The sequence below is a fragment of the Hibiscus syriacus genome, unplaced genomic scaffold, assembly GCF_006381635.1.
Source record: "Hibiscus syriacus cultivar Baekdansim isolate YM2019G1 unplaced genomic scaffold, ASM638163v2 tig00003041_pilon, whole genome shotgun sequence".
Classification (NCBI taxonomy): domain Eukaryota; kingdom Viridiplantae; phylum Streptophyta; class Magnoliopsida; order Malvales; family Malvaceae; genus Hibiscus; species Hibiscus syriacus.
Window position 1 is genome coordinate 9,508,065 of NW_024061960.1, and position 131,144 is coordinate 9,639,208.

The 131,144-nt window shown below is 33.6% G+C and overlaps 10 protein-coding genes, 1 long non-coding RNA gene and 6 pseudogenes across 19 annotated transcripts; 9 read left to right on the top strand and 8 right to left on the bottom strand.

Annotated features, from left to right (window-relative positions):
• Positions 1–1,935: 1,935 nt before the first annotated feature.
• Positions 1,936–2,815, top strand: LOC120167251 (uncharacterized protein At4g14100-like). The gene is made up of 2 exons (XM_039176325.1): positions 1,936–2,495; positions 2,571–2,815. The coding sequence occupies exons 1-2, from the start codon at positions 1,937–1,939 to the stop codon at positions 2,729–2,731; spliced, it is 720 nt and encodes a 239-aa protein (XP_039032256.1). The 5' UTR covers position 1,936; the 3' UTR covers positions 2,732–2,815.
• Positions 2,816–5,755: 2,940 nt separating this feature from the next.
• Positions 5,756–7,294, bottom strand: LOC120173981 (annotated as a pseudogene).
• An 8,285-nt stretch (positions 7,295–15,579) lies between these two features.
• LOC120172155 lies at positions 15,580–18,173 on the top strand (annotated as a pseudogene).
• Positions 18,174–21,683: 3,510 nt separating this feature from the next.
• LOC120172166 (indole-3-acetic acid-amido synthetase GH3.17-like) lies at positions 21,684–26,408 on the bottom strand. 3 transcript variants are annotated; one of them, XM_039179698.1, is made up of 6 exons: positions 26,397–26,408; positions 24,134–24,198; positions 23,628–23,989; positions 23,449–23,550; positions 22,522–23,360; positions 21,684–22,451 (listed from the first exon to the last, which is right to left on the bottom strand). In XM_039179698.1, exons 3-6 carry the CDS (start codon positions 23,936–23,938, stop codon positions 21,868–21,870), a joined length of 1,836 nt encoding a protein of 611 aa, XP_039035629.1. In that variant the 5' UTR covers positions 23,939–23,989; positions 24,134–24,198; positions 26,397–26,408; the 3' UTR covers positions 21,684–21,867. The 3 variants fall into 3 exon arrangements, with proteins under 3 accessions (XP_039035629.1, XP_039035633.1, XP_039035639.1); XM_039179702.1 differs by having other exon boundaries at positions 24,134–24,195; positions 26,396–26,408; XM_039179708.1 differs by lacking the exon at positions 26,397–26,408 and having other exon boundaries at positions 24,068–24,181.
• Positions 26,409–36,697: 10,289 nt separating this feature from the next.
• Positions 36,698–37,144, top strand: LOC120173990 (ethylene-responsive transcription factor ERF087-like). The gene has a single exon (XM_039180999.1). The coding sequence runs from the start codon at positions 36,698–36,700 to the stop codon at positions 37,142–37,144; it is 447 nt and encodes a 148-aa protein (XP_039036930.1).
• Positions 37,145–38,059: 915 nt separating this feature from the next.
• On the top strand, positions 38,060–39,424 carry LOC120167374 (annotated as a pseudogene).
• Positions 39,425–44,195: 4,771 nt separating this feature from the next.
• LOC120167410 (ethylene-responsive transcription factor LEP-like) lies at positions 44,196–45,325 on the top strand. The gene has a single exon (XM_039176441.1). The coding sequence runs from the start codon at positions 44,347–44,349 to the stop codon at positions 45,259–45,261; it is 915 nt and encodes a 304-aa protein (XP_039032372.1). The 5' UTR covers positions 44,196–44,346; the 3' UTR covers positions 45,262–45,325.
• Positions 45,326–50,369: 5,044 nt separating this feature from the next.
• On the top strand, positions 50,370–51,063 carry LOC120173997 (annotated as a pseudogene).
• A 964-nt stretch (positions 51,064–52,027) lies between these two features.
• LOC120172183 (transcription factor VOZ1-like) lies at positions 52,028–57,522 on the top strand. 6 transcript variants are annotated; one of them, XM_039179714.1, is made up of 7 exons: positions 52,028–52,158; positions 52,230–52,308; positions 52,383–52,478; positions 54,651–54,899; positions 55,048–55,203; positions 55,880–56,372; positions 56,617–57,522. In XM_039179714.1, the coding sequence occupies exons 1-7, from the start codon at positions 52,043–52,045 to the stop codon at positions 57,087–57,089; spliced, it is 1,662 nt and encodes a 553-aa protein (XP_039035645.1). In that variant the 5' UTR covers positions 52,028–52,042; the 3' UTR covers positions 57,090–57,522. The 6 variants fall into 6 exon arrangements, with proteins under 6 accessions (XP_039035645.1, XP_039035651.1, XP_039035659.1 ...); XM_039179720.1 differs by lacking the exons at positions 52,028–52,158; positions 52,230–52,308; positions 52,383–52,478 and adding an exon at positions 53,969–54,163; XM_039179728.1 differs by lacking the exons at positions 52,028–52,158; positions 52,230–52,308; positions 52,383–52,478 and adding an exon at positions 53,969–54,163 and having other exon boundaries at positions 54,668–54,899.
• Positions 57,523–57,868: 346 nt separating this feature from the next.
• LOC120172254 lies at positions 57,869–60,021 on the bottom strand. Its single transcript, XM_039179759.1, has 2 exons — positions 59,302–60,021; positions 57,869–58,138 (listed from the first exon to the last, which is right to left on the bottom strand). Coding segments are annotated over exons 1-2 (627 nt in total). The 5' UTR covers positions 59,928–60,021; the 3' UTR covers positions 57,869–58,137.
• Positions 60,022–61,188: 1,167 nt separating this feature from the next.
• LOC120172230 (caffeic acid 3-O-methyltransferase-like) lies at positions 61,189–62,909 on the bottom strand. The gene is made up of 5 exons (XM_039179748.1): positions 62,690–62,909; positions 62,187–62,620; positions 61,799–62,109; positions 61,651–61,715; positions 61,189–61,559 (listed from the first exon to the last, which is right to left on the bottom strand). Exons 2-5 carry the CDS (start codon positions 62,597–62,599, stop codon positions 61,260–61,262), a joined length of 1,089 nt encoding a protein of 362 aa, XP_039035679.1. The 5' UTR covers positions 62,600–62,620; positions 62,690–62,909; the 3' UTR covers positions 61,189–61,259.
• A 6,496-nt stretch (positions 62,910–69,405) lies between these two features.
• LOC120172241 (prohibitin-1, mitochondrial-like) lies at positions 69,406–72,337 on the bottom strand. The gene is made up of 6 exons (XM_039179753.1): positions 72,277–72,337; positions 71,200–71,387; positions 70,920–71,036; positions 70,212–70,382; positions 69,905–70,117; positions 69,406–69,711 (listed from the first exon to the last, which is right to left on the bottom strand). Exons 2-6 carry the CDS (start codon positions 71,374–71,376, stop codon positions 69,520–69,522), a joined length of 870 nt encoding a protein of 289 aa, XP_039035684.1. The 5' UTR covers positions 71,377–71,387; positions 72,277–72,337; the 3' UTR covers positions 69,406–69,519.
• A 2,732-nt stretch (positions 72,338–75,069) lies between these two features.
• Positions 75,070–77,330, bottom strand: LOC120172220 (annotated as a pseudogene).
• Positions 77,331–78,737: 1,407 nt separating this feature from the next.
• On the top strand, positions 78,738–91,326 carry LOC120174005. The gene is made up of 6 exons (XM_039181007.1): positions 78,738–78,836; positions 89,583–89,803; positions 89,867–90,086; positions 90,672–90,757; positions 90,889–90,980; positions 91,074–91,326. Exons 1-6 carry the CDS (start codon positions 78,738–78,740, stop codon positions 91,313–91,315), a joined length of 960 nt encoding a protein of 319 aa, XP_039036938.1. The 3' UTR covers positions 91,316–91,326.
• Positions 91,327–102,420: 11,094 nt separating this feature from the next.
• On the bottom strand, positions 102,421–102,878 carry LOC120172288. Its single transcript, XR_005520951.1, has 2 exons — positions 102,775–102,878; positions 102,421–102,686 (listed from the first exon to the last, which is right to left on the bottom strand). It is a non-coding gene; the product is annotated as an uncharacterized LOC120172288 (long non-coding RNA).
• Positions 102,879–107,428: 4,550 nt separating this feature from the next.
• Positions 107,429–108,456, top strand: LOC120172279 (annotated as a pseudogene).
• A 969-nt stretch (positions 108,457–109,425) lies between these two features.
• Positions 109,426–110,829, bottom strand: LOC120172264 (expansin-B3-like). Of its 2 annotated transcripts, XM_039179766.1 has the most exons (4): positions 110,507–110,764; positions 110,110–110,416; positions 109,700–110,024; positions 109,426–109,601 (listed from the first exon to the last, which is right to left on the bottom strand). In XM_039179766.1, exons 1-3 carry the CDS (start codon positions 110,673–110,675, stop codon positions 109,700–109,702), a joined length of 801 nt encoding a protein of 266 aa, XP_039035697.1. In that variant the 5' UTR covers positions 110,676–110,764; the 3' UTR covers positions 109,426–109,601. The 2 variants fall into 2 exon arrangements, with proteins under 2 accessions (XP_039035697.1, XP_039035701.1); XM_039179770.1 differs by having other exon boundaries at positions 109,426–110,024; positions 110,507–110,829.
• Positions 110,830–131,144: the final 20,315 nt, after the last annotated feature.

The window sequence follows — 131,144 nt, forward strand, 5'->3', positions numbered from 1 at the left end:
GATAAATTTAGTGATCATTTTGTAATAGTTTGATAAATTTAATGATTCTTTTATAAATATTTTAAAATTTTAATGATGAATTTAAAAATATTTGAAAGTTTGTTGGGAAAAAATATTTTGACTTGGTTAAGAGATGTTGTGTATAGGGATGGCAACGGGGCGGTTTCGGGCCGGGATTGGTCCCCCGCCCCCGTTTAAAAAATTCGTATCCGTCATTGCTTAAAAAATTACGGGGATTTAAACGGGGATCCCTATCGGGTAATCGGGGAAAACCGCTGGGAAACGGGTATCTCCGTTTAGCATTAACGATTATTTAAACGGGTAATTTTCACCGCGGAGATAACCGCGATGAAAATTACCCATTTACCTTATATGGTTATTTTTCACCGCGGGGATCCCCGTTACCGTTTAAATTTCACACGATGACACGAGTTATTTAAAAAATAATGTCATTATCGGATATAAACTTATAAAAACAAAACAATTCAAATAGACAAATATAATGACAACGACTAATAATATAATGTTTCAACTTTCATAAACGAATAGCCGCCGAGAAAGTGACGAGTAGGTCAAAATGTGTTATCTTAAATCCTAATATATTATATATATATTTTTAATTTAAATTAAATTTATTAATATTATATATATATAATAATTATTTTTAATATTTAGTGGGCCGTTATTCGGGTAATCGGGGCGGGGATTACCAAACCCGTCCCCATCCCAGTTTAAAATATTCGGTTTTTCACCGTCCCCGTTTATCATCCCCGAACCCGACCTGTTTAATTCGATTTTTCCCGACGGGTTCAGTTTTTTTTTTGCCATCCCTAGTCGTGTATACTTTACTAATTTTAAAATTAGGCAAGTTGAAACTCCCAAAAGAAGAGTAACTTAGTTATTATCAGCTTTAAAATTGAATAATTAAGGACAATTTAATCACAATATTAATAATTTTTTTATTATCAATTTTACATAATTTTAATTGGCGTAATTACAAATTTAACTATCAGCATTAATATACTATGTCATTTTGATATTGGTTATTAGAAAATTCAATATATAATTTACACATTTTAAAATATTTTGAAGTTAAAACTATAAATTGTTCTAATTTTTTAAAATTTTTAATAAAATAATTAAAATTTACTGGTTGATGATTGATTGGATACAAAATTAAATGGCATCTGGCGGTGTGTAGCTTAACAATGGAAAAATGTATGGTAAACTAAATATATAATCACTGAATTATCATATTGATATTATTTTAATCATTTAATTATTTATCGTTAAGTTAATTAAACTGTTTCAAATTAAATTAATCATTAACTAAATTTTAAAAATATTAAATATTCTTCAATCTAATAAATTTTAGTGACAGATTGTTTAATTAAATTTTATTTAATATGATTTTAACATAAAAAAAATCATACAAAAAGAAATATGTTTTCTTTAAAAAATTAGGATTTGCAGTTATATCTGTGGGGTATGCGTGTGTTGTAAATTGATTAAAAAATTATAAATGTATATTCATTGGTAATAATTTTAGATTATTAAAAAAAAGCCCATCTAATTAAGATGGGAGCGATAAAAGCACATGTGAATGGGCTAAGTTTGCAGGCCGAATCCGATGCACAAATATGAGTGAAGGGGCACACCTAATCGGGAATAAGGGTTTTAACAAACATTGTTCAAATAACTAGGCCCAAGTATAATTGGGCTTTTGTGATTCTGAACTGAATTTATTTTTATCTCTTTAAAATTTTATAATCTATTTCTAAAATATTATAAATTCATTTATCGTAATATAAAATATTATGTCCTGAATAAATAGAATTGAAAATTACACGTTCACATATTTCATTAGTCTGTCATTCATTGAAAGAACAGTCACCGTGATTCTGTACTTACACCAAAACAGATAATTACTTTAGAAATGGGCATATCTTCCACGCGTCGTCTCCTGAATAATAAGAGCAGAGAAGTAAGAGCAACGAAGATGGCATCCGCCGACCTAAATCCGATGAAGTCCATGCCCATGATTACACTCTACCTCTTCTTCATTTTAACTTCTTCACCTCACTTCTGCGAATCCAAACCCGACCAAGACGACCCGACTCCAACTCCATGGCCGCTTCAGTTCCACTCCATCCTCGTCATGAACTACAGTGGTATTCTCCAAGTGATCGACCTCTGGTATGATTGGCCCAACGGCAGAAACTTCAACATAATTCAGCACCAGCTGGGCAATGTCCTCCACGACCTTGAGTGGAACAATGGGACATCCTTCTTCTACACCCTCGATTCTTCCAGAACTTGCAGCAGTGCCCAGCTCGAGGTTGGGATTTTACGCCCCAACTGGCTCGACGGAGCTACGTACTTGGGTCAGCGGAGCGTTGATGGGTTCCTTTGCAATGTGTGGGAGAAAGTCGATTTCATCACGTATTTCGAGGATGTCCTCAGTAAGAGGCCCGTTCACTGGGTCTTCTACACCGGTAAGTCTGATTAATTTCGACTGAAATTCACTTTTAATCAAATTTATCAGTTGAGGGATTGAATTGAAACTGTAGGGAGGGAGGCGCATGTGATGACATTTGAAGTGGGAGCAGTTCTTGAGGATTCCAAGTGGCAAGCTCCCGTCTACTGCTTCGATAACACCACCAAAACCTCAACTGATTCCGCCACCCAGAGCTTGCTGGATGGTGTTCTCAAAGGTTCTGCTGTGCTATGAATTTTCCTGTCATATTTATTTCACCCCTGCCGTTGTGATGAACTAACTGATGATAATAAATTTGCAGAAGTATTCCTGGTTTCACATTGTTTCCTTTGAAATGAATCATCTTCAATTCATATTTGCTTGCAGTTTTAGATGTAGATTCTTCCTTACACAACTGTCCATGGAAGTAAAATATTTGGGCATTCATGTTGATTCATTTTCATTTATTTGCTTTAAGAAACAACATGGATTTGAGGATTTTACATGAGAAATGGGCGTGCAATCTATTTGAAATATTTAATTTAAATACTTAATGCAGGAAACGTTAATAGTTTGGAAATTTCCTGTACAATTAAACTTATAAATTCATATAAATGATTTGTATGAAGTTTTATTAGGGTAAATTACAAAATCAATAACTAAATTTTAGCCTTTCTCCTATCTTACTCATTAAACTTCAAAAGTTTTTTATTTAATAACCAAATTTTATGCATTAATTTTTTAGTCATTCTGCTGTTAATTATGTAACCGCGTTATAATGTGGGATAATTAATTACTTTTTTAAATCATTAACACACGTGTAAGAAAAAAAGAAAAGAAAAGGGTGAGGGTAAAGTTCAATTACCCAAAGTAAAAAACTTTAAACTGTCGTTGAATTTTCTTCATCTTATGCATAGTGACCGTCATCGTTGTGACGGAGCAGCCTACGCCTATAGCTCCACCAAGGGCAAACCTTCCGATCTTTACATTCATTTCGATACGTCCATGGTCATAGTTGTTATGGTCCTCGTCGATGCTTTTTTCTTGGTCGTCTTCCTCACTGTTTACATTCATCATTGTAACGAAGCTCACGCTATGGCCATAGCCTCCGCCGCCATTGCAGCTTCCTCTTTTCAAAGGTTCCGCCAAAAGGTTTTGATCCAGCGGAGTCGAAAAAAATTCTTACGTTGGCAAGGGAAGTTTAAGCTGCTCTTCAATGGCATCTCAGTGGATACTTGTAATGACGATCGTGAAGGGTGTTGTGGCGTTCAGTTGTGCTTTGTTTCGTCTGCAACGGTAGTCATAAGATCATTCGTCCGTTCCAGTTAGAGAAGGAAACCATAAGTCCATAACTGTTGAAACACCCTTGATGATCGATTGAGCATATGTACATGCTAAGCAACCCATGAATGTCAATAATAGTGTTGTTTTCGTTGATGCCCTGAGTTGTCCCACCATCGCCTATAAAGTGCTTAGCACATGCCACGAACCTTGTCCTTGACAGAATTGAAGAACAGATTAAAGCGGGAATGGAAGGTAGTCCCAAGAATAAAGAGGGAAGTAGAAGGAGAAAGTAACACATACTGCTGGATGTTTTCAGTGACTCCATCGTTTGTTTCGAAGATGGGTCCGATTAAGTCTCTAAAAGGTGGCGGCGCTGGGTCCGATTAAGTTCCTAAAAGGTGACGGCGCTGGTGGCGATGACGGAGGAGATGGGTATAATTCAAAAGGGTTAGAAGTTAGAACAAAGTCTGTTCTCCATTGAAGCAATGAGGCCAGCTTAGTTTTGAAAAGTTCCATTCACAGTTGATATGAGACAAAATTTCAGAATCAAAGGAACCATAAAGTTCACTGATGTAGCTGAGTAAGCTGGTAAATGGATTAAACTAATAAATGGGGTGCAAGGCGAAGAAAGGTGAAGAGGTGGGTGATGATGGAAGAAAGTGTAAAAGTGGTGAATGAGTTATCGGTAGTGGGAATGACGAGTAAGCGATTTTCATAACCGAAATAGTAAAATAATTTGGTTTGGGGATGTGGGATGATACGGTCACCGTAGCTTTGGGGCGGAGGTGGATGGCGTGTCCCAAACCAATTTTTAATTTGCCCCAAATACACATTACCCTTATTTTAGTTTATATGTAAATCCTAGGTGGGTGAAGAAAATATTAAAATAAACCAAGTCATCAAGGTGTGACCAAAAAAACTATTGAGTTACTAAAAAAAATCAACTTACAAAGTTTAGTTATTAAATTAAAAGTTTTTAAAGTTTAGTGAGTAAAATAGGAGAGAGTAAAATTCAATTATTAATTTTATAATTTACCCGTTTTTTATTATTTGTTGATAGATGTTTGTATTTTAAATTTTCAATTTTTTTTATATATATTATTTTATATTTTTTACTGATTTATTTTTATCTTTAAAATTTTATAAATTCTCACCTCTAAATTGTCCGTCCAGCTCAGTTAGTAGAGCGCAAAGCTCTTAACTTTGTGGTCGTGGGATCGAGTCCTATGATGGACAATTCATAATTCTGACTGCCGGAGGTCTTGCACGGAAGCTGCCCTCAACCTGACGTTGAGGGCAGCCTACTATCCTACCTTCCCTTTACCCCATTACATATGGAAATAGGGTCAGCTAATTTTTTATTAAACGTCAAGTTGTTTGTGGTCCTTGACCCAACAAACTGGCACAAACTGTGTGGACTATTTCAACAAACATTTTGAGCTTGAATGTGAAGAAGCTGATACTTCCAAGCTGAACATCTGAGCTTTTCTCGATGGTAAACTCGTAATTTAAGAATCATGTTTCCATATATTTCTGTTACTGCAGACATCAATTTAGTATGATCAGTACCAACTTGGAATGAAAACACGACAACCAACCACCTTGATGAGATCTGTCAATGCTCTCTCTTTATAACATAGGACCCACATCATTAACCCATTATACACATGAAGTGAGGCCATGGTAGGGTCGCTTGAATTATTTGTACAACTTTAGAGCTTCTTTAAAACACATTGGGAGAATGGGCAACCAGCCTCAGCTGGTACCCGTTGAAGAACACAGAAACCTCTGAAAACCCCGTGTAATCAACCGGAAAACGACCTTAGGGAGACGATATGATAAGATAAGCCGATGCAGTTACTGAACACACATGGTATTTATGGTGTAGCAAATGAAGAATTCTAGTACATTGTGATAGATAAAGTCGTGTATTTTTGAAGAATTAGGGTAACATATAAGAAAAAAAAGGCAATTGACATGAATCAGAAACTTGTGGAACTCAGTTTAGAGCATTTGCTTATTCCAAGCCCGAAAAAGAACATAAATTTTAGATCCTTATTTAGTTATCCTCAGCAGGGTTGTTTTGTTTGGTTTCCCTGACCTCAAGTCTGCTCTGTTATGTGCTGAATATAAGAAAATAAAGAAATTGATTATAGAAAGAACTGTAAACAACCAGTAGAAGTAATTGAATTTCGCTTGGTTTATGTTCTGAGATAGCCAAGACAGCTACTTATTATCCGGGTTCATCGTAACCGACTTGACGATACTGTTGATTATACTGGCAACGAAACAACTCAAGCCACCTGCTAGAGCAGCATATGCGGAGCCTTTACTCTTCATTGCATCTGGAGCTTCCTTGTAGAAGAATTTGATTCGGCCATCTACGGAAAACATTTCGGCTATACCAGTCAGGCAGTATTGGATCACAACCAGTATGCACTTAGATCAGGCATGGGAGTTAGGAAACTAAATTTGTAGCCATGCGTTATAGCGTAGCCTCTTCGAAACCTTTCGAAAGCCCAGGCCCAGGCCACCGATAAGATTGAAATAAACAGACCGATGCCTACTCTGTAAAGCTGAGAAGCACCACAGGGATGACCGGTGATGCTTCGTGATATAGGAACGAATACGGAGTAACAGAGACACAGTATGAGAAATATACTGAGGCCAGGAAATAGTGGCATGCATCTTACAGGGAGTTTCAATTTTCCCTTGCGAGTATTCAAGGTATACGTCTGCTGTATCGAGAGTGTTCAAGAATTCTGTTAAGATGGTGTTGAGCATTATCGTGCAAGCCGGTATCGGAATAAGTTCAATGAGTATATTCACTTCCTCTACTTGAGTTACCGTGTAAAGCCTCCAGGGACTCGGATCTCCCCCGGTCTTCCTTCAGTTGGAGAGCTGCCTTGTCCGAGCATATGCAAAACCGAAAAAAGTGAAATTTCGATCTGCCATTGAGAAATGGAACTAGAGTAGCATATACCTGAAATCATCAGTATGAGGTATCTTTCCACTGCCCTCTACAGCAGAATGTCTTCCAGGGAGCTCATAGAGGCCTACTAACTCGCTTTTCGTGAAAGGGACATGTCGTTTCTCAAAGGCGGCAACGAGCACCTGTGCAACTCGGGTCAGGGGGATGCTTCCGGCAACCTATGCCTGTATAAAGGAGTGCCTGCAAAGAATATCATGTGGGACATTCCCCATAGCTATAGTTAATGAACCGAAGGCAGCTCCCCATCCACGTTCTATCTGAATGTAGACTACCAGAGTGAATGCCACAATTGCACCGATAGTAACACAAAGGTAATAGAAGTTGAAAAATCTATCCATGAGGGTTATATAATCTTTACTTCCTTCATCAAACAGATCAACTCCGAAAGCAGTTATATAAAGGACAGTATAGAGATAAAGCATCTGCCATGGTTTCGCAGTCTCGCAACTACCCAAAAGCAGGGACAGTTGATCACATTGATCTTGATCCGGCAAGAAAATCTTCATCGATGCACATAAAGTTACCCCTATCAAACCCTGTAGGAAACAGGGTTGACAAGTGATGAAAATCGCTTAAGCAATGAGTTCAATAAATAGGGAATGTGATATAACATCTCACAGCAAGATAGATGGCGGTAAAAATGGCTATCGTCCAATATCGACATAGATAAGCGTCTGCTAGAAAACCACCAAGGACAGAAGAAGCTTGAGATATCCCCGGGAAATTGTTAACCGCATTCGAAGAACTTGAAAAGGGTCTATGCATAACATAGAACACGAAGGCCACCATGTTAACTGATAAGCCAAAATAAGCCATTCGCTCGGCCATCTCGTTCCCTGGATCGATGGATAATGAGTCAAAAATGCTTTGAACACAAATCACACACGAGTAACATACAATAGTAAGCTAAAGTAGAAGAAGCTATATGCAAATATATATATAGAGAGAGAGACTTTATGTACCAAAAATAAAGAAAGGCGGCAATCCATCCACCAGTTTTAGGAAGATCTGCAATAGGCTTCCCATGGATTTTAACAGGCATTGTTCCCCCAGTATAACCACGACTGAAAGCTGTTCTCCGATAAAAAACATTCCCAGTTTATTCCTGGACTTTCCATCCGGTTCCACACTAGCTGGTGTTAGTCAAAGCAGCACATGGGCTGCAAAATTATTAGCAGTAGGCGGCTGCTTGAAAATAATAATAATAGGGGGCTAAATTTTTTATTATTTTATAATAGAGATAATTACAAAATTGAGTCATTGAGCTTTAGGGTATTTACAAAGATTAGTCTCTAAGTTTCAACTATAAATATCCTAGCTCATTTAGCTTCAAAATCATCCCAAAATCATTTCTTCATTCCAATACTAGAGATTTTTTTGTGATTAGTGAGTGTTTTGTAAACACCTGTAAATTTTCTCTCTTAGTAAACGATCTGCAGCAGTCCGGAGACGTAAGAAAAATTGGCTGAACTCCGTTATCAATTTCGGGTATTATTTTTCCGCTTTTATTTTGTATTCGCACTAATCTAGTTATAAGGAAAATTACTTGTACTCGGTTTATTTTTTCTTAACAACTGGTAATCATAGTTTTTGGTTGTGAATTTTGTCAATTTTTCTGCGAGGTTACTATTCAGTACTATTCACGTGAATAGTGAATTTCGTGAATAGTAAAATTTCGGTAGGCGATACGAGTTTGTCGACGGTGGTGTTCTAATACACGGTGGTTCGCAAGAATTGTCAGAAACGATCCAAAGAAGCCAGATTCGAGTGGGAGCGATGGCTGCAGACGAAGGGAATGTGAAAATTGAAAAGTTCGATGGTGCGGACTTTGGCTTTTGGAATATACAGATTGAAGATTTTCTGTACCAGAAAAATCTATATCAACCTCTTTCAGGAAAGCAACCAGAGGGCATGAATAATGAAGACTGAGCTCTTCTCGACAGACAAGCCTTCGGAGTTATCCGACTGACGTTATCCCGCAATGTTGCTTTCAACATAGCAAAGGAAAATACCACGGCGGGTCTTATGGCGGCTCTCTCCAGTATGTATGAGAAGCCATCAGCCTCAAACAAAGTTCATTTGATGAGGCGATTATTCAATTTGCGGATGACGGAAGGGGCATCGGTGGCACAACACCTAAATGAACTCAACACAATCACAACCCAGTTGAGTTTAGTGAAAATTGGATTCGATGATGAAGTTCGAGCTTTAATTCTCTTATCATCTCTACCAGACAGTTGGAATGCTACTGTTACAACAGTCAGCAGTTCGTCGGGAAACAGCAAATTAAAATTCGACGATGTTCGGGATCTGGTACTGAGCGAAGAAATTCGACGGAGAGAATCGGGTGAAGCATCAACCTCCTCAGCCTTGCACACGGAGTCTAGAGGGAGAACTTCAGAAAGAAATTCAAATTGTGGCAGATCCAAATCCAGACGGGGAAAATCAAGAACAGTAAATAAAGATTTTACCTGTTATAATTGCGGCAAGAAGGGTCACTTCAAAAGAGATTGCCGAGCACCGAAGAAAAATACTGGCGCACAGGAATCTACCAATGTGACAGAGGAGACAGGTGATGCCATGATTCTAAGCGTCAACAGTCCGATTGAATCATGGATCTTGGATTCAGGGGTATCTTTCCACTCCACCCCATGCCAAGAAATCATGGAGAACTATGTCAGTGGTGATTTTGGGAAGGTTCATCTTGCTGATAATGAAACCTTAAAGATCGTCGGAAAAGGAGACATCCGACTAAAGTTGCCAAACCAGACCACCTGGAAGCTGACAGGAGTGAGACATATTCCTGACCTCAAAAGAAATATGATTTCTGTTGGACAGCTTGATGGAGAAGGATATAGCACAACCTTTTCAGGCTGTGAATGGAAGATTACCAAAGGAGCACTCGTCATTGCTCATGGTAAGAAAACTGGTACTCTCTATATAACCTCAAATTTAGAGAATATCATTGCAGTAGCAGATGCTGATGGAAAATCAAACCTATGGCACCAAAGGCTTGGCCATATGAGCGAGAAAGGAATGAAGATACTTCTGTCAAAAGGGGAAGCTGCCGGATCTAAAGAATGTAGATGTCGGATTATGCGAGGATTGCATCTTTGGCAAACAAAAGAAAGTCAGTTTTGCAAAGATTGGCAAGACACCCAAGGCAGAAAGGTTAGAGTTGGTTCATACTGATGTATGTGGACCATCCCCAGTTCCATCTCTTGCAGGCTCACTATATTATGTCACCTTCATCGATGATTCAACAAGGAAGGTGTGGGTTTATTTTCTGAAGAAGAAATTAGAAGTCTTTGATACCTTCAGAAAATGGAAGGCCATGGTGGAAAATGAGACTGATTTGAAAGTCAAGCGGCTGAGGTCTGACAATGGAGGAGAGTACAGAGACAGTAGATTCAGAGATTTCTGCGCAAACAATGGGATCAAGATGGAGACAACAGTTCCCATAACACCGCAGCAGAATGGCGTAGCAGAGCGCATGAACAGAACTCTGAATGAACGTGCCAGAAGCATGAGGATACATGCCGGATTGCCCAAATTTCTATGGGCTGAAGCTATCAACACTGCAGCTTACCTGATCAACCGTGGACCCTCAGTTCCTTTGGATGGCGGAATACCAGAAGAAGCTTGGAGCAAAAAAAGAAATAAACCTTTCACACTTAAGAGTGTTTGGTTGTATTTCTTATGTACACATAGACTCTGCTGAAAGAAGTAAACTTGATGCTAAGTCCAACAAATGTGCCTTTGTTGGTTACGGCGGTGATGAGTTCGGTTACCGGCTTTGAGACTACGAAAATCAAAAGATCATCAGAAGCAGAGACGTCATTTTTAATGAAAATGTGATGTACAAAGATAGGTCAACCGCAGAATCAAGTAATACCGAAGCTGAAACAAAGGAATTTGCTGAGTTCGATGAGATTTTTGGAAATGATGTTCAGATCAGTCCTGAAGCAGTTCAAGAGGAAGAACCAGGCACACCAGAACTGAGACGCTCCCCCAGAATTCCTAAACCAACCCAACGGTATTCTCTTTCTTTACACTACTTGTTGCTGACTGACAATGGTGAACCAGAGTGCTATGATGAAGCAATGCAAGTGGAGGATTCAGTCAAGTGGGAGTCTTCCATGAAAGATGAGATGGACTCGCTTATGTCAAATCAGACATGAGAATTAGCTGAATTACCACCATGCAAGAAAGCGCTCCACAACAAGTAGATTTACAAGATCAAAGAAGAGCACGATGGGAGAAAACGCTGCAAAGCAAGATTGATAATCAAAGGTTTTCAGCAAAAAGAAGGTATTGATTACAATGAAATTTTCTCTCCAGTCGTAAAACTGTCTACAATCAGACTGGTGTTGAAAATTGTAGCTGCAGAGAATTTACATCTTGAGCAGTTAGATGTAAATACATCTTTCCTTCATGGTGATTTGAAGGAAGAAATCTATATGAGGCAGCCAGAAGGCTTCATAGAGGCAGGCAAGAAAAACCTGGTATGCAGGTTGAAGAAGAGCTTGTATGGTTTAAAACAAGCTCCCAGACAGTGGTACAAGAAGTTCGATAGCTTCATGGGTAGCAGTGGTTTTACCAGATGCCAAGCAATCATTGTTGCTACATCAAGCGGTTCGACAACAGCTTCATTATTTTATTGTTGTACGTTGATGACATGCTCGTTGCAGGCTCAGACATGCAAGAGATTATACACTTGAAGCAAAAATTGTCGAAGCAGTTTGCTATGAAGGATCTGGGCGCTGCAAAGCAGATTCTTGGGATGAGGATCAAGAGAGACACAAAGTCGGGGACTTTGATGTTATCACAGGCTGAGTACATCAACAAAGTACTCTCCAGGTTCAACATGCAAGATGCTAAACCAGTAAGTACACCTTTAGGTGTTCATTTCAGACTCTCCAAAGACCAATCACCAAAGACGGAGGAAGAACGTGCACACATGGTGAAGGTGCCGTATGCCTCAGCAATTGGAAGTCTGATGTATGCCATGGTTTGTACCTGACCAGATATTGCTCATACAGTGGGAGTTGTTAGCAGATATATGAATAATCCGGGCAAGGTACACTGGGAAGCAGTCAAATGGATCCTTAGATATCTGCGGGGTACCACAGACAAAACACTTTGTTTCAAAGGTGGAGATACAATACTGACAGGCTATGTAGATGCTGACATCAGAAGGAGCACTACAGGGTATGTCTATACTCTAGGAGGAACTGCAGTGAGTTGGGTTTCTCAACTACATAGGATAGTTGCTCTCTCCACAACTGAAGCAGAATATGTCGCTGTTATGGAAGCCAGCAAGGAGATGGTTTGGCTCCAAAGTTTCTTGGAAGAGTTAGGCAAGAAACAAAAAAACAATATCTTGTATTGCGACAGTCAAAGTGCTATCCATCTAGCAAAGAATCCGTCTTTTCATTCCAGGACGAAGCACATACAATTGCGATATCATTTTATCCGGTCTCTTCTGGAAGATGGGATTTTGAAACTTGAAAAGATCAGTGGAGCTCAAAATCCAACAGACATGTTAACAAAGACGGTGACTACGGACAAACTAAAGTTGTGTTCAGCTTCAGTTGACATGCTAGAATAAAAGACCAGAAATACTGCTGCATTGATCGAGGTGTGAAGACAGATTGAAATAAGTCTTCAAGTGGGAGATTGTTGGTCAAAGCAGCACATGGGCTGCAAAATTATTAGCAGCCGGCGGCTGCTTGAAAATAATAATAATAGGGGGCTAAAATTTTTTTTATTTTGTAATAGGGATAATTACAAAATTGAGTCATTGAACTTTAGGGTATTTACAAAGTTTAGTCCATAAGTTTCAACTATAAATACCCTAACTCATTTAGCTTCAAAATCATCCAAAAACATTTATTCCTTCCAATACTAGAGAGTTTTTTTGAGTAGAGTGTTTTGTAAACACCTGTAAATTTTCACTCTTAGTAAACGATCTGCAGCAGTCCAGAGACGTAAGCAAAATTGGCTGAACTCCGTTATCAATTTCGGGTATTATTTTTCCGCTTTTATTTCGCATTAGCACTAATATGATTATAAGGAAAATTACTTATACTCGGTTTATTTTTTCTTAACAGCTGGTGTCTCAAGGTCATCTTCCGGCGACTTGATTTATCTGCTATCCATATCTTTCCTGAAAATAAATTTAGAACATGCTAGAGAAGAAATCTAAGCAGGTAAAAGTGGGAACCTTGTGTTATAATCATTGAGTTTAGAACTAGAAGATTTCAAATCTGACGGATAGAACCGAACATTCCGATTAATGTCGAAAAAAACATGTGAAATGGATGGTATCTTTTAGTTCTACCATCGATCACTTTAATTGAATGACTGAAACACAGCTGGTTTACACATACCTCTCCATCACTGAGATTGGAGAGTCCAACTGTCTACGAGGACCTATCAGAACAAATGGAATTAAAAAATTAGAAGCCAATGGATAGATAGATGGTGCTAGCTGGGAGGTGGCATTAATGGCGGCTACAAACGTAAGATTTGCTCTTAACGTCGACTCCACGTTTTGATTTACCAATATGAAAATGGTGGCCTTTATAGCTTGGCCTAAAAACTCTACCTATCTACACCTGCTACTGCTTTAGCACCATTGGTGATACGAAAATGGTGGATTTTAAGTTTGATTAAAATGGAAGTGCGAAATGTGGGTGCCAAACAAATCAATGTCGACCAAGGCTTTTATGTATGAAGATATGATACTTTTGGCTTCCGTTCTTTAAGGTTCTTGTCAATGTCTTGTTTTATGATATCATTGTTAATTGTCTTGTTTCGAAAAGGCGAAACATATTAGAATTCAACACTCAACATGTATAGGCTTTAACTGAAACATAGTTAATTGTTTTATTCGGATATTATTATTGTTAATATCTAACAACGGGGTCGTTATCCGGAGGGAGCCCTAGTTTTATTTTGGTCGCTTCTCTTTTTTTCCTCTATTCTTGTCTGTCGGCGGCGACATCAACTTTGATATTAATTGTCGATTATCTATATTTTTCATTTTCATTTTATTTTTTATATTGTATCATTATTTTTTCAGTTTGTATTGATTATGCTTTTATGATACATTTGTTTCTATCTTTATGTAACGTTTTCTTTTATCTTTTGTCACGTTTCCGGTTGTTTGACCGTTGTTTTCGTTTATTTCTTTTTAGGGTTGGATTTGACATTGCCACGACTGAGCAAGATAGCACTTAGTTGTTATCATGTTGATTTTTCCTGCTTTAGACTCTCATATTAGATATGCGATTTGCGTTCGTAGATAGTTTTCTCACGTTGTTCGACTCTGATTTGTGATTTTTTTGTGGTCTTTTAATAGATTGATCTCATTTTTGTGGTTTGATCTCATTTTGTGGTTCGTTTGCCGAAGTAGTCATATTTATTTGTATCTATCTTTTGCTCGATTTTTTTGTTAGTTTTTGACATTTTCCTTGTACGGTCATTATGTGATTTTAAGTGGTTAATTTATGTGTTAATGGTTATAGAATAATATCATAATTAGATGTTTAGTTTATGATTATAGTTGTAATATTTCATTGTAATTTTGGATTTTTTTCTTTTTAATAAAAATTAATAGCTTCTACAAAAAAAAATATCTAACAACACGTTAACACTGTAATTTAAAATTTTGACATTGTAATTTAAAATTTCTAATTTCATTAACTAGGTTAGTAAAAAATTATTAAAACATTTTAATTATTCAAATGTTTTAAAAATATTAAAAATATAAAATTGAAAAATTCTAATAAAATCCATTATTTAATAAAATTAAATTTCTCTTAAATGGAGGGTTAAAGTATATATATTAAGGGTTTTTAAGTAATCAAAATGCAAATAATATATCTTAGGATGTAAATAGAGCATTTAATGAATTGTTCGTATAACGTTCGTTTATTAAATTAAATAAAAAAAGTATGAATAAAATTTGTAAGTTCATTTAATAAATAAACGAACACAAATAAAAATGTATTTTGTTTGTTTATGTTCACAAATAAATTCGTTTATTGACTTGTTTATAAGTTTGTTTACTCATTTATAAACTCGTTAATCTGGTTCTCAATTTCCTTTTAATTTATTACATTTTAAATATTGATGAAAGTAGAGATTAAATTGAATATAGAGTGAATTTTGGAGTTCAAACTATGAACATAATAAGCTTAAGAACTACTAGTAGTGTAATTTCACCAAATTTCTTTGGCTCACAAATAAAGGGGTAAAAAGAGAATGTTTTGTCGAGGGATTCGATTCATATAAATAAACACGTTCACGAAAATTAAACATATACAAACGCTAAATGAATATATTCATGAATACTAAACGAAGTGAACAAAAATACTTTTAAAAATAAAAAAATAAATATAATATAATAATAAAATTTTAAATGAATACAAATCAAATTTTAACACGTTAAAAAATAAACAAACGTGAATATATATATAAGCACAATTCATTTGCATTCCATGTGCCTTATTGGGCTAAATTGGTTTGTTTTTCAAAATTGTTTCCTCCCGATCCCGACTTCTCACGTGTTATCTTATGCTACGAAACAAAATAGATCAGTCGCAGGATTATTAATTTTGCAACGAGTCCCCTCCACCAATTATAAGATGACACGTTAACATCAAAACAACCCCTTTTGAAATGACCCACAGATTTACCAGAATCAACTAGCGCCCATGCAAACTCGGCCCTTCCCGAATCAAGCTCTGATAATCACGGCCCGGTTCGATTATAAAATAGTGCTTAGTTCCACTAATCAGTCTTAACAAACCAATTTTGCTCTTAACCTTTTAATTTCTTAAACTTTTTTCTTCTCGCAAAAAAAGTAGAATAAAATGATTCTCAGTTTGCTACTTTTCTCTTTAATCTACTAATTTCTCCATCTCTGTTCCTTTTTCAGTGCCGATCCCCTGCATTTTGAATCTCGAATCTGGTAAGTATTCTTCATTTTTTTTACCTTTATCCCGTTGTTTCTACATGATAATTATTATTTTGGGTTCTCCGTATCGTTCATGTTGATTTTCATGCAATAATTTTTATATAACGATTTGTTTTTTCTTTTAATTGTTTTTCCCCATTTTGGGTAGTGAGTCGAGTTAGTGAAACTTTTGACTAACAGTATTGATTAGAGATTCTTCTCCGTAGGACCGTAGCTTAATTTTCTTCTTTCATTTCATAATTGCTACCTTTTTTTCCTTTGATTTTCAGCTGTGAACCTATAGGAAGCTATCAAATCCGAGGCACCATGGAAGCAGACGACAAGTTTTTGAACATGGGCATTCTCATAGTTGCCACGCTAGTAGTGGCCAAGCTCATATCGTTCCTCATAATGCCCAGATCTAAGAAGCGGGTGCCGCCAGTGATCAAAACTTGGCCGGTAATCGGTGGGCTCCTTCGATTCATGAAAGGACCCATCGTGATGCTCCGAGAGGAGTGCCCAAAGCTTGGCAATGTTTTCACGTTGAACTTGTTTAACAAGAAGATAACATTCTTGATTGGGCCTGAGGTTTCAGCACACTTTTTTAAGGCTTCTGAATCAGACCTCAGCCAACAGGAGGTTTATCAGTTCAATGTGCCTACTTTCGGGCCAGGTGTGGTGTTTGATGTTGATTACTCGGTGAGGCAAGAGCAGTTCCGGTTCTTCACGGAGGCCCTTAGAGTTAATAAACTTAAGGGTTATGTGGATCAGATGGTTACAGAAGCTGAGGTGAGTGATTTGCATACACATTACTTGTTTATACATTGCTTATAATTTGATGACCCCATATCTGAACCTAATAAAGAAGCGACAATTATTCGATAATGTTAATAGTAACATGGGGTTTTGCATTTCTGTTTTCGAGTAAATTGAACCCAATTAAGTTAAAGTACTTTGTTTATTCCAATGTGGATCATGTGGAGTTGGAGATAGAAAAGAGATATGTGAAGGTTGATAATCTGCACATGATAATAAATTTATTTTGGAGATAGAAAAAAAGATTTCTTTAGTAGTTTTGGTTTGTGCATAAAGTGTACCTTTACTTGATGAGTGGGAAGGCTTATGTTATTACTTGATGGTTTCTTGTGCATAATTTGCTACATTTGGTTCGGGTGTTCAGTCTGACATGCTAGAGGAGAATTTTCTGTTATTGAATATATGGTTCCATGTTGTATATGATCAATGGTGTAATTCTGTAGTTGTGATTTTGTTGTTTAATAATTATGGAATTGGGCAGGACTACTTCTCTAAATGGGGGGGATAGTGGTGTGGTGGACTTGAAGTATGAGCTGGAGCATTTGATCATCTTGACGGCTAGTAGGTGTCTCTTGGGTCGAGAAGTACGGGATAAGCTTTTTGATGATGTGTCTGCACTCTTCCATGATCTTGACAACGGCATGCTCCCTATCAGTGTTATCTTCCCTTACTTGCCTATCCCTGCTCATCGTCGTCGTGATCGAGCTCGAAAGAAGCTTTCTGAAATCTTTGTAAATATCATTTCTTCTCGTAAAAGTGCTGGCAAGTCTGAAAATGACATGTTGCAATGTTTCATTGAATCTAAGTACAAAGATGGTCGCCCAACTACAGAGGCTGAAGTAACTGGCTTGCTCATTGCTGCGCTCTTTGCTGGGCAGCATACTAGTTCCATTACCTCAACTTGGACAGGTGCTTATCTCCTTCGTCATAAAGAGTTCCTATCAGCTGTGGTCGAGGAGCAGAAACAACTAATGCAGAAGCATGGAAGCAAGGTTGATCATGATATTTTATCTGAGATGGACACCTTGTATCGGTGCATTAAGGAAGCCCTGAGACTTCACCCTCCACTTATTATGCTTCTACGCAGCTCACACACTGATTTTAGTGTAAAAACCCGAGATGGAAAAGAATATGACATTCCAAAGGGTCATATTGTTGCAACTTCACCAGCATTTGCAAACAGGCTTCCTTACATTTACAAGGATCCAGACACATACGATCCTGATAGATTCCGTGTTGGGGAGGGAAGAAGACAAGGCGGCAGGGGCTTTTTCATATATTTCCTTCGGAGGTGGCAGGCATGGTTGCCTTGGTGAACCATTTGCTTACCTTCAGATAAAGGCTATATGGAGCCATTTGTTGAGGAACTTCGAGCTGGAGCTTGTGTCACCTTTTCCTGAGACCGACTGGAATGCTATGGTGGTTGGTGTGAAAGGAAAGGTGATGGTTCGTTACAAGCGGCGACAGCTCTCTGTCGATTAGGAAGAGCTTCTGTTGATTTGCAATTTTAATTCATGTTGTTTAACATGTTGGCTTATTTTGTTCTGTTCTCAAACTTTGGTTTATTTCTCAGAAGTATTTGGATTCTATTTTCTAATTGTTTTTGGCTATTGATATAAATATTCATGATTAGTTCATGAGCAAAAACTTGGTTTTTGGTGTTCTCTCCTTGGAATGAAAATCATGTAAAACATAGTTTAGTTCAAAATAACTATTGCTGCAGTGAATGTCAAAGCACACTTGCATCACAAAGGTTTTAAGTCCCCAGCTTCTCCTGCTGTCCAGTTCAAATTTTTTTTCACCAGCCTTCAAGTAGATACTCTTCTGATGCGTCAGTTTACGAGCTAGGCCCTTCGATATTTGATGGAAAGCACCACCCAGCAATGCAGGTTGTGGAAACAGCATGGCTCGTTTAATCGAAGGATTAGTGAGAACCCACTGTTTCCTTAAAACTACTTCCGGTGATATATTTGTGAGAATCATATCCGACCTAGTAAAATATTCTTCGGCAACAAACACTCCGACATCCTCCCATGGGATAGCGTCAGTAAAGTGTAGAACCATATCATCAGCTATGATAACAGGAATGCAACCAAATACCACAGCTTCAACTAGCGTCGGACTCCAGGGTGTCCATCATAGCAAGCACAAGCAGATAACAGGAATGCATATCCTTGTAGGAAGAAGGTGGAAGAAATGTAGGCGTGATGTCTGTGAAAGCAGCGTTTGTTTTGCCGGTTCGATGAGTGGGTCTATGTCCATCAGCTGAATGTGATTTAAGAACGTCGAACTGTCGTGTTTACCAATAGAAAATTGGGCCTCCATATCAGTTAAGTATCCAGAAAATTGAGAAATTATTGGTCCTTGAACCCAAGCTATCGAAGTTCACAAACATCAAAGGAGGGCCTTTGTCTAACTCCATCAATTTATAAATTGTTTGGAGTTAAAGTATAATTTTTTAACGACGAAAGATTTTAACTTTTAAGAAGTTTTATTCGATAAAATCAATATTGTATTGTGATGTTTATTTTTCCAATAAATAAGGATTTTTCTTATTCAAAACGGAATATTTTACCAATTACTTTATAGGATAAAATCTACAGTTTATAAAATAGAAAGAAAAAAAAAGGAGAGATATGTTGTTCAAGATGACAATTGCCTATAAAATAAACTTAAGAGTTATATTGTGTGTGATTTTAAGAAATTAGAAATTTCACTAAAAGATTTAAATAGAATTAGATTCGAGATACAAGGTTTAGGATCGTTAGATGAGTGAAAATAGAGCTTAAAGTTAAGTATTTAGAAGCAGAAACAAATACAAGATTTTATGTGAGAGGACGAACTTTTAATATTTTAAATGGTTGTCCCTTGTTCCCATATGTAATGGGGTAGGAGAAGGTAAGATAGTAGGCTGCCCCCAACACTAGGTTGAGAGTAGCTTCCGTAGGAGACATCCGAATTATGAAATGCCCACCATGGGACTCGATCCCACGACCTTTTAATATTTTAAAAGAGTGAATATATAAAATTTTAAGGGCGAAAAAAGATTATCAATAGAAAATATATACAAGTATCTAATATATATAAAAATTTAAAATTTTCAAGAGGACGATCGCTCTTTCGATCCATAACTACTTAGAAAGGCACTGCCATTTTTGTTTATTGGATTTGGAATTCTTCCAAAATCATTTCACACGTAGACTTATTAACCCTCTTTGAATTATGAACTTCACATGTTGATTTATGAAGTTGGATGATTAGAGGTAAGATGGGTTAGTACGATGGAGAAAAAAAAGTAAGGAATTGATTAAGTTTAAATGCAAAGAGTGGAGAGTCTAACAAGAAAGAGGAAGAGCTACACCTTAAACATTTATACTTAATCTTTGGACTATCCGAAGGCTATACTCAATTGGGAGAAACATTGGCATAAGTATCAATACCACTTCTATTTTTCCACCCTCCCTTTCACCTATTTTTTCCACCTCAATTATTATAGGATAAGTGGAATGCTAAATTTATTTTTTGGCCAAACCCTAATGCCAAGATCGGTAGGCATTATTTGGAAACGAACACCTCCCAATCATGGATTTAAATGAGATATTTATGCTCTTAAACTATTTGAATTCAAGTAGTTCAATTATATCTTGAACTGAACTTAAATTTTAAATTTGATATTTGATCATATTCAAATTGAATATTGAGCCTTGTGTTTTGAATCAAGCTTAAACTTGCCACTATTTGAATTTGATTACACCCCTAGTTGCTAGCATGTTTACTGTATGAAAACAAAAAGAGAAAAGTAACAAATCTGAAACAATGCCTCTTTCCTGATTGCCCAGATATGGGTCAGCGTCATGCACATGCAGGGACGGTAGGTGTTGGCAGTGCCGAGCTACTAAAACTGAGATATTGGGAAAAGGCACAATGTCCCACATCGCAAGTCCTTTCACTTTCACCCCCGCATGGTGGTAGCGACATTGCCTTATCCCCCCAAGCGAAAGGTCCCAATCTCATTTCTATTTCGATCTTCCATGCATTTGCTGTCCTATTGAAAATGACGCTCAACCCTCCTGGCTTGGGGTCAAAAAGACAGCTACAGACCTTGTCTTTCTCTCCCAAAATGTCCACAACATGTGTCCAACACACGTGTGCCTGGTGATCTTGCCATCTCTTAGCTAACTGCCAATCTCAGCCACGAAGAAACACACCATCCCAATCGATCACCCTATAGACATAGATTGGAATGTAAATGAATTGAACTTGAACGAAAAAAATTGTGTTTGTATTCGTTTATTTGTTTTTAAAGGTGTTTATGTTCGTTTGTTTAATGTTCGTGAACATTGATTGTACCGCCCTTGCCTTTGGCTTTTGTTTTCTAATTTACGAGGAGGGTATGCAATAGCAAGTCGGGGGTGGAGGTGCTGGTGGTTAAGGCCACATGTTTGGTCATAAATGCAAAGAGAACCCCAGGGGCAGGAGGGGGCCTGTGCATTCAGACTCTTCCCTTTTGCTTCTACAGTTTTTCATGTCTCCTTGTGTTGTTTTCATTGTCCCCTACCGCCTTGTCCAAGGTTCATGGATCCCCGCCTAACGTTCCCCCGCCTCCCCCGTAGTCGTGGCTGCATGTTGGCCTTTGCCTGCATTCCCACAAAAGGGTTACATCTTTATTTTAAAACGATGATAATACCAATATGTCGACGCCATTTCTGACTCATCTCCCCGCTGTAAATCCCTGGCACCGTAGACATATTGTCCCCGAATTTCTTGAGTGTCCTCCACGCAATCAAAAAGCCACCTATAATGGAAGTCGATTTCCATAAGAAATGAGGAATGCACCTTTTAGACATACATGGAAGTAGAGACAAAAACGGGAAATCATGCGTCAACTGAAACTTTAAATGAGCCAGCCTATCTCGCCAACTTGCATCATCATGTTCTTACCATGTTTTTTCCCCCTTGTGAATTTACTCGCTGGAAAATGATGGTTTTTGATAGCGACAATTAAGAAAGCAGAGCTGCAGTTGAGTTGATCCATCTACTTTAATGGATGCGAAACGGGATTATTGATTATTCCCCCTCCACATGATGATTTTGAGGTGCATGGTGGATCAATGTGTACCATTAATTCTTTTAGCTTGCAAGCATTAGAAGAAGAATTATCTTTGATTTTATACCAGACAGAAAGTCGTACAAAAGGAGATAGAGTTGTCCCATAGCTTAAATGTCTAATTTTAATACAGAAACATGCAGACACTGAAGAAGAAAAAAGACAAAGAACTACAGTACAAATTCTTTTACAGATTCCAGGAAATTTTTAAGATTCATTTTCTTCATTCAGTCCCCAATCTGAACAGGCTTCCAAGAAGGTGCGTTTGGGCTGAAAAACCTTCCTACCACCCTAGAATCTAATATATTGACGACCTCCTCTGATTTAATGCATCTTGGTGTCTTATATTGGTTAACTGAAGATCCTTGAGACACGCAGAAATCCATGAGAGCATCAAATGTGCCGTGTTGCACCACTCGTATCTCTAATGGCCCGATCGAATTGTCCTTTCTCCTACATCTTCTGTAAACGGAATCGAGAGATTCTTCCACTGCGGAGCAACACTGCTCCATTAACTTAGGATCGAGTACCGGAAGATGGTTACTCCCTTTGATTGTGAGCTCCCAGAATAGAACATAGTGACCTGGTATGGAGGTAGTGTCGGCATAGCTCGTGTACTCTATCAACAGGAAGCCAAGCGACTCTACTATGACTTTTGCCTTTGTAACAGCCTTCAACAGGTCCTCCTCGTTGGTTTTGTCTGTGTCGATGCTTAAAACAACGTTCCGTCGATGCACAAATCGGAATTGAGGGGCTTTGTTGTGGAATCCTGACACCATTAGAATGTCTCCGACTCGATATCTATACAGGCCTGCCGAAAGAATATTCAATTACAATCCTATATACGAAAGGAGCGTGCTATATAAGAAGTAAAGACTAACCTGTAAAAGTTGTGACAACAAGTTCATAATACTGGCCAAGCTTTACATCAACGAGATCAACAGTTTCGACATCTTCACTGCAATTTTCTTTGCAAACACCATTGCACTGTACATCCACGGTTCCATCTTCATGGTTCTTCTTCACCGGTATGAACTCGAAGTAGGCCATATTCGAGATAAGCGTGTACGAGACATCCGAAGGCTTGCTCAGCGGTTTGAAATTAATCCCAAAGTAACATTCTGAAGAAGCATACATTGTGGAAACCAAAGGTATCCCTCCACTGTAGAATTCGAGGGTCGAAACATATTGTGCCATGGAACCTGTGACAATGACTTCAATGTATTTTGTTCTAGGCCAGAGTTTCTTAATTATCCCTTCCCATGATTCACCTCCGCATTCGTGTTCGATCAAGTTGGCCGATTCCGGATCCGGTTCGCCTAGAATCGACGATACGACATTTCTGCAACTGGGGTCAGTGATCCAGTCACTGACATGACCGGCTCTAATGTTGGAGCAGAGCTCTTTCCAATTGTCTTCCAAAAACTTGATGGCCCGTAAGAAAGCCGAAGCGAAAACTGCACCGACCCTTAAAACCTCTTGTCGTTGTACCAAACCGCAAAGCAATTGGCAGTACATGCTCTGCTTGCCGTCGGAGCATAAGATTGTCTCGTCAGGGCTGGTGTAAACATTGAAGCGGTTGAAGGGTCGATTCTTGAAATTACTACTCTTGTAGTAGCTTGTTAATACAGGCCTCGCCATTAGACCAGAGGGAGTTTTGGTCTCTGGCTTAACAAACAAAAGATACATTGCTTTTCCTTCATCCAAGCCGTCTACATACCTGCAATTTAACCAGTTCAAAAAAAAAGGCCATCATCATCTTTCTCGTGAGAAAACGAGAATATGTCAAAAGAAAAAAAGATCTTCACTTGTTCATCACAGGCACAAGCAGATTATAAAAGAATGTCTTCCTGTTCAGGTCTTCTGCAGTTGAAGGCATCATCTTCGGCTGCCCACCCGAAGTACCGGAGCTACATCAAAGAAAGATAAAATGACATTATATATCTTGTATATATATGTATGATCATATAGATGAAGTTGTACATACCTTGTGAGCAACTCGATAATCGGTTCGGCGGAAATGATGTTCACCGAATCTCCATTGGCGATTCGTTCGATATAAGGCTTGATATCTTCGTAATTCACCACAGGAACTTTGTTCTTGAAAACCTGCATGTCACACTGTCCATTAAGGAAGCCCTTAAGATATTCCGTATGCGCATTCCGTGTTATTATCTCCTCCAACACCAACTGCTGTATCTGGTGAACATTTTCCGTCAGGTCCTCGATAATCTTCATACCGGCTTCGTTGTCGTTCGGATCATAATCCGGCAACTGGCAAGGGTTACCTCTCGACATTTGATCAACGTCTTTGGTTATCCTAGAACATGTCCTCAACTGCTGTTTAACCTACAAAAAGAAAAAAAAAAACAGCTCAGTGTCTTGTAAGAGATCACAAAGCCTATTGGACTGAATTAAAAAAGCAACCTTATCAGCTTAAAACGAGGACAATGAGAATGGTAATTAAGAGAAGAACAGAGGCATGGAGCATACCGCTGTACAATTTATGGGGCATGCTCTCGTATTTAAAAGCCTTTGGCCCTTTCTCTCTCTCTTTCAGAGCTGGAATGTGTTTCTAGGGAAGTGCTGGGAGGGGGAAATGATTAAATAACAGATTTTTGGAGGCTTATTGGAAATGACGTATAATAAAAAACCTCTCCCTTAAAGAAAAATTAAGGGGGAGAGGAAATTGTGAGGGAAGTAGAGTGTGTGTGGAGGTCCTACACACGTGGTGCTGTCCACTTAGCTGTGTGATTAGATGCGGCTATTGCTGGTCAATACTACCTATTATCTGCAAGTCCCTATTTTTCCCATCACTAAGCTATGCAAACCATTAAACTAATCCTCGTTGGATTTCAAAACCCAATCGCAAGCTTTTTACTTTATTAGTTCTTATAGGATTAATAACCGCAATAACAACCTCAGACTATGACTCAAATTTTAGATCGATCTATAAATTTTGAAGTATTCTAATTGAAACCTTAAATATTGGTATGTATCAAACACGTCTTCTATCAGCCTAACATCGGCATGGGCTTTAAGTACTAACTTGAATTTGGCATGGTGTATATTTAAAATACATGGATCAAATTTCAGATAGTGTATACTTATCATATGAACAATTTATATCGCGATCCAACCCAACTCATATCCAAACTTGAATTTGGCATGGTGTATATTTAAAATACATGGATTAAAATTTGATTCGCATGTTTAGAAATGATTTATTTCATATCCAAACTAATTTTTTAATGTCCCAACAAACAACTAAGTTGACAAAATAACATGATTGATACAATACTAATACTTTAAAAAATCAATTAGAATAATTTAAAATATGGGGATATATTTAGAATTTAAACTATAACATGGGGACAGTCTGTTAGAATTTACCACCATTGTATTATAGTATAGAGCATATATATGTTTATGAAAGAGAGCTGCTAAGACTCTTGAATACAATACCATAAAGAGGAGGCAGATGGGATGTGAATAAATTAAGATGGTGATTAGGAAAGAAATCCAAGCTTTCCATGAATGGAGAGGACAAAGGTGCAATCATGAAAATCGCCCAGTACAGATCCTGTATAGTGCCATTGCCAAGAGATCCTAACGGACACACTATTTTTATAAGTAGGGTGGGGTGGGGTACCCTACATTATTCTATTATCTATATTAGCGGTTTGCAAGTTGTTAGTAGCGATTTTAGGTGGCATTACACATGGGTGATATGCATCAAAGAAGTGAAAGATGTAGAATTACATACCCAACTGTATCTACATAGCTGATTCCACTCGGACGGCTCTGTGACCCATTATAAACCATCATTTTTGTTGATCTCTATATTTATTGATAATAGAAATAGAGGTGTGATAGTTTATGATGATTTATCTTTTCTAATTTGGATGGAAAATCTTAAATGGTGGTTTAATATGCTGAAAGAGATGATGAACAATAGAAAGATCAATAGAGAAAGAGAGAGGCCCTTCTCCAACTTTGTATCATGATTTATATAATAAATCTAGTATAACGATGATTATTTGTAGGTTGATATTGTTGGTGTCAAGTCTAATATAATGATGACTATTTATAGATTGATAAGGTTGATGTCATGTCTAGTATAATGATGGTTATTTGTATATTGATAGATTAAATAGATATGACTAAAAAAATAGATTTAGCTTGTAGAATGGACTTGTCAATAGTCATATCAAAAACCTATAATTAGCGTAATGATATAAAATTCTAAAATTTTTTAAATGTTCTAAAAAATTTAAGATTCGATCACTGAAAGAATGATAAATAAATTTTAAGATTCGACCAACGAAAGAATGATAAATAAATATTCATTTATGAGGCATGTTTAGAGGTGACTGAGTCAAAAAATCATGCACACTGCTAGACAAAAATTACATGGAGGGAGAACATGCAGGTACTTGTGGAATAATTGGATTATATATTGTTCAGTGATCACCACAGAAATTGAAGATCACGTTAAGCGAGGCTGGCTTTTGTGTGGTTGCATGACATGTTCAGTTGTTTACCACATACAATCCATCTCCCTCGAGAAACAAATTCTGTTCGAGATGGTGATTCAATCAATCCCCTTACAAATAAATTATAATATGGATATGGGTTGTCATATTACTGAATCATGTGTCTTGTCAGTGACCCTACCTGGAATCATCAAAAATTATGATTGGAAACCGAGCAGCAGTGGAACCGATATCTGTTCATCGGGATCTAAACCACGAACTCTCTCTCTCTCTCTAGATTTGTAAAAGAAGTTTAGGGTCAAAAAAGTGCTTTGAAGGATCCAAGACACACCCAGTACTGCTCATGAAATGCAACTCCCGCCCAAGGCTATAAAGTACGTAAGCACAAACCCTAATTAATTCGTTGGGTAAGCAAGCAGTACAGGGAAAGAAGAAGGAGAAATGGAAGTTAAAACAATATTATAATGATGAATCAGTGTGTTTAAGACATACATATCGGGATTTGCTAGATATTGTTTCAGATGTTTTTGATGTTCAAAGGTAGAAAACAAAATAGGTGCCCTGTGGAGGGGACAGCAGGAGCAAAGAAGGGAAGGTCTATTCTTCTACATGCATTTTTTTAATATCATCGTTGACCAAAAATGAATTTAAAAAGCTCTAGTTTCTTGATATGAGAGCTTTGGAATTGAAGCCGATTGAAATCATTCAAGCAGGGTATATGATTGTTTTTCATCTTTTGACTTAAATAATATCAGCACAAACTCAACGAGATGAAAAAGAATGTTATTTTTTTTTAGAAATTTTAGTTTTGAACACTCGTGTTTATATAATATATGCTTGGTTAATAGTTAAGAATAATTCTAAACAGATAAATATTACTTTATAATTATCAATTCATCCCCGTCTTACGCCTAATATAACTGATTTATACACATGATCCGTGGAAAAAACCTATTTAGGGTTTTTAAATCTCGTCTCCCCTGGTCATATGCCGAAAGGCAAGAGGCTTTGGCTTCAGCACATAAAAAAAAAAAATTAGCCTTTGATTACATTATCTTTCATCCAGAGACACTGATGAAAATCACCAGATCCAAGAGTAAAGCAATGCTGATTATAAAAACGAAAAGGTATACAAAAAAAGAATATAAATTACGAGTATACATAATTAATTAACATTTGCGTTGTTGTTTTGTTTTACTTTAAATAATATTTAATAAAACTAGATTTACGTCGCAACTAAAGCAAGCTGCTTTAGGAACAATACATCTTCTGCTACTTGGTATATATATTACTGTGCACTTGTGAATTTTTTTTTTCTTCATAATCATTGGTTTTCGGTTCAATTAATCAGAACAATCCTCCCAACCTACTTTATCACACTCGTAAACGTCATTATTCGAACCTTTAACCGTACCTAATTGATCTAATGTCTTATCACAATAAACCAACCGGTTGTTGGTGTGTACATGTGATATGAATATATTAAAATTGGTTTATTTTGATGTGTAATTTTAAATTTATTGATATATTTTTAATTTTTATTCACATAAATTATATAAATACAAATATAAATATGCATTAACTATATACATATAAATATATTTGTATAAAAATATAAATTAAGTTTTATAATCTATTAAGTGATTATATTTTATTTTCTAAATATGGTTATTTAAAATATTAAGATAGAAAACAATGACTTAATTTTATAAATTATATACATATAATTATATTTTATTTTCTAAATATATTGTATAAAATATAGTTATAAAATTTTAAAGTTGAATTGTGAGCCCCTAAATATAACATGGGATGGATGAGACTTTCAATGTGTCTCATTAATATTATTTTATAATATTTTATAGTATAGATATAACATATAACAAAATGATTTAATTTTAGCTAAAAAATTTAAGTGTTTTTACTTCTAATTTTTTATTGAAATTAATTAGACTATATTGTACTAAACTAAAATTATATATTTAGCTATTCAATATATTATTAACTGACCCTATTCCAATATGTAATGGTGTGAAGGGAAGGTAAGGTAGTAGGCTGCCCCAAACGCCAGGTTGAGCGCAGCTGACCCTATTTAATATATTATAATACCTATAATTATATACAACATTCTTAAAGTTAATTAATAGTTAATTTACACTATTGTAACACAATATTTACATAAGATAAAATATAAATCAAAGTAAATTTAATTTACATATAATATTTACACATTATAATATCAAGATCAGGCAAATAGTATATACAAATATAAATAGAGTAGAGTCAACATGTGGGAAAAATTAAAATAGAAAAAAAGAAACACATGATGGTAAGCTAGGGCGGGGGCGGCCCATTACAAAAGTGAATGGACAGGGTGGCGGCCGGCGGGTGGTGCAGCGAAAAGGATAAGATTAGTCAACCTTTTGCTTTGTCTTCCACCGTTAATTAATTTTCAGTAATTATTAGTTAATACTTCTTCAATTTATTTAATTTTCCTAGCAAGAGGAGGGGAAAGCTATACATGTTAGGTACCATGAACATGCATGTGGGATGGGTTTGATTAAAAATTATATGTTATTACGTATATAAAGACTTTGGACCCACCAACGAAGGTTGGCCTGAGTGGAAGGGACTGTGGTCGTTTAATCAAGTGGTCTCAAGTTCGAGCCCTTGTGGAAGCAGAAAACTTTATTGGGAGAGGTTCCCACCTTTCATGTCCGACAGTACCTCGGAGGATTAATCTCAGACGAAGCCTGGAGACACCTTGGGATACCAAAAAAAAAAAAAAGACTTTGGACCCATGCAACCTTGACTATTTTGAAAATTTTATGTATGCTTATTTTAATTAAAAGAAAACAAACCAACAATAATAAATTTATGTAGTGATAAGATACAACTAATGCATTACTAAGAAGGAAATTTATGATTATATCTTAGAATTAATATTGTTGGAAGAATCCGTTATGAACATTGAATTTAATTAAATACAGAAATAAATTATTAATTTATTAAGATCCTCACATTATATTAGATGAATCTCTTTATTTGTAATTTTTTTATCATATCTTTTATATTTCCAAAAGTAGGGACAAAGGAGCTTAACATTTTAGAGGATTAAAGTTAAAAAAATTCAAAAATTTTGAATTAAATAATTGGTTTCTAAAAGGGATAAAATACTCTATTTTTGTTTCAAAAAAAAGTACACTATTTTATTTAATCAAAGGAATAAAAAGATTAAATTAAAAATTTGATATTATAGATGAATTAAAAATATAAAATTTTCATTAACGAAGAGGATCAAAAGTATGCATAATTAAATTAAACGAATTTGATAGCTCAATCTCATATTGATTTCTTCTTCTTCTTCTTAAAATTTAGGTTTCAGGTGAAATCTATTTTTGTTAATGATAAAATTGGTTTGGTCGGGGTTTATGTTTAGAGTAATTTTTTTTTGTTATGACTCGATATGATATTATAATTTCCTTTTATATAAATAAATATAATTACTCTAATATTCATCTCTTTATATTTTTTAATTAAATGAAAAAATACTTGTATTAAGTCTAAGTAGAGTTAATAAGTAATTACTTAAATTATTGTAAGGGTAAACTACTTTAAATACCATTCACTGTTAGGCTCGGGCTCATTTATGCCACCAAGGTTTTAATTTTGTCAATTTTAACTACAATTATTTAACTCCGCCGTTAATGACTAAATGGCACGATAACATGCATCTCCGAGCCATGACGTTGCTAAGGGAGCGTTTGAGAAAATTTAGTAAAATAATGCATTTGAGGGGATTTGAACTCAAGACATTAACCAAGGTTAAGGCTTAACCAATATGCCAACTTAAATTTTTGATATAATTTTACAAATATAATATACATAATATGAGTTAGCATTTCAAAAGTTACTTTCTAAAAAACCCATGAAATGATTAAAATTATAAAAAAAGAACCTTAAATTCCAGAAAATCTTAAAAAATCTTCTAAATTCCTAAAAATCCCAAAGAATCATAAACTCTAAATCGTAATCCCTAAAAATCATAAAAATAATTTTTTAGAATGAATATAGGGATTACCAAAAAATCATAAACTCTAAATTGTAATTCATAAAAATCATAAGATTCATTTTTTATAATGAATATAGGGATTACCAAAAAAATCATAAACCCCTAAAAATGAATCTTATGATTTTTAGGGATTATGATTTTTTGAATTTTTAGGAATTTAGGAGTTTTTTGAGATTTTTTGAAATTTAAGGTGTTTGTTTTAGAATTTTAATAATTTCATTTGTTTTTTTAGAAATTAACTTTTGGAATGCTGACTCGTGTATATTATGTTTGCAAAATTACATAAAAATTTAAGTTGGCTTAGTAGTTAAGCCTTAGCCTTTGTTTAAAAATGTCTTAAGTTCAAACCCCTTTAAATGTATTATTTTACTAAATTTTCTTATACAAAACTACGTCGTTTTGGGTTTTTTAGCACCAAACACAGTCAAGCCTAAATGATGTCGTTTTTGGTGAGGAAGCCATGTCAGCAACATCATGGAGCGAAGATGTTATGTCATCATGTCGTTAAGCCATTAACGGCGGAGTAACATAATTGCAGTTAAACTTAAACATTAGTGTTAAAATCGACAAAATTAAAACGTTGGTGGCATAAACGAGCCCGAACCTAAAGGTGAGTGGTATTTGAAGTAGTTTACCCTTATTGTAATAATTATGGCATTCCCTTGTTATCTCTCGTATTAACTATGTTCCTCAATGGATAAGTCTGCCACGCTCAACAAACATCACTAAATATCGCTGAGCATCATTAACAATGAGCACCAGTAGTTTAATTTATAAAAATTTAAAACTCTAAAATACTCAAAGTATAACTATAAATTAGTTAAAAATATAAAGGTAAATTATTTAAAATAAAATATTAATTACATTATCCATAATCTTTTTTGGGTGAATTATACCACTGACCACCTAATTATTGTCTCTTTTCATTTTGACCACAATTTTTAAAATTTTTTCAATCATGTCATCCAACTATTTAAATGCATTCAATCAAGCAACTTGTTGTTAACATTTAACGGAAGTGTTGACGTGACAGTTAATAAAATTGATATAATTACATATTTGATCATCAATATTTATAAATTACATCAATTTGCTCATAATTTCAATTCAAATTAATAAATTTAATCTCAAATTAGGTGGTGACACGTCACTACCAGATTGGAGAATATTTTATTAATTTTAATTTATTTTATTTTATTTTGTATCCAATCATATGATGACACATGTCACCACCTTATTTGATAAGCAAAACACAATAAAATATAATCTACTCTTAAAGATATTTAATCCAATGTCTACGAGCATCACAAAGCACACCTAAACCACTGAGCAAATCTTGTTGCCTACATTGCAATGATATGGATATGGGGACAAATACAGGAATGGATACGGGATGTGAAATGATAATTTTTAAACTTACATGGTACGAGTTAATATAAATAAATTTTAATTTAAAAAACATAAAAAATCATAAATAAAATTTTAAAATTATGTATTAGATTCATATCTAATTTTCTGCTTGTACTATCTTCTTTAAAAGAAACATATCTTGAGTTTCTGACGTCATCTCAACCTAAAAATATAAGAAGGCATCTCAACCTAGGAATACTCAGATTCAATCGAAAAATCATCGTAAGTTAGTTGATATTCTAAGCTTCAAAGTCAAATCTTTTTAAGTTAAACTAAAAAAAAAATGAGTATGCATATGAAGATGAAACGCTATCACTGATACGTTTCCGAAAATTTTTCCAACTAACTCAGTTTTTTAATTATACAACGTGAGACGTCTCTGATACATAACCAAACCATATTCGTCTCGTATTCATCTTGAAGATATATCGGGTACTTGAAACCACTTTAGATTGCCGTACCGTGCGACATAGCTTGTCGTTTCAAGTGATTACGAAAGTGCCTATGTATAGGGTAAATTTCTTCGTCCGTTTGTGGTGAACAAAATGGGTCGCCAATGACAATTTGGCTCCATCTTAGTCCACTCGGTGACTGACGATCCTTGATATTTTCCCCCCATTTTTTTATGAAAGGTTAGTGGGCTTTTTCTGCAAAGGGTTATGGCCCAATATTCAATTGATAAATAACAATGGTCTATTTTCCATTAAATCATATCAACAACTGCGATTTAATCGAGTATTAGTTGGATTGACATTATTATTATTGTAACCTATTAAAGTATATAGGTTTAAACGTATTTAGGTGAATGATATTCTCTGATTTATAAGTAGAAAAGGATCTAAGTAATATAAATACTATGTTAAGAAAAAATATACTAACATCTACAATATTGAAATTCAAACTGAGCCAAACAAATACAATAATGCATGCATGTATGAATTTTACCCTTTATTACTCAATTTAAATAAAGACCAAGATTGATATATAAATCTTTTTTCCCAAATTTGAATCTCATATGACAACTTGTTTACATTATACTATTTTATCAAAATCCTACACTATAAAATGACCCAACTTGTTGTTATAAGGGAAATGGTAGTTTCTGAGTCAAAGCAAACTCATTCTGGCTAGTCTCCCATCTCTGAATATCCCACAAATAGACAAAGCATTAATCTATTTGCTTTTTATGAGTTACGTTGATAATGAAAATTGACATATGGAGACAAAATAAGAAAGCTAATGGGCTCCGGAAACCAAGAAGTTTAGTGAGAGGGAAAGAGGTTAAATTGGAAAATGGAAGACAAATGAACAAAGGTGGGTGAGAAGAGAGTGCATGCATGCTCTTTCTTCATATCCCAAGGCATTTTTACATTAATTTTGGTGCCCCTTGTAATAAAATACACATTGTGTTTACTCAAAAGTCTTTGAAGATTTTTGACCTATTGCTGTGTCACTTTGGTGGGAATCAGATTTTGCCAGAGGATAAACACTAAAACGAGGGTCCAAAAAGTCAGCATTTCTAGCCCGGGATACGCACTTTTCCCTATTGGAAAATACTTCATACCAATCCATTATGTTCATTGAGTTGGGATTGCCTTTTTTCCTTTAATATTTTTAGGTAAAATTGTCTGTTTCCATATGGGTCAGATTGATAAACTAATGTAGTAATTTATGCATAATACAATAACGATATATATATATATGGGTTAAAAATAAGAATTAGGTGACTGCAGTTGATATCAAATTCTATTTTATTTGTATGTTTGTTTTGATATTTGGTTGTGTAGGTTAATGAGCTTAAAATTTTAAATTTATGATAATGGCTCTAAATCATGCAGATGTTTAGCATATGATTTGAAAATGCACGTCTTTGTATGATTCGATATGAAATTTTGCTATTGAGTTATGTTGAGCATGTTAGCATATGAAATTGATGAATAAAAATGGTATATATGTGTAAATGTGTGAATTACCATGTTCCATGGGTGAAAATCGAGTTAAATGAAAAATAGTCAATTTTGATACTTTGATATTATGAACAATGAGTCATTGATTATTAGTTTAGTTCTAGGTACAATTGACATGTCATAAAATTTATAACGCTTGTGTGTGAGTTTTATAACTTCGATCTTGATGAGTAGGAGATATGTTGATTATTATGACTATGTGTCCTGGAGAAGAGGATGGATGAATATTGCATTTTAACGTATCAATATTTGACGAGAATGTGAGATCCAAATATCTATAGATTATCAAATTGATTTAAAGTAAATGTATCGATATGATTTCGTACCTTTGCACAAATGAAATGGCTATAAAATTTTTAGGGATGGCCATGAGACTCGGACCTGACGAATTTCAACCTGACTCGACTTTATAGGATCAACTTTTTTGTTGTTGAAAATTTAGGCTTATGTCGAGTCAAGTCGAGTTATTTTAAAGATAAGACCGGGTTGGGTTTAGGGTTAGGATGTCATATTATGTTTAGTGTATGTCTCAATTATCTCTCTAAGTCATTTGACATTAAACGTTCATACCCTTGCATATGTGGTACTTGAACTCGAGACCTCGAGGGATAACAACAATCCTTTAACTACTGAAGTCGTTTGATTCATGCTAATTAAGAGATTAAAAATACAATTATATCAAATGATGAATCCATATGATATCATATATTTATATGTGTTCGTATTAATTATTGCTAAAATAGAGCATTAATGAAGTTTTATTGATTCCTTGAATATTCATAAAAGTAATTAAGCATGTTTAGTGTAAAAATATAACCATTTGGATGATTTATGAAGTTTTGGTAATCCATGTTAAGAAATGACGATGTGTGAAATACGTAAAATCGAGTCCATAAATGAGTGTTTGGATATTTGATTGTCTGATTTAATGTTGGTTAGACTCCGACTAAGTTCTGATCAGCCAATATGATATCTTTAGTCTAATTTCTAACTAAATCGAGTTTAAAGTGTTACAGTATTAGTACCATAGCATCAAAGCCCAGCTATTATAGCATCTAATGTAAAATCCAACGTGACTCCACATTTTAATAGGAATGATTGTTTATCCAAGTAAATTATATTCAGTGCCTCAAGCCGGCTATAAGGATTTCCTTTGTTAGTCACATGGTTTACTTATGCATAGACCTCGATTTCCCGATTTAAAGTTTACTTTTATGCCTGTACATATTATTTATAATAAGCAATTTGTGAACAAATGGTTTTGTTACTTCAACTCTTTATTAAATGAATTAATATATTTATATATAATAAAAGTGACATTTATTAATTGATTTTATTATTATAAATTTAAAGGAAAAAGGATGAATAATACAAGGCGCAAACCTTATCTATAATGTTAATGAATGATAATTTTGTCATTCTAATATAATACATTTCAAAGGAGTTTTTGTTAAAAATGATTCTTTTAATAAAGAGCAAAGACATTATGACCTTATATTAAGCAAAATACTAGTATAATATCTTACGTGGGTCCATTCAGGTCAAAGCATGCTGACAATGTTAATTAATTACTAAGTAAATAGATAGGTCTTCCTAGTGCATTGTTTTATTCAAAAAAGCATGCCCTATGTGTCCTTTCCACATGCAACCCAACATGCCTCCCCCTTCATTTCATTTGAAATGTGTTCATATACATGCAAATGTGCAACAAGAATCGATGCACGTAAATTTAAGAGCGTGTATATATATATATATATATATATATATATATATATATATATATATATATATATATATATATGGCGAATTTTGGGTATATACATATTAACAACATAACATTTGTATATGAGATAAAAATAAATAAAATTTTAGAATAGGTACAATCCATAAAATAAATAATTACTTGAAAAAATTCGAATTTTAAAATGTATAAGTACACACCCTCACTTAGGCGTGATAAAGAAAAGAAAAGCTCATATTCTAGGTTCAAAAAAGCTGAGAAAGATTGTGGAACGTATCATTATATGATATTCAGATTATTTATTGTTTATTTTCTAAAAAGGTTCAGTTGCATTAGTCTTAGGGCAACATGACCTTTTCTACGTGTTTAGAGGACTACACGTAATATATATATATATATATAGATTATACTTTTTTGTAGATTGTGTTGTATTTTCTGTCAAAAGAAAAAGGTCTATACCTGTGGAAATGATAGGTACTGACAGTTCAATGATATTTGGATTGTGATCATACGTTAGGCAATCATTTTGATACGGAAATTCGGCTTGTAAAGCTTTTTCTAATGAAGTTATACGCAGAGTCATGCAGGCTCGTGAATACAAGTGACTTATTAATTACTCCGTTTACATGATTACTCATGTCAGAATCTTTGAAGAGAGATGTAATAGACTCCACTTTGATGATTGGAAGTCAATGAAAATTTGGTTCAAGCAGCAGTAATCAATCATAAGAATTATATTAAGCCGGTGATGAGCCATGATTGCACTTTCTTGCAGGATAAATCATATCAGAATGTTCAAACTCATGGTCCAAAGGACATGATTGAACACCAGGTAGAAGAATGATGAGATCACCTGAATAGTCTCTAATCAAACCCATGATTACAGGTCAACCGATATGATTGATATCTTTTCCGAATTCATCCATGTGGTGCAAACAGCAGGAGCAGAGATTTCGTTCTCAAACATCGCAAATATTGGGGAAAAAGTGACTTTTGTGTTGAGTGATTCATAATGAAGGGCAACTGTGCTGATGGGAGCTTATGAGAGTCCAACCAGAAGCAAGGCCCCACACTAGGATCATTATGCTAGCATGGGAGAGAGTGTTCTTTGCTCTCACTCATTATCTTGGATTACAAAAAACCATGGATGCATTTGAAAATTTCTCCCCTATTTAAACACAAATGCAAATGGATGATAAACAAGCCCCAAGTATTATTGCTCTGTTCCATTCCCAAGACCAAGAATTTCCTCTCTTTCTATCTATCTAATCATAAAAAAGACAGAAAAAGACTGTCCTTTAAAGTCCCAGAGAGACAAACACTGAAACTAGAAAAAGACTGTCCTTTACAAAGACTGTTATTTTTATCCTCATGGATTTCAACAACTCAAAAACCAACTCTCCTTCTTCTTCTTCTAAAAACAAAAGAAAGCAACAGCAACCTCAGCAGCAGCAGCAACAAGAGATAAGATTCTTGGGAGTAAGGAGGAGGCCATGGGGCAGATATGCAGCGGAGATAAGAGACCCTTCCACAAAAGAAAGGCATTGGCTAGGCACGTTCGACAATGCCGAGGAAGCTGCCTTAGCCTACGACCGTGCCGCTCGCTCCATGCGTGGCTCCAAGGTTCGAACAAACTTCGTTTATTCCGACATGCCAGTTGGCTCATCGGTCACCTCCATCATTTCCCCCGACGAAACACAGCATAACATGTCGTCGATTTTCCCTATTAATCCACCTTTTCACCAACAAATGGACAGTAACCAGAACCAGCTTTTCTTCAATCAAGACCCTTTCAATGCCTGCCACTTCTATGAATGATTAACAATTTTTTTTTTTTTGAGGGAGGTGATTTCAAGCTCATTCAAATCAATTGTCAAGGCAAAACAACAATCAAGAATGACAAACACAATCATGGAAGCAGGTAGATACGATACCATCTCAACACAAGGCAAAACTGTCTCTTTATTTGGATTTCTCCTTTGTCAATGGCATCACCTATCATTTTCATTTTTGTTATTTCTCGTGTCTGTTTTACGATTTATGTATTGAAAGAGGTTGATATCAGAGAATTCTAAGCCCGAATGAATACATGGACCATGGTCTTCGATCGTGGTTGGTATTAAATTTTTCTTCTTTCTGTCCGCTACATATCTTATCATATATTATAACAGCTGCCTGTTTGCAATGATCAGTGTCAAGTCCAGCTAAAAATGTCAAACTTTCTGCAGGGTTTCGAAGATGGACATCACAACACCGTCGTCTCGCAGCCGTCTATTGAGAGTCCGAATCCTCTTGAGCATCCTATCACCATAGGTTCAAAGAGGAAACGATATCTTCCGAGGGTTCTAGGCAAGCATGCGTACAGTATCTTTGTAACATCCCAAATCAGGATCAATGACTAAATTGCAAATTTTGAAAATTTTGTGCTCGATTTCGAAATAAGTTAAAAGTTCAAGGAATTTATAGAGAATTTTATTCTAAAGGATTGATTGGTAAATATGAAAAGAGATGAAGGGTAAAAAGGTTATTTGTCAAGGAAAGATTTTTATTCTTTCCTTTTTAAGAGAGTAACCACGTGGATGAGAGGAAGAAATATCCAAGCTTCCAGAAACCTCCTCTTCTCCTTCTTCTTCATACGTGGGAGCTCAAGGCAAAGGTGAGAGTTTTTATTAGTTGATTATTATTTGAATTCTAAGTTGGTTTTCGATTCTTTGGATAGTAAGAAAGCTTAAGGAAGTCTAAAGATAAGTAAAAACTCAAAGACGAAGATGTTAGGAGAGATTAAGTAAATAGAGTTTTTAAGTGAAATTTTGAATAAGAAGATTTAAATGAATTTGGAGGTTGAATTTGGAGGTTGAATTTGACTTGAAATTTGGAGGTTGATATCTTTTCCGAATTCATCCATGTGGTGCAAACAGCAGGAGCAGAGATTTCGTTCTCAAACATCGCAAATATTGGGGGAAAAGTGACTTTTGTGTTGAGTGATTCATAATGAAGGGCAACTGTGCTGATGGGAGCTTATGAGGGTCCAACCAGAAGCAAGGCCCCACACTAGGATCATTATGCTAGCATGGGAGAGAGTGTTCTTTGCTCTCACTCATTATCTTGGATTACAAAAAACCATGGATGCATTTGAAAATTTCTCCCCTATTTAAACACAAATGCAAATGGATGATAAACAAGCCCCAAGTATTATTGCTCTGTTCCATTCCCAAGACCAAGAATTTCCTCTCTTTCTATCTATCTAATCATAAAAAAGACAGAAAAAGACTGTCCTTTACAAAGACTGTTATTTTTATCCTCATGGATTTCAACAACTCAAAAACCAACTCTCCTTCTTCTTCTTCTTCTAAAAACAAAAGAAAGCAACAGCAACCTCAGCAGCAGCAGCAACAAGAGATAAGATTCTTGGGAGTAAGGAGGAGGCCATGGGGCAGATATGCAGCGGAGATAAGAGACCCTTCCACAAAAGAAAGGCATTGGCTAGGCACGTTCGACACTGCCGAGGAAGCTGCCTTAGCCTACGACCGTGCCGCTCGCTCCATGCGTGGCTCCAAGGTTCGAACAAACTTCGTTTATTCCGACATGCCAGTTGGCTCATCGGTCACCTCCATCATTTCCCCCCGACGAAACACAGCATAACATGTCGTCGATTTTCCCTATTAATCCACCTTTTCACCAACAAATGGACAGTAACCAGAACCAGCTTTTCTTCAATCAATCGTCCGGATTATTACCAGTTGGAAACAGGTGGAACCAAGAGAGTAGTGATTCAGTACTGTTTTACACACCCATTACCGGTGTCATGGAAGCCGGAAACAGTGGTTCGCAACAGTTCAGCGATGACTGTGATCTGCCACCTTTGCCACCCGATGTCTTTTCCACTTGTTACGTATCTGGAGTTGCTGGTTCAGATATAACTTACACTTACGGTGCGTGGAGTGACTCGGGCCTTCTCCGGTTTGACTCAGGAGTAAGTGAACCATACCTGGGATTTAACGCTTACGAGTTGATGATGCCATCGGTTTCTGATATACGGTAACTGAGGGATTTAATTTGGGTTCATCTTCATCATCATCATCGGGTTACTTCTTTTAATAGCTAGCTTCCACAATAACAAATGAATGAAATGATAAATTTCTACTACAACTTCCGTCTTATGTTATTATTAAAGAAGAAGAAGAACGTGTTGGTTTAGTTTTAAGGTTTTGCTGTAATGGATTTGCCTATTTTAATTATTTTGGTGGTATTTAAGTACCGGTTCCTTTGGTTGTTGGATTTGGGAAGAAATGGTCCTGCTTCCAAGCCTTCTTTTGTGCTTCATGTCATGCCTTTTTGGTCAAAGTTACTTTTTTTATTTGTAAATGTAAAACGTTTAATCACACCACCACCCGCCGCTAGAGTTTTTTTCCTTCTTTTCCTTAGATCTATACATGTTAAATAGGCATGTGCTGTATGTGTGATGAGAATTTATAGACGAAAATATAATTAATACATAATAAAAAATAATATTTAATAATAAGATAGGACATAAATTGATATAATAATAGTTTTAATCTTCAAAATTTATATATTTTATCAATTAAATCTTAATTACTCATTAAATATTTGAATCAAACTTCAAAATTTTCATTATATGTTTTCTTCTTCACCAACATTTCCTTTTTCCCTTTCTATTCCCTCTCTTCACCGATTCTTCATCTCCTCTATCAAATAGAACTGCTGATATGATCTAAAGCTCAGAACTTCATCCATTTGCATGGAAGTAATAAATAAAGTAATATTTCCGGTTAATGAGTGCCCAAGAGCCGTTTGAGTTGCCCTGGTGCTGGCGTCTCTTAAAGTAATAGCATTGTTAAATCCGAAATGTGAAAGTTAAATCCATGGATATGTCCAAAGACAATTTCTTGACGAATTTTATATGAACAACGAATTTAAGATGCTCTATCACCACTTCTATGAATGATTAACAAATTATTTTTTTTGGAGGGAGGTGATTTCAAGCTCATTCAAATCAATTGTCAAGGCAAAACAACAATCAAGAATGACAAACACAATCATGGAAGCAGGTAGATACGATACCATCTCAACACAAGGCAAAACTGTCTCTTTATTTGGATTTCTCCTTTGTCAATGGCATCACCTATCATTTTCATTTTCATATGACAACTTGTTTACATTGTACTATTTTACCAAAATCCTACACTATAAAATGACCCAACTTGTTGTTATAAGGGAAATGGTAGTTTCTGAGTCAAAGCAAACTCATTCTGGCTAGTCTCCCATCTCTGAATATCCCACAAATAGACAAAGCATTATTCTATTTGCTTTTTATGAGTTACGTTGATAATGAAAATTGACATATGGAGACAAAATAAGAAAGCTAATGGGCTCCGGAAACCAAGAAGTTTAGTGAGAGGGAAAGAGGTTAAATTGGAAAATGGAAGACAAATGAACAAAGGTGGGTGAGAAGATAGTGCATGCATGCTCTTTCTTCATATCCCAAGGCATTTTTACATTAATTTTGGTGCCCCTTGTAATAAAATACACATTGTGTTTACTCAAAAGTCTTTGAAGATTTTTGACCTATTGCTGTGTCACTTTGGTGGGAATCAGATTTTGCCAGAGGATAAACACTAAAACGAGGGTCCAAAAAGTCAGCATTTCTAGCCCGGGATACGCACTTTTCCCTATTGGAAAATACTTCATACCAATCCATTATGTTCATTGAGTTGAGATTGCCCTTTTTCTTTTAATATTTTTAGGTAAAATTGTCTGTTTCCATATGGGTCAGATTGATAAACTAATGTAGTAATTTATGCATAATACAATAACGATATATATATATATATGGGTTAAAAATAAGAATTAGGTGACTGCAGTTGATATCAAATTCTATTTTATTTGTATGTTTGTTTTGATATTTGGTTGTGTAGGTTAATGAGCTTAAATTTTAAATTTATGATAATGGCTCTAAACCATGCAGATGTTTAGCATATGATTTGAAAATGCACGTCTTTGTATGATTCGATATGAAATTTTGCTATTGAGTTATGTTGAGCATGTTAGCATATGAAATTGATGAATAAAAATGGTATATATGTGTAAATGTGTGAATTACCATGTTCCATGGGTGAAAATCGAGTTAAATGAAAAATAGTCAATTTTGATACTTTGATATTATGAACAATGAGTCATTGATTATTAGTTTAGTTCTAGGTACAATTGACATGTCATAAAATTTATAACGCTTGTGTGTGAGTTTTATAACTTCGATCTTGATGAGTAGGAGAGATGTTGATTATTATGACTATGTGTCCTGGAGAAGAGGATGGATGACTATTGCATTTTAACGTATCAATATTTGACGAGAATGTGAGATCCAAATATCTATAGATTATCAAATTGATTTAAGTAGATTATCAAATTGATTTAAAGTAAATGTATCGATATGATTTCGTACCTTTGCACAAATGAAATGGCTATAAAATTTTTAGGGATGGCCATGAGACTCGGACCTGACGAATTTCAACCTGACTCGACTTTATAGGATCAACTTTTTTGTTGTTGAAAATTTAGGCTTATGTCGAGTCAAGTCGAGTTATTTTAAAGATAAGACCGGGTTGGGTTTAGGGTTAGGATGTCATATTATGTTTAGTGTATGTCTCAATTATCTCTCTAAGTCATTTGACATTAAACGTTCATACCATTGCATATGTGGTACTTGAACTCGAGATCTCGAGGGATAACAACAATCCTTTAACTACTGAAGTCGTTTGATTCATGCTAATTAAGAGATTAAAAATACAATTATATCAAATGATGAATCCATATGATATCATATATTTATATGTGTTCGTATTAATTATTGCTAAAATAGAGCATTAATGAAGTTTTATTGATTCCTTGAATATTCATAAAAGTAATTAAGCATGTTTAGTGTAAAAATATGACCATTTGGATGATTTATGAAGTTTTGGTAATCCATGTTAAGAAATGACGATGTGTGAAATACGTAAAATCGAGTCCATAAATGAGTGTTTGGATATTTGATTGTCTGATTTAATGTTGGTTAGACTCCGACTAAGTTCTGATCAGCCAATATGATATCTTTAGTCTAATTTCTAACTAAATCGAGTTTAAAGTGTTACAGTATTAGTACCATAGCATCAAAGCCCAGCTATTATAGCATCTAATGTAAAATCCAACGTGACTCCACATTTTAATAGGAATGATTGTTTATCCAAGTAAATTATATTCAGAGCCTCAAGCCGGCTATAAGGATTTCCTTTGTTAGTCACATGGTTTACTTATGCATAGACCTCGATTTCCCGATTTAAAGTTTACTTTTATGCCTGTACATATTATTTATAATAAGCAATTTGTTAACAAATGGTTTTGTTACTTCAACTCTTTATTAAATGAATTAATATATTTATATATAATAAAAGTGACATTTATTAATTGATTTTATTATTATAAATTTAAAGGAAAAAGGATGAATAATACAAGGCGCAAACCTTATCTATAATGTTAATGAATGATAATTTTGTCATTCTAATATAATACATTTCAAAGGAGTTTTTGTTAAAAATGATTCTTTTAATAAAGAGCAAAGACATTATGACCTTATATTAAGCAAAATACTAGTATAATATCTTACGTGGGTCCATTCAGGTCAAAGCATGCTGACAATGTTAATTAATTACTAAGTAAATAGATAGGTCTTCCTAGTGCATTGTTTTATTCAAAAAAGCATGCCCTATGTGTCCTTTCCACATGCAACCCAACATGCCTCCCCCTTCATTTCATTTGAAATGTGTTCATATACATGCAAATGTGCAACAAGGATCGATGCACCTAAATTTAAAAGCGTGTATATATATATATATATATATGCGAATTTTGGATACATATACATATTAACAACATAACATTTGTATATGAGATAAAAATAAATAAAATTTTAGAATAGGTACAATCCATAAAATAAATAATTACTTAAAAAAATTCGAATTTTAAAATGTATAAGTACACACCCTCACTTAGGCGTGATAAAGAAAAGAAAAGCTCATATTCTAGGTTCAAAAAAGCTGAGAAAGATTGTGGAACGTATCATTATATTTTTGCTTAAATTGGATGCACATGGCTGGAACTATATGATATTCAGATTATTTATTGTTTATTTTCTAAAAAGGCTCAGTTGCATTAGTCTTAGGGCAACATGACCTTTTCTACGTGTTTAGAGGACTACACGTAATATATATATATATATAGATTATACTTTTTTGTAGATTGTGTTGTATTTTCTGTCAAAGGAAAAAGGTCTATACCTGTGGAAATGATAGGTACTGACAGTTCAATGATATTTGGATTGTGATCATACGTTAGGCAATCATTTTGATACGGAAATTCGGCTTGTAAAGCTTTTTCTAATGAAGTTATACGCAGAGTCATGCAGGCTCGTGAATACAAGTGACTTATTAATTACTCCGTTTACATGATTACTCATGTCAGAATCTTTGAAGAGAGATGTAATAGACTCCACTTTGATGATTGGAAGTCAATAAAAATTTGGTTCAAGCAGCAGTAATCAATCATAAGAATTATATTAAGCCGGTGATGAGCCATGATTGCACTTTCTTGCAGGATAAATCATATCAGAATGTTCAAACTCATGGTCCAAAGGACATGATTGAACACCAGTTAGAAGAATGATGAGATCACCTGAATAGTCTCTAATCAAACCATGATTACAGGTCAACCGATATGATTGATATCTTTGCCGAATTCATCCATGTGGTGCAAACAGCAGGAGCAGAGATTTCGTTCTCAAACATCGCAAATATTGGGGAAAAAGTGACTTTTGTGTTGAGTGATTCATAATGAAGGGCAACTGTGCTGATGGGAGCTTATGAGGGTCCAACCAGAAGCAAGGCCCCACACTAGGATCATTATGCTAGCATGGGAGAGAGTGTTCTTTGCTCTCACTCATTATCTTGGATTACAAAAAACCATGGATGCATTTGAAAATTTCTCCCCTATTTAAACACAAATGCAAATGGATGATAAACAAGCCCCAAGTATTATTGCTCTGTTCCATTCCCAAGACCAAGAATTTCCTCTCTTTCTATCTATCTAATCATAAAAAAGACAGAAAAAGACTGTCCTTTACAAAGACTGTTATTTTTATCCTCATGGATTTCAACAACTCAAAAACCAACTCTCCTTCTTCTTCTTCTTCTAAAAACAAAAGAAAGCAACAGCAACCTCAGCAGCAGCAGCAACAAGAGATAAGATTCTTGGGAGTAAGGAGGAGGCCATGGGGCAGATATGCAGCGGAGATAAGAGACCCTTCCACAAAAGAAAGGCATTGGCTAGGCACGTTCGACACTGCCGAGGAAGCTGCCTTAGCCTACGACCGTGCCGCTCGCTCCATGCGTGGCTCCAAGGTTCGAACAAACTTCGTTTATTCCGACATGCCAGTTGGCTCATCGGTCACCTCCATCATTTCCCCCGACGAAACACAGCATAACATGTCGTCGATTTTCCCTATTAATCCACCTTTTCACCAACAAATGGACAGTAACCAGAACCAGCTTTTCTTCAATCAATCGTCCGGATTATTACCAGTCGGAAACAGGTGGAACCAAGAGAGTAGTGATTCAGTACTGTTTTACACACCCATTACCGGTGTCATGGAAGCCGGAAACAGTGGTTCTCAACAGTTCAGCGATGACTGTGATCTGCCACCTTTGCCACCCGATGTCTTTTCCACTTGTTACGTATCTGGAGTTGCTGGTTCAGATATAACTTACACTTACGGTGCGTGGAGTGACTCGGGCCTTCTCCGGTTTGACTCAGGAGTAAGTGAACCATACCTGGGATTTAACTCTTACGAGTTGATGATGCCATCGGTTTCTGATATACGGTAACTGAGGGATTTAATTTGGGTTCATCTTCATCATCATCATCGGGTTACTTCTTTTAATAGCTAGCTTCCACAATAACAAATGAATGAAATGATAAATTTCTACTACAACTTCCGTCTTATGTTATTATTAAAGAAGAAGAAGAACGTGTTGGTTTAGTTTTAAGGTTTTGCTGTAATGGATTTGCCTATTTTAATTATTTTGGTGGTATTTAAGTACCGGTTCCTTTGGTTGTTGGATTTGGGAAGAAATGGTCCTGCTTCCAAGCCTTCTTTTGTGCTTCATGTCATGCCTTTTTGGTCAAAGTTACTTTTTTTATTTGTAAATGTAAAACGTTTAATCACACCACCACCCGCCGCTAGAGTTTTTTTCCTTCTTTTCCTTAGATCTATACATGTTAAATAGGCATGTGCTGTATGTGTGATGAGAATTTATAGACGAAAATATAATTAATACATAATAAAAATAATACTTAATAATAAGATAGGACATAAATTGATATAATAATAGTTTTAATCTTCAAAATTTATATATTTTATCAATTAAATCTTAATTACTCATTAAATATTTGAATCAAACTTCAAAATTTTCATTATATGTTTTCTTCTTCACCAACATTTCCTTTTTCCCTTTCTATTCCCTCTCTTCACCGATTCTTCATCTCCTCTATCAAATAGAACTGCTGATATGATCTAAAGCTCAGAACTTCATCCATTTGCATGGAAGTAATAAATAAAGTAATATTTCCGGTTAATGAGTGCCCAAGAGCCGTTTGAGTTGCCCTGGTGCTGGCGTCTCTTAAAGTAATAGCATTGTTAAATCCGAAATGTGAAAGTTAAATCCATGGATATGTCCAAAGACAATTTCTTGACGAATTTAAGATGCTCTATCACCACTTCTATGAATGATTAACAAATTATTTTTTTGGAGGGAGGTGATTTCAAGCTCATTCAAAATTGTCAAGGCAAAACAACAATCAAGAATGACAACACAATCATGGAAGCAGGTAGATACGATACCATCTCAACACAAGGCAAAACTGTCTCTTTATTTGGATTTCTCCTTTGTCAATGGCATCACCTATCATTTTCATTTTTGTATTTCTCGTGTCTGTTTTACGATTTATGTATTGAAAGAGGTTGATATCAGAGAATTCTAAACCCGAATGAATACATGGACCATGGTCTTCGATCGTGGTTGGTATTAAATTTTTCTGTCCGCTACATATTTTATATATTATAACAGCTGCCTGTTTGCAATGATCAGTGTCAAGTCCAGCTAAAAATGTCAAACTTTCTGCAGGGTTTCGAAGATGGACATCACATCACCGTCGTCTAGCAGCCGTCTATTGAGAGTCCGAATCCTCTTGAGCATCCTATCACCATAGGTTCAAAGAGGAAACGATATCTTCCGAGGGATCTAGGCAAGCATGCGTACAATATCTTTGTAACATCCCAAATCAGGATCAATGACTAAATTGCAAATTTTAAAAATTTTGTGCTCGATTTCGAAATAAGTTAAAAGTTCAAGGAATTTATAGAGAATTTTATTCTAGAGGATTGATTGGTAAATATGAAAAGAGATGAAGGGTAAAAAGGTTATTTGGCAAGGAAAGATTTTTATTCTTTCCTTTTTAAGGGAGTAACCACGTGGATGAGAGGAAGAAATATCCAAGCTTCCAGAAACCTCATCTTCTCATTCTTCTTCATACGTGGGAGCTCAAGGCAAAGGTGAGAGTTTTTATTAGTTGATTATTATTTGAATTCTAAGTTGGTTTCGATTCTTTGGATAGTAAGAAAGCTTAAGGAAGTCAAATATAAGTAAACTCAAAGACGAATGTTAGGAGATAAGTAAATATAGTTTTTAAGTGAAATTTTGAATAAGAAGATTTAAATGAATTTGGAGGTTGAATTTGACTTGTCATCTATAAGAATAAGAAGTTATAGGTGTTAGAATTAAGTTTGGATAACATGATAAATTTGGTATGATTCTTGAATTCCATTTGGAAGATAGGATTTTGAGGATAAAGATGTGATAAATGAGAATAAATGAGTTTAAGAATGAGTATGTAAGTTAAGAATAAGAAAGGAGATGAAATATGAAACATTTGAGCTAAAAGGAAGTGATTTTCGTGCATAAATTGGAATTCTGGGCTAGTGTGCATCGGTACACATTTAACATGTACCGATGCATCAAGGGTAAATTTCCAGAAATTATCCAGTGTGTATCAATGCACAAGAAGTGCATCGATGCACCACTTAAAATGAAAACATCGAATGTAATTTGTGTATCAATGCATAGGTAGTGCATCAATACACCCGATAAGGAATGCATCGATACACCCGATAAGGAATGCATCGATACACTATAGTGTGTACCGATGCACTTCAAAGGGAAATGAAATAGACCTTTCTTTTAGTCTAAGGAATGAAAGATTTGAGTATATCAATTAGAATACTGATCTGGATGTATAATTATGTAGATATCGAGTACGAACAAGTTACAGAACGGATCAGTTAAGATTCGATTGTAAGAAAATTAAGTGGATTTGAAACTTAGTGAGGCCAAGGTGAGTGCATATTAGATAATATGATGTTGGAAATAAGACTTACGACAAGTCTATTTTCTATAGCATTATGCATGAATTCATGACCATGAGTATGTGTTTGTTATGAGTGTATGGGTAATATGTTATTGTATGTGTGGCATGATTTGTATGAATATATGTTAGAGTGATAAGATATAGGAACCGATATAAGTAATATATATATATATATATGTTTACATAAGTTATATGATAATATAATAATAGATATGAAATTATATGAATCTAAAAGATAAGTTATGTGATAAGATTTATGAAATTTATGGAAATGAGAATATAAGTATATGAAGAGTCATAATAGGACAAAATATAAGTCATACGATAATGAAGTATAAGATTATTTGAAGATATGGTCATAATATAAAATATGTAATAATAGGAGAATATGATGAAAGTGAATTCATGAAATGCAATAGGAATTAGATAAACATGTGTAACAGTTATATAGAAACATAAGTTGGATAAATACATAGTGGTATGATCAATTATGAGGAATTGTATAATAGAATTAGATGAGTTAATGAGAATGAGGGAAACTAAATAGGATTGAACTATAGAATGAAATAGGAATAGTAAATCAATTAGGAAATTTGTATACAAAGTGATGGTACGCATCTATAAGATAAGATATACGCTAAAGAACTATAGAGATATGTAAAAAGGTTATAAGAAATATATGAAATGGAATTAAGTAAATAAACTAAATTAGTATATAAATAAAATACTATTAAGTGGGATATGTTTATAATATAACATAGATTATGTAATCCAAGTGAATACAAAAGAATGAAGCATAAAGTAGATGATAGAACATATGTTATTAAAGGAACTTGGAAGTTGATATAAACTATGTGAAAGTGATATAGATGTCTATATGTAATGTATGAGTTAGGTGACAATAAGTTATATGAAAATAAGTGCAGTAATTACATGATTACTAGAAATAAGTCAGAGAATGTAAATAATATGATAAAACGCTATGAGTCTATGTGATATGAATAAGTGAATATGTGACATGTGAATCATATGGAAGTGAACTATGTGTAAGTGAACTAAGTGAATGTATGATAATATAAGGATAATGCCCATGATATGTATTATGAGAGCTAGGGGTATAGTTGATATGCCAAGAGTCGAGGGATTAACAGTGGTCCTTCGGGACATAGTGATCATTCGGGACAAATATTCAGTGCCCCTAGTGGGAATTATACGAGCTGTGGTGACAGCATAGTGCACAACCTCTATGTACTCACACATACCTGTAGTTCTCAAAAGTGTACATGGGCTAAACAAAGAAATAATATAAAAAAATGTTATTTGATGTTATATGTTTTGGTTTGTGAAAAGTGTAGTATGAAGTGCTTCAAAGATTAAACTCTAGTTATATGTTCTAAATGGAATAATGATAGTGATAATGACAATAGTGTGACTAGAATAATGATGATATGTGTACATGTTTATAATTGGGGTTATATGAATTGATATATGATGTTTGTATTATATTTTTATATGAATTGTGAAATATACATGCACTATTTATTATAGAGAGTTCAGATTAGCATGTTTTATGCCTCACTAAGTCATCGATTTAGCGTGTGAGTGTTTCACACGTAGGTTCTGGAAAGCGAGAAGAGAAGTGAAGAGAAGCAAGACAGGTCAGACTCTCCTTTTCACAAGTCAGATCAGAATTGTAGTTAAGTGTAGATATTTGGTTGTATATAGTATGTTGGCATGTAACGAAATTGTGAATTACTAATGCTCTGATTGATTTTGTTTATTTTGGTCCAACTTGTATGAATTAACATCTTTTATTTTAATGAAAGTTTAAAATTTTCATGATTTTCTTTAAGAGTCAAAGTTTAAAAAGTCAATGTGACATCTCGGACTCGGATCTGGGTCGGATACGGGTTGGGGTGTTACAATCTTTACCTTTGACTAAGATACTTCCATTAATTTTTAATTACTGAGTTAATTTTCGCTATTCGGAAAATTTTCAGATCATGATGCGGAGGTCGCAGCGCTGTTACCGAGGACTCTAATGGCAACCAAGAGGTACATATGTGAAGTTTGACATAAAGGGTTTCAACGAGACCAGAACCTTCAGCTGCATAGGAGAGGACATAACTTGCCTTGGAAGCTAAAGCAAAGAACAAATAGTCAATACTGAGGTGAAGAAAAGGGTTTATGTATGTCCCGAGTCGGGCTCTAGGCTACTTGACCGGCATTAAGAAGCACTTTTGCCGGAAGCATGGAGAAAAGAAATGGAAGTGTGATAAGTGCTCTAAACGATACGCTGTTCAGTCAGATTGGAAGGCACACGCAAAGATCTGTAGCACCCGAGAATATCGTTGCGAGTGTGGCTCGATCTTTTCGAGGTATGTAGCATGTTACTCCGTAAGTGATTAGAGGGTTTTATAATTTTTTTCTTCTTTTCAATCCATTTGTTATTCGCAGGAAGGACAACTTCGTCACACACAGAGCCTTCTGAGATGCATTAACGGAGACGATGCCTAGTTCTGGTTCATGCTCGGATGCCAATGCAAAGACGAAGCTGTCGATTTCTAACGAGAACATGAACCATACACAGAGGCTATTGTCTTTGTATTCAGCCAGAATCATGAACATGTCCAGCACCTTAAATCAAAATTTCAATCCAGGAACATCCCTGACTTCCATTCTTGCAATAGGGTCCGCATATACATCCGCAACGGCCTTGTTACAGAAAGCTGCAGAAATGGGTGCTAAGATCAGCGACACTACAATCCCCGCGATACTACTCCGAGGTTTCACCGGATATTCCACCAGTAACATCACCTCAACCGTGTCGGTCCAGGACGGTTCTACCATGATTGGTAGTAACATAGAAAAGAATGGCGCCGATACCAATGGCTCCTATCTGGGAGGAGAAACATATAACAAAAAGATCCCACAATACTCTTGCTCCGACTGCGTTGTTCCACACTCATTTTCTACAGGCAGAAAATGGAAATTCTGAAAATATGTCAGGAGAAGTGTACATGGAAGGTGGCGAGAAGAAGACGGTCGATTTCCTAGGTGTGGAGCCAATAGGGCATCAGAATGTCGATAAAGAAAGAAGCTATGACGGGAATATAATGAACTTGGGGTACTCCAATGAGCAGCAGCAAAGCCCGAACAATTTGCGTGCAAACTCGTACAAAAACTATGATTTCTTCAGATGATAATTTCTATAGTTTAACCTTGAAACCATGTTCCATTTCAAAATCGGCAGCCAACGTATACATATATCAGGGGAGACTTATCTCTTACTTTTTACTGTTGTAGTTGAAAAGGAAGGTAACCGAGCAGCACACTTGACCCCCAAGGCAAAAGCTCCATTTGAAAACCTGAATTTAAATTAAACATTTTTTGTTTTAATTATTAAATTAAAATTAGTAAAACTGAGTTTCAGTCTGGATACATTCAACTTCAACTTTATCAAATCTAGAATTTCAAATTTACTTTAAAACTTGGAATTTTAAACCTTACAAATATATAGTTGATATTTTAAATCTTAAAAATTTATCAATTTTCAAGTCTAGGTTTAGGGGTATCAATCTTGCAAACACTCATTTAGTTTAAGAATTATCAAAATAATGCGTAAGCAATTACAAAGTTTAAACTTCAAAGTAACAATCCATAAATATAACAAATTAACATATTACAACCATATCCTTAAAATAAGATAAATAACATCCTAATTATTTTTAAAAAAAAATTAACTCTTGAACTTATTGAGTAGAGACCTTGCTTTACTCAACACGTTAAGGTGTCAAGTTGAGTTCGAGTGTGAGTCGAATTAACTTAAATCAAGTGTTAATTGAATTTTAACCTAATCAAATTTAAATTGTTATCGAGTTGTTCAACTTAGTTAGCACCCTTATTTACATCGAATATATACCCACACTTAGCTTCATGTTTAGAGAACATGGATAGGTAATACTGATCATTCACACATAAATAAAAGCCAGGTTTAAGTTTTATGAGAGGAGAATAAATTCGTGTTTATCAATCAGACTTTATTCCCCCACTAGTGAAATTTCAATATTCAATTTTATATTCTCCCTGGAACTAGAACTTGGTTCTGTCCTTTTAGGCCTTTGTTGGCAGAAAGGAGGAGATGGTAAACATGACCATAACCAGGCATAAACTGAAATCGAAATGCCTAATCCTTATTTAACTGTTCTGGTCCTCAACCTTTCTTCTTCAGTAACTCTCGGAGACCTCAATGCATATTTCTCTAACTGTGGCCATGTCGAGAAAATCCAGCTTCTGGGGTAATTCATTCAAACTTCTCCACCTTCATCAATTCTTCATATCTTTATTTTTTGTTTGTTTGTTTGCGCAGTGGGAATAGAGACCAATCACAGTCAGCTCTGATATCTTTTAGGCAGCCATATGCTTATCAAACAGCTCTTCTCCTTAATGTAAGAAAATAATTACATTCATACTTTCATTCGTTTTGTATTTGATCGTGTGTGGCATGGCACTCGGTTTGCAGAATGCTATTTTTGCAGGCCGACAAATTCGAGTTCTGCCGAAGAATGATGCTGCGGATCCTCCGGTCTCATATAGAACAATTCCTATTGTTTCCGAGGTAACTTCCTTTCCATAGGGCCAAAGAAGGTAACTGTGTTTATTTGAGTCTTTATGCATTCGACTCTCTATATTTAGAAGACCCGAGGAAGCATTCGAGCCGTGGCGGATGCGATAGCTTCCGAAGGGGTTAAAGCGTTGAACCGGTCGAGAGATGCACTCGAACACAAGTTCAAATTATCGGAGAAAAGTCGAATGGTGATGGACAAAACCAGGGTGGCAGTGTGTGCGGCTGATGAGGCAATTTTGGCGGCGGAGGAGGCGGCGAGAGACTTGCCGAACAGGATCAAGAGTACTAACTATGTTGCGGTTGGTGCTACTTGGTTCTCTGGTGTGCTTCAGAAAACATCCAAGCTTGTCTTAGAGCTTGGCAATAGGAAGGGTCATAGTGCCAACTCTAGGCCCTAGGGACCATATATGGGTTTCTTTTTATTTGGACTTAACGTATATGCTTAATTATAGGAATAAATTATTATTATTTAATAGAAGTTATTATTATTATTTTAATTATTATGCACTGAAATTTTTAGTGAGAAAATGATGCGATTCTTAAATAATTAACATAATAATACATTTAATCATCATTGTTTATATGTTTTTTATTAGTTTGATCTATAATTGAAAATACCATCAATATTTTTTATATTTTCCAGATTAATTGCTAAGAATTTAAATGAACACCTTTTTAATTTTCAGGACATTATCAACAAATTCTCTAAATCAAATACCAAACAAAACTTAAAATTTGAACCATTTTTTTAATAATATGAAGTAATTACAAAGTAATATTTTTTTATAATCTTTTATAATCATTAATAACGCACATCCTACAAATATAAATATTTGAACTCAAGACTTAAGAAAAATATCATTCTCTTTAACGAGTTTAAAACTAAAACCAAATTTTAAAAGCCTGTAATTTTCAAACTCTGAATTTGTTTACACCGACGATAAGTCACACCAACGTTGGAAATTAAATAAGTTCCTTTCTCATTAAATTTTATATTGGTCCATGAATTGATCGAACTCAAAACATCTAATAATTCAATCTTACTAGCACTACTAATACTTTCACCCCCAATAAAATAATTTTAAATTTAATTAAACTTTTATATATGTATAAATTATGTTGTTCAAATTTAAATTACTTAAAAAAGATTAACATTCCCTTACACCTAAAGTTCACGATGGATTGATGTTGTGTACTGAATTGTGTTTAGCTTAGTCATTGTAAAATAAAATAAAATATTGAATATAAATGACATGTTTAGTTTTGACATATATATAAATATTCAGATACTAATGAATTGATAAAAGGAATTTATTTAATACACAAAAGTAATTTTTTTAAAGATAAGATATTTAAAATTAAATATATCGAAACTCAAAGTATCACGTCAATTTTGGTAAAATAATATATATCAATAAATTGCAAATCAACTGGACTAAATTGAATTGATTGATAACCTGAGAAGAAAAGCTGGAAAGAGTTTCTCGTGTCATGTGGATAAATATAAACAGTTAAGACTTTTTTGCCCTTTTGTCGCGGTTGCCTTTGCTTATCTGGAGACTCCGCTGGACCCTCACTGCCCTTCAGTTTCACCCTCCTTTTGCAATTGCATGTAACCTTTTAACCTATATCATTCCTCTTCATTCAAACCAAAGTCTCTTCAATCTCCTCTTTAGGTAAATATTATTTCTTCCCTTTCCCTGTTTTATTTTTCCAGTCTTGTTGTTCTGTTAAATATTTTTTTCCTTCTGAAGTTGGAATTTGTGTATGTTATTTGAGAGATCATACGTGTAACCCATGTTTCTTTCTTTCCTTTAAGTCATCCCTTTGACTTGCTTCTCTTTTGTTTTCAGTTTCTCCGCGGGGGGGGGGGGGGGGGGGGGTTCGTCTTCAATTTGGGGAAACTTGTTATATTTTAGGGTTTTGGGTAGGATTGAAACAGTGGAAATCGGTGGATTTGGAATCACTACGGAAGAGGTTTTTTTTTTTAATTAATGCTCCCACCATTACAAGTTTGTGTTCAGTTTTTTTCATTTTTTTGTTTTGTTTCTTTAAGTGTATATATGTGTGTTGTATGTATGTGTTATTGTACTGAGGTGATTCAAGGATTGAAATTCTTGGATTTGTTAGGTTTTTCTAAATTTGAACGTTCTGGTTTAATAGGGTTTTGGTGTTAGAGGGACAATGCAGAATAATTCATCAAAGAGCAAATGTACATCTGCCTGTCACCAATTGATGGTGGACAATGCCAAGAACCGACTAAATTTTCTCCAAGAACAGTTCAGCGGTCTTCAAGCCGCTAGGAAGGAAGGTCGAGCCGGTGATGTTGCAGTGTTAGAGGAGCAAGTTTATCAGAACCTTCGTGAGTGGAAAGCTGAGCTCTGCACACCATCCCAGGCCTCATCTTTATTGGTTTGTTTCCTTCTATTTTATCAACGCTAATTTAAACTCTTTGCATCAATCTACCCATAAATAAAATGGGGCGTAAACTCTGGTTTTGAACTCAGTAGATAGATTTTCTGTGCCTAAACAAGAAGCAACTTTGGTGAACTTTATGTAGGATAGTCTTGGATCGTTTTCTCATGATATAAACCGATTGTTGCAAATTTACGAGGAAGAAGATGATGCCACAAGTGCATTAAAGGAACCACCAGTGCTGAAGCCTGAGGTTGATGATCAAAGCCTAAATCCGGGTAATTTACCTCTATTTCCAGAGGTGAGAGCTTTTCCCCCCATTGTGATTTTAATGTGGAGAAGAATTAATTCTTTTGTTTTACTTTTTCCCCTCCATATTTCTTCCTAAAGCACCATTACACTGAAAAGGAAGGAAATTATATATAAGCTAAAGTTTATGTCAAATTTTTATGTTTTGGTTTACTATATAATATATTTCTTTATTGTTTGCTATATATAAGTATATATTTATATAGTTCTTTATAAAGTAAAGGTGGATGGAGCTGTCATACACTGGTGAAACACTAGAAAGTCTAGGTGCCACAAGTGTAATTTCATTTGATAAATCCATTATTGTTGAATATGAACTTGGTTGGTATGAGTGTTTCTTAATTGTGTTTCTGCGACCATTTTTACTTTTTCATGTGCAAAGTGCATCATATCTAAGGAAAAGTTATATTATATTCTTTTTGGTATTAAGCTAATAGCTATTGCATGTTGATTTATTTCTCCTAACTCTAATCATTTTATATTAGAAGTAAAGTAGGTGATGGTTGCTTTGGTGTTTTCTTTATTTCAACGTCTGCATCACTCCCCCCCCCCCCCCCAAGTCCTCTCTTGTTTTGTGGCCATATTTGGTTTCTTTTTAGTTTCCAGTAGTTTAATGCTGATCCTTTGCGTGAAGTTTGACTGGAATTGGCACACATTTTCTTTGTCAGGACTATTTTGTGAATCATGAGCCACCAGAACAATCATTTCAAGGGTTTGATTTATGTAAAGTTTCTACCTCAGCTAATGCTGACATGAATTATCAATTGGATTATCATACATTTGATTTACAACAAGAGTTTGACCATGGGCTTCCCATTGGTGCCAATGCGACTGAAGATTATGTGAAGGATGCTAGCCCCAACATACTGTCGAATATCTCTCCTCCACCATCTGCTTTCATGGGGCCGAAGTGTGCTCTCTGGGATTGTACAAGGCCGGCCCAAGGATCTGACTGGTATCATGACTACTGTAGCAGTTTTCATGCTACCCTAGCTGTGAATGAAGACCCCCCTGGCACAACTCCAATTCTACGCCCTGGTGGAATTAGCTTAAAGGATAATTTACTACTTGATGCAGTTCGAGCAAAGGCACAGGGTAAGAACGTTGGCATTCCTCAATGTGAAGGTGCTGCTACCATGAAATCACCTTGGAATGCTACAGGTAAAATAACATGTCTCTCTCTCTCAGTAAAACATAAAATAAGAATAATAATATTCTTGTTTATCTTGGAAGTATGGTAGATAATGTGGTTTGTGGCTACTTATCTGAAATAGAGTGCCTGGTTTCTCTGTACCACTTTTCTTTAGGCAATTTTGGCATGTGTATTTGATTTTGACAATAAAAAGCATGCCCTCTTTTATCCTTTCTCTTGCTATCCATGACAAAGGCCATCCCTTTATTGCAGAGCTTTTTGATCTTTCTTTACTTGAGGGTGAAATAATAAGGGAGTGGCTCTTCTTTGATAAGCCTAGGAGGGCATTTGAGAGTGGAAACAGAAAGCAGAGGTCGTTACCAGATTACTCTGGACGTGGTTGGCATGAATCAAGGAAGCAGGTGATGAAGGAATTTGAGGGCCAGAAGAGGTCATACTACATGGACCCTCAACCGGCTGGGAAATATGAATGGCACTTGTTTGAATATGAGATCTATGGCTGTAATGCTTTTGCTTTATATAGACTGGAGCTGAAGCTTGTCAATCAAAAGAAAAGTCCGAAAGTGAAAGTTCCTAAGGATTCGCTCGCCGATCTGCAGAAGAAAATGGGAAGGCTTACTGCTGAAGTTCCTGGAGATGGCAAATCTCCTGGTAAGGGCAAGACGAAGGTCAACAAGAAAGTTGCCGCCGAAATTGCTGATTCGGCTCAAGACGGACAAGCTTGAATTATGGTTCTAATGTTCCAAACAGCAGAAAATTGACTAGTTTGTTGTGCATTTGGAATCTAAACATCAAGCTAGCTTTAGTTGGTCTATAGATAGAGATCAAATATTGCGAAGCCATTTTCTGAAATTACTTTTTCTTTAAATCCTTCTTCGGTTGCTGCTTGGTGACTTCTATTCTACAAGGGAGCATCTGGTGCATCACTCCATAAACTAGAATATGGAATATACTGTTTAACTGCTTATAGATGGTGTTTCGTGTACAGAGCAAGTTAGAAACTTCTATCATATTAAACTCGGGAGGTAAATGGTAATTGTAGATGAAAAAAGTTCCATAGGGAGACATATTGAATTCTCCCTAATGGTACTGCATTGTTTTATCTTCCTAATGGTGTTTGCATTTTTAAGTTTATTATGTGGTGGTTGTTTGGACTTCCAAGTTTCTTTCTTGTAAGTTATATGTCTACTGGTAATTAGCATAAGACAATATAATTGCCATATCTGAATGGTGATGCACTTGCATGAAAGTGATAAGCCAATTGTAAGATAATAATGTTTAGGGTTTAGGGTTCAAGGTTTAACTAATAAGCCGCCCTTCACCATTGTCGAACTTGCATGGAGACTAGCTTTTCTCTTTAGTGTTTGTCGAAACAACACGAACGTTGATGTTCGAAATAAAAGCAGACTCTTTGCAAAGAAAAATTGAAAATCTTACATTTTAAGGATCTTTCAAAGTACATCCAAGACAACAAGGAGAGAGGCAAAATTTAAGCTCCTCCATAACAACAGTTAAGTGGTTAAACAAAAAAAAAACATAACTGAATTCTACACTCCATATGAACTAATCAGGCTATATTTCTGAGCTCTCAAGGGAGTTTTGGTCCTCAAAGCCTTTTTCATTATTTTAGAATAGAACAACTCATGATGGTCCGGTCATTTGAGTTTTAGAATAACTCAAAATATGCCCGCCTAAGGGACACAGAAGGCAGCCGTTCACACAATAAAGCATCCATCTACGCCTTCAAGGAAGTTACAAGGTCTTCAGAGCAATTCTGCAAAACGGCATTCATTTAGTTGGCAGTTTGAAGATATGAACAAAGTTAAATGTCAGCAGCCACATGTACCAACAGATAGGCGATAACTGAATTCAAAGTCTAAATGGAGAAAATCGGAAAACAAAAAGAACAGCAGCGAACAGCTTAATGAAAAAAAGAGGAAATCAGAAACCTGAACAAGTTCAACACATTTTCAACAGAACAGAATGGGAAGGATGCCAAATCCACAAATTAGTAAAAACGAAGTGGGTGAACATGAAATAAAATGGATTTTAGTTCCAAGTACCATTAGTGGTCACATTCGGCAACATAATACCTCATTCAGCAGTTTCCATATAAGCTGTATGTATACAAATGAAACGTACTCACGATTATACTAATGTATAAATGATAAATATATAAAAGTAACGTACTATCTTTCCCACTTTTCTTGGTAAGAAAAAATGAACTAACCTTTTAGCAACTCCATCAAACAATTGTGCATTCTACCGCTCATAAATTTCAAAAACATCTAGACCACAAGGCTTTATAGCATGTTCAGCTCAATTGTTTAAGTGGAGTGAGGTTTGTAGATCCTCAGATGTATACTCTATGTTCAAGTTTGACCAAATGATAAAGGAAAAGGAGACAACAAACTTTTCCTTTAGAAAAACTCCAACAATTTCTTGGTTGTTTCAGCCAGCAAGTCAAAGATAAGCTATAAAACTTTATGCACCAGAAGTTGCACACTTGCAATGAAATAGTCATAAGAAAATCACCATATGTGAAACTCAAATACCCAAAGATAAAGCAATGCTTTATTATATTTCTTTTTCTCTTTTTATCATTCATATTCATTTACAATCCATGTTTGTAGTTTACGTCTGCTGCTCCAACGATATCGTCCCAATGTTCGAACATTCATGTTCGTCTTACAATCCATGTTTGTATTTTATGACTTTAAAATGCTCCAATTAGCCCCTAATATGCAATCCCAAGGAATCAATTTTGACCAACAACAATAACACAATCCGTTTCAATCATAAAAGGAATACACAGCCCTGTTTGCTTATTTCATTGTTGATTCAAACTAGAGAGGAGTACAGGGATCAAGTCGATGTTCACAATCACAAAATTAAATCAGAACGAATAATGAAATCAGAAGGAGAAATCAAACATACCATCCACTAGAACTAGGGAGGTTTCCGCTGGATCTGGGACGAGGAATCAACCCCAAATCTGAATAACCGCCTCTTTTGATCTTCTCGTAGTCGCCTGATTTGGGACGCCTATCTTCACCAGAGAAAGCCAACGAGCCAAAATGCTTCAACCCCTGTTCTCTCCCTCGCAAGACTTTGAGTTCGGGTTTCTCCTCTTTTCCCGCAAAACCCGGCCTAAGATGAGGCGGGACAAATCGACCTGATTTAATAGACCCAGAAACGGTCACAGCATCCTTCTCCTTCTTCTCCGGACCGGAAATCGAAACCCCAGAACCGGGTCGCAAAGAAATCTGATCAGAAGACGGTGGGTGATCCAGGACAGAAGCAGAAAGAGGTTTTGGCTGTTTGGGCAGCGTTGGGGACACGACGGGAGGAGTCGAAACAGGCTTCGGGGAAGGACGGGTCAGGACGAGGATGCGACCATGGGTTTTGACATTGCTGGCGGATGAATAAGAAGCAAAAGAGGAGTGGCTTTGGTGATTGGTATGAGTATTCTTGTGGGAACCAGAAGAAGAAGAAGAGGAAGTCAGATTCTTCTCGATGACATGATTGAAATTAATAGAGGTATATTTGTTGGTTCTAGCCATACACCACTATCTCCGCCAACTTCTTCACCTCTTTCGTTTCGTTTATAATTTTGATACAACCCAAATTTCACAAGTAGTCGCTTTTCTTTTTGGATAAAATGAAGGCGGTGTTTATATATATATATATATTTGAAAGCATGTATTTTTGTCTGTGGGCTGTCGTGCTGCTGATCTGATGGCATTAGCGACGCCGATGAAGTTCGGACCAACGGGGAAGAGTCATTGCGGGGCTTCCATAGGCTGATGTGGATAGATCTCAGCCGCCAAATTATGCCTTTTCTTTTCTATTTTCAATTAATTATTTGATTATAAAGTAAAATTTGATAAAAAAATATTTATTAAGTAAAAATATATAAAATGAAAAACAAAGCTTTTCCAAATCCTAAATATTTTGAAATTTATAATTTGTATATACCAAACAAAAAAACTAATAAAATTGTTTGTCTATTTTAAAACCCGGATTTTTTTTTTATTTTATTGTTTTCATATCAATAATACTTTGTTGTTTTTAAAATATTTTTTGAAAAATAGTTTTTTCCATTTTATTAGTAAATAATTAGAGTGTGTTTTGAAAAATAGTTTTTTTTTAGGTTAATTTCATTTGGGTTCTGGGCCTTTTAAACAGGTATTAATATGGAGGCCTAGATGAAAATGGTTTATTACAAAGTAGACATTAGACTAAGTTGTAAGTTAGTCTTTTAATTTTTAGATAATTATACTTTAGTTCTTTAATTTTCGTAAAGTTCCAATTTGATCCCTAATCATTATTATTGTATAACATCGTTATAATAAGGATGGACAGGCTTTAAAAATAAATCATAAAATGTTTTAGCAATGTATGAACAATATTTGATTATTGTTTGGAACTTTTTAATTTTTTTATAGCATCTCTAATTTAATTTTATAGCATCTGTTATGGGACTTACTAATAAATGCATTAAATGGCTTGTTACTTATGATTTCCTGCTTAGATTTTTTCCACTTCAAGTAGTATAGTAGTGCAAATGTGCATTACTGAGTTTCACAAAGTTTAATGCTCGAATGGTTTTTTTATTTTTATTTTTCGTGTGTGATGTTAATAGGCTTTTGAATTCGAGTCGAGACAATAATATTTTTAGAGGAGCTCCAACAATGTTTTATGAGAGTAAAATATCATCCAATGGGGACGGGGGAGTTAGGAAGAGAGAAATATGTGAATCTTTATGCCATGAAATGAAAACCAATAATTATTGAACAAGTACCTCAAACTATTAAGAAAGTGGATTCAACCTAAGGAATCCAACTCTACAATTATTCAGTCTGAGTTTTATTCATCTCTAAGAGAGAAAAAATTCAAGCGCTTTTGAGAAGTTCCATAACACAGATGCTATAAACAGAACATTTGACTTGGAAGCCTTGAAATCCGGCACCCTTTGCCAGTGCCTCGAACTCCTTTTCACTCCTCTCTTTCCCAAGGTTGCAAGCCAGCATGAATGAATCAGATAAGCTGACAAACTTTGTGACAAGCCCTGAATCAGGGTATTCCGAAAGTATGTTTTCCACAACTATCACTTTCCCATTGTCCGGCAAAGCTTCGTAGCACTTCCTGAAAATTTTCAAGCAGTTTTCGTCGTCGGAACTGTGGCATAGAACCTGCACCACCAACACATACATGTCGACAACATAAGTTATACATGGTTTATCAAGTTGAGGGAATTCTTAATTTTATGTCAGTCCAACTCACTTTCATGAAAATCGCATCTCCTTTCGGGACACTCACAAACATGTCTCCACCAACATGTTCCACACCTATAACCAAATATCATTTTAAAAAACATGTTTATTTATCTGTTGGTTTTTAAAATACTTGGAAAAAACTGAAGATATCGTACCAGGGATAGTTGGAGCGTTCTCGATAACATGAGGCAAATCGAAGTTAATGCCTTTAATGCTAGGGTACTTGGAGACGATCATGTTAAGTGCGACCCCAGTTCCACCGCCAACATCGACCAGTGTTTTTACTCCCTCAAAGCCATCATATCTCTCAAGAATCCATTTCATGTCAATGCAAGATAAATCGAACATCCCTTTGTTGAAAATCATGTTGAGTCTATGATCCGTGCCGAGGTAATCAAATACAGGCATTCCGTTGGCCCTTTTAAATGGAGATCCACCATCCAACACTGCATCTTTCAAGTGGAACCTGTAAACATTCCAACATATGTTAACCGACAGATAAAAAACGTAATAAATGGATAGGAAAATGAAAGAATTGGTTACCAGCTGTCCATAAAGACCTTGTCTTGAGCTATGAGAGATATGGTGGAAACAGAGCCACCATCCTCGTTCTTGGTAAAGAATTTGCAGACGGGGCCAAGACCATAGAGTCTCTCGACTTTGCCGTCGGGAAGAGTGCGCAAGGAGCAAGTGAGAACGGAGTAGCTCGACAGCACACGAAACATGCGGTCTAGCATGAGAGGCGCATCAGGGTTGGTGGTGGAGAGCTGGGCAGCCACTTCTTTCGTGGTCAGAAAAGCGCCCGGACCAGCTTTGTCGATGATCCCCAGCAGGTCGAGCTCTATAGCCGACTTGAGGATCATGGGTAAAGCTGACGCAAAGGAGAGTTGCATGGCCATCAACATTGCTTCCTCATCGGAGCTAAGAGTTGAACAAGTGTTTTGGATTGAACCCATTGTTTTCTCTACTCTCAAACTCTGAAAAGAAAAAAAAAACTTAAAATATTGCAGAGAATGAAGATATGATGGGGGCATAGTCCATAATACCTAGCAGTGCACATATATAATGTTCTGGCATTGAAGGACATGAGCCTTTTTCTCATGGCTTAGAACTTGGAAAATTAAAATGCTGGGCGTTATGCATTTTGGTTTTAGCAGCCTCACAGGCACAGAGGCACTGTGTTGTATTAGAATAATACTAGTTTAGCAGAAGATAAGGAGCTGTACGCTCGTGGCGGCTTGAATTCTTATCTTCCTTTGAAAATTAAAATGCTCGCAAATCTCGAATGATCTACCTTTAGCATTCCCTGATCTTTTAGAATTTATAACTTGGATTACTAAATAATAATTGAAGTGTTTTTATAATAGTGTGGGATGATTACAATGTATTATATATTCATAATATTTTTAACTTATTGATAATGTACATACATCTTACAAACGTAATTACTCGAATCCAAGACTTATGGAGAGAATAATCTTCTCTTTTACTATAGGAATCACGTAATGAATTCAATAATTGAAGTACTTCTGGGTGAATAATTATGTTAACAAATATAAAATATTATTTATTGTGTTGATAAGTTTAAATTATCATAGTGAATCACATATTGTAATTATGTTGTTTATATTATTTTAATGTCCATAATTGAATTTAATATAAACGGTTTAGTAACAATATCTTACACAACATACAAAGAAAATCATTTTTATAAATAAGTGAATTACATAATAAAGCTATTTTGTATTTTGTATTTTTATTTTTAAAATAACTATGTGTTAAAATCTATTACGTTCTATAACAAAAATTGTCATTTATTTTTAATATATATGTACTGTGTTTCCTGCACTGATATTATATTATATTAACTGATATGTTTTATAGTTACCGCACTGATATTATATTATATTATATTATATTATATTATATTATATTATTATATTATATTATATTATATTATATTATATTATATTATATTATATTATATTATATTATATTATATTATATTATTTTCCTTTAGAAATAAACATAAGAATCAAAACATTATAATAACTCATTCTAATTACGCTTCAACTTAACCGGATATCCCTGGTTATACTTTTCAACTTTTAGGCAGTATTAAAATTATAATCATATTTTAAATTTTATAATTATTGTTATTTTAAATTTTAAATTTATATAATTATAATTTTACAATCAAATGATAAAAACAATATAAAAGGAATAATTAAATTTTATTAGTTAAACATATATAATTAATTGTTTTTTATAATTATATTTTTAAATAATTATATTATAGTATCTAAATATCATAATATACAAATACAAAACGGAATTAAAAACATAAACCCAAATCAATTACGTAACCTGACAAACCTAAATCATGGCCACGTTCAAATATTCACCTAATACTCAAATCAGTTACAGTTAAAAATAATATAATATTATAATATTGTCATTTATTGTAAAAAAAAACTTTACAAATATATTTTTGTACATGAACTATTTCTTTCCTGCTTTTTTATGTATATTATCTTAATTAAAATTATATTTATTATTAAAATAAATATTTCTATTAAAATGGATAAACTAAAATAGATATCATTAAACTTTAGGTGACATATTATTTATACAAGTAAACTTTCAATTTTCTCAAATTATGTACTGAACTTTTTTTTTTAACTTCAATTTATGCAACTAAGTTGTTAAATCTAAAAGATATGATGACATGGATAAAATGACATCATTTTGGTGTGAGTATTGATGCCTAAAATGAAATTATTTTAGGCACTGAACTTTAGGTGTGTATCGATTTTGTCACTAAACTTTTAAACGGTTCTATTTTTTGCACTACACTTTTTCGGCCGCTGCATGCAGCCAATCACTACCTGTCATAAGTCTTTTTCACGACAAGATCGGTATCAAAACATTTTCATTTCTCTCCTTTTTCTTCTCTTATGAATGATTTTCCACGAAACTCACTCAAAATCGATAAAATTAAATCAAGCAATTTTAGGGGTTTGGAGATTTTCTTACATTTGAGGGATTCGGGGTATTTGTTTAAAAAAATATGAATAGTGAGAAAGCATTATTTCGAGAAGATGAACAACATACATCAAAACTAGCCTCATATGACAATCATCAGAAGAGATCAGAGTATTAGCACGTCTAACATTTAAATGGATTTTTATTGATTTTGAGTTAATTTCATGGAAAACCAATCCTAGGAAAATAAGTGTGAGTGAAATGCGAACGTTTTGGTACCATTCTTGGCAAGACGATCAGTGATGGACATTGATCGATTGTCGGTGGCTGCTAAAAAAGTAAAGTGCCAAAAAATAGATATATTTAAAAGTTTAGTGGCAAAATTGATACACCTCTAAAATTCAAATCTTGAAATGATGTCATTTTGGCACTAATACTCCCATCATAAATGATGCCATTTTGTTCAGTCATCATACCTTTTGAATTTTAACGACAAGGTGGTATAATTAAAGTTAAAACAAAATTTCAAAACTATAATTGAATAAATTGAAAGTCTAATGATATAAACGATATATGGCGTAAAGTTTAGTGGTATATGAAGTAGTTTAACCCTAAAAAACCATACAAGTCTATCTCAAATATTAATATAGACAGAATATTTTATGTTGAGTCCTGGTCTGTCCAAAATATACATAACTCCATCTGACGAAGTGTCAATTTCTATCGACTGTTTTAGGAGATATTTTGTCATGTTATATGTTTTGTCAATATGTCGACTCTTCTCTTTATCAGTCAAAGAATTCTATTCTATCCACAGACAACTCTTTGTCTTCGTTCTTAGAGTTTTTATTCTGGTACATTGACTCATTCTCTCTATTAAAATTTATAGATAAGAAATATATTTTTATAAAATATTTTTATTATGAAAAATAAATATATAACCATTTAAATAAAGATAATTAAATATATAAATATATATATATATATAGGCAACAGACTTTTAAAGAAATTAATAAATATAAAAGTACAGTTTTTTTAAAAAATAAATCGACCAACTATTAATTATTTATATTAAATTATATTTATTATCATTTAAAATAATAGTATAATTATATTTTCCAACCGCTAGTTGGTCTAATAGGATGAAACACTAAATTTCTTAAGTAATGTTAAGGGTTTAAATATTAAAGTTTACGAATGGAGTTTGGATTGAGATGGTCGTCCCAATAGTATATCTCTATAAAACTCGATTTGGATCGATTAATCGATTTGATGCCATTGATAGATTAAAAAAAAGTTATAATTATATATCAATTGAATATCAACTTTGAACACTATAAACAAATTGATTCGCATCAAACACTTACCATTTTTATTTTAAAAAATCATTTAAAAGAACTATTAGTACGGAACAGGTTCGGTGAACTTGACATATTCATTTTTTATTATTTTTTGTTTTATACTTTTATTATTTTTATATTTCGGATACCTAACGGAATTATGAATATTTTTTCCCGTTATTATTCAAAGTCGTCGTTGAAACCTGAAGACAAAAGATTTGGCGATGATCTCCAGCAGGCAAGGATGAATCAAGGAAAGACGAGCAGATATAGTCGTATTTTTAAAATAAAATTATTATATCATTATATATTTTAAATATTTCTTATTAATAATTTATTTTATATTTTATAATTTTATAATTAAAAATATTTTTTTAAATAAGATTTTACGTTCATCCCTATCTATAAATCGAACTCCGTAACCAACTTTAGGATCACGAGTAAGGCTGATGCAAAGGACAGTTGCCTGGCCATCAACATTGCTTCCTCATATTACATACGTCTTAGACAATATATCAAATCTAATTATTGGCTGGTTGCCGACCTTATAGTATACATCTAGAATTAGCTTGAATTCCTTTTTATCTGTTTATATATTTTAAGGTCATTGAGCATTTTTTCCTGTCGCACTCCAATTTAAGGGTTAAAATTTTATTAATTTAAAGTATCAAATTAAAGTAGTAATAAGGGAAAAATTGGGGACAAAATTGTAAATTTATACAAGTTGTGGCTCGGTTTTGAAACTTGTAGAGAGTTCAGGGTCTTGAACTCGAAATTTTACCAAATCAATAATAAAGCTATTTTGTATTTTTATTTTTAAAAATAATTATCTAATCATTTAAGTTACTTATGATGCACGTACTTTCGAGGCGGAAATAGTAAAAATCATTTATAAATTAGTAAAAGTATAATATATTTATCTTTTAAAAATAAATTCTATAAAATATAAGATATTATTGAGAAATAATAAAATGACAAAAACCTAAATTACTTTTTAAACTGACTTATTAAGAAAAAGAATAAAAAAATACGAGACATTCAATAAAATGTGAAAAGTATTAACATGGCATGAAGTTAACATGATAAATTATAATGAAATTCTTATTTTGATTATTTTATTATTTTTATTAGTTTAACTTGTTTTCATTATATTTTTATATTATTTTAATTATTTGATTAAAAATATATTTTTTAAAAAAGAGAAGAAAATTAATAAAAAAGGGAAAGGTTTGGTTTAGAAAAATCTTAAACATTATTTATAAAATTGGAAATTTATGAAAAATAATGATTTTTTCTTCAAAAATTACTAGTTTTTAAGGATTTTTTCATTTTAATGTTTTTATGATTTTGATTTTTAAAAAAATATAAATATAATTATAATTTCAAATACTATATTTTACTAATCTAAGTTGAATACAAGGTATTATGTATTTAAAGATTATCAAATATTTATTTAATAAATGCCCATAATCTATGTATATGTGATACTTAAGCCCATAATCTAAAAAAATAATAATAATTCTTTAATGTATTAATTTTAAAAATTTTATATATATATGTATATATATATATATATGTTAATATATATACATGTTAAATGATTCGATGACAAGTTCAATGCTCTACGTTCTTATTATATTGTCTCAGTAAAGAATCTTACACGTCTACGTTAAATATTAATAAAGATAAAATATTTTAGGGTAAATTATGTGTTTAATACTTAAACTATCAATTTTAGTCCGTTTTAATACTTAGACTTTCATTTTTTTTCAAAACCATACTTAATGTTAGTTTTTGTTTCATTTTAGTATATCGTCGTTAAAAACTTAACTGACAGGCTAACGTGGCATAGCTCTGGTGGACGGACGACCAATCTGAACAGTGGACCACGAGAGAATGACGAGTCGACCAACATAATCCAATTTTAGACCCATCAGACAGTAGACCATGGAGATTGGAGGATGAAAAAATCGAAGAATCCATCGTCGATTTGGGGAGATTGAGGTGTTTCCCAGTGAAATGGAGGCTGAAATCGTGTTTAGGAGGTCGAAAAGATGCGGGCCTGAAAGTTTAGGCATTATTGACCGACGATTGTAGAAGCGGCGATTGGCTACTGTAGATGAGGTGACCGACGAGCCCATCCGTTAAGTTTTTAACGCCGGAATACTAAAATAAAATAAAAATTAAATATTATGTATGATTTTGAAAAAACTAAAAGTTTAGATATTAAAACGAATCAAAATTAATAATTTAAATATTAAAAGCATAGTTTACCCAATATTTTATGTTGGGTGATCTGTCGAAAAAATAAATCATTCCATGTGATAAATAGTCAATTTATACGGCCATCTTATGGTATTTCGTCATCTTGTACGTTCTGTCAATATGTCCACCTTCGTCCTTACAAGTCATAGTCAAAGAATTGTTATGGTATCCATCCACAATTCTTCGTCATCATTCTTAGAATTATTACTCTATGCATTGCCCATCTAACTAGTCAAAGAATTTTCTACCTGCATGGATATTACATCAACATCGCCCTCGTTTCTTTACTTTTCCATCAAAGGACACCTGTAATTCTTAAACGAGTACACAACCTACACAAGTCATTGATCCTTTGAAATTTTTTATTTCCTAGGGAGAAAAGAACCCATTGTTGCAATGGCCATCAACATTGCTTCCTGATCGGAGCCAAGAGTTGAACAAGTGTTTTGGGTTAATCCCATTGCTTTCTCTGCTCTAAAACTAAAAAAAAAAAAAACTAAGGAGATTGCAGAGAATGAAGATATGATGGGGGCATGGTCCATAAGACCTAGTGGTGCATTTATATAGTGTTTTGGCACAGGGGCGTGAGCCTCGTTCACATTGATTGGAACTAGGAAAGTTAAAATGTTTGCGTAGTTACATACGTCTTAAACAAGATACCAAATCTGCAAGAAATAATTAGTCTGGTTGCCGACCTTAGAGTATACATGTAGAATTCTTTTTGGCTGTTCATATATTTCAAGGTTGGTGATCAATTTTTCAGTGTTGTATTGAACTATTACTGGTGGAAGAATATAAAGAGTTTTAAACCACGGCTGCTTGAATTTTTGTCGCCTTTGAAAGTTCAAGGATCGCCAATTTCGAATGAGTATGTTCAGCAATTTTCAGGGTTAATTAGTCTTTTACCTCGGATGAATAGATTTTGTTTAGATTATAGTTATAATATATTTTGTGTTGGCAGATATATTTTACCTATACATGCACCTGTCATATTGTATCCATTTTTTACCCGTCACATTTTTTATGTCTTGACATATATAAAATCTTTAGTTCAAAGAGAGTATCCAATAACAATGAAATGAGCTTATGAAGATAATATAGATGGCCCGTATTGGAGGAAACATATATCCAGTAGCTCTAGAGATCGAACTGACATAATGTTTGAACACTAATTCGCAAGGCAAAATAAAATCCTTCCAAAATCCATGGGAAGATAGAACAGAGTGTTGTATTTTAACATTCTCAGAATTGAATTATTTATCAAGTATGGAATGGAAGTGATCAAGTTACTTGGGGTGGGATTCAAGATCCATCTCCTGAAGGTTAAGCAATAGATCCTTTGAGTTCAGGAACACTTTGTTCGATGAATTCGCGATGGTAGATGCAATTTCTCTAGAAGCTTCGATTTTCCTCAATGTGATGAATGCCGGATTCTTTGCAATTGCTTGACCAATGAGTTGGGCACTCTTGGCTTCTCCCTGCAGACCAGAAAAACAATCACTTTACAACAGAAAAAATATCTATCGTTTACCAGATGTGCTCAATACTCCCATTGAGCAGCAGCATTTTTTCATCAAATTTTATAGTGAAACTTATTTCCTTCCTTTGTTTTTTCCCTCTAAAACCATAACCACCAAGACTAGAGTGTGGGATTCATTTCATGCATCTCACCTGTGCTCGAATAACAGCACTTTTCTTGTCCTGTTCAGCTTTTTCCACAATGAATTTAGCTCTCTCAGCTTCTTGTGCAGCCACCTGTTTAGCCTCAATTGCAGCAGTGAATTCCTTCCCAAAAGTCAGACTAGTAATGGACACATCATCGAGCTGAATGTTGAAGTTAGCTGCCCTCTCAGTCAAAATCTTCCGAATTTCCTTGCTAACATTCTAAAACCACAATAGTATAGTTCAACTTCACACGATTAATCCAAACCATTTATGCTATTATTAGGGCATAGAAAATGCATGACATGATATATACCTCTCTCTGAGTAATGAGTTGGCTGGCATTGTATTGAGCAACAACTGCTTTCAAAGTTTCATGAATGATTGAAGGCAGGACCCTCTCATTGTAGTTCTCACCCAGGGTTCGATAAATTTCAGTTAACTGATTTGACCTAGGGCGAGTGAGAACTCGAAGTCCAATCTTGACCTGCAGAGGATAGTTCAGAAGCAGGTTTAGGGTCTGATTAAGGCATTACTCCCTGCAACATTTTTCTATTTCATGTTTCCAATTAACATAACTATGGAAATGCATATATGTTGTAGCATCAACAAGAAAGAGAAAAGCTATGTTGCATCTGGAAATTTAGATTGACAAAGAGGGATTTGGTTTCAGAAATTTGTGCAGTAGCGTGACTAAACACATATGAATGTGACATTTATGATTATTTTTCAAATCCATGGATTTGTTAGATGCATATTTAGTGGTAAATTTGAAATTCATACAGATATTTGAACATTTTAAATTCAGGTTTTTATACGTTACAAATATACAATCACACAGAATCTTAACCACCATTATCTCAATGGCAATAGAGCCCGACTTTTGATACAGCATGGAAATAGAATAGGGTAAGATTTTAATTTTTACATCCCAATTAATATCGTTTTAGATTTAGAGAAGTAGAAAGCAATAAGGAAATAATAGGAAAAATGTCTGAAGCGAAAATTGAAAATTAGCATTTACCATCTGGAGATCACGACTACCAGAAGTACTCTCAACTAGATGAGGTCTTGCACGGACATCATATATGATAGGCCTCTCAAACCATGGTATCATAAGGTGTGTCCCCTCGGAATAAACCTGCAGAACCAATACTTAAACTGAATGACAAACTGCTAGAAAGAAATTAAGCCAAAAGAAAAACAAGAATGCAAAAGGACACTGGAAAAAATCTAGTCATTCAAGAAAGGATCACGCTATAAAGGGAACATTCTAAAAACACACAAACTAGTGGAATGATGACCTTATCTTTGATGCCCAATATCCGATTGAAAACAATTGCTCGATGCCCTCCGTCAACGTTGTAGAGACTATTGGTAATTCCATAAAGACCAAGCCCACCAATTACTCCAATCTTAAGCAAAGCAGGAAGAGCTCCACCTCCAGGCATCTTAGGAGCTTTGAGGTTATTGAGATTCATTTTACTTGATGCTGAAAAGTTTAAAGCTGGAAGTTGAATAGTAGCAGAACACAGAGGTGCAAAAAATACCAAGCATCAAATAAATGTGGAACGGTTTATGAAGAAGATGATATAAAGATCAACCAATTAACAACAGCAGCAAAACAAAAGATCCACATGATAGACAAAGAATGCATGCCCAAGTCAACATTCAACCCAATGTGAGATGTCAGAGAAATAGTTTAAGCAACTCTAAAATAGAAAAAGCAACTACATAACCACATAAATGTTCACTCGCGACAATCCGAAATAAAGGTGAACCCTAAATCTCTGTATTGAAGAAGAGGCTCCAAATTTCATTAGAAGCCATATCTTTCAGAAAGAAGTATAAGAAGCCAGACGATGTTGATTCATACATTTTGTTGCTAAATAATCTATACAGGAATAATATTTAAACAACTTTTCCATTCATTTCAGTCGCAAGAAACCAAACACATAAACATATATATTCCAACATGGTCATGTCTACGCCCTCTCAAATCTCTATCTTCAACTACAATGCAAATGGGTTTCCCTCAATAGCATAGAAAGATACAACAAAACCCAGTCATTTTAATGTCGAATCAAACCGCAAAAACCAAAAGTATAAAAGAAATAGTAAGACAATTAAAGTTGACATCTTTATACAGTCAAGTTCTCTAGAACAAGAGGCTGGCTCTTTTTATAGTGACGGCTAACACTGCCTTCAACAAGAGATGCGAATTAACAAGACTTACACAGAGGGAAAAGGAAACGGCTCGGTTTAGCAACCAAAGCCTGATTTCTAAACTTCCATTCCAAAATTGCTAAGCAAACAAACGCAGAAAATATGATCTAAAACTTTTCTTTTAAAAACAAAGGAAAAGATGGAGATCGACATACCTGCAAAATGGTCAGGAGAGGGAAAGAGGGATTCAGGGTTTAAGGACGAAGAAAGGTAGGGTTTAGGGTTTTATATTATGGGTTTTGTTTCAGTCCACCCAACCGGGTTTTTTTAATTAAAAAAAAGTCACCAGTGAAAAAATTATTTATGGAATTCATATATATTTTTAAAATTATTTATAAATTTAACACCTGAAATTTACTGGTGGAATGAAATTTGATAATTTCTCAAAAAAATGTTTAAGTGTGGAATTAAAGCCAAAATTTTGGTATTTAAATTATTTTGTTTAAATTAAAATTTAAATTTAAAAGAATTTATTTTCATTTTGTTTCACATTACCATCTAACCAGCTCATTTTTTAATCATCCAAATACTATTTTTCTCTTTAAATTTTCAACAAACTCCTAAATTTTCTCATATTCATCATCTCTTCTAGGGTTGTAAATGAAACGAGACAGATCGCGAGTTACTCAAGATCGACTTGATCAAGGCTCGATAAATACTCGGATCGAATGGACTCAACTCGAGCTCAACTGCTCGAGCTCGACTCAAGTTCTTAACGAGTCGAAACAAGCTACTTGATATTCGACTCGAAAAACTAGTGAGCAACTCAAAAATATAATATATTAAGATTTTATTTTTTAATAAATTATTAATAATATTAACATTTATGTACTGCTTTTTTAAAAATACAATAAGATTTTCATGTATTTAAGATTTAGATTCGAGTTTGAGACTTCAATCGAGTTAAGTTTAAGATTTTTTTTTTCATTTTGAGCCTTTTCAAGCTGTTCACGAGCTTCAGTTCAGGATTTCGAGTTCGAGTTTGAGTTTGAAAATTTTAAACTCGTGAGTTTTCGAGTCGAGTTGAGCTCGTTTACGCCCCTAATCTCTTCTTCAAGCGTTTCACCGCACATTTTCAAGAATTCTTCTTTCAAACTTTGTTTTCTTTAATCCTCAAGTAATTTTCTGGTTTTATACTATAAATCAATATATTCTTATTTTTTTAGATTGAGTTTTGATCGATTTAAATATAATTTTACAATCTATGTGAATTTTTTTACGAGATTTGCCGAAAAATAATAAAATTTTATTTTTAAGGTTAAAATCATATTTTCTTAATTATTTTTAATATATTTTGATCTTATTAAGATGTATCTACACTTACTTTACCAAATCTAAATCAGAATTTTTTTTTTAAGAAATCATGAAAATCAAGTTAGCCAAATTGATAGTTTTGATTTTTTATTTTTTATTTTTGAGAAAATAAGATTTATAGCTTTCAAGGTTGTTCGAAGGTTTATAATTGTTTTAAATGATGAATTGACATATTCTAGATCAAATTTAAGTGATAGGTTTAAGTATAGAGTGATTTGGGTGAGTTTTATCAAAACTAGTTAAAATTTGATTTTTACATAAATACAAGTTAAATTTGAGATTATGAAATTTTGAGGTATTTTTTTGCTTTCGTTAATGAGGTAATGATGTTTTAATCTTGTGTACTTAATATGGAAATCATCGGAGTTGAGTTCAACCAAAGAGGGAAGTAATTAACAGTCCTGTAAACAAACCGAACGAACACGAATGTAAGTATATTTATGTTCGTTCGTTTAACTTTAACCGAACAAATAAACGAACATGAACAAACAGAAATGAACGAACATAAATTTTCAGATGTAAGTAATTTTCGACCATTCTTTTGTTTCAATTATTTATGACAATGTGAATAGTGATCTAAATAAATTTTCAGTGAATATGATTTATGATTATTGTTAAAAATAATGAGTAAACATGTGCATATAGATTATTGGTTGCCTTTATTCTCTAATGGATTAAAAGTTTCTTAAATAGCTCAGCATGTTCAAGGATGCGGGCGTTTTGCTGCAGCTGCAGCTGCCAGCACCGTTGCCGGGAATTGGCACTTCAAAACCAGGGTTCGGAACAAATGTGTCATCTCCACCTGGAATATAGCCCGATCCACCGTTCGAGTCGCCAATTCCTCCGCAAAACGGATTCTGGGGTTCAAGAACCGGCGGTATCATCACTCGTCCGACGCCTGGAATGAGTTCGCTGACATCGTCTCCATTCTTTAGAGTACTCGGGATGTTACGCGTCGCACTGCTTGCATAGCAATGGAAAGCACGATGCCGCCGACCAAAACTCGAGCAAGAAGCAATGAAGTCATTTTTGAAGCCGTTATCAGACAAGTACGTATCAAGATTTGAAGTAATTTTTGGATGATGGAAAGAAGGAAGAGAACAAGGCTTCTTATAGGCGAGTTTGAAGCGAGTTGGTCGATGGTTTGGCGGTGTGTTAAAGAAAAGGCCATTGAAACATGTCGGGAAAAAGCAGAAGCCATAGCAGATAATAGGAAGGCTTTAGGTGGATTAGGGTTGCCAGGTCCGGTGAGATTTTGCGGTGAGTTATGAGCTTTTCCGCCTATCATCATGTGTCTTTTTTAACCATTTTCGAGACCTTTAAACTGGGGTGCCTTGTGTATGGTGTTTTACAAATTCTCGTCCACTAATTATTATTACTAGCTTGGTTTAGTACACCATTTACTTCAACCGACAAGCTAAGCGTGTCCAATGTAATCTTCTTCTTTCCCCTCATGTTTCAGTATGCGACCAGAAATACTGAACCAATGAACCACATGAATTGTAGCCAGTCAAATGAGATCAATAAATTTAGAGCCAAGGCTCAAATTTTATATAAATTTTAATAACTTATATTTTCTTATTAAATTTTAGTTCGATTAGTATGATTGTTACGATACTTAAAAGATGGATTTAGAGGAATGGGTACTTTACCCTCAACCAAAGTAGTACTGGTTGGATTTGAGAAATCCAATTAATTTTACACAACACGAACACATTGTCATTAGACACCAATTCACAAGGACTTTTCTTTTCCTTGGATGTTACAGAAACACAAGTTCTGTTCCGCTTCGAGAGAATGCAAAATTTAAGGGTTCGGTCTTTCCTCGGAAAATCTAGGAAGCTGGACAAGTGAGTTCACTCTTGTCACACCTTCCAAACCCGACCAGTTTTGATCTTCTGTCGAAACTGTAAGCGCATTCCCTTCCAACTCTGCCGGCACCATTCTTCCATAACTATCGGATTCTTCCGATGTTCTAACCGTAAAATTTCTTGGCAAGTACGGCTCCGACTTCTGCCCATCACTGGATTCATCTGCATTGCCAGAATGATTACTTTGAAGGGTTGCAGAAGAATACCCCTTGTTCCTCGTGGTCGGATTCCGACTCCATTTTCCCATCCAAAAATAAGCAAACAACTGCACAATCATCCATTTTTGAAGTAGAATACTTAAGTTTCCATTCGCGTGCAGCTGAGTCGACCAAAGACCTGGCAGCTGACGACTGGGTCGGAGCTGAGGATACAATCTCAATCACCTCTTCATTGCTCAGGACATCCCAAACCTATAATAAATTAAAATGTTTTGATACTTGAACCTGGCTTCAGGGTACAAATTGATACCTACTTTTTTTTATGCATTTCATAGCATTGAAATGCAATGAAAAACTGTTCTGGTCAACCTTGAATGGATCAAGAGAAATGTGCGAACCAAATTCATATATAAAGGGAAAACCAGAGAAGAAAAAAATTACCCCATCTGAAGCAAGAACGATAAATTGATCTCTATCAGTGAGGAGCCGATGGGAAAATTCGGGTATAGAGATAACGCCATATTCCTTCAAACAAAAATCCCCGAAAGCTCGAGCCATTGCCAGCCCAGGGGCATCATCAAATGGCAGCCATACTCGAGATACTTCAGGTTCATCTTGCAATGCGAAGACCCTACCTTTGCATTTTTTAATCCTTTCAGCTTCCCCTGAGGCATTTCAATTGAATATTTAGTATATTGCATATATTTAAGCATCCCCATAGGAGAAAACAATGGTTTGAGATCAAAGGTACTCGGTAAATCAGGCTTCAGATCGACTGTCAATTGGATTGCGACCATTGAACCATTGCTGTCCTTTGATCCCATAATCGCTCGAGAATCTCCTATATATCCCATGAACAGGTTGGGGCCCTAATAGAGTAAAATCAACCCACATGAATTCAATGAAAGCTAGTAATTTTGAAGATGAAGAGAAACAAGCATTGCTTATCTCGTACCTGTTTGACTATAGTGACAGCAGTGCTACCACTACAAAAGCAGTCCAATTTAGGATGGGACCTCAACTCTTTATCCATGGCCTTGTATGACTTCATGAATGCTTCTCTCCACGAACAATTTAATCTGTTCTCCGCAACGCCATCCTTGTCGGAATCTCCACCATCCATTTTGTTTGAATTCCCCTTTAAACATGATCCTCCAGATTTGTTTTGTCTCGACCGATATGAATGCATGGAGGACAGCAACTTTAGGGGCAGGGCATCTCGCACTTTTCGAGCAACGAGATGACCTTGTGGACCATGGCCATCGAATACACCACAAAAGGTCACATCTTCGGACATGAAATCCTACACGAATTTTAATCAAATCAATCTCGTTGAGCTGTTCACCTCAAAATGTAAAAGAATCATATAATCAAAGGAACTCAAATTCAAAGTAACATCTAAAACTTACTTCCCATACAATCATGGCATCCTGGTTTACTCCCTTCCGACCCTGCTGAGTGAATATGCAAGAAGTTCGGCTCTTACCATTTGCAAAAACCCTGTTGGGAACCGAGGGTAAATTCTGCACTGCAATAACATGATCTGAGAATGTTCTATTCGTCTTCTTTGTCCCACAAAATCCGATCTCAAAACATGTAGGTGAAACCGACTGTGCCTTCCCATGGCTCCCAGAACTGCAAGTACTCCGACTACTAGTAGAAACACAACACCCCATTTCACCGGCTTCACAAAGAAAACGCCAATTCAAGTGAAAAAGCAAGATGTTCCTCGTTGAGCTAGAAAAGATCTCGCGTCAAACCATATGTAGTACAAAGACTATCACGCCAAAGATTCCCACAAATCACACCACAGGCGACTTTACACCTCAATGTATATCTTTAAAACTTGGTCAAACATAATCCATTGAGGATTCCATATGGAGAAAACAAAACCAGCTGATCAAAAACAAGAAACCATAGTTAATTGATTTATTCACCCCATTGTTCCAAAACGGGTGCAAAAATAAAACGTTTTTCTGTGAAGGAAATGCATATAATAATCTTCCATGTGCAACTACAATAGAGTGGACTTAAAGTCTGTCCCAATAGTTTGTCGTTCATAAGAAACACATTGATTAGAATCCAAACAGCGAGACCTTATTAAATTAATCCAAAGACTAAGATTAGTAAAAAAATAAAACAAAGGAACATTGAAACCATAAGAACAAGAAAACGATGGAAATATTTTCAAACCATGGAATAATTAATTTAAAGCAAACCATGGAATTTTTGTATTCCTCTTGTATCATCTCCAATCACAATGAAAATCCATTTTAATTTTCAAAACAAAGGGTAAATCCAACAAGATCTCAACAAGCAAAGTAGCAAACCTTCCACTCACATAGGCCTATAAGATATTAACAAAAGCATTAGATTTGAAGAACATGCTTGATGCTTTACCTTTTCTTCTGATGAAGAGAACTCAAAAAGTGAGATGAAAACAAAGACTAAGAGCTAGCTGAGAAAACGTGCCCATCAGGCGAAAACGAAGAAAGGTAGAGTTGAAAACTTGAGGGAAAAGAAGAAGAATAAGAAGAAGCTGAGTTTAGCTTTCTCAGGCCAAAGTAAGAATTTTTTTAGAGAGAGGAAAGAAAAGGGAAGAAAATGGTTCAAATTTGAGTAATGAACTGGAGGAAAACCGGAATGAAGGAGATAAAGCAAAATATGAAAAAGCAGAAAAGGACGATACAAAAGAATGATTTTGTCAACACAACAAAAAAAGAGAATAGTACAGATCAAAGTTAAACATAAATAAGAAAAGGAAATTCAAATTCACAGTTTTGTTCGCTGAAAATCATTTCCTTGTTGTATAGAAAACAGAGTAACATTAATCTCATAAACCTGTAACAAGTTAGAAGCTTTTTGCATGGACAATGCTATAGCTTAGCTAAAACAAACCAAAAAGAAGCTGGAGGACATTCAATGAATGAGAGAATGGGGCTCAAGGTTATGAATTAGACGAGACAAAACCCAGAATCTAAGTACCTTTGTTTGCAAATTTCACGTTGTTCGGGAGAAGCAGCGAAAGGCGGAGGAGAAGTGAGATTATAATAATTACAAGCGTGGCGCATTCATTAACTGAGAAAGGATAGGCAAAGAGAGAGTCCTTGAAGGCAATAGTAGTCAGGAAAGGAGGGATCTTTATGCACTTCCATTTTCCATTTCAGTTTGTATTTGTCTTTTGGGCTTCGACTTGGTTAATGCTGAAATTTCAAAACAATGATGTGAGAACAGAACAGGGCAGAGCAGGCGGGGGGGGAAATAATGATAAAAATGGAACATGGAAATGGAGATTTGGTGTATGTGGTGGGCCGCGCCAGCACCCACATGACTGATTACATGAGGATTCAGGCACTTTACTTGCTTTACAATGTGGGTTGGGGAGCTTTGGATTCGGATTTTCACTTTAATTTTGAATCTGGTTTTTATAATATTATATATCTACAAGGAATGAAATAAATACTTACAAATTTTGTAACATGTAGTTTTCTCTTCTAATTTTTTATTATTGATAATTCGTTTTTTTTATTATTGATTAACGGCGATGTCAATTTTAATGTTGATTGCGACTGTCAGTATTTTTTATTATTTTTTTATTTTTTCTTATTTTTTTATTTTCAATAAGTTTATCTGTATGTCACGTTTTCATCTACCTTTATGACACGTTTTCTTTTGTCTTTTGACACGTTTTTCAGCTGTTTGATCATAGTTTTCTTTTATATTTTTCTAAGTATTGATTAAAAGTCGCCACGACTGATCAAGATAGAGCTTATTTGTTATATTGTTAATCTTTTCTGTTTTTGATCCTCGAATTATATTTGGTACCCGTTATGCGTTCGTGAACGGCTTTTCACGTCGCTCGAGTCTAATTTGCGGATTGTCAGTGGTCTTTCAGTAGCTTGATCCCCTTTTATGGTTCGTTTGCCAATACGATCAGATATATTTGTATCTATTTTTATATGAATTTATTTGTTAGATTTTAATCTTTCCTTGTACGATCATCATGTGATCTTAAGTTGCTAGTTTTGTTTCAATAAAAAATAATTATAGAAATACGATCAGATATATTTGTATCTATTTTTATATGAATTTATTTGTTAGATTTTAATCTTTCCTTGTACGATCATCATGTGATCTTAAGTTGCTAGTTTTGTTTCAATAAAAAAATAATTATAAGAAATTGTCCTAATTATATGCCTAATTTACGATTATAGCTGTAAATCTCGAGATAATTTAAAAGACATGGAAGGAAATAAACCACACATAAACGTATTCAATATCGTCTTTGAACGATCAGAATCTAAAGAGCGAAAAATCCTAAATTAAACACGTGAGGTGAGCATAAGAAGGGAGTCAAGGTTGAAGGCGTCCGTTTGTTTTTAAATTTTAAAATAAGAAAGAAAACGTGAAAAAATAAAATACTGATTGACGAGTTAAAATGCATAACCATTTTAAACAAAAATTGCAACATAAAACAAATCATTTAAATGATCAATACAATTATACTAATAAAGTCATTTTTCAATGTACAATTGCTTAAAGCAAGGAGGTCAATTTTCTTAATGTGATATTTTAATAGATATCATATGATCATTCAATATGTATACGCATATTCAATATTTTTTTAATATTTTTAATTGCACTGATTTTCATATATAACTTAGAAGTAATATAACATATTAAATGATTTCAATAGTAAAACGAAATATTATTTTTTTTCTAAACGTCTTAGGTTTAACCAACTGCATCTGTTGATCTCTAAAATTTTTTATAAATTGTTTTTATATAAATTTATTATAAAATGTTTAAAAAAATAAAATTAATATATTTTTAAAATACTATTAGCACCCTTACATATAAATTTACACTAATTAATCGTTTTTATCCACTTAAAAAATCTTTATACAATTTCTAAATTTGATATTCTAAAATAAATTTTCTTTAAATTTGCTCTTATCTAAAGGTATGTATATATTATCCATAAATTAAAAAAAATTATGAATATATATATTAACTTATAATCAGAAAATTATTTTGAAGCATTATTTGCAAAATGAAAAAAAAAAGTAGAAAAAGATGATTTCCAACTCTTTATAAAATGAGTAATGTGGGCAAACAATCACGGCTATATCATCTATTAAATTTTTTTCTCTTTTAAATTTGGGATTAAATTTTAGCTTTTTCTATTGAATTAACTACACATTTAGTACCCTAATTGTCTTTTGTTTCATTTCGATCATCTCACTACTTTTTGAACCATAGTTAATGTTTAGTTTTAGTTTCATTTTGGTCACTAGCCGTTAAAAAACTTATAGTGATATTGATTAGACATGTCACCATAAGGTAATGTCATGTTATCATTGAAAAAATTAAAACAGTAACGTCAATAGTTATGTTAATTTTTTAACTGTGGGTGATCAAAATGAAATCAAAATATAACATTAAGTATGATTTTAAAAAAATATAATTGAATGATTAAAACATAACAAAAACGATAATTGTGATACTAAACTTGTGGTTTACCCTTCTCTATTTTTAAAAAATCACCAAAACCTATCACTGATAAGGACTTTAATTTGTCCTTTTTTTTAAATCTCTTTCTTCTTGTTTAAAAGGTGAAGATGAAAAGTAATAATATATCTTTCCACAACCATACTTATCTTTACAACAAAAAAGCCTAAGATATAGGCCATTTATTCTGCCTTTTGATTCTTTAATTATATACTTAAAGTAATCTAGTTAAAAAATTATCATCAACTTATTTAGCAAGATAAAATATTATTTTTTAGTAAGATTAATTTTATTTAAGATTGGAGTTCGAATTCTGATGTTATAAATGAAATAAATTATATTAGAAGAATCGTTCATAATGAACTTTTACATTTTACAATATTGAATATAAATTAATTGATTAATAAATCATACATGATTTCAAAGAAAAAAACTGATTAATATACTTGATTTAAAATAATTACATATATATTTATTTAATCTTACAACCTTCACAATAAATCGATCAAATTAAAATCAAGTCAACTAAATGTATATCAATGACTAAATTTCCCATTTTATTTTAACTATTTATCTCCACTTCATATTGTATATATCATTTCACTATGACATCTTGTAGTTATAAAACATCATTTTGAATCTGATAACAAAGTAGATGCACCTATCTCTTCATCGATCTCCACAGTTGACTTCATTTTGCATTTTACTTAAAATCATAGGGAAAATAGGACTAAAAGCAGCGTGAGAAACTCTCTTTATCGTGTGTACGAAGAGAAGACTACATCATTGAATATTTTAGGGAGTGAAAACGTGGGGTCAAATAATCATGAAAATGATAGATATTAAACGATTTGAACCCAAAATCTAAAGAAAATAATAATTGAAAGTTTGTAATACGTGCGTAAAATTTTATATCAAAGATTAATTTATAAGATGTTAGGAAATGATAACATATTATTAGTAGAAAAAAATTAAAAAAAATTGTATAAGTATTTAGAATTTCAAAGAAGAGCACAAACCAATTCATCTCAATGGGTTCAAGAGTAATTGAACCCAAAATTTTCGTTCGATTTAAATCTACTCAAATCGAATGTTGATTAAATTTTAATAAAATAAAACTCGAGTAACTTGTTATATGTCTCGTCTCATTTACAACCCTATTAACCAGTCCCTCGTTTCATCTTGTTTCAACCCGCTGGGTTGGTCTCTCGTTTTTATGCCCATCCAATCGGCCATTATGTTACCACCTTTGAGGCAAGACTATAGAAGGGCCTATTGGGAGTTAGGCCCATTTGATGGGTTTGATAATTGAATCCGGCATTGCCGTGGGAACAATAATAGTGGACGACACAAACAAAAGTATGAGAACCACATTTTGCTGACATTTTGGCTAACGTCGTGGAAGACTTTGTGTACCTTGTTGAGGACTTTACTCCCCAATAGAATATGGTGGCTTATTATTATCATCATAATGGTCGTCGAGTTCAACGAAACAGGTGCAGAAACAGGAGCATAGAGAACCCAACAATTGCGGCGATCCCTTCAATCCGCAGGATTACCAAAAACGAAACGACAAATGTGACGTGAGAAAACAAAACCATAAGAAGCAATCTATTGGTTTGAGTTATATATACTTGTAATTATAGCAACAAAATGATCACCACTCCATTTTTTAAAGCACTCAAGGACATGAGATCATTCATTCAAATACAAAAGCATGAGCCAATCTACTATTTTTTAAGTTGTTTTATTTGGGTTTTAAGGAACCGACATTTAGTTTCCTTTGCGAAGAGAGGAGGGGATAGAAGCGGGAAACCAGGATTTTGACATGCCCCCTCCACGTCGTCTACTTGAAGCAAAGGAACTGTCTTCTTCCTTTGATTCCGGAGAGACGAGGACCTCAAATTCATCTTTCTTCTTCACTAAATGCTGCCATTTGCATTTGACTACAACAAAACTAATCTTCCAAATAATTCTATAATAGTATTTTAACTTATAATAATTACAATATTGATCTATTAGGATAATATAAAATGTTCTATTTTTCAAATACTCTAAATCGATTACAAAATAATATTTGTTTATATATTTTCTTAATCTATTAATAACACACATCCTATAAGTACATTTTTCTTAATCTAATACTTCTAAGGATAATAAAACTCTCATTTATCACTGAGGTCACTCAATGAATTCTAATTTAATTTTGAGTTTATGAATAGTTTAATTAAAAATATCTATAATATTTAAATTTAAATTAATTGATCAATAAATCAAATTATTATGACTAGTATGATATTTTATCTCTCCTTGCAATATGCCAAGTTGAGTTCAAACTTTTATATGTGATATTTTTTAAAATATAGTGAATATAGGGCACCAAAATTACTTCCCTGAATTTTGTGGTTGACTCTCCGACAAGAATAGATTGAGAGGTACTAAGGTGAATTGTACTCTTAAAAGTTTTAAATCGCTATATAATTTTGATGATTTCTCTATTTTATATTGATGATCTAATTTTCATCCTATAATTTTTTAATTATATATTACTGATATAAAATCTTACGTCTGTCCATATTTTCCAATCATAAACATTTACAATTACACTTGAGATTTGGATAAAATAATGAGCATTTGCTTTCCTGTTTTCCAATAGGTCCGAAATATTAATGGGAGATGGCAAAAGGACACTCACTCCATGTGTTAGGATCTCAAACCCAATCTTGTATTTCCCTTTGTTTTTTAAATTCCGTTATCGTTATGAACGTGGTTTGTTGTGGATAATATAAAATAGAATACATTAGTTATTTGATATTTCATGTATTCTATTATCTTTGTTTGAATTAAATAAAATTAGGCTGATAAGATCAATTTAGGTGTAGGGGATAAGAAAACATGATTCTATTATTTGATCGTCACGTGTACAAGACTGTAAGCTTAGACCAGATCTATCAACCGTTACGGAGAGTCAGAAATCATAGCTGGCAACTATTGAAGTGTTGCCCATAGTCCTAACTGAGCATCCCCTTTCCACACCAGCTGAAAACACCACCAAGTCACTCGATCGATCTCCCTATATGTCCCACGAGCATAAATGCAAAGGACAAGTATTTAGTCACATATTTAAAAATAATTTTAAAATCGGATGTACATATAATATGAAATGAATACAAATAAAATCTCATAACTAATATCATCAATAAAAATAATTAATTAATTAAAATAAATTTTAAATTTTAGGCCGACACTTACCCACCCTAAGTCAAACGTTTTGAGTTACTTCATTCCCCCTAGCCTAATGTGCTATGGGTTTATACTTGGCAACGTTTGGAAGGGGTGAAGCTGGAAAAAAGAAAAACCCTTTTAGAGAGTTTAATATAAAATTATAACTTGTAGGAATTAAAATGTAATTATATTATTATATTAACTTCAAATTTTATACTATATAACGAAATAAGACACAATGTTTCTTCTATAATATTCAATATTCAAAATTTGATATTATAAATAGAGTAAAATTGATACGAAGGATCGTTTCATAATAGATTTTTTTTTTAAATTTGACCTAGATTTATTAATTAAATTATAAGTTTCGTGTTTATTATTTTTTGCAAAAACTTACTAATTGAATAATATTAATGAAATGATTGAATAGATTACCGTTTTGATTCTTATAATATTATTAGTTGTTATTTGTTAAGACATGTTCTAAGGCTCATTTAATATATTTTCTTTTTAATAGAAATTATTAATTTTATTCAAAATATAAAATATCTCAAATCACAATGAATACTTACAATTATAATCATAAATTAAGCACATACTTAGTATAATTTCCTATAATCATTTAAACAAAAACTATAACTTAAGATGGACTATATAAAGATAGACTAAAAACCTAATAAAAATTCGAACAAAAATATATAAACAATTACATTTTTATATATAGTAGAACTCGTCATGTCGATGAGTACCTAATTCACTATAACAAATATCATATATTCCTAACTAATTTTCAACCAATTACATTTTTCTATTTTTTCTCGCCTATAATATTTTATAATTTTATCAACTATTTTAGATAAAAATCATTTTAAATTTTAGATTTTTCATTGAAATTTATAATCTTTTCATTTAAAAAAATATTTCTACATTTTTATCCTAATTTAAATTATTCATTTTTTAAAATTATTATATTAAATAGTATATGGTATATCATCATTTAATTTATAATATTATATTTAAAATAATTATTTATCTTATTAAAAATATATTTTTAAAAGTATATTTTAATTACACCGCACTTTTCGTATAAATACGAGGAGTTTCTCGTGAATGTGTCATGTTTTACTGCATAATTTCTGGAACAAGTTACAATAGATGATGTAATTGGCGGCATCATCTTACCGCTAGATATTTATACTAATAAAAATTCACCACCACTAATAAAATAATCCCAACCTGAAAATATAAAAAAATATAAATATATATATATAGAGAGAGAGAAACGGGGACCATTTTGGTTTGGGGGTTGGGACGTGACAAGTCGAGCTCGAAGCATGTATGATGAGACTCTAAACGCAGAGGACAACAAATAGCCACAATTTGTACATTTCTTTGTTTACTTTTAAACCTCAACTTTACTCCTCATTTTCCTGAAAATTTAAAAAAAATCAGTTTTAGAAAAACAATTTTAACCTGAAAATCTATTTATTTTTTAATAATTCTTCTAACTCTAAAAATAATTTAATATAAATACCTAATTATATTTATAATTCTACAAGATCTAAATAAATTTCGGACAAAAGTATTTGAATTTTTAAGATCTTTGTATTTATGTTAAATGTCACGTCATGTCAGGCCATGTTTTTCACACTGTATTTTGTGTTTATATTTTCGTTCACTGAACTGCAACTTACTGAGCTCTATGGCTGTTGGGGTATGATTATTTACAGACATTGGAATGATGATTTACAGTTTGGACATTAGACGCAACCAAAGAAAAAATCCGTCATCTTAATTCTTATCCAAACGAAGCAAAACAAGTTTCAGATTCATACATGGCCATACGAATCGAACCCCACGGGTCTCGATTTTTTTTTAAAAAAAAATTAAATTCGGGTCGGGTAGGGTTGGATTCGAATTTAAGACGAAAAATATCCGATTCGATCTGAAAAAAAATATAATTTTACCTTATATATAAGAGTAATTACATAATATTTTCTATATATTATTTTTTTCCAATTAAATCATTATTTTTATTGACTAAAAATATGTTTTATTATTTCGACTCAAATCTAATTTATATTTTATCTTAAAAAATCAAGTCGATTTTAAATCAGAATATAATTTTTAGGTCGAGTTGACCCAAACCTGACCAATAACCATTCACTCTCTCGGATCTCATGACATTTCCCGACAAATCCCCCGGTCCCCATGCAATTTATCATTCAAATACTAAAATAAAAGCGTAAACTATGTATCTAGTCCACTAATTAACACTTTAATTTCATTTTGATCATTCAGTTTTTTTCTTTCAGATCATGCCTAATATTATGTTTTGATTTAGTTTTGGTTACACACCGTCAAAAAATAAATAGAATTGTTGACGTGATATTTTTTATTTTTTCATGATGACATAACATTATCTTACGATGACACGTCAATAACAACATTAATTTTTTAACATCGGGTGCTCAAAACAAAACTAGAACATAATTTTAAGTATAATTTTAAAACATTATATATCAATCCTCAAATTATTAATATGATTTCATTTTGATCATCTCGTTAACATGTCGTTTAGTTTACTAGTTAAAAACGTTAATCTATTTTAAGTATTAGATATCGAAATCACATTATTATAAAAAATTCTCAAACCTTTAAAAATAGATTAACTTTTTCTATAATATCAAGAGTTCAATTCTCATGACCTTCAACAATGGAATTTTTTTAAATAAATTTAATTCTCAAGACCTTTAAAAATTAGAGTTAACCTTCACGAATAGATTTTTTTTAAATGAATTTAATTCTCAAGACATTTAAAAATCAGAGTTGACTATGCATTAATAAAAAGATCAAAATAGAATGATATTAATAGTTTAAGGATTGTATAGAAAATTTTAAAGTTTATAGACCAATTTAGAATAGAAAACATACTTTGAGAGTGATATAGAATATTTTTAAATTTAGAAATCAATCAAGAATAATATCATAGTTTGGGATCTATGTTCAATCAAATAAAGGAAAAAATCATTTTCAGATTAAAATATTAAAACTATAAAATTAGAAGCGGAGTGGGTTCAAAAGCAATACTCTGGGCAGCTAATGCTAAACACATGAAATTTTGTTCCTTTTCTTGCTATCTTGTAGGCATGTAATCCACGTGTCCATTTATTTATTATTTTTTATTTTTTGTAATTATTCTTAATTTCAATTTTTATTGTCAGGGCTTATTTTTTAAATCGTGCAACATTTTACAATCTATTTATTTATTTGTAATTATCCCCTGTTTAATCTTTTTTTATTGCGAAGCTTGTTTGTTAAATCGTTCAACATTTTTACAATTTATTTATTTTATCTTATCGAACAAGAAACAAATTAACAGTAACAAAATGTATTATTTGTATAATTTCATAGAATTAATTTATTTTTTAAAATATCTTTAATATTTATTATTTGTACTAAAATTTATATTTCAAATTACATGAAAAATAAATTAGAATTGAACACCTTATATCGGTATAAACTAATCCTTCGACACATCCTAAAATTTTAAACATTTAAATTTCACCCTTAAATTATGACTATCATTTTAGATTAGTCCTCAAAGTTTGAACATTTCAATTTCATCCTCAAACTATGATCATCATTCTAAATTGATCCCCAAACTTTTTGAACATTTTAATTTTGATCCAAATGATATGTATATACTAATCACATCCCTTGTTAAAAAAATCGATAGGCCAAGTTATATTGCTACATGTTTGAAGAAAAATAAAATTTAGGTTAAACTATGGTTGAAACTAATTACATATTTGGATGGATTTTGGAATGTTTAAGTTTAAGGATAAATTTAAAATGAGGATCATAGTTTGAGGATCTATGATTCAATTAACTTCCTAAATGTTAACTAAACAATAAAATAAATATCGTTTTAATAAATTTAATGGTTAATAAAGGAGCCCCATGGAGGGCATTTCATAATTCGGAGGTCTCCTACGGAAGCTGCTCTCAATCTAGTGTTGGGGGCAACCTACTATCTTACCTCCCCCTTACCCCATTACATATAGGAACAAGTGACAAACGTTTTTAAAATAAATATCATTTTAATAAATTTAATTGGTTTAATAAAACAATAAACTAGATCCGTTTATGATGGATTGAATAGCTCATGAATAGTAAAAGAAAAACCTAAATTTGACAAAATGCAAAAAGTCGAATTATTCCTTGTAAAAAATTATAACAATATTTTAATATTCATGATGTTGCCGATGTTTAATTTTTGTGTCATCCAAGCCATGGACTTGGTTCCATTGAAATTAAAAATTATACTAAAATATTGGGGAAAAATAAACAAATTTACCAAGGAAATTGTTAATATATTCTTAAAGAATAAAGTTCGTTAATTTTTTTTAAAAGTGTTTTGGGAAAAAATAAAATGTTTTATTTCTATATTTTTCAGAGTGATAAATTCTATAATAAATATGAAAAATTAGATGCCATAATTATTATCGACTTTGATTGATATGTAGTTTTTTATGGTTGTTTCTAGAAAGCATAGAGAGACCGATTAATTCTGTCCGTAAAACCGATATTTTTCGCTCTGTTCTTCTCTGTCTCTTCACATCAGTCTACAGTCTATTGTGGTTGTGCTCTGGTTTTTTGTTTCCCTGAAAAAAGTTCTCTCTCTTTTTCATTTTCTACTACTGAAAAGACTCGAAACAACGAATCTTTTACCCAGAAATCATGGGTGTCTGTTGAAATTTAGAAAGAAGAAGCTTGAAGTTATTAGAATCAAAGCTTTCCCTTAGCTTCTCTTGTTTTCTTATATGTCTTTTTTTGGGTTGTTGGTGTTGGAATATGAGTATTTCGAACTGTTCTGTATTTAACTAGAGGAATTAAAGCGTTGAAGGGTCGTGTTTTTTGGGCAAAAGATAGAAGAAAACTTGTTTCTTCATTGTTGCTCAAAGCATACTAGGCTTGAGTTTTCTTTAAGTTTAAAAGGAAGAAAACAAAGTTTAAGTTTTTTAAAGGGCTAATATCCAAAACAACCGGTGACCGGAAAAGAGTTGAATTGGACAACATTGTCAACCAACAGGAGTTTGATCTTAATTTTCTCTTCCTTTTCTGTTTCCTTAAATTTAGCTGTCTTTGCGTCAAAATTTAGACTTTATCTCGAGTCACAGATTCCCATCGTATAACCAAATCCGCGACAATCTCTCTCTTCCTCTCTCTCCCTCGACTTACCTTTCCTCCTCCTACCCTTCGTTTTGTGTTTTTCTTTTTCTTTTCTGGTTCCTCTGTTTTCAGGGTTGAGTTAGAGAGACAAAAACAAAAACAAGATAAATAAACCAAACTCTCTCTTTATGATGTTTGTTATCGCAGAGTGAGATTAGGAACCTTAATCGTTTATGGCACCCTTGGGAAAGAGAAAAGGTCGAGTATTTCACATTGGGTGATCTTTGGAATTGTTACGACGAGTGGAGTGCGTACGGTGCCGGCGTTCCCATTGTCTTGAACAACGGCGAGACCTTAGTACAATACTACGTTCCTTATCTCTCCGCCATTCAAATCTTCACCAGCGACTCTTCGGTCAACAGCTTCAGGTAAAAATCTTTTTGGCTGTTGGAAAATTTTTGTATCAGTTATCTTATCGAAATCTTACTCAGGGATGAATCTGAATCGGGTGATTGCGAGAGGGATTCGTTTAGTGATTCATTGAGTGATGAGAGCGAGAGTGACAAGTTATGGAGATGGGACGGCTGCTCGTCGGAGGAAGGCGGCTCCGAGCACGACAGCCTTTGGCATGTGAATAATAGATTGGGTTACCTTTACTTTCAGTATTTCGAGAGATCAACTCCTTATGGAAGAGTTCCACTCATGGATAAGGTACCTTTTTGCCTGGTTCCTGGACTTATACCGGGGATTTAAATAGCGGTCTCTTATTATCAGAATAGCTGCCGTCGTATAACTGCGGCTGCAACTGTAATTTAAATTCCTGCCTTATACCATCCTCGGTTTTACTGAATAGATTGTCTCTTTGCTTTGATCTTGCATTTCACCTGCCTTAAGATTGGTTATCTAATGGAACTGATAAGATCAAGAAAACGTAGCTATGTATTTGTCAGAATATAGCATCTTATAAAGATGAAATAAAACTTTTGACCTTTGAACAGGAAAATTCCATTTCCTTTTATCTTTTTTGCTTTACATATTCAGATTTTCTTTTCCTTCAAGGATATTATCAATTTATATCTAATCCTTACATGAGCATAAATGCTTGCTTTTTCGTATGAAGTTGTTTTTGAACATTTACTCGTCACAGGGAAGAATAAGTGATTCCTTAAAGTCCTTGTGACTTTAAATTTGGACACGATTGCGACCATCTTATCTGTTTATTTTCGGTTAAAGGCTTCTGGATTCTATTGGTGATGTGCTATGGTACTCTCTTTTTTATTTTTTTTTATTTTACAGATTAGTGGATTGTCGAGAAGATATCCTGGTTTGATGTCATTGAGGAGCGTAGATCTTTCACCGGCTAGTTGGATGGCAGTTTCCTGGTCCTCTTCTATCCCTTCCTTTCTTTTTACAAACGAATACACACATTGAACATGTTAAACAATTCATAACCTAGTCTCGACATGTTAGATGAAATTAATATGATTCAACTTATGGATGCTGATGATATTAGGTACCCGATTTATCACATTCCCATGGGAAGGACAATAAAAGACTTGTCGACATGCTTCCTTACATATCACACTCTATCATCTTCTTTCCAAGGTGCTCTTTACTTTCCTAAAAGCAGTGTCAAGCTAATTGCTTCCTAGATATTAATGTATGCTTGTTTTTCTGATGTGTTAATTGTTGGTGCAGATATGGACCTGGAAGATGACACGGAGAGTCCCGAAAGGAAGCGAAAGGAAGGGGAAGGCATCTCTCTTCCACCGTTTGGCTTGGCAACTTACAAGATGCAAGGAAATGTGTGGGTCTCGGGCAATTCCGGACGGGACCAAGAAAGACTGGTGTCACTATTAAGCGTTGCGGATTCATGGCTGAAGCAACTTAGAGTCCAGCACCATGACTTCAACTACTTCACCGGGATTCGACGTGGCTAGTCCTTTTAAGTCGACTTGCAGTAGCTGCATTTCTCTTTGAGAACCCCATGAAAGTGACTGATCACTAATTACAAAAAAAAAAAAAGCTCTTTGGGTTTTAAGAAATTTTGGTTTTATGCATGGGAGTAATATTGAGGATTGTGATTAGCAAGAAATTTTGGTTTTATGCATGGGAGTAATATTGAGGATTGTGATTAGCACTTGTTATAAAAAAACACAACCTTTAGACGGTTCACTCTAATGCCAGCCAGCCACCGTAGCAGAGTGGCATCTGAGTCGGGTTTTCCCCATATTTCTGCACCTGTTTTTATTGTAAAGGAATGGGGCTGAGAGTGAGCAGAAAGTGGGGCTTTGGATTGTATGATACTGTGTTCTATTTCACCATAATTATAGGAACCCATCCACATGTGGAAAATTGCTCCCCCACAGTTTTACCATTTCTCTCTTTCCCCACTCACCATTATTGCTTAGTTCCTCTAGCCTGCGATTAAAGCGCCAAAATTTAACCTGCGAGTCTAAAATTCAAAAAAAATCTTTTTAAATAAATGGTCCCCAAAAATTTTAGAAATTAACTGTGAAAAACCATCGCTAGGTTGATAGTAATTAAACTTCGTATTTTGTGGACTAAATTGCATTTTGTAATTTATTATCAAGAGCTGGTGGCCTGCCGTCATCTCCTTCTAATTCCCACCAAAACCCCACACTGCATTCTGATCTCTTCCTTCGTGCAGTAATGGGCGGTCCATTAGAATTTGATGATAATTCACACAAACATAACTGATGTCTATGATTACTTTAATTCCGTATATTTCTCCATTACTACTAAATAAGTAACAATGCATCATTTGTTTATCTACATACTGATCAGTGTATTCACCAAACAGTTCTGAATAGATTTGAATATCTAATTGTTTTATTTTATGTGAAAACTATTCCACCGTTAAATAAATTGAAGAAGATATTACTTTAAATCATTATACTATAAAAAATCATATTGAATTAAAGGTGTACCTATTTAATAAATACAATAATATTGATAAATTTACAAGTATGGTCAACAAGGCCTTAACTCAATGGTAAGATTGGGACCCTACAACCTCTTGAGCTTTAGCTCAATGGTAGTAAGATTGAGGCCCTGCAACCCCTTGAGCTCAAGTTTTATTATGCGTAAATTTATCCACACGTGAATTTAGGTCGTGATCTATGTTTTTCCAATTTTCATTTCAACTATACTATAATGATTACTACGCCTTGTCATGTTACCTTTGTTGGAAAATATACTATTGCGAAATAAATTGTTAATACTGATAAAAGAAGTAAATTAATAAAAAATAAATAAAATTTTGATCGTTCCGTAGAGAAACTATTGTCTTATAAGTTAAACCATTTTGATTGTTTGAATCTTTAAAATGAATACACAAAAAAAGCATATAACTATCATAGAGGTTTTCTCATTCTAAGCTTAAAACTTTAAGAAAATCATCTGATTTTTTTCTAAAAGAATTATACATACGATACACAAACCATGAAGATGGAAGAAATGGATAGTTTAATCATCGCTATTCTATTTTCCTATCGTCGAGACGATATTCGTCCGGCGAAAACAAATGTCGTTATTTTCTAAATCTCGTCTCGAAAAAGTAAGTGTTTTTCTTCTAGCATAAGATAAAACACAATTTTGAAGAGTCACCACCAATCATTTATCGAGGTGTGATTGCTCACTAAAAATGCTATGTTATTTTAATAAAATTTATAAAAATATTATTAAAATAATACAAAAAGGGTATGCTTACCAGAAAATGAGTTCGGGAGTCGATTACGTGTAGGGAATGATTAACATCCCCACAACGCCCAAAATTAGTACCTTTATTAATTAATTAATGCCTTTCCAGTAAAAATTTATAAATCTAAGTTTAATTTAATTTATGATCCCATCAACAAATATCAAGGGTATTATTTTACACCAATAAATCATTTGAAATAAATTCTTAATAAGTTAAGGAAATATTTTATAATTTATCGTATAAAATAAAATAACCCAAACACACATAATAAATTTAATGATTAAATCAATAAAATATCAAAATTATAGGTTACTATTAATAAATACTTAATATCCAAAGTACTATAATAGTAAATAATTCTAAAAATAATATTAAAATTATTTTTAAAACTAAAGGATTAAAATTGTAAAATATCAAAATTAAAAATATTAATTCTAAATATCATGAAATCTAGGTATTATTAGTGTAAATAATCTTAAAATATTATTTAAAATTAAAATATTAAATAGCTAAAATATCAGGTACTAAATATGTTATTTACTCTAAATATATGTAAATATACAGGTAGAGACTAAAATAAAATAAAGTAAAATACGAAAACAAAATTAAAATAAAAAAACATGATTTAGTGATTAAAATGCTAGGCTTACAAATTATAGGGACCAATGGTATAGTTTATCCATTTTGAATTACCCAGATAGTCCCTCCCCAAAAATCCCTCCCCAAAACGACTTAGTTTTGAGGAGGGTATAAATACCCCAAATTTGGCCCAAAATGGCCAATTCTTTTCATTTTCTCAATTTTTCTTCTCTCTATAAGAAGGGTCGATCACCGCAGATCACTTTTTCGGTCACTATTCATGGTAGCCGAAAAAAATAAAAATAGCTCAAATCGTAAATCGACTTTCCCTCGTCCCAAATACGACCTTCTTTATTCCTAAAAAAGCCTAAAACCTCTTAGATCTAAGTTTATACCTTCGGTTAACGATGGTTTCTGGCAACGTTTGTGCTCTTCGGTAAGTTTCTTCTTTCCTTTCGATTGGTTTGTTGCTCGTTGGTTGCTATAGTTTTTCCTCGTTTTGTTTCTGTTTGGTGTTTTTTCTCTTTGTTGCTCTTTTTTCTTCGTGTCTAATTTCTTGCTTTTTTTCAAGGCTTTTTATAGGCCTCGGAAGGCCTCAGACAACCGTTCATTCAGTGAGTTATCGGATCTACGATGGTGACTCACCATAGGGAGTGAGCTGTGCGATTCTCCTGTGGCTTCTGGAGTCTTCCGTCAAGTTGGTGGAGGTATGACAGCATCTGGTTGGAGCACCTGGAGGCGACGGTCGGAATAACTCTAGGGTTGGTGAACCCTAGAGTTTCTGGTAGATTAGATCTGGACCGTTGGATCTCTCCATATCCAATGGTTGAGGATGTTGGTGGTTGGAACTATGTAGAAACCCTAATTATTGTGTTATCTATTCATAGGTCTGGATCAGATACTGTAAATGGGCTCTGGGTTTTTTTGTATTTGGTTCTTCGGGTTTGTAATATTATTTTTAATAATAATATAATAATAATAATAATAATATATATAAATACGGGACGAAAATGACTATCGACAACTGTCCCTCTTTGGTCATTTTTTGTGTTAACAATAATATAGCAAAGATAAAAAGACAAGCAATTTTCATCCAGTAGACTTCAAACTTTGATGGGAAATTCATTCCACTATTCTTATGTGGAGATCAACTTTGATATGTTCTTGCTTCACTACTCTTTTTGTGAAGGCTATGATGGCTTTGCTTCACTACTCTTCCGTGGAGGCTAAGATGCCTTTGCTTCACTACTCTTCCGTGGAGGCTAAGATGACTTTGCTTTACTACTCTTCCTTGGAGGCTAAGATGGATTTGCTTCACTACTCTTCCGTGGAGGCTAAAATGACTTTGTTTCACTACTATTCCGTAGAGGCTAAAATGACTTTGTTTCACTACTCTTCCGTGGAGGCTAAAATGACTTTGCTTCACTACTATTTCGTAAAGGCTAAGATGGATTTACTTTACTACTCTTATGTGGAGGCTAAGATGACTTTGCTTCACTACTCTTCCGTGGAGGCTAAGATGACTTTGCTTCACTACTCTTCCGTGGAGGCTAAGATGACTTTGCTTCACTACTCTTCCGTGGAGGCTAAGATGACTTTTCTTCACTACTCTTCTGTGAAGGCTAAGATGACTTTGCTTCACTACTATTTCGTGAAGGCTAAGATGAATTTGCTTCACTACTCTTCCGTGAAGGCTAAGATGACTTTGCTTCACTACTCTTCTGTGGAAGCTAAGATGGATTTGCTTCACTACTCTTCCGTGGAGGCTAAGATGGATTTGCTTCACTACTCTTCCGTGGAGGCTAAGATGGATTTGCTTCACTACTCTTCCGTGGAGGCTAAGATGACTTTGCTTCACTACTCTTTCGTGAACGCTAAGATAGATTTGATTCACTACTCTTCCGTGGAGGCTAAGATGACTTTGCTTCACTACTCTTCCTTGGAGGCTAAGATGACTTTGCTTCACTACTCTTCCGTGGAGGCTAATATGACTTTGCTTCACTACTTTTCCATGGAGGCTAAGATGGATTTGCTTCACTACTCTTCCGTGAACTCTAAGATGGATTTGCTTCACTGCTCTTCCGTGGAGGCTAAGATGACTTTGCTTCACTACTCTTACGTGGAGGCTAAATTTGAAATAAGAAGAATTTGTTCCACTACTCTTCCGTAGAGACCAAATCTGAAATAAGAAGAATTCGTTCCACTACTCTTCCGTGAAGATTAGACTCAAGGTTGATTTGATTCGCTGCTTTGCTAGGAAGACCAAATCTGACCTAATTTACTTCATTGCTTCATGAATATCAAATTAAAAAGATTGACTTCTCTTTATGAGAAAATCAAAGATTGGCTCCTCTGGGGAATCAGAAATAATATATGTGACTTCTCTTCACGAGGAAGTCAAAAATTGACTCTACTAGGAAATCAAAAATAATAAAGGTTGACTTCTTTTCGTGAAGAAGTCAAAGATTGACTCTATTGGGGAGTCGAGGATAACAAAGTTGACTTTTCTTCATGAGGAAGTCAAGTATTGGCTCCTTTAGGGAATAACAAAGTTGACTTCTCTTCACGAGGAAGTCAAGGATTGACTGTGAGGGGAATAGCTGCCAAAAGCGATCTTCATTTTTTTTGCTTGCATAAACGTGCACTCTTGCAAGTCTAGAGTTGTATCAATTTCTTCTTACCCCTAGCAAGTTCTTGCCTCTGCTGAACTTGTATAGAAATCCAATAAAGCTCTTATTTTTGAAAGGAAAGCATAATTTGTTATGATTTGAATCTTGAAACACATCTAAGGGAATTTTTCTTAATTTATTTCATGTATTCACACCTAGTCAGATATTAAACAAAGTCATTCAGATCGTATTATGTTGAGACATTTAAGCAACAACCCATCGTTCAATCTTTGTTTGCTCCACTAATTTCTTGTTGTGGAAATCTTTGCGCCCTTTCTGTGGAAATAATTCTTCACATTTCTTGATGTTTTGGAATACAAACTTCATCTTGGGTCAACAAATGGAAACACCATATGATTGCAACATTGGTTCAGCACCATAGTTACTGCTTCATAAAACATTTGACAACACATTCATTCTTTCTTGTGGCTACTACCCAGATTTTTCAACCAGAGAAGCTCTTTGCATCATTTTCAAAGCTTTTGTATGATGTCACAAAGATACTTAATAACAAAACTCAGTGTGAATACAAATGGGATACTTTGGCTTGTCATCATCATATCAGAGAACATTTGACAACACATTCATCCTTTCCTATAGCTACTGCCCAGATTTTTCAACCAGGGAAGCTCTTTGTATAGTGTTCAGAGCTTTTGTATAGGATTATAAGGACACCAAAGAACAAAGCTCAATTGGAATACAAGTGGGATACTTTGGCTTTCTAGCATCAATATAAGTGAAATAATCATGATCATGCAACTATATGATGGACAAAATGCTTGTATATGGTCACATCCACTGTCATTGTTTCACCATTTTCATTATTCATACCTTTTTGTCTTATTAGAAATATTTTCTCAAATCAATGATCTTTCTGAAAGATGATACATGCCTTCAGCATGTACCAACATTTGTTTTTTGATGATATGAGAATTCAAAATGCTTCAAACTTTCTATTTCAGGTTGAACCAGGTTTCCAAAATATCTGGACTTTAATTCCTTACTGAAATTGGCCTCCAAAAATACCCAAAAATGATACAGATCTTTAACATGTTCAACATATTGATGTGAACCTTAAAGATGCCCCACATAGCTCATCTGAAATGGGCATTCAAAATGTCCCAACATGCTATTTCTTGGTTGAAGTGGGCATTCACAATGTCCTAACCTTTTCATGCTAATGTGAGCCTTCAAAATGTCCCACATGGATCATTTTTATCTGAAATAGGCCTTCATAATGCCCTAATATTTTCATGTTGATGTGAGCCTTCAAAATGTCTGAACATTCTAATTTGTAAGGCTCACTCTCAATGTTTGATTAGAATCTCATGATCCTCACGAGGTCCAACTTTGATAATGCTCCATCCATCGTGGGTACTTGCAGCTCTATTCATGTCCAAATCTCTTAATCTTGCATGTTCTTATTTCGGTGTTATTAAACAATAATTAAGTAACTTGAAGGATTCTCTTCATGTTGTTACAAACTTAATCAATCATTTTGACAGAAATGTCTGAGATATGTGCATTTTCCGAATGAAGTAATCATCTTCTTCTTAACAGGTTGCTGACAACATCACAAGGGAGTCTTACAAGTTCTATTATCCAACCCTTCTGATCTCTCGGGCTACTTGCTTTTAAGAATGTGAAATGTTGGACATCACTTATTTTTCTCCAATAGAGACAGAATATGCATCACATGCTTCAAGGACCTTTCTTATCATGAGTTCATAATATCATCTTTTGATATATCTCAATAGGTAGGAAAACTTTCATCCCATAGGCTAACGAAAACGGAGTTGCCCCAGTCGACGTTCATACTGAAGTTCTATAAGCCTACAGAGCAAAAGGTAGAGCTTTCAATCTCTTTTCTTCATATTGATCATTTGATATGACATTGATACTCAGCTCTTTCAAAGTATTCTCAACTATATGTCCCTTGTTTTACTGCTCCTCTTGGAACATATGTCCTCCAGACACAAAAAGTATTGCACAATGGTGGAAAAGTCATTAGTAGATGATATCTTCTCCAACTAACTTTGCCTTCCTCATTTCTTGATTCTTTCTAATGCCCCTCTGTTTCTCCCTTACAGTCGGTTGATATCCCAAACCAAATCGATCTTTCTCAGTCACTGGCTCGTTGATGACAGGTTCATTTTCTCTCAGCTGTAGGTCAATCTTTTTCCTTTTATCAATAGTAGCTTGTTTTTTAGATATTTTTGGAGTAACATCTTTTACTTCGAGTAAAATGTCCAACCTCATTTACTTATTCATTTTCTTTGGTGGTTTCTTGTTAGATTCACCATTGTCAAGTTTCCAATTCGTATAAAAACATAATTGACTCATTTTTTTCAATGGGTAGATGTATATACAATTATATCCTTCCATCTCTGGGCATATTTGTCTAACATTTTCCATGTTCTGCAGTACCATTTGATTGGGTCTTAGATCTTTCACTTCCTTGTTTAGAGAAGTAAGCTTAACCGCAAATTCTCATAAAGAATTTTTCCTTATGTATTCTTTTCACGGAATTTCCAAGATTTGATTTATAAGTTTATTATATGCTGGTTTTGGCTCTAAGGTAAAAAGGGTCATCGAATTGTCCTTGTTGGTGCCCCCTTGGGCTAACAAACCATCAATTTTGACCCATCGCAGACTTCCAGATTGAGTTCAATTTGAAGGAACACACTTCCTTATGTCCATACGGAGGTGAAAACCACACGAGGAACATAAGGTGTGAGCTCAAGGAATGGTCCCCTATTCCATACAGATGTGAAAATCGCACGAGGGAGTAGTTTCTCATTTAAGCTAAATGGTATAGATATGGGTTTTAGCTCATGTCATGATAATGCAGTGCACAATGTGTGAGGAAAAGTAGAAAGAAAAAATAATGTACTAACACAAAAATTTATTCTTTAAATCTAAAGACACAATTAAACCTGAAAATATTAACAAACAAGTTAGTACAACTATTTATACTAAAAATGGTTATAAAATAATTAAGGGAAAAAACTAAATTAAAACAAATTTAATTTTAGTGCAAAGACAATTAATTAATAAACTGGTGGCCTGACTCTAAAAAGGTTTGGTCCCCAGCGGAGTCGCCAAGCTGTCGAGACAGTATTTGCCCGGCGAAAACAAGTGTCGTTGTTTTCTAAATCTCGTCTCGAAAAAGTAAGTGTTTTTCTTCTAGCATAAGATACAACACAATTTTAAGGTGTAACCACTAATCATTTATCGAGGTGTGATTGGTCACCAAAAATGCTATGTTATTTTAATAAAATTTATAAAAATATTATTAAAATAACACAAAAAGGGTTTACTTACCAGAAAATGAGTTCGGGAGTCGATTACGTGTGGAGAATGATTAACACCCCCACAACGCCCAAAATTGGTACCTTTTTTATTAATTAATGTCTTTGCAGTAAAAATTTATAAATCTAAGTTTAATTTAATTTATGATCCCTTTAACAAATATCAAGGGTATTATTTTACACCATTAAATCATTTAAAATAAATTCTTAATAGGTTAAGGAAATATTTTATAATTTATTGTATAAAATAAAATAACCCAAACACACATAATAAATTTAATGATTAAATCAATAAAATATCAAAATTATAGGTTACTATTAATAAATACTTAATACGCAAAGTACTATAATAGTAAATAATTCTAAAAATAATATTTAAAATTATTATTTTAAAACTAAAGAATTAAAATTGTAAAATATCAAAATTAAAAATCTTAATTCTAAATATCATGAAATCTAGGTATTATTAGTGTAAATAATCCTAAAATATTATTTAAAATTAAAATATTAAATAATTAAAATATCAGGTACTAAATATGCTATTTACCCTAAATATATGTTAGTATACAGACATAGACTAAAATAAAGTAAAATGAGAAAACAAAATTAAAATAAAAAAAAATCTAATTTAGTGATTAAAATTCTAGGCTTATAAATTACAGGGACCACGGGTATAGTTTATCCATTTCGAATTACCCAGATAATCCCTCCCCAAAACGACGTAGTTTTGAGGAGGGTATAAATACCCCAAATTGGCCAAAAATGGCCAATTCTTCTCATTTTCTCAATTTTGCTTCTCTCTCTAAGGAGAGATGAGCTCTCATTTCTCTCTAAACTCCCTCATCGGAGGGAGAGTTGATCACTATTCCGGCCACCGCCGCTCACTTTTCCAATCAGTAGCCGGAAGAAATAAAAATAGTTCAAATCGTAGATCGGCTTTCCCTCGTCCCAAATCCGACCTTCTTTCTTCCTAAAAGAGCCTAAAACCTCCTAGATCTAAGTTTGTACCTTCGATTAACGATGCTTTCCGGCAACGTTTGTGCTCCTCGGTAAGTTTCTTCTTTCCTTTCGATTGGTTTGATGTTCGTTGGTTGCTGTAGTTCTCCCTCATTTTTGTTTATGTTTGGTGTTTTTCCTCTTTGTTGCTCTCTTTTCTTCGTGTCTCCTTTCTTACAGGTTTTCAAGGCTTTTTATAGGCCTCAGAATGCCTCGGACAACCGTTTATTCGGTGAGTCACCGGATCTACGATGGTGACTCGCCATAGGGAGTGAGCTGTGTGGTTCTCTTGTGGCTTCTGGAGTCTTCCGTCAAGTTGGTAGAGGCATAGCAGCATCTGGTTGGAGCACCTGGAGGCGGCGACCGGAATAACTCTATGGTTGGTGAACCCTAGAGTTTCTGCTAGATTGGATCTGGATCGTTGGATCTCTCCAGATCCAATGGTTGAGGATATTGGTGGTTGGAACTGTGTACAAACCCTAATTATTATATTATCTGTTCATGTGCCTGGATCGGGTCTACTGCAAATGGGCTCTGGGTTTTTTCTGTATTTGGGCCTTCGAGTTTATAATATTGTTTGTAATAATAATATTATAATAACAATAATATATAAAAATACGAAACGAAAATTACTGTCGACACCTATCCCATGTGGAATTTAACTTTAGATTCTTTAATATTTCTAATATTTTCCGCAAGTGTACACATTATTTTTAAAAATGATAAAAACGATAATAAAATCAATCGCTTAAGTACTAGAACGTATCTGAATGTGAAATGGGGGAATATTCCCTTAAACAAATGAACAACTCAGAAATTTGTTCATCCACTTTATTCATCCACTTAATTCCGCAATAGAACAACAATATAGCCAGAACTCCTAATGATGCTTATAAGTGTTATAGTAAAGCAACCAAATGACATTTTTATTTTTCTTCTATCCTCTTTACGTCAGCATAATGCGAAAGGTCATATTTGATATCTGTAATTTAATAAAAAAATATATTTAATTCTTTTAATGTAGTATATGTCTTGTGACAAAATATCTTTTTCTGAGCCATTAAATACGTTTCTTATTGACTTTTTGTGTTAATTTTTTTTAACTTTCACTCATTATTATTTAAATTTTATTATTAATAAAAATATGAAAATATATTTAAAAATCTTAAATCAAGTATTTTTTAAATATATATTTTATAAAATCTTATTATTTAAAATAATCATCAAAGTTTAAATTTTTTTCTTTAAAAAAAGTCAACAAATAACACATTTAGTGGGACGAATAGAGTATATAATCATATTTTAATATAAAATTTAATATGATATCTATATTTTTAAAATATCTAATATAATACTTATACTTTAATATCCAATAGTATCTAAACTATCATTATTGTATTATTGTGGCACATTAGCTAACATATATAGTTATTAAATATTTGACATGAATTACATTTTGTGTATTACCGAATGGTTATTAAGTATCAAATCATTCAATTAAAATTCACAAACACTATAATAATGCATGGAATGATGATCAAATACTATATTAGATGTTCTACCTAGGTACATGTATCATATTAGACATTTAAAATACATGTACCATGGTGAATATTTTATAAAAACACAAGTACTAAATGTGACATTATCCCAAAACTATTCGATTACAAAAAGGACGTCAAAACTACATTACAAAAGCAAGACGGGACAACCTCAGTATAATACAAAATGAGAATCCAGTAAAAGATCATGATCTGGAAAAGATATCATGGAACCGGGTAAGTCTTCTTGTTGCACATGCACTTGTAAGCCATAGGACAAGATTCAGCCTCTTGCTGCGATGCACATACAAAGCTCACTATAACTAAACTGCAAGGCGTGCATGATCCACATGCATGTGCGCAGTCCGGCAATCTTGATCCCGCAACCTGTAGTGTGTCTGCTCTCTTTCTCTTCAACATCGGTCTGCTTCTTTCCCGGTACGAACTCGGTTCCGACACCAGCCCTTCTCTTTTGTTTGGTCTACCATGATCTGTCTCACACAGCACAAAATCTAGCATGATAAGAAACAAGGAAAAAATGTTTCACAGATGGCTTTATATATATATATATATACGTACGTGTCTGTGGCCGCCTTGCATGCCTTGCAGACGTGAAAGCAGTAACACACAACAGAAAAGCCAGAAATGCAGCAACAAACAGAAGATTTCATGGCTTTCGATTGTATTATTTTCAACTGAAAAAAGGGGTATGGATTTGAAGGAAAATGGTGAAGTGGAGGAGCCATATTTAAAAAGAGAAGGGGTATTGAAGCAAATCACAGGCAAAAGTATGGGGAGATGGATTGGCATAAGAGAACAAAAAAGTCACATGAAAGAGGGTGGAACGGGAAGGACCGAAGAGGAAATTTTGGTCACGGAGACTACATGAGTTTTCAAGCCTGTGGTGGCACTGGCAATAATAGTTTAAGATAGGGTAAACTCTTTACTTAATCACCCACCTATTCTTGTGGTTACGTTTTGGTCACCTAATCATTTTTTCCCTAAAACCTTAGCTAACGTTACATTTTACTCACCTATTGTTAAAAAATAAACATAACTGCTAACATGATAATTTTTTAATTTTTTTTTAAAAAAATACACATCGACATTATTGTTAAATTTTAAACGGTGGGTGACTAAACCGAAATTAAAACATAATTTAGATAAGATTTTGAGAAAAAAACAGTTAAATGATCAAAACAAAAGTATAAAGATAGGTTGGTGAGTAAATACATAGTTTTCCTTTTAAATAATATATCGACAAGGATGATGATTTACAGTAATAGAGAAATCTAAGGTGTTCCTTTTTGCGTGAATACTGACTTTCCGAATTTGATCGGCGAAACATGAAACAATAAATGAATGTTGTGAAGGTTTTGGGAAGTAATTTGATGCTAGTTTTATGCTTGATAAATGATATAGCAGCCAATAAATTTGGTACTGAGGATCTAATGTGACTGCCATTAATGTTTGCAGATTTCTTCCCCGATGCGCATAAGCAGTGGGCTAAAATTATGGGTGGAACACACTAACCCAGTTCGTGTTTGTTCAAGGCCCATTGCACTTTGTAGGTTTGAAATGGACTACATGTAAATTTTGACCTTTAATTTTTTTAAAAGAAATTACTAATTTTATTAAAAATAGTAAATATCCCAAATTACAATAGATTTACGATCATAATCGTAAATTAAGTACATGATTAGGATAATTTTCTATAATCATTGGAAAAAAACTAGCAACTTAAGATCACACAGGACCATACAAGGAAAGATTAAAACATAACCAAGAAAACTCGAACAAAGATAGATACAAAACAAATATGATCGCATCGGCAAACGAACCAAAAAAATGATCAAGCTAATGAAAGACCTCCGACAAATCGTAAATCATACTCGAACGACGTGAAAATATATCAACGAGTGCATAACGGGTATCCAAAACCAATATGAGGGTTCAAAGCAGGGAATATCAGCAATATAATAGATAAGCACCATCTTAATCAGTTGTGGCGATGTCTAATAAACTCTTAGGAGAAGATAAGTGAAAATAACTAAACGGTCGAAAAACGTACCAAAAGGTAGAAGAAAACGTGCCATAAAGGTAAAGGAAAATGTGTCATACAGGTAGACTTTTTGAAAATAAAAACAAGAGAAAATAAAATGACAATAAAGAATATCGATAATCGACAATAAACATTAAAATTAGTGTCACTACCGATCAAGAAAGACAAAAAGAAAAAAAAAAGATGAATGACTTACCTATGAAAGAAAATTAAGTTAACTATATTGTGAAAAAAAACCTAATAAAAGATATGATTGTAACCTAATCATTAATAAACAGTTGGTAATATAAAATATAAACTAGGTTCAATATATTTAGATTATACTAATATAAGGTAATATAGCTATGAAAATGTATCATATATTATATCCTTTGATATTATTTGAGGACATAAAATTTCTATTTTACATTTTTAACCTAATAAAATATATTTTTGCTAGTCGACCAAGTGTTTACAAAAACTATAAAACTTTGACTGTTGTTGTCGTCTAAGGGAAAAGGATGACGTGGGACGATATTATTGGGTGGGAGTCTATTTGCACCGACTAAAATTATGATATTTTCCCTGAAATAAGTTATAATTGCAGGATGTGTAAGGTACGACAGTCTTAATATATTGTTAAGTAAAAACGTTTTTAAAAATATTAATTTGATTTATATTTTCGGTAAAACATTATTTAAAATATTTTTTTTCCTACCGAAATGTTAATATTAGGCGTTGCCTAAAATATTTAACATTTCGGTAAAGCTCAACTTAAAACATTATTTTTTCTATCAAAAATATTAATATTGGGTTCGACCGGAAATTAATTAGCGAAATTAACATTTCCAGTAAAAAAATAATATTTTAGTTAACGTTTTACCGAAAATATTAAATAAATATTAATATTTTCGATAAAAATTTTCTTTAATCGTATATTAAAACTGTCGTACACCACAAATACCGCGGATGTGATGTGAGGAACACTTTCATCGCACAAATCTCCAAATCAAATCCGGATCATTGGAAATCAAAATCTCTAATCTCGTCGGATTTTTTCCCTTTTCTTTTTATTTTGATGACCTAACATGTCCTTTTTCTTCCTTGATTTTTGAAGGCATTCGAAGCTGTTGTGCGAGGTAGATCCGATCGTCACGAATGTTGTTCCTACTGAAGAGGTAAATTATTCGTTTGCCCACTGTTGGTGTTAGTAAGAGTGTTCACGGTCGGTTAATCGTATCGTTTAACTTAAACGGTCGGATTAATTATTGTAACATTTATTAAATTTTGTTAATCATAACCTAAACATTAAAAAACAGTTAACTATCAATAATAGTTCGATTATAGGTTAACTTATTAAATATTTTTTCAAACACAACACAACAACGTGAAAGTTTCAAAATTTTATAGAATTTACGATAATAGAAACATATATATTTATAGAAATCTTATTTATTTGTAGATGTATTTTATTTTTATAGAAATATATATATATATATATATATCTATATATATATAGATAATATATATTATGATGTATATTTAGTTTTTTTTGTTTGTTGCAATTTAGATTCTTACATACATATTTATATTTTATAATTTAAAATCAAATATTTTTTCTTCTATGTTTGATTTAATGTGCTCCTATATAATATAAACATGATAACTAAAAAAAAGAAATGAACCATTTTAATTTTATTTCTAATTCAATTCTTTAAAAATATAATTTATTAATGGTTAACCGAATGATTAACTATTATCAAAATTCACATCTATAACTGTAATTGTTAATTGGTACATTTAACGATTCAATTAACTAAAACCGTTAAATCTTAAAAATTCAATTAATTATCTTATAAAATATAATGATTACAATTAACGATAATGGATTCATTTAAACACCTCTAACTGCTGGGCTTGGGACTCGTCGATGGATTGAAACAAGGTTGGTGGAGTGGTATAGGTCATTAAAATTGGTCAAACATAAACTCGAGTTAAGTGTTTAGGTCGTATAATGGGTTGAATATAGGTTTCTTTTAGGAGACAGAGCAGGGGTCATGAGTGACTAATGGGTTTTGGTTCAAGCTCAGAACCCAAGTGGATCTTGTTCAGGTGAATGATCCACCCTTAACTGCGGCCCAAAATCCCTAATATTTTCAAGTGATGTTATCAATCTTTGTAATAGAGCGTGGTTCGTGGTGGAAATAAGCAAAACTTGACTCGATTTGAAAAAAATAATTTTTTCGATTCAAATTGACTTCGAGTTGTAATTTCATAAACTTGACTATACTCGAAAAAAATTAAAGTTCAAATCAAGTTGTAAAATACAACTCGAATAACTCAAAATTTTTACTAATTAGTAGATTGATTTTTAAGTTTGAGTCGAAGTTTGAGTCAAGTCCTTCTACTTTGTATGATATATATATATATATATCATTTAAATAAGAATCATATGATATCATAATATTTTAAATATTTACAGTTAAATTTAAATAGAACTTGAAAATTTAGCTCGACTCAACTCGAAAAAATTTCAAGTCAACTCCGAATTATAAAACATGAATCTTCAACTCAAATAACTCAAAATTTTGTGACTCGACTCGATCGAATGTCACTCCTAATTGGTAGACTTTCAATTGATCACAAATAAATAAATGAAACGACAGATTAAATGGCCAAATGTGTTTACAACGAAGATGACTCCTTAGTTATATATGATTCGACTCTGATTGATCTTCGTCGTATTTTTCATAAAGATATTTATGATATGTCTTATTTAAAGTTTGATTCTCTAATTACTTCAGATAGTAATTGTTTAAAGATTGGGACAAGACTTCTAACACCAAATGAAATATGAGTTTAACATATGTCATCTAGCATGCTACCATAATTTCAAATACCAGATCATATAAGCACTTCAATTGTCGAAGTCTAATTGACATTAATTATATTAAATCATTTCAACATGAATTAATTCATTTATAATAATTAATAATATATAATTATTTATTATATATGTCATGTATCTATTATTATAACTAATGAAAAAAATTAATCATAATAATAGTTAATATAATGATATAAGAGAAGCCAACGAACTTCCTCTTCCCTCTCTCGGATCCGAATATAACGATGTATTCTAAGCAAAAACAGCTCAAACATTAATTCCTCTTCTTGATCTTTCGACGCCGATGTCTCAAACAAGGGAGCCCACGGTTCCTCCTCTTTCCCTCCTCCACAAGCTTTCCCTTACGATGATCTCACCGCCGATACTACTACTTACATCGCTCACAACCACAGTAGGAGTCACAGTCAAAACCTTGGGTATATTGTCACTAACGATAACAACATTGATAATAATATCGACAATCATAACGAGCCACCTTCGCCGGACGTTTATGGGTTCGGGTTTTCTGCGCCCAACGCTGAGTACATGACCTCTTTTGGAGGGTCTGCGATGGATGGTAGTGGTCGTGGTCATGATGTTGATGACGATGGTGTTTTCGCCTATGAAGGGCCAGTGTTGCCTCCGCCTGATCAGATGCAAGAGGAAAACTTCACGCGACGCGAATGGCGCCGGTTTGTTTCGTTTTCCCTTCTTTTCGGAATATCTTATTTCATTAATTGTTTTAAAATTCCTTCCGGTGCAGCTTAAACGTCATTCATCTGGAGGAGAAGGGGAAAAGAGAGAGGGAGATGCGAGATAAGATAATCGCCAAAGCAGATGAGTACAAGCGAGATCATTCCTCGAGAGGTGGTGAATATCGAGAAGAAGAGAGGAAGGAAAGACTCCGATAAAACTCCTTCGGTGTCGGTAATTCATGGTCAAAAATCGGGGAAACCAACTGATCTTTCGAGAATGAGGCAGATTTTCGTTAATCTTAAACAGAATCTTCTACCACATATGATCCCTCCACCCAAAGATGGCAAAGACGGAAAGGAAAATAAAGATGAAAACGAAAGAAAGGACGCCAAGAATGGGAAAGGTTCAAAAGCAGCAGATTCTGCTGGAGAAAATAAACCCGCTTCACTAGGGAAGGATACTGCTGCTGCTGCTAATGGTGGCACTGGACAACCAAAACCAGAGACTTCAGCTCCGGCTGAGGCTGATAACGAAGTGAAACCCAATCCTGATGCTTCCAAGTGATGCCAAACCTTAATTTCCCCATTTTTTGTTTTTATTTTTGAGTTTCAGTTAGCTATTCCCAGTGGATAATAAGAGCTAACAGAGAAACCTTGGATGGGATTTTGAGTCTGCAACATCATCTGTACAAATTATTTCTTGCCTTCTGATTTGATTTTGAATCTGGAAGGAAGCTTGTTGCTAGTGCATGCTTCACCTGTTAGGACATTATTAACAAGCGTTTTTTTTTCAGTATTACATTCATTGAGGTAATTTTTTTTAATTAAATTTACAAAAAAAAATAATAGAATTAAAGTATAAAAATTAAATCTGTAATTTCGTTCGATATATGAACCATATGGTAATAGAAGAATTCGACGTAATCTTTTCATTACCCTATCCACGAACAGGTGGCCCCACCCACATCGACAAAAAATTCCCAATGAGATTTCTTTCTTTGCGCATTTAATTCTGAGTGAGATTCAATGGGATCTCCACCACGTGTGTGGTGGTCACAGACCTCTTGTCACAACTCACACCATTACTCCCCACATCTACTTTGCTACCACATTACCACACTTTGCATGTGACTGAATAGTGTCACCCACCGCCTACCCAATTTTATACTACTAAGTTGATTAAGCAATAATAGATAAGAAGAATTATGAGTTGTTTGTTTGCCTCTTATTGGAATTATTCAGTGTTGAATATTGAATCGTTTAGTATTTAACGTGTTTGTTTTGTATCTCTTAATGATTTAGTATTGACTGATTCAATAAAACAGTGCTGAATGATTCAATAAAACAGTGCTGAATGATTCAGCACAAAAGTATATTCTGAATTATTCATAGCCATTATCAAATAACATGTCACATTCAGAGCTAATTCATACAGAACCTCTGAATCATTCAGCATTTGAATCATTCAACACTTAATTATTTTAAAGTAAACAAACAGCCCCTTAGATTCGAATGTATTTAAATATATATAATTAATTTTGATTTAAAAATTAAAAATATAAATAATTTTAAACATAATATTTTACCTTAAATGCTCCAAATTTACATTAAAAGTTAAAAGCCAACAGAAGCAGAAACTTGCATTATCCAAACATAAATGACATTTAACAACGCACTAAAGCAGTCTCTCCTTTGGAGAGGGCTACAAGACCTTGGCACGCAAAAGTAGAGGAAACTATCTTGGAAAAAAGAAAAAGAAAGAGCCCTTGGGTGTTATTATCAGCTAACCTTTTTCTTTTAAATACAAAGGGGGACAAGGAATACTTTTGGCATCATGTGACAAGACATAAGCTTAGTTCCCTTATTGTGACGGGCCAAGACTCAGAGGAAGTTAAGGCGAGAAGTGTAAGTCGCTTTGGGCATCCAATTTCTGGGAATCACATCCCTTGCAGACAGTGTTCTTCTTGTTGATAATGTTGTTAGTTTCACTGAGAATGGTCCCTTCAAAGGCCCCCCATTTATGTTCCAATTTGCTCCCCATAGATGATCCATCTTTAACCATTCATTAGAATTTACTTCCCTTATGTGCATTGACCCAATATCTCCATCTCCATCCTCAAATTCAATCAAAAGAGATAGCCAATAGGCAGTTGAACCAGCATTAACATGGAATGCAATACTCTTCCCTGGATATTTACACGGGGTCCTGAATTTTCAATTCAACAAATCATTCAATTTAGAATTTTAAAGAACAATAATTGAAAGACTAACGAAAACACTAAAGCACACACCTTCTATACGAGACTCGGAGTACACCTCGGTTCCTGAGCTGCACACTCCGACCGCGTACAGCCATGTGGCCAAAGGCTGCACCGCTTAGATCGAAGTGGGTGCGGCCGATGACGCCAGGCCCCGTAGGGCTCCTGTCCATTACAATGATGGTCACCGGCCTCTTTGAGCATATGCTCTTGTCTAGGCACTTAACTTTGTAGCAAGCTCCACACCCTTCTCCGTTCTTGAACAGCACCGGGCTCACCGCTCCCACTCTGGCCTTCAGCGGCCTCACGTCGACTAACGATCCGTACCCACATGCTCCGCCTAAGAATAAAAATAAGATATATATATAATTAAGGCAATAATTGAGCACTGGATTTAACAAAATGCAAGAATCTCCTTTACAGATCTTACCGTCGCTTCCATCACCGTTGGGACTGCCGTACCAAGTGGCGGTGGCTGGATGCCAATGTAGGTCGGTAACATTATGTGGAGTAGAGATCTTACCAGCCACCTTTAGACACTCCAACAACAAGACGAAACACAATGTGACAACCTCGGTGAACCCACAGCCGCGCTGCATTGTGCTAACTGGCGGCGCCACCACTTGTTCCGGAAGGTGTAGGTAATTTTTTTTTGGAAAAAAAGGTGTAGATGAAGTTGAAAGAAGAGTGAAAGAAATATTAGTTAAAGATAGTTTTGCCGACAGTTTTTTATTTGCTTTTGATGTTGAAAGACTGAAGGCAGTGCTCAGATCTTCATGCATCTATCATAAGTATATATAGACAAACGTACGTATATATTTCAACATTTCCATGAGATTTTTATTTTTGTTTATCATAATTTGCAATCATGTTTGTAAATTATATTTTTAAATATTTTGAATTAATAATAAGAATAGCAAATGTTTAATGATTAATAATACTCATATTTTACAGACTTAATTATTAAGTATTAACTACTCATACATGAAAGGATTATCCTTATATTAAGGGATATTTATATTATTATTATTATATAAAATAATTTTTCTTATTATTTACAAGTATGAATATGGATCCATATTCTTGGATTCATTTATTAGGTGTCATTATACGGCACCGGGGAGAGTGGGGTCCACTGACCGTTAGACGTTAATCCCGCGTGATCCTTGCGGGCGTTGGAAATCTGCCGTTAACAATATTGCTTTTATTTTTAATTTATCCTATAAAGGCCCATGTGCAAGAAGGTTTGTCGTTACGGTGCTATTGATGTTAGGGGAACGATGTCGTGTCGGCATTTCGACATGTGGTACCAAATTTCTTTGAATTATTGGTGGGCCCCGTCGACGGAGAAAAAGTCTACCGTTTGTGCTATAATAATACCTCATCTGTTCCACTAGTGGACCATGAACTGATCTCATGAAGGGATTGGCCGTATAAATTAAATTAATTATTTAATTTATTTGAAACAAAATTAATCATATAGAAGATATATTATTTTATTTATGTAATTATATTAAGCCATATAAATTATTATATTTATCAGAGCCATAAATATCATGTATGTATGTGCAGTAAAAATCATATTTAAACAATTAGGAAGTATTAACTGATATTGCTCTTTCCACTGAAATATTAATTATGATAAACCGTTCTTTTCTAAATTTTGAAGGTTTATTTAAACAATTAGGTATTATTAACCGTTATTGATCTCTCCACAGAAATGTCATGTAATTTAGTGGATTATGCAACATTGATTTGTTGGGAAAAGCAGCTTCCAACCAATGGTGAGAGTTATATGATCGTTTGTAGGTTAGTTTTGGTGATGTAATGGGTTATTTGTAAGGATGTCCTTGATCAGGTAAAATTTTCTATCAATTTAATTCGATTCAAGAAATATATTTCTTTCATTTGAAATATGAATTTATCTTAGTTTAGATAAATTTTATTTGACTTAAAATTTGATTAGAATTTTAGAATAAAAAATTTATTATATATATATATATACACGAGTTATTAATAGATATGAGTCCTTGGGTGTATTGGTAGAGATCGATATTTGGGTCTTTATATATATATATATGTATGTGTGTGAGTTATTAATTTAAACTTTACTATATATTATTTATCTAAATTTACTATAATTTAATTTTAACTGTGTTTTATTTATCAATCTATATATTTATATATTATAATAATTGAGCTTATTAGTAATAATAAAAATATATTGAATGTATTTCTATTGTGTATTACTATGTTTGATATTACTTTTAATTATACAGATGCGTATAATTATACTATAGATGAAGAAAACATGTAACTGTGTATAAATGCAGCCTATATTAGTTGAGGATATAATAATACTGCCTATCTATGTTCTCGTACTTAAATTCCAATTATAACATTTTTTTGTTGTACTCTAAGTTTGAAGGCTTCACCTTAACTAATTCGGATCGACCCGTGTCACACAACTAGTTTTTGGTGGGTGAGTCTCCCAGTAGGAATTTTTTTCATACACAAGACCTCGAACTCGAGACTTTACTTAAGCGATATCAAGTTGATTACCACTTGAACAAACCTCTGTTGGTAATTATAACATATTTTAAGCCATTGATATTATCTATTTGTTTTTTTTTGAATCATTAGTAGAAATATTGCAGCCTAAATTAATTGAGGAAATTATATTAATACTGCATGTGATGATGCTGAAATTTCTAATAGTAACATATATTTAAATCATTGGAATTAGTTATTTCATACTTGAAGCATTAAAATAATTATCACTGTAGTTTATAAAAAAAATCAGCTGACCATATTCTCATATATAATAGAGTAAGGGGAGATAGGATAGTAAGCTGACCCCCAACGCCAGGTTGAGAGCAGTTTCTGTGGTAGACCTCCGGCAGTCAAAATTATGAATTGTCCATTGTGGGTCTCGATCCCACAACCATAAGGTTAAGAGCCTTGCGCTCTTACCAACTAAGTGCAATTTGCATCCCATTATTAAGAATAAAAGGAATAAAAAAGAAAGTAAATGAACAAAAAGAAAGACAAAAACTTTGTTATTAAATCCTTTTTAACCAAATATCACATGAAATAACCCACGATCATAAGGTTAAGAGCCTTGCGCTCTTACCAACTAAGTGCAATTTACATCCCATTATTAAGAATAAAAGGAATAAAAAGAAAGTAAATGAACTAAAAGAAAGACAAAAACTTTGTTATTAAATCCTTTTTAACCAAATAGCACATGAAATGGTGTTGATGGTCAGACAAAATGGCGTTATGTCTAATTATTTAAACTGTTGTTTTTTTATTACACAGATAACAATGAAAAATATTAAACAAATAAATATACTTAATTATCATTTTTCATATATATTACATCAACAATAATATTAATTAAATTAAACTTAATAAATTAATAATATGTATTGTCTGCAATAATTATTATACAACATCAACCTACACGATATATGGGAATTATTCTCTAATAAGAAAAAGGTTTGTTCTGGCAGCTAAAAGTAGATACCTTTGAAGAAGATAGCATGTGATGTTAATATGAACACATGCAGCTTATGCCTATGGTATCTTGCACCTCAATCAACATATAAAGGATGGTGTTATCCACATTAGACATGTGATGCACGATTTTAAGTCAAATCTAGAATAATTACTTCTTAAATTGTTTGATATAATTAAATTATAAAAATTAAAAAATTGATGAATAATTTATATGTAATAAAATGTATATCTTATGCTAAAATTGAATATAAAATATATTTAAAAAGAACTCACATACAATTATAAGATTTTAACCTAAATATTTAAAATTTAAACAACATTACCGTCAACATACATTTTCGTCATACTAGGATTCAAACTCCTAAAAATAGGATATAATTTTGCTAGGATTCAAAATCCTAAAAATATGATAGAGTTCTACTATGATTTAAACTCCTAAAGATAGGATCCACAAGCACTATAATAGCCATTGTAACTCACTATTGTAACACAAGATTTACAGACAAAATACAGAAGAAAGCACGGAAAATACAAAGGCAAAACTATTGTAAACGATTCGAAAAAGAAATAAAAGGTAGTATTTTTTTGATTCGTTCATTTCTCGCATGTACGTTATTTTCTTGAGATTTGGTTCGAATAATCCAAAACGTGGGTTGCGCCGACGACCAAAATGGGTGGGTTTCGAAGTTTCGAACCTAGATCTACCCCGAGGCGTGTTCATTTTTTATCCCCCTAATGCGCAATATCGACGTTAATTGTCTTTCAAATTTAGCCCCAAATTTTATTTTTCTTATATTAATCCTTTTATTTATTGTATAGATATTTTTATTTATATTATTTATATTATTGTCATTATAAATATATATACATATGTTTTTTTAAATGATTTTCAATTGATTTTTTACATTATATTATTATTATATATACATATATATTTTTATTTATATTCATTTGGTTATTGTTTAATACTATATTTATTATATATATATATATATTAAAATATTTTACTTATAAGCATATTATTACTATATATATATATATTGTAATTATCTTTATTTAGTTTTTTTACTTTATCATATACGTATATACGTATGTTTTAATAGTTTATTAATAAGCCAATTATCATTATATGTATACTTTTATATTTGGTTTATATATTTATTTATTTTTGTTTTTGGTTTTTTTTTATTTGTTTATAGTATATTATATTTTCATATTACTATCATTATTGTTATGATTATTATTTTTCTATTTACTCATTTATATATATATATATATATATTAATATTTCATTTATTTATTTATTTATTTATTTATTTATTCTTTTATTTTATTTTGTACTTATTTTTATTCTTCATTTTTTTCATTTATTCATTTTTTCCCTCTAACACATCTTATGACTTTTTAAGGGTATTTTCGTCAATTAATCAGAGGTAAGTAATTCATGATCAAATTTTACCTTTTAATTTAAAATTACAATTTTCTTAATTAAGACAACTGGAAATTACGTAGTACCGAAAGGGCAGTTCAAGGGTGCTAATCCTTCCTTGACCGTAACCGACTCCCGAGCCCGACATATTTCTGGTAAGGCGCAGATCATGTAAGAAATAGGGTATCCGATCAACCCATTTGTTTTAAATAAATGATCGTTGGCGACTCCAATCCATATTTTTCAAGTCGAAACCCAATTCCGGGGCCCAACCGAAAGACGGTTACGACAGCTTGGCGACTCTGCTGGGGAAACAGGTAAGTGAGTCAGGCTAAGGTAATTTCTAGTTGTCTTTTTAACGAAAAGGGTAAGTTTAAATTTTAAGGTAACATTTCGATCCTTATTTCTTACTTTTGATTATATTTTTTCGAGTAAATAGTTAAACTGACCGTTTTCTCAACGATTTCAGCCTTCTAAACTTTTTCATTTAAAGGCTCTATACCCGAGCTCCGAACCCGTTTTAAGTGGGGGTGAAAGCGACGCCTTCGTGTGAATTTATTCATCGTATGGTCCTAGCAAGTAATCTTCAGGATTCATATACCTTATGCCTTCGTGTGAATTTATTCTCCGTATGGGCATAAGGGAATGTATCCTCCCGAGTTTAGCTTAGTCCACACAAGCTTGTAATGGGATTAGGACTAAGGGTCTGGTAAGCCCAAGGGGGCACCAACAAAGAGAACTCGGGTACCGTTTTTTTTAGAATCTAAACCGGGAGACTATGGAGAAATAGAGCCTACCCCAAAACCTCATTTCAAACCCTAGGATGCCAAAATTATTTCATGCTTTACTTTCTGTTCAAAGCATGCGAACTAGACAAATATGCAGTTAGGATTTGTTTGAAATTAGCATGCGGGATAGAGATCATGTCCAAGTAGGAATACTAAGCATGTTCGGGTAGATATCATGTGGGGTAGAATTTTTTATTTTATTATTTTGATTTACCTTACTAACTCTTTTCATTTTTTTCTTTTATTTTATTTACATCAAATGCATCATTTAAAAGAGGTGTTGATCCACCAAAAACGTGTTTGTTAAATATGAATAATCTGCATTAATGGACAAAGGGGTTGTAATACAAGAGATGAAAATACAGAGGACAGTCTACAGGGCGACTATGTGTCACATTCAATCCAGAAGACGTGGTACCCGCAATTGAAGAATATGTCACTTTGCTACATTGTAAAAGACTACGAATGGACCGAAATTTACACCGAGCACACTAAAGTCAATTTTTTGAGAGGCAAAGGTTGTAGGGGCAAGACGAGGAAAAAGTTATTGACCCGAAGATTCCTTTCGAAAACTACGAGAATAAGATGAATTCCAGAAACAAGTCGATAAGCTTCGGATTGAGGACTTCAATGACACTTTCGTTAGAAACAAGCTCTACAGAGAGTGAAAGTCAGAGATGCAGTCATTTGATAAATTTTTTTGGGGCAAACAGCTTGTTACTTGCACATTTTGGCCAAAGGAGCCTGAACGGTTCGACAGGGTATTCAACCGATGACAGACGAAGGCAGAAGAAGTCACATGTCAGAAGCTGTTAGGATATTTTGTCTCTTAAAAGATAAAACACTTTTGTCCCCAATAAGGTTTATTCATAATAACAGACATATTTTCGGATCAATGCCTCGAACATCTCATGTATTTTTTTGCATTTTGCATCTATATTTCATTTTTAAGCATTTTCATAAACATGAAATTTCTTCATGGAGGATTCGATGAAGTGGTTTTAACCACATGACACCATGTGGAAACAAGATTTTAACAATTAAAAGAAAATTTGAAATCAATACAGTATGAGCTTGATCAGCTGGTTGTATGACTAAGCCTGCAGGATGATCTAAGAAAATAGTCCACATATCTTAAGGGCTACGATGTTGAAGCTGTTTGCAGTTGCCACATAGGATGCTCCAAACATTCCTCTGAGAACTATAAGGCGCTGAAGCGCAAGATCTAAAACCTGATGGATTCAGGGGCATGGACAGCCGAAGAAGGGGGGCATGGCATATACCATTTGCACTTAGAGGATTGTTTTGTTTGAACACGTCTATGATCTTTCATGTTTGCTTAATCTGTTAAACGATTGAATTTATGCTACTTTCTAAGGTGAAGCAATTGAATAAATTTTAATCTTTAGTTCTTCGAATATTAAATGAATTATGGATTCTTTTAATTCTTCAAGAATTATAGATTTTTTGGCAAGATTAGACTTTTCTTACCCTGTCTCAAACCCCAGAATAAAATACCTTGATTCTTTGCCCAAAACAACTATTGGTCATTACCAAAAGACAAAATTTTGACATTATCTCCTTTTGAAATTCTTGAACATTGCCTTTATCTTTTTGATACACCATACCTTTCTTTGAGTCAATAAGATCACACCACTGTCTTTTTTAGACTTAAAAATAGCCTTTTTTACCATTAAAACTCAAGGCATTGAGTTGTTCATTTGAACATGAGCACTCTTCTAAGACACAATTTGGGACATCTCGTCGGGAGCCTGAACATTGAGACATGTTGGGAGCAAGAAGCAGAAAAAACAATTCATTCAAAATAATTCTATCATGCATTAATTACACTGTTTTCATTGTGAATAGAATTAATCCTGAAAATCTATCCCCCTGGGGATACCTTTTCTCTGAGGACTTCCATGTATGAAATGATGAACGACTTTCTTTCTTTATCCCTTCACAATAGGAGAAAAAATATATCACTTGTGTCCCCTTTTGAGCCTGTAGTATTTTTCTTATGATTTAACCCTAACAAAGGATTACCCTCCACACTGGGGGCAAGGTGGGAGAAAATCTGCTCGCATGAGTGAAGACATTAATTCAGATGAGATACCAAAAGGTGAACCAAACGCCAAGTGCGAAGATTCAACCAGAACAAAAGGCAAAAAGAAAAAGAAAAAAGCAAAAAGGAAAAAACAAAAGAAACAAAAAGAAAGAACAAAAATCGAAAGAAAAGGGACAAAAACACATTCAAAGATTCCCTAAAGACAATGGCACATCAAGCTTCAAACTATGAGATTGATCAAGCATAATCATTCTCGAATCTCTGAATCACTTCACTCGAATATCATGGAACATCTAGAGAAAATCCAGAGAAACACATATAAGCAGATCCAAATTAAGCAAGACAGGATTGAAGGCATCAGAATGAATTGATCCTTGGTTCAACACCCTGAAACACTTGTTTGGGCCTATTTATCATTTTCTTTTATAACCACGAACCCTGACCTACATTACGTGTCTTAAAAGCCCCTTCTAATTATACATAGATTTCTAAACAGAAGAGACTATCTTCAGATTTCATCCCCCTATCAGGACTAATCGTTATTTGCAAAAAATAGTGTAATTAATGCATAATAGAGAAAAATAACAAAGGGGGGTTCAGACGTAAATTTCGAATGACGTCTTAAAACCAAAGGAGGATTCGAGTTGAAAACCTGAAAAGGCGGCTCGAATATAAAAATTGTGCAACTGAGGCGATCACACAAATTCCTTGATACGACATTACACAACCCGAGTGTGACCACGAAGGTTGGGAGTCAGAGAACACTTCTAGTAGAGGAGCATGCAAGCTACCCCATCAAACCGTTGAGCATCAAATGCCAAACCTATGAGCATTAAATGCCAAACCTTTGAGCATCAAATGCCAAACCTTTGACCAAACATAATAACCTGAGATTTTTTTTTATCATTTCCTTACTTAACCACTTCCCAAAAATAGCTTTGATCTTGGCACTTGTCAAATAGCTATAATTCATTGAAGGATTAACAATATAATTAATTCTTTGATATCCGATAAACTCTAGTTTATGATTCGTCTTAATTGTAAAACCGTGAAAGTGACAATATTTTCAAAACTTTGGATCAAACATTTTTCAAAACTCTTTTAATTGATATTTTCATAACTTTGAAAATAAAAGAGAAAAAAAACATTTTTTTCAAACAAGACATCTCTAGAGTGGATCTTAGTAAATGACATGTGACTTTTAGACACAAAACTCATGCTCAGAATCAATGTTGAAGCAAGAAATGAGGAACATTTGGGGTATCTTTGAAGATTCAACATCAAATATTGGGGTATTTTTGGATATTGGGGCATCATTTGAGGATTCAACATCCTAATGCAAATTATCAGACCTTTTTTTGGAGATAAAATATAACCAATTCATGTTACATGCATCTTATGCATACATTTTAGAGCATCATATTTATCATTTTACACATACATAATTTTTTGCAGCTTTTAGAGTCAAGTTTCGACTTCAAGACGAAGGATACTCGATTCAAAAGCACCTTTAAAGATTCATGTTGGTTGCTTAACTCAGTAGCAAGAAGCTATACTTCAACCAACTCGACAGATTGAAAGTTTCTCTCGAACTCACAATTTGCTCGAGAGTAGAGTTCAACTTCACGACGAAGGGACCGCTGGTTGTCAATAAACAACTTCCCAATTTCAGAGCCAATTTCAACTTCACAGCGAAGGATATTGGACTCCAGACAACGCAAGTTCAACTTCACAACGAAGAGACCGCTGGTTGTCAACAAACAACTTCTCAATTTTAGAGCCAATTTCAACTTCACAGCGAAGGATATTGGACTCCAGACAACGCAAGTTCAACTTCACGACGAAGGGACCGCTGGTTGTCAATAAACAATTTCCCAATTTCAGAGCCAATTTCAACTTCACAGCGTAGGATATTGGACTCAAGACAACGCAAGTTCAACTTCACGACGGAGGATATTGGACTCGGAACAATGCTACTTACTTGGATTTCAACTTCACGAAGAAGGATATCCAATTTCAGGCTCAACTTCACGACGAATGGGCCACCCGCGGTTTCAACTTCACGACGAAGGGAATCGAGCACACAAGCATCATCCATCTTTAGATTGGATTTCAACTTCACGACGAAGGATATCCAACTCAAAAAAGGAGTATCTGTCAACAAATACCTTCGAGTTCGACTACGCTCAGCTCCAAGGCACATCATTTACAGCATAACTCAAGGCTAGAAGGGTTATCTGCCATCAAAATTGTTGAGTTCGATTTCATTAAGCTCGATGACTAAATCAATCGCACTACTTTCCGGTTGCAGTCGAGGTTTTCAAGTCGAGAAGAGGACCTGGGTTAACCGTGCTTTAGTGACAAGCAACCATTTTCAAGCAAAAATTATCTGTCAATGAAGATTTCTGAGTTCAATTCCGATCCAAGGTCTTTAAACCGAGAAGAAGACCGAAGGGCAACGAGAAGCCACGTGCTGATTCAAATTCCGAACTACGGCTTCAATTTCATATCATTTCAAGATGAACTCGACTTCACGACGGAGGAGTCATCCGTAACTCAATTCGACAGGGAGTTATTGAAACATCAGAGTCAATTTTCAACTCCACCAAATGAAAAGTGTGTCTTTTAATCTTTGCCCTATCCCCGTTACACGACTATGGGCAAAGAGGGGCAGCTGTCAACACACCTTTTCGTCCTACTAGGATTCAAACTCCTAAAAATAGGATATAATTTTGCTAGGATTCAAACTCCTAAAAATAGGATAGAGTTCTACTATGATTTAAACTCCTAAAGATAGGATCCACAAGCACTATAAATAGCCATTGTAACTCACTATTGTAACACAAGATTTACAGACAAAATACAGAAGAAAGCACGGAAAATACAAAGGCAAAACTATTGTAAACGATTCGAAAAAGAAATAAAATGTAGAATTTTTTTTATTCGTTCATTTCTCACATGTGCACGTTATTTTTCTTGAGATTTGGTTCGAATAATCTAAAACGTGGGTTGCGTCGACGACCAAAAATGGGTGGGGTTTCGAAGTTTCGAACCTAGATCTACCCTGAGGCATGTTCATTTTTTATCCCCCTAATGCGCAATATCGACGTTAATTGTCTTTCAAATTTGGCCTCAATTTTTATTTTTCTTTATATTAGTCCTTTTATTTATTATATATATTTTATTCATTTATTTTACATTATTGTCATTATATAAATATATACGTATGTTTTTTTTAAAGATTTTCAATTGATTTTTTACACTATATATTATTATTATATACATATATTTTTTATTTATATTCATTTGGTTATTTTTTAATACTATATTTATTATTTTATATATATATATACTTTTTTTTAAATATTTTACTTATAAGCGTATTATTACTATATATATATATATATATATATTGTAATTATCTTTATTTTTTTTACTTTATCATTATACGTATATATGTATGTTTTTAATAGTTTATTAATAAGCCAATTATCATTATATGTATACTTTTATATTTGGTTTATATATTTATTTGTTTTTGTTTTTGGTTTTGATTTTTTTATTTGTTTATATTATATTTTCATATTACTATCATTATTGTTATGATTATTATTTTTTTATTTACTCATTTATATATATATATATATATATATATATTATATTTCATTTATTTATTTATTTATTTTATTTTTTACTTATTTTTATTCTTCATTTTTTTCATTTATTCATTTTTTCCCTCTAAAACATCTTATGACTTTTTAAGTGTATTTTCGTCAATTAATCAGAGGTAAGTAATTCATGATCAAATTTTACCTTTTAATTTAAAATTACAATTTTCTTAATTAAGACAACTGGAAATTACGTAGTACCGAAAGGGCGGTTCAAGGGTGCTAATCCTTCCTTGACCGTAACCAACTCCCGAGGCCGACATATTTCTGGTAAGACGCAGATCATGTAAGAAATAGGGTATCCGATCAACCCATTTGTTTTAAATAAATTATCGATGGCGACTCCAATTCATATTTTTCAAGTCGAAACCCAATTCCGGTGTCCAACCGAAAGACGGTTACGACAATTACTTTTATGGAGCATATTCTATTAGAAGAACTATAATGGTTTTGAAAAGGAAAAGTAGAGCCGTGGCCATGGCCATGGAGTAAAGGCAAAAGATCAAATAAAAGCTTGGTTTTCAATTACTTAAATAAGATTTGGCCTTTATATTATCTTTACGAGCTGTACGAGAACTGATAGTGGTGGTATAGAAGGATGGTGGTATAGAAGGATGGTTGGCAGGGGGGTATTGGATGTGTCAGATTCGTTACAATTGAGTTGTTTAGCACATGCCACTTTTTGACGATTTGTAAACATTTCTATTTATCTAAATTAAAAGTAATATATACACATTTTTCAAATATATATTTAAAATTTATTTTCTATAAATATAATTTTATATAAAAATCATAAAAAAATGTAAAAAAAGTTTATCCACATATTGCGTAACATGTCTTATGTGAATGCGTTGTGGCAAGGACGGTGTGGAGGAGATTATCAATCCGAAATTACTAGAGGAATTTACATGCATGGAGCTCGTCCCGTGACTCATTAGGAACATCTGACGGCCTAGTTATTTTCCGACTGTCAGTGACGATTGAGAATTTTTGTTTAGTTTGGTATTATGGTGATTTCGAGTGTAACGTAATCGATGAGTGTTTGATCCAGATTATCTAATGGTGGAGGGTGTGTTAAGAAAAGGGAAGCAGCTCCAAAATGGAGGCTGTTTATGCGGTTACTTTTGAGTTCCTTCCAAGGTATCACACGCCTGAAGCTACTTGCGTCCGATCATTTTTTCATTAATTTAAAATTGAAGGATCTTAAAAAGTAATTAAACCAAAAAATTAGAAGTCAAAAATCCATTTTTAAATCAAAAGGATCCTAAAATATTTAAACCAATAAATTTAGGAGGGGTAATGACTTAATTGTCACCCCAAATTAGGGACTAAAATTTTCTTAAAATTTTTATGAGAATTAAATTGAAATTTTAATTAAATTTGGGGGCCAAAGTGTAATTTTAATTAAATTTGGATCCAAATTCAAAAAAAATAATAAAAATGAAGGACATATAGTGTAATTACATCATTTTTCATAAATGTGGGTTTAAAACCCAAAAATCATAAACTTTCTATGGAAAGTTTTAACCCTATTTTATCTCTCTTTTCAACCTTTCTTCTTATAGAATGAAACATTTGATTGACGTTTTGTTGCAGACTGTTGCTTCGTTTTCAACACCTCCCAACCTTTGTGTTCCTTGCGTCGTCTTGGGTCCACCGATGTTCACTTTATCTCCGTTGCCGTCAATGTGTGTGGGGGAAGTTCCACCGCCTGGTGGGTTGTTTGAAATTGGATTGAATCGACCCGTGTCTGACCAGATCCGACCCGAACCAGTCAACCATTAACCGTTGACCGGTGTTGACTTTTTTTCGAAAACCTCCATCTTAATGTTTTTCGACATCCTGAGTCTGATTACGCAATTCGTTTTGCCAAATTTTGACACGAAAACTCTAAATCGAGCCCGTAATTTGAAATGCTTAGTATTTTTTAGCATTTTTGCTTATTTGATATTTGATTATGGAATTGAATCGAGAATATATTTTATGAAGGTACTCGTGTTTCACCGATCGAAGGTCGGTTAGATCTGGTGCTTCCAGTCTGTCAGATCCGCATGATTCACGTTCCTCGAGAGTTGCTCGTATGTATCTGTAAATTGTTTAAATATGGGTTATTATTATTTATATTAAGATTCCAATATGTATTTTCCAATTCGTATGATCTAGAGCTGCTGCTTATCGTGATCAAAAGAATCAGGTTTTCTTATCAGACTACTAATACTAGTATATGTGTGTTTCCTAATGGTGTTACATTACTGTTTGAACTATTCATCTGAACTGTTTTAGATTTCTGATAATACTGAATATTTTTACGACACAATACCTGATTTTCTAAATATTGTTTATCTTATATATTACTGTACATTTCTGATATGATCTATGATTTCTGTATTTCTATATATGATTTTTGAGTCTAGAATATATTAATGTTTTAATGGATTAAACTATCGTTTTCACTCGAATATACATGTTTATTTCTGTCATTACAGATATTATTGGAGGAAGTATATAGGCCTAGTCTATGACTTCTAAGACTTTACCGCAGACTCCTGCTTTGTGCTCATGGTAAGTCCTTACCGCAAGCTCATGCTTTGTGCTCAAGGTAAGTCCTTACCGCATGTCCTTATGCTATATGTATAAGGTCTTACCGGGTGTACAGGTGGGTGTATGGTTTTGAGGAACCTACACATTTTGGTGATCGGATGAGGGTTGTGGTCATATTTTTAAAACATGTTTTATAAACTGATTTTTACTAAAGTATTTATCTGTATGTTTTTATACACAGTAAGGAGCACACTGGGTTTTTTAGCTCATTGTAAATTTTGAACATTTTCATATAGTAGCAAACCGTAGGCTAGCATATTGGCATCAAGATGACCGACTCCTATTTTGTACCATTGTATATCTTTATATGCCTTTTGTTATACTTGGTGCCACGTATTTGTTACCATCTCGATATCTGTATTATCGGTATTGTGTTTGCATATATTTTATATGGTTTTCTCATATGTGTGTGTGTGTGTGTGTATATATATATATATATATATATATATATATATGCAGGGTCGATCCAATGAGTTTTAATGCCCTGGGCGAGATAATAATTTTATGCCCCTATATTTGTACCGTTGTAGAGCGGATTGGAGGTCTTGTACTTGCTCATTCATCATTGTAATTAGGTCTCTCGTGTTGCTATATGCGTCGAGCAATCCAAATGAGTTGTCAAGTGCCTCTACTGGTTTTACATTTTGCTGATATTGAGGAGTCCTGTGAGTGTGCGGAGATCAATGGCTTCCTCGATGTTGTTATACAACTTTGCAAGCCTAGTGAAACCTGCACATATTGTCTCACCACCACCTTGAGTTGTTTGTAAACACGACGATACTCCGGACGTTTTAAGCTCATTCAGCTCCGTTTCGATTGAATTAAGCTGCAACCTGGAAGGCAAGCTGATGGATCTCACCGGAACATTCACCGCTTGAACTACAGATGAGCTTTCCATATTTTCACACCAGAGGTCGACATATATGTGCTCGGACATCCATAATTCTTGTATATATATTTATATGAAAGCCATTTGAGGCCAAAGTCCAATCATTGGCCATGTGATAGCGAAGGGTATTTCCCTACAATTGGAAGATCCTTGTAACATATTTTTCCTACAAGCTGCAACCGTTTGTCATATTTTAATATTACGTTGGGAGAGATGAACAACTGGTACAGGCCGTGTGAGCCATATGCTGCCTTGCCTACTTAGTAACTCAATCATTTAGTGTGATACCCTCATTCCCAACCAGAGTTTATTCATGTCCTCAATAATTAGTTTAAGGACATTCAAGGCTGGCAAGTCATGATTAACCAGAGTAAAGCTTTGTTGTAGACGACTCCTCTATTGCGAGTTAAGTCGGCCTTGTATGAGTTGAGCTTGACATCCTTCGTCATGAAGATCAAATGTTGCTCGAAATCTGGACTAGGAAGTTGTTGTAGACACTCGTTTTTGTTCGGGTTTAAATTTAAACACTTGATTTTAGTTTAATTATGATTAATTTCAATTAGAAATATGTGTATATTAAATATAAAAAAATTAACACTTCTTTTCTTCATATTACAGATACTACAAAACCCAGTTTGCAGACCCAATTACGAGAAAGTCTGATTATAAAACCCAAGCACAAGCTGGCCCAATAAGCCCAAATACAACAATTGCATTAGAAACCCTAGGCAAACTAAGCTTCAACGACCACCAAAGCAAACTAACGTCCAGTAGAATGACACCAATTAGAACTTAAATAATTTCATTAAAATAAAATTCAAATTTTCAATTTGAGGTTTGAGGTTTGAGATGCTCCTTTTCATCTCCCTGGCCAATTTCTTTGCAACATAAATGATGTAAAACAAATTGATGCCCCTATATACTGCTTGGGCCGTCACCCCTACATGTTTGCCCTTGGTCGTCGCCCATCTGACATGTATTGGGTCGACCCTGTATATGTGTGTTTCGTATAAACCTTTCTTATGACTAATTTCATATTATAATGTTATATGGATTTTAACGATGTTTTAAATATGAAAAGAAATTTCTGAATAAGATATGTAACAGCCTAGATTTGGGCATAACGTCCAGGCCGAGTCTAGGGGTTACACTAATTGTAATGATTTCAAAAAATTAAGTAACCTAAAACCAATTAAATCATCAAAGTTTTGGGGGAGGGGGAATTGCCCCTCCCACCTCCCATGTAATTTCGTCCCTGAGCATGGAATATGGTATTATGGCATATTATCGTGAGAATTGATTGTAAGGAAATCTTTTCCGTCCTTGATCGAAGAATGTCGTGTGAGAGTGGTTCTTCAGAGCTCCCTCATGTTTTTGAGCTGTTTGAACGCGATTGAGATATGTTATTTACGTATATCCCTCAATAATTCAATAAACTAATAGACGGGACGGATTGTATAAAAATAAAATATATATCATTTATCGATAAAATGTTTGATTGGGATGGACTGGATTAGGTTTTAGTCTAAAAACCTATGAAAGAACACAAAGGTTGAAGAGAAATATCATTTAAATTATCAAATATTTACATTAATTGGGTTTTTTAAAAGAAAAAATATCGATTAAAATCATCAAATAAATACAATACATTCAGATAATAGTAATAAAAGATAAAGGAAAAGGAAAAGTTGAATTGCTTGTAACCCAGTGGGTACTGGACCCGGATTCTGTCTAGGATTCCAGACTCAAGCCCAATTTTGAACTTTGGACTTCGTCCTCAACAAAAACTGTGCAATGTTTTGCTGATTGTACATAACCATCGTAATGGTTGCATTCATTTATTATGTCATCTTTATAATATTTTTTATTTTATTATATTATATATTTATATATATATTTTTTTAATTTTTAATAACTTTGTCTTTATGGTATGTATTTCTCTGTTTTTATGGTACGTTTTTTTAATTCCTTTTAGCACATTTTCGGTTGTTTAGTCGTTATTTTCGTTTATCTTTTTTCTTAGAGTTGGATTTGATATCGTCACGACTGATCAATGTGGCGCTCGTTTGTTATCATGTTGATCTTCTCTGCTTTAAACAATCGAATTAGATTTAAATACACGATTTACGTTTGCGGGTAGTTTTCTTACGTAGTTCTATTTTATTATGTCATTTGTTTTCGCGGATAGCTTTTGAATCACTTTTTTAATATACAAATGAGCTGTTGTCCCAAGGGTTTATTTAATCAATGATGGTTAATCTCTCACTTTTAATAGGTAGATTTTAGGGTAAACCATATGGATGATTAGGGGTGTATTCGGTTCGGTTTAGTATTTTACTAAAAATTGAATCGTACCGAAATAAATGAGTTATTATAATTTAAATCGAAACCGAATGGTTAAAAAGCCGAATTATGTGAAACTGGTTTTTTTGGTTCGGTTTCGGTTTTTCAATGAAAAATTCACTTGAAACTATAATTTTTTGAAAAATTTGTCTATTCGGTTCAATATGGAACAAATAGATTCCATATGGAAAACCCGAACTGAATCAGTAGAATTGAGACTTTAAACCAACCCGAAAATCGAACCGTATAAGGTCAAACCGAACCGAACCGTTTTACTCGGTTCATGTCAATTTTTTGATTTTCTCGATTTAGTTGCTCAGCCCTATGAATGATCACTTTTGTTTTTTATTTGTCATCTTTTAGAATTCAATTCTGGCAAGGAAAATGTTTTGAACATTGAATTGTTAATTTTCTTTCGTTTGATGATACGACGTGTTAATAAAATGCAATGTTTTTAAAATCGGAATGGATCTTGAACCGGTGAAGGTATTGATTCACTGGTTCACTGGTTCTAGCGGGTTCAACCGCGGTTCAACCGATTTATATAAAATATTTTTTTAATTTTAATATTCAAAGCAATATTAATATAATATATATAACATTTTTTAAGTTTACAATATTAAAAGGTATAAAAATATCACAAGTCATAACATATATAAGTTAAAAAAACATAAAATCAAGTGAAACAAAATGATTCAAATCAACTATAACATAATATTTAAGGTAAAACATATTAAATAATAAATATAATTTTATAACTATAATTAAAAAATAAATTTGGGGCTAAAAAAAATCATAACAAACGATGTCGTTTGGTTTGATTTTTTAAAAAAATAATCCCATATGGCTAAGAAACATAGAAGAGCATCCCAAAAGTCTAAAGAGAAAATATGAGAACAAAACAATCCCACATGACTAAGAAACATAGAAGAGCATCCCAACTGACTTCTATAAATACTAGAGGTAATTTGACATTCAAAATCATTGAGCCTTTTGGTGAGCACAGAGCGAACTATTCTTTCGCTTCAATTGAGTTCGAATTTCAGGCTTCAATCGAGCTTCTAATTTTTTTTTGAGTTCGAGCCTTTTCTAGTTCAAGTTTCAATATTATATATTCGAATTCGAGTTGAACTTGATAATTTTTAGCTCTTGAATTTTTAAATCGAGTTGAGCTTACTTTTAAAGTTTTTGAGTTCGAGTCGAGCTCAATAGTACTCAAGTTCAACTCGGCTCGTTTAATAAATGACGTCGTTTGGTTTAATTTTTTTTAAAGAAAAAAAGAGAATCGGCAGTTCACACCGGTTTTGCCAGTTTTCAGCCGGTTCACCCCTGTTTTATCGGTTCTCAGCCGGTTCTATCGGTTCTGTGCTCATCCGGTTTTGGAAGTTAACCGGACCGGACAGACCACCGGTTCACGGTTCAACCGGTCGAACCGGCCGGTCCGGTCCGGTTTTAATAACATTGATAAAATGTTAATTTCAAACTTCTCCTCTAATTAATAATATATATTAATGTAACCGACATGAGACAAGATCAATAATGTACGTGACTAAAGTATAAAATTTAACTGAAATGAGTCTAGTTATCAAATTTAAAATTAATATTTAGTATCATTAAACTAATGATAGTTAACGATTCATTAACCGAAATGAGACAAGATCAATAATGTACGTGACTAAAGTATAAAATTTTAAAATTGATAACCAAAATAAAATAAATCAAAAATAAAAGTGGCCACTTATATAGTTTAAATTTGAGGCGCCTTTGATTTGCAACTAATAGTTTTGTTGTAATGGTGTGCTCAAGAAAGGGAAAGCCAGTCATTCCAACGGGAATGGGAACCTTTTTTTGTACAAATATTAGATTATTTGACATAAAAGTTGAGTGATTTTTTTGGGTAAAATATACAAATGGTCCCCGACCATAGGTCCCTGTTTTGTTGAGTCTAATGAATATTAAAAATTATAAAATGATCATCCGACTATTTATATGTTCTAATTCGTCTTTTTCGTTAAAAAAAGTAATAACAATTTGAGCTAGACGTTAACTTGTTCTGAGATATGTGGTCGTTGAGATATTGGATCAAATTTTTTATATCACAATCAGCATGTTAAAGTTCAGCTTAGACGTCATCAATTTTTTAACAGAGAATGACTAGTTTAGAACATATGAATAGTCGGGTAATTTTTTTACACCTATAAATTCTATTGATAAAATTCATATACGTATATTATCACTGTTGTTAGTTAGATTTATATTTATCTTTGTATGTGTATTCGACGCATACCGCTCACTATTTATTTTATTGTTTATGTAATTTTTTAATTAAAAAAATACCACATCTTTATTCTTTGTTATTTGTTCATTTTAAGAAATATACTTTCATGGAGTTTACTTCCAACTTCTCTTTAGAATATTTAGAATATCTCAGGTACGATATTTTTAATATACGATTAAATAAAGATATTACCGAAAATCAAACTGCTAACTAATTCCCTTTTTCTTTTCTTCTAAAAAAATTATTATTATTTTTTTGTAATAAAAAAATAAAATAAAAAATAAAGTCGAGTAAATGGGACCCGTCTAAAACAGAAAAAACCAATCGTATCGTTTTCATTTCCATGCTTAACCCGCAATCAACGTATTCATCATCCATCGTATCTCCGTCACCTGTCACTGATGCGTTGGATCCAACGAGGCCGTAGCTCACGTTCACCTGCTTAAAAACAACCCTAACTGCTTCCTTCCCACTTACAGCACTCCTCTTCACCAACGCAGCAAGCGAACTCAAAACTTCCTAATCGATTTGTTGTTTTTTTAAGTTTGGTTTTCAATGGCTGGGTTCGAGCAGCAAGTGAAGGGAGAGCGAAGGAACTCAAAGTTTTCTTCAAGAAGGGCGTAAAGATCGTGGGAGAGTCGTGCAAGAAGGCTGGAGCAAAGTCAAGCGCGTCAGAGGCTGATCATTCTTGTTTGTTCTGTTTTCCTTATTACTGTAGCTTCAATTCTTTTCCCGTGTAGAGATCTCTGTCGCTCTTCTTATTTTTGGGTGGGTTTCCTTAGAATTTGGAGGATTCGATCCTTTTTTGCTGATCTTCAGAACTTCAATGTTGTTTGAATGTCTTACTATTTTGATTTTGAGATCTTAGTTTTTCTTCTGTTTGGCTTTATTTCCCTGTATATTTTATGAAGTTTATAAAAGAAGAATAGGCTGCTTATATAAGTTTTTATTTGCAACAGCTTACTCTAATTTTAACTCTCTTTGTCTCTGTTTCTGAGTAGATTTTAGATTCAACTACACTTTTAATACTTAATTTATAATTTTTTTCTGTTTGGTATATAAATTTATTTTATTTTTAAAATTTATAATTAACATTTAATTTAAATTTCATTTTGATACCTGATAAAAATTTAATGGTGATATTGATTTTATGGATTTAAATTACAGTTATGATCATATTTGTAGTTGCATTGTGTTTTTATCATTGCAGACATATCCGACATTGTTCGATGATTACATAGGTATCACGGTCATGAGATAATAGTTTGAACAACATTACTATGCGTTTTTTCATAACGCACTGTTATTTAAATCCTTAATTGACGTATTTTTATTAAATAATATCATGTCATCATTAAAATATGAATCATTAGATGTTGTGTAAAATTTTAGTGATATTATTTCGATGGTAAACCACTATTTAAATCTTTGATTGTTCCACGCTGTGAAGTTGATTGATTAACGACGATAATGAGACTGATG

Coding starts and splice junctions, on each gene's coding strand:
- LOC120172166 (XM_039179698.1), bottom strand. CDS start 23,938: ATGTCGAGAGGTAACCCTTGCCAGTTGCCGGATTATGATCCGAACGAC. Junction 23,361..23,448: donor CTTGTGCCTGTGATGAACAA/GTGAAGATCTTT, acceptor GTTAAATTGCAG/GTATGTAGACGGCTTGGATG. Junction 22,452..22,521: donor TGTTGTCACAACTTTTACAG/GTTAGTCTTTAC, acceptor TTCTTTCGGCAG/GCCTGTATAGATATCGAGTC.
- LOC120172264 (XM_039179770.1), bottom strand. CDS start 110,675: ATGCAGCGCGGCTGTGGGTTCACCGAGGTTGTCACATTGTGTTTCGTC. Junction 110,417..110,506: donor CAACGGTGATGGAAGCGACG/GTAAGATCTGTA, acceptor TTTTATTCTTAG/GCGGAGCATGTGGGTACGGA. Junction 110,025..110,109: donor CTCCGAGTCTCGTATAGAAG/GTGTGTGCTTTA, acceptor TTGAAAATTCAG/GACCCCGTGTAAATATCCAG.
- LOC120172230 (XM_039179748.1), bottom strand. CDS start 62,599: ATGGGTTCAATCCAAAACACTTGTTCAACTCTTAGCTCCGATGAGGAA. Junction 62,110..62,186: donor AAGGTCTTTATGGACAGCTG/GTAACCAATTCT, acceptor GAATGTTTACAG/GTTCCACTTGAAAGATGCAG. Junction 61,560..61,650: donor GAGATGCGATTTTCATGAAA/GTGAGTTGGACT, acceptor TTGGTGGTGCAG/GTTCTATGCCACAGTTCCGA.
- LOC120173990 (XM_039180999.1), top strand. CDS start 36,698: ATGGATTTCAACAACTCAAAAACCAACTCTCCTTCTTCTTCTTCTAAA.
- LOC120172254 (XM_039179759.1), bottom strand. CDS start 59,927: ATGGCTAGAACCAACAAATATACCTCTATTAATTTCAATCATGTCATC.
- LOC120174005 (XM_039181007.1), top strand. CDS start 78,738: ATGGAACATGGAAATGGAGATTTGGTGTATGTGGTGGGCCGCGCCAGC. Junction 90,087..90,671: donor GAGTTCCACTCATGGATAAG/GTACCTTTTTGC, acceptor TTTATTTTACAG/ATTAGTGGATTGTCGAGAAG. Junction 90,981..91,073: donor TCTATCATCTTCTTTCCAAG/GTGCTCTTTACT, acceptor TTGTTGGTGCAG/ATATGGACCTGGAAGATGAC.
- LOC120167251 (XM_039176325.1), top strand. CDS start 1,937: ATGGGCATATCTTCCACGCGTCGTCTCCTGAATAATAAGAGCAGAGAA. Junction 2,496..2,570: donor TCACTGGGTCTTCTACACCG/GTAAGTCTGATT, acceptor TTGAAACTGTAG/GGAGGGAGGCGCATGTGATG.
- LOC120172241 (XM_039179753.1), bottom strand. CDS start 71,376: ATGAATCTCAATAACCTCAAAGCTCCTAAGATGCCTGGAGGTGGAGCT. Junction 70,118..70,211: donor AACTCATTACTCAGAGAGAG/GTATATATCATG, acceptor TTGTGGTTTTAG/AATGTTAGCAAGGAAATTCG. Junction 69,712..69,904: donor GTGCTGTTATTCGAGCACAG/GTGAGATGCATG, acceptor TCTGGTCTGCAG/GGAGAAGCCAAGAGTGCCCA.
- LOC120172183 (XM_039179714.1), top strand. CDS start 52,043: ATGCCTAATCCTTATTTAACTGTTCTGGTCCTCAACCTTTCTTCTTCA. Junction 54,900..55,047: donor CCCAGGCCTCATCTTTATTG/GTTTGTTTCCTT, acceptor AACTTTATGTAG/GATAGTCTTGGATCGTTTTC. Junction 56,373..56,616: donor ATCACCTTGGAATGCTACAG/GTAAAATAACAT, acceptor CCTTTATTGCAG/AGCTTTTTGATCTTTCTTTA.
- LOC120167410 (XM_039176441.1), top strand. CDS start 44,347: ATGCATTTGAAAATTTCTCCCCTATTTAAACACAAATGCAAATGGATG.